The 103,830-nt window shown below is 47.1% G+C and overlaps 1 pseudogene; it reads left to right on the top strand.

The window, feature by feature from the left end:
- Positions 1 to 23,213: 23,213 nt before the first annotated feature.
- Positions 23,214 to 94,578, top strand: LOC129668536 (glyceraldehyde-3-phosphate dehydrogenase-like; annotated as a pseudogene).
- The last annotated feature ends 9,252 nt before the right edge of the window (positions 94,579 to 103,830 follow it).

Raw genomic sequence — 103,830 nt, 5'->3', positions numbered from 1 at the left:
ACACACGTGCAGCTCCTCACCTGTACACACGTGCAGCTCCTCACCTGCTGCGCCGAGGCGCTGCTGCCATTCTTTGCTGCCACAGGAAACAGGTGAACTCTGACAGGGCACCCTTTGGCCCCTTGGCGCCTGCACCGCCCGCTCCAGGATGTCAGGCTGGAGGCCTTTAAGCCATCCTCAAAGGAGGACCCTCCACCCCGGTTTTTTTAAGCTCTCAGGAAACAGGCCTACCTACTCTTCCTCTCCACACACCCACTCTTCTCTGCACAGGCTTCTGATCCGGTTCCACCCACGTCTGTCCTGGGGGAGCCTCAGGAAAGAGGCCAGGGGCCTCCTCAGCCTGGGACAGGAATCTATCCTCCCTCAGCTTCCTGGCAGGAAGCTCTTAGCTTTCTCTCTGTAAGGTGTCCCTCTCTCCCTCCTGGGATCTGCTCTCAGCTGCCCTCCCCTCCATGCTGCTCTCTTCCTGTGCTGGGGCCTGCAGGAATCGGTTCCTCACGGCCACCTTTCCATCATTATCAGTCTTGGCCTTCAGCTCCCCAGGGGCATCTTGCAGCACCCCAATGAGCTGCTCCCTCTCCGCTCCACATTCCACTCTCAAATTCAGCATAGTCCCTGGTACACCTGTTGACCTCATTTTCCAAATCCAACCAATTGCCAAATCCTTTCTTTGCCTCAATGGCACCCTTTCCGTTCTTATCAAATGTGTAATGTCTGCTCTTTCAGAGCACGGCTGTGGCGTCCCACACCGGCCTCATCCTACACTCCGCATTCTGTCATCACTTGAGGGCACTCTCACAGTTTGCTAGGGATGACTCCCACTGCTGATAACCCCGTGCTGCTGAGCCTGGCCTTAAGCTCTTCGAAATCCAAGGTGGTCTTCCGCTTTTCTTTATGGCCATGCTCTGCACGGTCGTGTAGGTTTCCCACTCATCTCCCGTGCCTTCCCGTCTCTAGGCTTTCACCAAACAGGAAGCTTCCGGCAGTGCTTGCCATTGTTTGCATCTCTCAGTATCCTGCCTTGCCCTCAAGGCTCCTCTCAAATGCCTCTCCTTCCTGGAAGCCTTCCTGGGTTCTCCTAGCTAGGTCCGTCCTCTTTCCCCCTCATTGTTCTGGGTTCACTAGGTTCCTCCAGCCATGCCCACTGTATACTGGCTCTCCATATCCGCCCCAAAGCTTCTAGTGCTGGGAAACACTGATTCAAAGAAGACACTGGAAATGTGTTTTCTTCACACCCTGGAGTACAGCGCAGAGTATAGATCAGAACTAACTCCTTGATCACCTTGGACCATTGCTGGAGAAATTTTATTTAATGGTATGGAAAACATTCGAGTAGCTTAAGAGAGGGGGGGGGACAGGGGCAAGCCAGGCTTTCTTCCTGTAACTGTATCCCCAGGGAGTACAGGTAGCTCTGCTTAATCTCCTCTGTGGTCACTCAGGATGTGATTACTGGCAGCAGATGCAAGCACATGTCTCTGTTCCATTAGTCCGAGTGAGGCTGAGAAACTGGAAAGGGGCCACAAGGGCATTGCTTGGGCTGCTGTGTTGGTCCGTTACCATCTCAAAGAGGAGAGGAGCGAGGCGAGGAGAGGAAGACCCCGCAGAGGGGCGGGGGAGGCGGGAGCAGAGGAGATGAGAAAAACACAGAGCACGATCCTGAAGGCAGGAGCCGAGTTCCCTTAAGTGGTTACAAGATGGAGCGTGGAGGAGGTGTGCACCGGGCCCGGACCCACACGAGCAGCCACCCACAAAGCAGCCAGAGGCTTAGCTCCTCCAGCCCCGGGGATGGTTGTCAGCTTGGCAACCCCGGCGAGCACCGCTCGGGTACACAGTAGCCCACGCAGCATAAATCTGCCTCCCACTCAGGCACCGCCTGAACTGGAGGCTGCAGCCGGGTAATGAAGACGTGAACCGCTGAAATTCCGTGTCAGATGGCGGCAGTGACATCTGAAAGCCGTAATTTGCTGCTCGGCATATTTTTGTTCCAGGTACCAGCTCCTGTACAAACGCTGCCGTGTCTCCGAGGCAGCCGCTCCGCTCCCCAGCCTGGCACTGCCCCAGCTGGCCTTGGCCTTGCCAGCGGGTTTCTTTGGGGCAGAGCTTGGGAAGGCTTCGCCCGGATCATCTGACCATGCAGAGACCGGGGAGTGGCATGAGGTTAAAAGCACACCTTATTCCCCAAAGTGCAGGGCTTTGGCCGTCCATTTCCCCACACCGCGATCGGAGGTGCAGACTTCGTCAAAGGTGACTTGAAAAGGGTCAGATAATGTTAGCCACGCCAGGGCTGCAGGGCTCTTAAAAGGGAAAAATCCCGATGAGCAGGGTGCAGACGCCCAGATCTGCTGTTCAGGGCTGCTCACCCCTCTTTCAGTCAGTGACTTCACTGTCCTTCCTGCCTCTCCTCATTGCTACCTTCCCGGAACCGCAGCCAGGCAGACAAGCAATTTCCGTGAACGGTTATCTTTTTAGCCCTCACTGGCTACCTGGCACTTAGATGGACTCAAGCCTCCGGGTGTGAGGGAAGAGGCCCACACAGCACTGCCTGGCTATGCTAAACCCACAGGAACTGGGAGATTCAGGGTCTGGGCAGAGAGGCCTTTCACAGCTTAATCCTCCCCGCTGGGCCTCAGCTCAGCAAGCCTTGTACATCTGTTGACCTGCTGCTCTGGATGGCCTTCCTGCCAGGCTCTGCCGAGTGGGCGGAGAGGATAAAGTGACTGTGAACAACAGGAGCCTCTGGCCCGGATCCCTGAAAGCACAGACTGCAAAGGTCTACCCGCCTCAGGGACACCCCTGTGTGTGTGGGGGGGGGGGGGGGGGGCGAACTCTTCACTGAAGTGGAGGCTTTACCTCGAGGCCTGTATCTCAAGGACTACGGACTTGCTGAGTGCGGCATCACTCTGAGACTGGGAGGGCTCTGTGAACGCCTCCCGCAAAGTCAGGCCTGGACCTGCAGGTCTTTCAGCTCCCCCAGCACTCCGGCACCCCAGCACCGGGCCACAGGCAGCAGAGACTCCTCCACAGCCCCAGAAGCCCACTGCTCTCCTCACAGGCACTCTGGCTAACACTGAGCTCTTTCAACCTCAAACATTTCCTCACCCAGCAAACAGCATAACCCACTTTATTAACTGTGGTCATCTGGTCACTTGGGGAACCTCGTTTGTTAAACGCACAGTGTAGTTGTGTTTGTTTGTTTGTTTTTCACTCATGTTTCGCTGGAATATGACTTAGACACTTAGCTGAAATCTGCCTTTTTAAGATACCATTCTTTCATTCCTTATGAATGCATCACAGCCAAGACAGAAACCATTTCTACCGCCTCCCCCCCCCCCCCCGCTCCCCCATGCCCCCTTATCAGTCTGACCCTTCAGCCCCAGCTCCAGGAAGACACTGATCTGTTTTTTTCCCCTATGGTTTTGCTTCTTTCCAGAATATCTCATAAATAGACTCATACAGAATGTGTACGGCTCTTCGATTCAGGCTTCTTTCACTTAGCATGATTCCTGACTGCGTTTTAAAGCTGTTCCTTTTCCATCACCAAGACGTCCGCCGGTATGCTTCACCCAGGGACGTTTGGGTTGTTTCCGGTTTGGGTGACTGAACAGAGACAGTGAGCATCCAACTGCAGGTGTGTGTGACCGGAAGTCATCGTTTCCGTGAGTAACCTGAGCCTGCCGTCGCGCGTCTGCTCACTGCGTCTGACCTGTGTGAAGCAGCTGCCAGGCTGGTTTATTCCCAGCAGCAGCTATGCTCACCCTTGTCGCCCCAAATAGACCGGATATGTTGGGGTGTCTCTCCCCACTGCCACCTCTATAAGTGGCTAGCTGTGTTTCTTCGTAGTTTTACTTTCAGTTGTATCCTGACAGTGGTGCCAAACCTTTGTGCGCATACTTACATCTCCACGGCTTCTTTGAGAATACATCTGTTAAGATGTTCTGCCCGTATTTTATAGAGCAATTTGGTTTTTACTTACTACTGAACTGTGAGATTTCCGTCTACACATAAGCCATTTCCCAGATATGTGATTTACAGATGTTTTCTCTCAGTTTATTTTTCTAATTTTTTGTTGATGTTGTTTCCCATTCCCTTTATTTTTAACTTTTTTTCTCATCACTTTCTTGCAAAAAAGCAAAAGTTTTCCATTTTGGTGAAGTCTAGTTTATCGGTTAGATAATCTCTTTGGTTTGTATCCAAGAATCCGTTGCTTGAGTCAGAATCACAGGGTTCTTTTCCTGCGTCAATGCTGTCTTTTCCCTTTGTGATGTTTATGTAACTCTGCCCACACCATGCTCAGCAGTCTGTCCTTCCCTCTGTCCGCAGTGCGCTGATGATGTGTGCATGGCTGGTGCGCACGGCTTGCTGGGGACCCTCGCCCTGCTCACCTGAGCCAGCAGTGAGCCGTTTCAGGGGCATGGTCATCGTCACGGCTGCGGGAAATCCTTGGAGTAAGAGCGTGGATCTTCAACATGTGCCTGTCTCTCATTGTTGTCTCCCTGTGTTAATTTCCACATTGGCTTCACGATCCACCTTCGTGGTTCTGCAGCAGAAAGTTCCAGTGTCGGCTCTCAGTTTGGAGGAGAGCTGGCATGGGCATCTTAGGGAAGCCCAGCGCTGGTAGACATGATGGCTCCCTCTGTCTCCTTACCTCAGATTTCTTCCATCAAAGTCATACAGTTGAGAAAATACACATGTTGTACACTTTTTGAAATTGTGAATACATGTTTAAAGCTCTGAGGTGCTGCTGTAAATGGCATTTTAATTGAAATCGCATTACTGGATTTCAGTGGGTAAATGCTGGTTCTTTTGCATAGAAATGCACTGCTTTGCTGTGTCCCCATCAATCCAGTGCTGTTTACCTCTGTCAGTGATTCTAGCAGCTCTGAGAATAGGCTGTGTGAGGTTTTCTGCATGGACTGGTATGATGTCACAAGAAGAGACTTTCGAAACTACATGTAATTTTTTTTCTCATCTCATTGGTCACTGTCTGGAACGTCCACAGTTACTGGGGACACAAACAGAACAAGACGGGGGCTTACCACCCCGTTCTGCGTCTTAGGGGAGCTTGCTCAGCAGCTCACTCTGAGCATCCTGTCGGCTGCAGGCTTTTCCAAGATGCCTTTACAGATGGAGAATCCTAGTCTGCTTACAAGTTCATTTGTTCTTCTGTATTTGTCATGAATGGATTTTAAATGTTCTGTGTCTGCTGCGAGGATCACAGAATCTCCCTTCTTCCGTCTGTTTATGTGGAGACTCACACACTGAGGAGTCCTTAAATGCTTAGTCAACACTGTATTGGCAGAGTACAGACTGGTCCATCTAGTTTGCAGCCTGAGTGAGCTTGGTGAGAACGCTGGCGGCGGTGGAGCAGCTGTGGAGGTGGCTGGCTGACAGGGTCTGTCAAGTCTGCTGTGTACTTCCTTGTCTGACCTAGTTACTGCTGAGGCAGGGGTGTTGAAACCTCAGATTACAACTATCCATCTCTCTTTTCAACTTTGTTAGGTTTTGCTTTTTCTGTTTTGAAGTGTTGTTACTAAGTATAAATTTCCTTAGGGTTGTCTTCTCACCTCCTTCTTCTTGACTCAAGATTTTGCTCTGTAGCTGAGGTGGGTGTAAAATTCACCATCCTCCTGCCTCAGTGTCTTGAAACTAAGATCACAGTCAAAGGTCACCTGGCTCCTGCAACATCATTTTCCCCCCCCTGCTAGTCCTTATTCTAAAGTCTGCTGCAGCTGGAGCCTGGTCTTCTAGTCCACATCTGTGCAGCACATTTATTTTACTTATTTTAGCTTAACTTTATTGCCCTGTATTTTTTTTCTTATGTTAAATGGATTTTATCAAACTGTCAAGTTGGATCTTACTTTTTCAGCCAATGCAGTAATTTCTGTCATCCAGTTGCTATGCTTAATTGTTTACATTTAATGCAGTTATTGATCTTGTTGAACTTAAAGCTGCTGTCTTGTATCTTTTCCTCTTCTTATGTCTATTGTGTTAAAAATTAAAAAGCAATGAGGCTGGAATCAACCGATATTCTCTGCAAGAAGTTTATTAGGAGGGTATGGAGGGAGTGGGAAGCAGGACATGGTGGGGAGAGAGAAAGAAAAGGGAAGGGGAAGGGGTGCAGAGAGAGAGAGAAAGAGAGAGAAAAAGGGAAAGTAAGAGTGAGTAAGAGTGTAAGAGAGAGACCATGTGTCCGGGTTAGCCCTTTAAGGGGCAAAGTAACCACGCCTTCCAGGTGTGGCCACCTGGCCGGTGACGCATGATGACATCATGGGTTGCTGGGTAACACAGGAGCAGGTTGTGTTCCAAAATACTAACAGACTGTGTCTTTGTTCCCTTCATTTTCCTGAAACTGAATTGTTTTAATTCTATTTTTCCCTAGTACTGACTTATTATTTTGCTCTTAAATTTTATAGTATATGTCATAATTAATTACAGTTTACCCTCAAATAGTATGTCTTTACATGTAAGTGTCACAACGGTAAATTTTCAGTCCCTGCAGACCTTTGGCCCATTGTCATATGTATTGTTCTTTCCTTGTTGTTGTTTTTGAGATTCAAGATGGTGTCAACAATTGTTTTTGTTTGTTTTGAATATATTAAACACACAACACATTCATACTATTTTGTTTTAGGTAAATATCTTGTTTTACAGAATGACTAAAAATTACTTTTTAGGTATCTTGACCTCCATTTTAGCCATTTCCAGAGATCCTTAATTTTTGTGTGTAGCTCTAACTTTCTGTAGACATCTCGCCCCTCTGCCAAGGAGCTAGCACTTCTCTGGGTATATGGTTGTGATCGTGAATTCTCTCCACTTTTGCTTATCTCCAACTGCATTTGTTTTAACGCCGTTTGGAAATATGTTCTGGCTGAGCTGACAGTTTTGTTTTCACATTTTCACTTTACTGTCTTCTCGATGGTGCAGATTCAGAATGGAAATCGGTTACACCTTTTGTCATTTTCCATGTCTCCTTCTCTTTTGTTTATAGAAGTGTGAGGTGTGTGCTGCTCTTGCCCTGTCTCCTTGTCTTGTCTCTAGGACATTATCTTCCCATATACCCACACGGTCATCTTCTACCTCATGAATTTCAGTTCCATTTGATAGCAACACACACCCCTGGATTCTTTTTTTATTCTTTTGTTTCTTAGTATTTCGCTTGTAGTACTTTGTCCTATGTTGGTGAAAAACATCAGAGCCTTACACACAGTAGGCAAGCGCTTTACACCCTTTCCGTGGCCTCTCAAGTAGTTGAGGTTTAGGTCCAGCTGCTAATCCCCCCTTTAACAGCCTTAGCCCCAGGGTTTGAATAATCTGTATTGACTTGTTTCCAACTTCACTGATTCTCAGTAGTGTTAATTCAATATTTGTGAGCCCTCACAGCCTTCTCTTCTTCCTTCTCCTCCCTTTTCCTCCCCTCCCCTTCCCTCCTCTCCAATTCTGTCCTCTCCTCCCCTCCCCTCCCTGCCCTCTCCCCCCTCCCCCTCCCCTTTTCCCTCTTCTCTCCTGTCCTCTCCTCCCCTCCTCTTCCTTCCCCTCTCCTCTCCTCCTCTCCCCTCCCCTCTCCTTCTTTTCCCTCCTCCCCTCCCCTCCCCTCCGTTCCTCTCCATTCTCCTCTTCCTACTCCTCTTTTTCTCTCCCCACTTTTTCATTTTTGACACAGAATCTCACTCACCATATAGGTCAGGCTGTCCTCAGGCTTGATTATCTCTCCTCCACTTCCTGAGAACCAGCATTACCACTATGCTTTTGTCCCTGTTGTCTGGTGGTTTTGTTTGTGTTTTCCTTCTGGTTTCCATCTTTCTGATCAGGTTTCCCATCTATTCACACACCTCGTCCTCTGACTCTCAAAAGCTCTGTCGCTCACAACAGTCACTTCCTGTGTTTTTCTACTCATTTCCATGTCCTCTCTGAATTATGTTCTGTTCCTAACAGAATTATTGTTGCTCCCCCGATTCTTTTCTTTTTTTCTCCTAGTGCTAAGGATTGCTAGCCTTGAACTTGCAACCCTCCTTCCTTGGCCTCTCAAGTAGTTGAGGTTAAGGCCCAGCACCACCAGGCTCGGCTGCTAATCCCCTCTTTAACACCAGTTTGCTTCCCTTGCTTCGTTGTGTGTGTGTGTGTGTGTGTGTGTGTGTGTGTGTGTATTCACTTTAAATCCCAATCATAGGATCTTCTTTCCCTCTTCCCTCCTCCTCTACTCCTCAGAAAAGGGGAGCTGTCCCACACACCAACCCACCCCAGCTCATCAAGACACATCAGGACTGAGCGACTGAGCACATCCTCTTCCACAGTGGCATGGTGAGGCAGTCCCGCCAGGGGTAAGTGACCCAAAAGCAAGCAACAGAGTCCATGTAGGAGACAGCCCCCGCTCCCCTTACTAGGGATCCCACATGAGGACTGAGCTGTACATTGGCTATATCTATGTAGGGGGCCTAGGCCCAGTTCATTCATTGTTCTTGGTTGGTGTTTCAGTCTCCGCAAGCCCCCCCTGGGTTAATTGGCTACGTTGGTCTTCTTGTGGAGCTCCTGTCCTCTTTGGGTCCTTCTATCCTACCTCACCCCCCCCCCTTTTCCATAAGACTTTCTACATTTCACCCAGAGTTTGGCTGTGAGTTTCAGCATCTGTTTCAACCCACTGCTGGGTGGAGGCTCTCAGAGAACAGCTAGGCTAGGCTCCCTTCTGCAAGCATAGAAGAGTATCATTAATAGTGTCAGGGTCTGGCTCTTTCTCATGTGGTGGGTCTCAGGTTGGGCCAGGCATTGGTTGGATAGTCCCCCAGTCTCTGCTCCATCTTTATCCCTGCATATATTTTAGGTAGAGTAAATTTTGTGGGTGAGTTGGTGTTCCCCTCCCTCCACTAGGAGTCCTGTCTAGTCAGAGGGTGTCCTTCAATCTCCATGACCCCTGCTACTAGCAGTAGCTGGAGTTACCCCCATATCCTCCCAGGAGCCTACCCTGTAGTAAGTCTCCAGCTTGTCACAGAAATGCCCTGACCATGGTTTCTCTTCTCTCTGAAAGTCCCCTGTCCTCCTGCCCCCAGGTCTGATCTCCACCCTCATCTCTTTCTGCACTCCCTCTCCTACCCTGTTCCCTCTCTTCAATTACTTCTTCCGTCCATTCTATTTCCACTTCTGAGTGAGAGTTAATCGTCCTCCTTTGGGTCCTCCTTGTTACTTGTCTTCTTTGGGACTACAGACTGAAGTATGGTTATCCCGTACTATATGGCTAAAATCCACTTATAAGTGAGTACACACCATGTATGCCTTTCTGGATCTGGTACCTTACTCAGGATGATATTTTCTAGTTCCATCCACTTGTCTGCAGATTTCATTATTTCCTTGTTTTTAATAGCTGTGTAGTATTCCATTGTGTAAAGGCACCACAGTTTCTTTATCCAGTCTTTGTTTGAGGGACATCTGGCTTGTTTCTAGTTTCTGGTTATTATGAATAAAGATGCTATGAACATAGTTGAGCAAGTGTCCTTGTTGTATGGTGGAGCATTTTTTTGGGTATATGGCCAGGAGTGGTATAGCTGGGTCTTGATGTAGAGCTAGTCCCAATTTTCCGAGAAAGCACCAGATCGATTTCCAAAGTGGTTATGCAAGTTTGCACTCTCACCAGCAATGGAGGTCTGTTCCTCTTTCTCCACATCCTCACCAGCATGTGCTGTCACCTGAGTTTTTCATCTTAGCCATTCTGGTGGGTGTAAGATGGAATGTCAGGGTCATTTTGATTTGCATTTCCCTGATGAGTAAGGACATTGAGCTTTTCAAGTGCTTCTCAGACACTAGAGATTTCTTTGTTTAAAATTCTCTTTTTAGCTCTGTACCCCATTTTTTATTAGAATATTTGGTTTGTTGGTGTTTAATTTCTTGAGTTATTTAAATACTTTTTATATTAGCCCTCTGTCAGCTGTAGGGTTGGTGAAGATCTTTTCCCAGTGTGTAGGCTGCTGTTTTGTTCTGTTGACAGTGTCCTTTGCCTTACAGAAGCTTTTCAGTTTTATGAAGTCCCATTTATTAATTGTTGATCTTAGAGCCTGAGCTGTTGGTATTCTGTTCAGAAAGTTGTCGCTTGTGCCACTGAGTTGAAGGCTAATTTTCCACTTTCTCTTCTGATAAATTTGGTGTTTCTGGATTTATCACTTAAGGTCTTTGATTCACTTGAACTTGAGTTTTGTGCAGGATGATAAATATGGATCTATTTGCATTTTTCTACACATGGACATCCAGTTAGACCAGCACCATTTGTTGAAGATGCTGTCTTTTTTCCATCAGGAATGGAGATACTTCCAGAAGTTCTTTTATTGTATGAGATGTTTTAGCTATTCTGGGTTTTTAGGTTTTCCATATGAAGTTTAGAATTGTTCTTTAGTGGTCTGTAAAGAATTGTGTTGGAATTTTAATGGGAATTGCATTGACTCTGTAGATTGCATTTGGTAAAGTGGCCATTTTTTTCTATGTTAAGCCTACCAATCCATGAGCATAGATCTTTCCATCTTCGATATTTTCTCCCAATTTCTTTCTTCAGAGACTTGAAGTTCTTGTCAAACAGATCTTTGACTTGCTTGGTTACTTTATATTATTCATGGCTATTGTGAAGGGTGTTGTTTCCCTAAATTCTTTCTCAGCCTGTTTATCTTTTTTATACAGGAGGGATACTTTTTTGTTTGTTTGTTTGTTTGTTTGTTAGTTATTTTTGTATCCAGCTACTTTGCTGAAGGTGTTTATCAGCTGTAGGAGTTCTTTTGTAGAATTTTTGGGGTCACTTATGTATACTATTATATCATCTTCAAATAAAGATATTTTGACTTCTGCGTTTCCAATTTGTATCCCCTTGATCTCCTTTAGCTGTCCTATTGCTCTGGCTAGGATTTCAAGCACTAAACTGAAGAGATGCAGAGAGAGTGGGCAGCCTAGTCTTGCCCCCTATTTAAGTGCAGTTACTTTAACTTTCTCTCCATTTGTTTGATGTTGGCTCTAGGCTTGCTGTATAACGCCTTTACTGTGTTTAAGTATGTGCCTTGTATCACTGATCTCTCCAAGCCTTTTAACATGAAGGGGTGTTGGATTTTGTCAAATGCTTTTTTGGCATCTAATAAAATGATCACATTGTATTTTTTCTTTTAGTTTGTTTATAAGGTGGATCACATTGATGGATTTTCATATGTTGAACCACCGCTGCATGCACAGGATGAAGCTTACTTGGTCATGGTAGATGATATTTTTGCTGTGTTCTTGGATACAACTGAGTATTTTTGCATCAATGTTCATAAGGGAAATTAGTCTGAAATTCTCTTTCTTTGTTGGGTCTTTGTGTGGCTTACATATCAGAGTGACTGTGGCCTCATAGAATGAGTTTGTGGAATAGTTTGTATATTGGTATTAGCTCTTCTTTGAAAGTGTGGTAGAATTCTGTGCTGAAGCCATCTGGCTCTGGTTTTGTTTTGTTTTGCTTTGGTTTGGTTTGGTTGTTTTGTTTTTGTATGGGAGATTTTAATGACTGCTTCTCTTTCCTTGGGGGTTATAGAACTATTTAATCTTGTTTACCTGATCTTGATTTAACTTTGGTAAGTGGAATCTATCAAGAAAATTGCCCATTTCATTTAGATGTTCTAATTTTGTGGAGTACAGGATTTTAAACTAAGACCTAATGATTCTTTGGATTTCCCCAGTATGTGTTGTTATGCCCCCTTTTCATTTCTGATTTTGTTGATTTGGATATTGTCTCTCTGGCTTTTAGTTAGTTTAATTAGGGGTTTGTCTATCTTGTGGATTTTCTCAAAGAACCAGCTCCTGGTTTCGTTGATTCTTTCTATTGTTTCATTTGTTTCTAGTTTATTGACTTAAGCCCAGAGTTTGTTTATTTCCTGCCATCCTCTTGGGTGTGTCTGCTTTTTTCTAGAGCTTTCAGGGGTGCTGTTAACTTGCTAGTTAACAGCTAGTGATTTCTCAAATTTCTTTATGAAGGCCCTTAGTGAAATAAACTTTTCTCCTAGCACAGCTTTTATTGTGTCCCATAAGTTTGGGTAAGTTGTGCCTTCAATTTCATTGATTTTTAGGAAGTCTTTAATTTCTTTCTTTCTTCCTTGGTCCAGTGGTCATTGAGTAGAGAGTTGTTCAGTTTCAATGAGTGTGTAGGCTCTTTGTTATTTCTGTTGTTGTTGAAATCCAGCTTTAATGGTGATCTGATAAAATACAATGAGTTAATTCTTTTTTTTTTTTTTTTTTTTTTTTTGTATTGGTTGAGGCTTGCTTTGTGACCAACTAGGTGGTCAGTTTTGGAGAAGGTTCCATGTGGTGCTGAGAAGATGAGAAGAAGATACATTTCTTTTGTGTTTAAATGAAAAGTTCTGTAGACATCTATTAGGTCCATTTGATTCATGCCATCTGTTAGTTTCATTATTTCACTATTTAGTTTCTGTCTTGACTGTCTTGATGATCTGTCCATTGATGAGAGTGGAGTATTGAAGTTTCCCACTATTAATGTGTGAGGATTGATGTATGATTTAAGCTTTAATAATCTTTCTTTTACAAATGTGGGTGTCCTTGTATTTGGGGCATACGAGTTTAGAATTCAGAATGTCCTCTTGGTGGAATTTTCCATTGATGAGAATGAAGTGTTCTTTCTACCTCTTTTGATTAATTTTGGTTGAAAGTCTATTTTATTAGATATTAGGATGGCTACTCCAGCTTGCTTCTTGGTTCTGTTTACTTGGAAAACCTTTTTCTAGCCCGTTATTCTGAGGCAAAATCTATCTTTGTTGCTGAGGTGTGTTTCTTGTATGCAGCAGAATGTTGGGTTCTGTTTATTAATCCATTGTTAGCTTGTGTCTTTTTATTGGGGAATTGAGTCCATTGATGTTGAGAGAGATTAATGACCAGTGACTGTTAGTTCCTTTTATTTTTGATGTTGGTCTTGGTAGTGTGTTTGTGTTCTTTTCTTCTTTTGTTTTTTCTGTAGTGAAGTTATTTATCTTCTATGTTTTCTTGGATGTAGTTAATCTCCTTGGGTTGGAGTTTTCCTTCTAGGATCTTCTGTAGGGCTGGGTTTGTGCATAAATATTATTTAAATCTGGGTTTTTTTTGTGGAATATTTTGGTTTTTTTCATCTATTGTGATTGAAAGTTTTGTTGGATATAGTAGTCTAGGCTGACATCTGTGGTCTAGTAGGCTCTGCAAGACATCTGCCTAGCCCTTTCTGGCTTTTAGAGTCTGTTGAGAAGTCACGTGTGATTCTGATAGGTCTGCCTTTATATGTTACTTGGCCTTTTCCCCTTGCAGCTTTTAATATGTTTTCTTTGTTCTGTACATTTAGTGTTTTGATTATCATGTGACAGGAAGAATTTCTTTGCTAGTCTAATCTATTTGGTGTTCTGTAAGCCTGTTCTGTGTTTAAAGGAATCTCTTTCTTTAGTTTGGGGAATTTTCTTCTACCATATTGCTGAAAATGTTTTCTTGTCCTTGGAGCTGGGACTCTTCTCTTTCTTCTATTCCTATTATTCTTGGGTTTGTCTTTTCATTGTGTTCTAGATTTCTTGGATGCTTTGTAACAAGAATTTTTTTTTCAATTTAGTATTTTCCTTGACAGATATATCCATTTCTTCAATTGTATCTTCTTTGCCTAAGTGTCTCTCTTCCATCCCTTGTATTTTGTTGGTGATACTTACCTCTGTAGTTCCTGTTCTCTTTCCTAAGTTTTTTATCTCCAGGATTTCCTCAGTTTGTGTTTTCTTTATTGATTGTATTTCTGTTTTCAGGTCTTGAACCATTTTATTCATTTCCTTCACCTGTTTGGTTGTATTTTCTTGTGTTTCTTTAAGTGATTTACTCATTTTCCATTTAAAGGCCTCTATATGTTTGATTGTATTTTCCTTTATTAATTAAAACAAATAAGGGACTTATTTGTTTCCTCTTTAAAGGCCTCTGTTATCTTCATAAGCATAGATTTAAGGTCATTTTCCTGTTTCAGCTGTGTTGGGATATCCAGAGCTTGCTCTATTAGGATAGTTTGGTTCTGGTGGTGCTATATTGCCATGGTTTTTGTTGACTGAGTTTTTGCACTGGCCTTTAGCCATCTGGTTGTCCCTGGCATTGGCTGGTTGTTCCTGGAACCTCCTGGTCTTCTCGGGCATGCAGGAGAGCCCTGGGTAGCGGGCTGGAGGCTGGATCTGAGCGAGCAGCTGCAGCTCTTCTCTCATGGTTGTGTCCCAATTGGACCTATGGGCAGTGGATTGGGTTTGGAGGTCTAACCTGTGTGATCTTGAGGTCTGGCAGGTCTCCTCAAGATGCTAGCAGAGCCCTGAAGGGTGGGCTGGATCTGCAAGTCTCTGGGATCTGGAGCCGTCCAAGAGGGCTGAGGCTGGGACCACGTGTGTCTGGCAGTGTGGATCCCTCCTCACTCGGGAGAAACGTGAGTGGACGCTGATGATTCAGAGTCAGCAGCGTGGCCACTTGCTTGCTCGGAAGTCACTGAGCTCCTGGGACTCACACTCCATGAGACCCAGTATGCTTCTATTGTCCAGCAGGTCTCTGCAGGGAGACGGGGTAGAACCATGGGCCAGAGGCAGGGGCTTTGTTCTTGGTGTCTGGGAGCTGTCCTCAGGGAGGCAGAAGGAGTCTGGTGTCGGGAGGCTGGAGCTGTTTATTCCTGGAACTCGGAAATTGTGTTCAAGTAGGCAGAAGGTCGAGATGACTGGATCCTGGGACCATGTGGCCTTAAAGCCAGGAGCCACCACAAGAGGCCTGGAACTTAGTGTCTCTGGCTCCTGGGATGCTTCCTCTCATCCGGGAAACTCAGATGTTTTAAAGTTCACACCCTGGCCACTCGCTTGGTCCACATTCTCTGAGTTCCTGCTACTCAGATACCGGGCAAGCTGGGTTCCATCATCTTGGAGCATTTACTTATTTCTGTATTTATTTATCATTTACTGGAGCAGTGAGCATTTGTGGACAGTAGAAGAGTCAACAGCAAATATTGCTTATGACTGGAAGCAAGCATGCCAGGTCTTTCGTGTAGAAATTTAGCTGATCAGATTAGAAGTCTAGCTTGTTTTTCCTTTTTTATTTTTTTTATTTTTTTGAGACAGAGTTTCTCAGTGTAGCTCTGGCTGTCCTGGAACTCTGTAGATCTGGCTGGCTCTGCCTCTGCTTCCCAATCATGGTATTACAGGTGTGTGCCAGCACCAACTGGTTGTTTTTACTGTTCTTACAGCCTCATGCAGTTCACAACTGTCTTCAACTTCCTATAACACAGCAGTGTTCAACCTAACTGGACATTTGACATGACTTGGGGACTAGGGACTTTTTTTTTGTTTGTTTCACAACTGAGAGAAGGAAGTGAATTAGAATCTAGTGAGAAGTGATAGTAGATGCTGTTAAGCTTACTGTCACTCATACTGTAATGTACTGGGTGCCTGATAGCAAACAATCACACGGTCCAAAGCATTGGCATGACAAGGTTGAGAAGTCGTGGTCTGACTTCGGATTACAGGGGTCCAGGGGGTGGGACAGGCTAACAGGACTCTACAGGTTGATTCCCCATGATCACGGCCCTCCATCATTTCTCAGCCTGTGTATCTGGGAACATATTTGAACAGAACTGTCTGTAAACGGGAAGCCATCAATGGTGGTTAGGGACATGACCCTACTCTGCTGTGAAGAATGGGGTATACGTGAGACTTCATGCAGGCAGAGCGGACAGATCTTAGGCTTGTTGGTACATTATCAGGCAAGTCGTGCCCCTGTATAGTACATAAAAGTGGGGGGCAGGTCTTAGGTTGCCAAGTGCATTAGATGAGAAGAGTATGTGTGTCCCAAGACAAGTGGAACCCCAGATTGCCAAACTCTTCTCCCTGCTTGTTTGCCTCAGCAGCACTGAAAGAGGTCTCCTTCAGTGTTCCTCAACCTGGACTCCAGACATCTCGTTACCTGATAGTCTGATGGTAGAAGGTCAGAAGATGTGGTGTCTCTTCTTGGCATTAGTCATTAATCAAGAAGATGCTCCAAAGACTTAGCTGACAGCCAACCTGAAGGAGACCTTTTCTCCCTTGAGATCCCCTCTTCCCACATGACCCTAACTTGTACCAAGCTCACACAAAACAAACAAAACCTAAAGCTACAAGACAGACTAAGAGTCCAGAAAAAGAAGACAATGCTCCCTGCACTAAACAACAATCTCATGAAAAAAATCACACATTTTAATACTAAGGACAAGTCTCTATCCAGACAGATGTCCTGCAAGATTTATTTCAGAAGAGAAATATAAGCCCCATGTCTCTGCCTACTTATGCTAATGTTTTGTTAGTATTGCTTGTGACTTCTTATCAATAGTCTGATTTCAAACTTCCATAGGTCTGACTAATTTGTTCAAATTCCATTTTCTCCATAAGAACTGTGACTTTTGTTACACTTTTCATAACTCACAAATGCCACTATAGACAACAGTTCCAATAACATACATTTTCTTCTGATTATAAAAGCATGGCATGTTCATTATTAAAAAACTAAAAACCACAGGAAGTAATAAGCAGCCAGTAATTATCCAACTCAGAGATAATTTTTAAAATATCACCGAGTCTTTTTTTTTTTTCACTTTACATATCCTTAGTTTAAACATGAGTGTCAAGATGCCACACTCTTCAAAGTTAAAAAGTGAAAACTATTTTTCAGAACAGTTTCCTCTCCGGTGAGGGAAACAAATACTTAAGGAAATTTCCCACTCAAATCCACACCAAAACCAGCTGTTACCTTGTGGGTGTTACTTTGTACAACAGAGAGCGAGCACATCCAGACTGCAATCTAACTGAACTTACAATCCTAAAGACACTAATTCATGCTTGCTTTAAAACACCAAAATCTGTATTAACGAGGAATGTCCAGAGAAACATAGCCTGTAGGATGTCTGCAGATGTTGGCACAGTAGAGATAGAGGGGATTTGGTGTGCGAAGTGGCTCAGGCAGTTATAGAGGCTGAGAGGCGCCATTTGCAAGCTGGTGAAAATGAGAAGTCCAGTAGTTCTGACTAAGCGCAAGACCTCAGAACCAGTCTGCAGAAGGAAAGGGGCCACTGGTACAATGCCAGAAGGCCCAGATTCCTCACTTCTCATGCTGGAAGGCAGGAGACTATGGACATCTAAACTCACAAAGAGAGTTTTCTAAATCTGAGTGTCTTGACATTTCAGACTTCTAAATATTAAAGGAATGCACATTTATGACTCAAACAGTATCAATTAAAAGTTTTTCGGCATAAATGTTTCGGAACATAATCCATACTGAAGACTTCTAGTGAATTCCCACATCCGCTGGGTAATTACATGTGAGCAGGGACTATCTTGCTGAATCTGCTGATCTACAGTACTCTGGATTCTCCATCCTCAACCTTGGGAATCCGCAAACATCTAGGGGAAAATGATCTGGGTTAAACATCCATTCTGTAGGAGTAAGGTGTGAACATTTCATTCTTGTAATGATCCTCCTGTTGCAAATCAGCCTTTAAAACTCCTCATCACATAGGGAAAGAACCTCCCTGTCCCCTGTCAGGGAGAAGGCTCACGAAGCAAAAGCAAATATTCTGGAAACTGACCTCCAAATGAAAGCTAATGGTGCTTTCCTTTCTCGGTCAAAAAGTGATCTTCAGGGGGAGGTGTGGTGGCCCACCTCTGCCCTCCCAGCACGCACTTGGGAGTAAGGCAGGAGGAGGTCGTAGTGAGGGCAAGGCAAGCATGGGCTACATCCAGAGTTGCAGGCCAGAGTCAGTGATCCGGGCCGTCACTCTTCCTGGGCCTCACGGAAGCACATGCGCGCTCTTCAGGCTCGATGCACACAGACACATAGACACACACGTACACAGTTGTCATTGAGCTTAGAAAACAAAGCCGCCAACTCAGAGGCCTAAGGGCAAATGCTGTGGCGGATATGAATGACACTGCACCGCTAGACCTAAAGAGGCTGAGTCTGATTGCATTTCTAATTTACTTTGATTTACTAGAACTAATTTGCAATGGTGACTGGCAATCTGCCCCTGGTAAGGGTGCTTCTAAATTTGAATTCAATTTTAATTCATTTCAACAAATGCTTATTGAGCCCTTCTGAGTGCCAGGCATTATGCTAGGGTCTGGGGACAGAGGTTTGCCCAGGAAGCATGGTGGTGCTCCCACAACATAGCAAAAACTCAGCTTACCTCCCGACGTTCCTCATTAAATGTCACCCGCCAGACACGTTCTGATGTCCCAACCAACGCCTTCCACTTGGCCAGTTATCTCAGGCTGTGCAATGAGACCCGGGGGCCATGATGTGTGCCCTGAGCTATGACAGGGTTTCTAGAGAAATGCTGTTTCTGGGCTGGCAGAATTGTCTTTTATCCCCTGTGGTTGACATGGCCAGTGACAGCATCGGAAGCTCAGAGACAGCCTGGTCTCTTCCCTGTCCCTCCTCAGGGACAGACAGGTTCTCTCCTTAGGCCAGCTCTACAGCTAACCATACAGTGGGCTGCTGTTCCAAAGGTGCGGCCCTGTGAGGCCCCCGAAAGAACGTGACTCAAGCTTTATCTGTTTAATACATCTCTTTCTGCTAAAATCACTTTTTGTTGCTGACAGATCAGAGTCCTGACTGAGACGCATAGTTAGACTTCTGCCCAATGAGCATGTTGTGCCATCCTGAATCATAGATGGAAGATAGTGGGGGGAGGCATGGTGTCCAATTAACACAGCCCAGTTAGAGGCTGGAGAGATGGTGTGTGGTTGAGAGCACCTATTCCTCTTCCAGGGGACCCTGGCTCAATTCCTAGCACCTGCATGGGTAACTCACAGCCAAGTGTGACTCCAGTTCCTGGCAGACCCCACACCCTCTTCTGACCTCAGACACCAGACATGCATGCAATGCACAGATACACCTGCAGGCACTCATGCACACGTAAAACAAAGGGATAAAGTCCTGAGAGCCGTAGGTGCTCGGCTGTGGGGCAGGTCCACGTGGCCTCCACGTGGAAAGAGCAGAAGTGTAGTTTCGCTCTTTCTCTCCGTTCTGAGCAGATGCAGCTCATTGTATCCTTTGCATTCGTATGTGTTCTCTGGACAGGAGAAGGGGGCTAGCACGAGGTTGCTGAGCAGAGCCTCTGGCCTAGGGCTTATTCTCTTGGGCGCTAGCTCGAGGCAGGTCGGTCGTGGCGTGGTGAGCACTCACGTCAGTGCTTTTGGAACCTTTCCACGTTGGGAGGGGACGAGAATTGCTGGTGCACCCTGAGACAACCTTGCATTGGGAGGGCTGTTTGGCAGAGCTCTGTCCCCGGGCCGGCGTGTCCCTGCAGGGGCCTGCCGCCAGCTTCGGTGGCCACGGTTATCAACACATCCATCAGCGGCCATTCATATTGAGTTACAGAACACACACCAGGGGCCCAATTTCACTGGAGGGCAAGGAGATGTTTTAAATTCTCGAGCTGTAACCTTTCTTTACCTTCTGCACCCAGCTGCTGCAAGGTACAGTATTATGCTTCGCCCAGACTCCAGGCACCTGTTGTAGGCAATTTGCAATAAAAACAAGTTGGTGGGGAACCCGAGAAGCTGTCTGAGAGCACATTTCATTCGCTACAAACGCCCCTGTGGACCATTCCATTTCCACAGGCTCGACAACCGTTCTTCTTTGTCATCATTTGGCGGGGGTGGGGGTGGGGAATAACACGTCTCTCTTTAGAGAGAACAAATCAGCTGGCCCAGGGGCTGCACACAGCCTCGCTCACTGTCCCCTGGTCCACTCTGCTTCTCTGCTGCGTGCTAATATTTCCTTTCTGCCTTTCAATTTGTCACAGCTGTCTTTCCCCAAAGAGCTTTCATTTCCTCTTGTTTGTCCATCCTGCACGCCCTCCCTCCTTGCTTTTTGAGAGAGGGCACCAACATCCCCTGAAAGACTGGAGAAGGTTTACAAATCAATGGCAGGGTCCAGCAAGGTCAGGCCCGGCCCGGGCCAGCTGGCACCGTACACAGAAAGGGGGCCATAGCAGTATTGGGGATCCTTGTAACTTGAGGCACCCTGCTCTGAGCTCACCTGTCTGTTCTTCATTAGTGTGTGCCCTTGATCATGAGATTGCTTAGGGAGGGTAGCGGTTTCCACTAGGAACAAAGGGAGATTCAGAGGGGCAAGAACATGCAGCCCCTCACAAGCCTTCCCGAATCACTTACTGAGGCACATACACATTTTTTCCTCTCTGTTTCTGTTCTGAAGATGGTAGTGGTGTATCTAAATACAGCCGTCATGGTTCTGACAACCCATTGTAAGCCTGGGGGTGTACAGCCTCGGCCCGGAGCACACAAAGGCACAAGCAGGACACAACCTTACCCGGGGAGTGGGGGCGGGGGTTAGGAGCTGCTGCAGAGGGAGAAGGTTGAGATTCCTGGGTTTAAATCTTACGAGCTGGACTTCACGGCTACTGGGTTTTGAGGAGGTCACTCTGCTCCTAAGAGCTTCCTAGAATGTCGCTCACACTTTCTTATGGGGTACAGCGGGGATTCAAATGTGTCGGGGATGCCTAGTGCCAGATTAAGACTGTTAGAGCCACCAACACGCGCTCTCCCACCATCCCCCACGAGGCCCTGCAGTATTTTCAGTGCGTACAGCATTACTGGAGCCATGGCCAGAGGGTCGCGGTCAAGCTTCCGTTGAGAAGTCAGCCTTCCTTTCTGTTCTGGCATCCTCCTTCCACAGCTCTACAGAAGCAAGGCTGAGGGATCCTAACTGTGACGTCTCGTCTCCCGGGCACAAATGTCTGCCTACTCTTCAGATATACTAACTGATGTCTTGCTCCTAGCCCTAAGTAACAGTCTCCCCTTTTCTAAGGGTATGCCTTCTGCAGCTCCCACTGAATCCTGAGACTGCAAGCAATACCGAACCAAATATTTGCTGTCTTCCCTCTACGTACTATCCCTATGGTGATGTCTAATGTACAAGTGAGTCCTGGCAGGAGCTTGACAACAGCAGCTCATCGTAAGAGAATAACTGTAAAAAGTCGGGCAGCGTTGACCGACTACAGGTCAGCCGATTTGATAACTGACGGAGCTGCTAAGAGGCTAACAGGTAGCATGCGGTATGGACGGACACCTGGACGTAGGTGACTCATGTCCTAGGATGGGAACTGTGGATCTCAGCGAGCGCAGGGTAGGCGTGGTGGCGCACCCACACAGTCCCAGCGCTCAGCAGCTACGGCAGGAGGATGGTGAGTTCTAGCCAGCCTGGCCTACAGAGTAAGGAAGGTCCTGTCTCAACAACAAAAAGTATTTCCCCACGCCACTCAGAATAGGATGCAGTTTAAAACTTAGGAATTATATCTGGGGTTTTTGCATTTGGTATTTCTGATCTGTTGGTCTCTGGTAACTCAAGTACGGAAAGAAAACCGTGGAAACTGGGGAGCTGCAGTGAGCCCTGCGATCAGCCCTGAGCGGAACCGCTCCCGGTATCCGAAGCGCCAGTACTGATGCCGTAGGAAGGCTGGCAGAGATGAGGAAGGCGGCCCTGGGCACCCCGCCTGCCCTCACTGTCATCTTCTCCCTGATGTGAGCCCCTTCAGCTGGCCTCCGTCTGCCTGCAGCGCTCTCTGCCGAGGAGTCTGTCTCCTCCCCATCGTCTGAGCTCTTGCTGAGTCTGCCCCAGAGCTGCTGTCAGCTCTGCTCAGCAGAGCTTCAAGCACTGAGGTAAGAAGGGGCAGCAGAAAGGGCAGCTAGGCGTGGAGGCGCAGGCGCAGAGGCCCCGCTGCCTTAAATGCTGGCTCACCCGCCGGAGCAGCTCCAACGAGAACCGAGCCACACAGAAAAGATGAATTCCACAGCCTTTTCTGCCAGTGCCTCTGGAGGCCTCGTTATGCCCAAATGCCCGGTAAACAGAGCCTGCTGACATGACTTGGAGGGATAGCATGGAAAGAGGGACCTGCAAGAGAGCTGGAGAACGACAGAAAACCTTGCTCCTGAGGTAACTAGTACTGTGTGTTCAAAGTTCCTATTGAAATGAGTTGATCTCTTTTCCTCTCCTGTTTCTCTGTATTTACACGGACTCAAAGCCCACAGCAAGTCGCCCAAGAAGGTGAAACGTGACATACGTATACACCGGTGAAACTTTCACCGCAGTGAGCTTCTCTGCGGTCACACACCGGCTCTCCGTTCTCCTGGTTCTTCCAGCCCACTCATTCGCCTACCCACTCTGCTTCTGTTTGGTCCAACAGGTTAGTTTGCATCCCATAAACTTCTATAAAAATGGAAGTATTCCCCATAGACCCTCGTTTTGGAGATCTGGCTTCTTTTCCTCAAAATTGCTTCAAAGTCACTCATGCGTTGTGGTAGCTTCATAGAGTAGCTTATTTCTGCTATTGTTGTTGAATCAAAACAAAACAACATTAAACAGGCCACTTAACAAAACAAAACCTGCCCCCCAATTTTTAAACACAGACATCTTCTTCCCAGTGGGTTCCTGGGCTCACCTCACATAGACTAATTACAAGCTGGATTTCAGGAGGTACAGCAATGAAGAGGCATATACAGGTGTTCACAAGGGGAAGAGAGCTGGTGTTGACCTAGCCGTCTTGTAAAGAACGGAAGCAGTCAAAATACTTCTGGGGATGGGGAGGGGAGAGGTAATTTTATCTGAGTGTTTCCTGGGTAGTTTTTAAAAAGACTGTTCCTTAAAACCCCAATATTCAAGGATTTCCATTTGAAACCCCTCCTACTGGTCACTCGGTCCTCAATCCTGTCTAAACAAAACATCAGAATTTATTTTACATATAACAAATGTAATGGAACAAAGTTGAGCAGGCAAGAAAGCATCTGGAGAATTCACCTGTCATCTGGGCCCATCCTAGTCCTTATTTCTCTTTGTTTTCTTCATTTAATCATTCCCATTTTGTTCAAACCCTACCAGGCTGTCCGGAGCCCTCCCCTTGTGGGGGACATTCCTCCCAGATCCACTGACTTGCTTTATTCCTCTTTCCTGCAGACAGATGCTGCCAGACCAAGTTAGAGAGGAGACTTGGTTATTTGTGACAAGGCTTCTCTGATGGAACGTGAACTGCCAGTCTGAACAGTGGCGGCGGGGAAATGATGAGAGCAGGCAATCTGGAAAGTTCAAGCTCAGAGGGCACCAGGACGAGTGGGAGAAGAGGTTAGTTAAGAAGCAGCTTGGCTGGACAGGTAGAGGTGTTTCAAATCTGCAAGCCACCTTTCTCAAGTCAGAACACCATGACGGAAAAGCGGCCTGCCGAGGGGCGGTCAGCCAAGGTAGACACCTAGGAATCCCTTCAGACCCGCCCTTCACTTTAATTAGGAACCTGGTCCTGTTCATTGCTTCTCTCTTCTGCTCAGTCCTGTCTTCTATCCAGCTGCTCAGATTAATGCCCATCGCTTGTCCATCACCACTTCCCAGCATTGAGAGCAATTATAGCAGTGGTGGTTTCTCTTCCGTACAAAGCCCAGGTCCTAACCGTGCACCCCTGGGCAACCTGCCCCCTGCCCCCAATTGCAGCCCTGACAGAAAACTCACAGCCTCCTGAAGCAGCAAGAATACCAAGTTACTTTTTGAAAAGGTAAGTGCCCAGACACTACAGCGGCTGTGCTCTGTTGAACTACGGCAATACTAAAACCTGAAATGAAATGGTTTGTGGAACTAAAATTACTTTCTAACTCTAGATTCTTGCCTCCCTGCGATGCAATGCCCAGTAAGGCCAAGCAGGAGAGAGGCCCATCCATTATCCAGAGCCTTCATCCCCTGGTTGCTCCCAGACAACCCTGGGTCAAATAATACCCTCTTCCTCTGAAGCCTAGAAGGGACCCTCATCCTGCCACACTGGCCTGGTCTCTCCTCAGAACCCACACCACACCACTGTCTGTCCATCTGAGGCGTTAGTAACTCTCCTAATAAATTTCTCACCCAAAAGGACAACCTATCTCATGTCCATCTTGAACCCCAAACTTGAAACTTTTTACCTACTTCAGGAGACTCTAGGTCGGTGAGTCCAGAGCAACACCTAAGACTGACTGTTTTTTCTAAGATTTTTCCTGGAAGACCAACGAGCAAGGAGATATTGCAGCCCGTGATTCTCCCATAGTTTGAGGACTGGATGGGTTTGTGGATACAAAAGCAAGCCTTAATGGGTATCCTTAGTGCAAACTCCCTTTGTCTGTCCTCACCAAAGTCCAGAAATCCTGGGATAGGGGTTGGGAGGGGGCTCTGCTCCCTGCCGGCTTTCCTCTCCATTTTTACCGCTACGTGAGCTACATGGTCCAGAAGCTGCAGTGAAGGTGTGACTGAAATGAAAGGGGCGCATGGACGCTTCAGAGGTGACCCAACTGGACTGAGCGCCCCCAGGACACACCCCGGCCTTTATCATGAGCCTGTGGTCCGGTCTCCTGGGACCTGCTCCTGCCTGCTTTCTTCATCTTGAGCTCCCATCTGGAATCCTGTAATAAACCCCTTTCTAAAAGCTCTTTCTGTTGTCTGAGTAATTCATTCTTCAAATTCTCAAGACAAAGGACTTGAAGCCACTGGCTTGGGGTACTGGTGGCTGCTGATTTGCCCTGTCCCTTAGTCCTTTGAGGTATACATGCTTGAGGCAAAAATAAATAAACAAATAAATAAAGCAAACCCTCTGTCAATTCTCAAAGACCCCACACATGCTCCCCCACAGTTTCACTAGCCCGTGGGGCCAGCAGCAAAACAGCAATTATTCTTTAAAGATTTAGTTTGTTTCTAACTTACATGTGCATGGGACTGTGCGCACGTGTGTCTGGGGTGACTGTGTAAGCTAGGTTATGTCAGAGCTGCCTGACATGGGTGCTAGGAACTGGCCTTCTCCGGAAATGCTCTAAACCTCCGAGCCATCTTTCCAGCCTTCCAACTGTATATATATATATTTTTTTTCTTTCTTTTTTTTTTTTTAAGAAGCAAAATGAAAAATGGTCGCTGGGCATGGTAACACATGCCTCTAGTCCCAGCTCTTGGGAGGCAGAGGCAAGTGGATGGAAGTGAGTTCAAGGCCAGCCTAGTCTACAAAGCAAGTTCCAGGACAGCGAGGCTAAACATAGAAACCCTGTCTCAAAAAAAACAAACAAAAGATGCAAAATGGCTTCAGCTGATTCATACAAGGAACCCAAATTCTAGGAAGCAATGTGAGCGGAGCGTCAGTCTTTCCCCACTATATCCCCAGATTTTATCCATGGTCTGTCTTCCACAGCCAATAATTTAGGGAAGGCGGGGTTAAGGGGAGGTGGTTCTCTGCAGGCATCCGTGGGCCACGGTTCTGGAGACTGAGCTGCCTGGGACCCTTGCTCAAGCACTTCTGGGGGAAACCCCTTCGCTATTAAGAAGAGATAGTTTACGTTTTCTTTCTTTGGTTGTTCCCATGTATTCGCAGGATGCTGGGAACTGTGGTAACCATTGTGCCAGCTTATCAGCAGTTAACCAAAAGATAACAACCAAGAAAGGCAAAACAGGGTTGAGGGGAGTCTGGGCCTTCTCTGATGCTGCCGAACCAGCAAGTTTACCAGCTCTGACCTTTCTTTTCATGAGTCATGGCAAACTCTTCTTCAGCTGTTTGAGACGGGTTTCTTTGAAGCAGTCAGCGTTGTGATATAGTGACACATAAAATGGACTAACACTGATGAATTATTCTTAAACATTTATTTTTATAAGCTTTAATTCATAACTTTCATTTATAAGGCACCAAAGTAGGTAATGATAGAGAATCACGGAGACGCACAATTTAAAAGGGGATTTAGATGTAAATCACAGCTGTATCAAGCCCAAGTATCCAATTTGCTTTATATTTAGCTTTGATTGTGCAGTGCTGATGGACACCCCAGCCCCACTGATGAGCACCTGCAAATGTAATAGTGTAGGTTTCCATTTTTTGCTTTTCAAACTCGGGATAGTTTTCCCTTACTGGTGAGAGCAGAGACAACCTTACTCCAGTACCCTGGCACACACACAAAGCTAGAGTGACAGGCAAAGCAACACACTGATTATTGAATATACATTATTCATTTACATTTAATAGCATATAGCATTTTACATCAAGGATTTGCAAAATACCCAAAAGATCTCCATAGACTCGTAGGTTCCTCAGAACACACTTCTAAGACCTCTGCCTTATGTGTAATTAACTTATGCTAATTGCATCTAATTAATTTAAAATCCAAGTTTAAAACGTGACAAACAAGGTCTTTCTCTCCCACTGTAACTTTGATTTCCAAGAACACAAATCTAGACTCTATGTGATATCATTGAATCTGGCAAAAAGAAAGATATTCTCTCCCCTAAAGTAGTGCTCCCTGGTCCGGGAGGCATGGACCCCAAGAGCCGCGAAGGACATGAGGAGCTGCAGATAGTGCTGAGACTCGCGTATACTGAGCATTTTCTTCTGCAGACACACCTATACCAAAATTCAGTTTGTGAGTTAGGCAGAGTAAGAGATTAACAGTAATAACTGGTGATAAACAGAACAGCACATGGCAGCGTCCATGCGCATGTGTCTCTTGAGAGAACTGAGGTAAGTGGTAGCACATGCCAGCCAGCCCCGCCGCGATTCCCAGCTCTCTAAATGACCGGCCCCCACACAGAAATGCTCGCTTGGCTTACGCTTGAGGGTGTGTCAGTCTGTGACGTGGTTGTTGGTTTCGAGTGACAGGAGCTCGTAGGGAGCCAAACTAACCATCATCTCATGGCCAGGGTCAAAAGATGAGGGGACCCAGAATGTCATAACGTTCTCCAAGGACATATCCTCAGTGACCTGAAGACCTTCCATTAGGCCCAACTTATTAAGGGTCCCATCGCTCCTCAATACTGCTAGCTGGACACCAAGCCTTTTGCTGTCCACTCAGTTTTCTGCCAACTTGATAGAGGCTAGAGTCATTTGAGAAGAGGGGTCTCAGTTGAGACCCTGTCACCATTACACTGGCCTATGAGTGGGTCTGTGGGAGGCCCAGTCCATTGCTGGTGACGCCACCTGGGTTGGAGGTCCTGGTTGGTATAAGAAAGCAAGTTTAACAAAGCAGGAGGAACAAGCCAGTCAGCAGTGGACTATAGCAGAAGAATTAAGAATCAGAATGAAGAAGAGAACGTTGAGATAGACACTGCCCTGGAAGTCACTGTGTACTGGCTTTGCCTCTGGGTTCATGGTACACCTTTGAATATCGCACAAAGGCCACTAAGAAAGCAATGATTCTCTGATACCCTTTGTGATCATTTTAACATAGGTCTGCATTCTTTGCTTGCCTCCCCCTTTGAAAGGTAGGGTCTGCTTCTCCTCCCACTTTGTGAGCTGTGTTCAGTAACTTGTTTCTAAAGCAGTCAATGCGATGCAGGTGATGCTGCAAAGACACTGGGGATTAGAACCGAGAGCGCAATGTGGCATCTGCAGTTCTCTCTCCCACCATCCCCTCCAGAGAAGGCAGCTGCGGTGTCGTGAGGATGCTCAGGCAGCCAATGAAGGGGTGGAACCAAATCTTCCTGCCAGCATCAAGTGCATGATCTACATGGAAATATACCCTCAAAGTCCTGCCTAACCACGCCTCCCCATGTCTTCAGTCTGGGAAAAAACTGGGCAGCAGCTGTTAGGCAGAAAGTCAGCTCCTTGTCTTTACTAGCTGAGTAATATTCCACTGTGTAGAAGCACCACAATGTCTGTATCCCTTCCTCAGCTGAGGGACATCTGGGTTGTTTCCAGATGCTGGCTATTATGAATAAAGCTGCTGTGAACATAGCTGAGCAGATGTCCTTGTTGGATGGTGGAGCATTTTTCGGGTATATGCCCAGGAGTAATATAGCTGAGTCTAAACACTATTCTAAGAAAGCACCAGATTGATTTCCGAAGTAGTTGTACAAGTTTGCATTCCCACCAGCAATGGAGGAGGGTTCCCCTTTCTCCACATCCTCTCCAGTATGTGCTGTCTCCATGTGGGTGCCCTAGTAAAGGGAACAGGGTCTGTATCTGATATGAAGTTGGTTGCCTGCTCTTTGATCACTTCTCCCTAGAGGGATAACCTTGCCAGCCTACAGAGGAAGAGGATCCAGGCAGTCCTGATGAGACTTGATAGGCTATGCTCAGATAGTAGGGGAGGAGGACTCCCTGTTTCAGTGGACTAGGCGAGGGGGGTAAGGGGAAAGAGGGAGAGAGGGTGGGACCAGGAGGAGCTGAGGGAGGGGGTTACAATAAGGATATAAAGTAAGTAAATTGCAAAACTAGAAAGAACGAAAGTAAGGGAGGGAGGGAGGAAGTTAGCTCTAAGAGGGACTGACCAAAGCGCCTCCCTATTGTTAGGGTGTCTAGTTGGGCCAAAGACAGTTGAGTGGTAGTCTCCCCAGATGGACAGAACAGAAGGTGGCTTGTGAGTTGGATCAGGCACGGGGGCTTCTAGGTCAGGGGACCTGCACACAGTGCTTTTACCCATCCCCTAGTAAACTTTTGAACTTTAGGGGTACTTGAAGTCTATACATATTCCTGCATTATATGACTTACCACTGAATTCTGAGTAAAACAGGCTTCTAAGAAAGCATGTCCTTTTGTCAAAGTGCCCACCCTGGGGGAGATAGGGAGGGAGATAACAAGGCGAGGAAACCCCATGCCTGCCAGGATCAGGGATGTAGCTGCCTGGCTCAGCCTACTTATCCTGAAAAAGGCTTTCTTGTTTCCTGACTGCTCTGATTAATCTCTTAACTGCTGGATCTGTTGCTATGTTCTGTTTGAATTCTTCTCTTTCAGGAGCCAAGGCTGCTGCTGGGCTGAGACCAGAAGAAACTCAAGGCCTCCCAGTAATCCAACCAGACAGGGTCTGAAGCAGAACCTACCAGCAATGCAGCACCCACAGACTCTGTGAAATAAGAAAAAGATGCTGACTAAGTCACTAAGTAGGGGCTGTTTGTCATGTCGTGATAGACGACTAATCACCCAGGCTATCAGATGCTCCAAGACCATAAGGGAAGGACTGGAAGGAGCTACCCTCCCTGAGAGCCCCGTGAGAGATCCTGGTACACTGCGTTTTGCTGTGCGGCCACATCTCACCCCATAAGAAGAGTTGGACTGGGGTTGTGCCAGCCGCCAGTCTATTGCACCATCACAAACATGTGGGCACCAGAAGTTCAACATGCGGTGACATGAGGATCTTTAAGAGGCACACTCCCAGGGTCTCTCTCCCATTCTGCTTTAACCGTCCTGGAAGCAGTCTGGGTATAGAGATGTTTAGCCATCTCTCAGGTATGCAGGCCTTGCACTACCTTAGAGTAAGAACCTCTGCTCCAGCTAGGCTCGCCCACCACTGCTTCCCATCTGATGCACAGTTCTCGGCAAAGCAGGCCCTCCCCTCACGTGGGCCACCCCACAGGGCTGAGGAGGAACCTGATGAGCTCCTTTTACAGAGGTTCATAAGGGATGAAAACACCTGTGCATTTCTGAAGTGGCACAAGTGTTTCTCAATAAAGTAAGAACAGAAACAAAGAAATGAAAATAGGAGGAAAAAAAGAAGAAGCAATTGGAAGCCCAGGAGCCCTCTCAGCACTGGGTTCTGTATCTCCTGTAATCTGCAGATGTTTGGTGTGCAAAGGGCACACCCTGGGGTTAGGACTCGAGGAAAAGGAGGGAAAAGCAGGAGCTGCACTTAGCCACAAAGGCGAGAGTGTTCCCATCAACAGCACCATCTCAGACATTTGATCTGAAATGCCCCCTTGCTCTCTAGGTAAGAGCGTGTGAGCGGAGCTCTGAGGGCCAGTGAAGAGAGGCCAGGTCCCCGGGGAGAAATGTCTGATCTCTGGGGTTTGTGGTGTAATCAAGCAGGATTACTCAAGAACCATGGAAGCCAATAATGTGACCAGCAAGAGTCCAGCTTCTTGGGTTCAAATCACTATTCTTCTGCTATAGGACATTTCATCTCTGCCTCAGTTTCCTTACCTTTACCCTAGGATAATAACCAGAGACTGCGAGAAAATCAAAGGTCATTTTTCCACCACAGCAAGGTGTGAGGACCATGTCGAGCACGGGTGGTAGGCGGCGTCTGATACATCCTCTGTGGGGAACTGTGGCGGGCACCTACAGAGAACCTGTGGATAGAACAGTCACCAGCTTCCAGGACCCAACACGCTGCAGATGCTTCATGGCTGTGGCTAGAGCCCTCTTCCTTGGTATGGCCAAAGAGAGTGAGCACATAAAGCACTGGGGTCGAGTGTCCATGTGGCCTCACATACCAGCACCGGGAGGTGACCCAGTCCCAGTGGCATTCTTTCACCTACCCACTGACTCGGCCTGTTGAGGGGTACTGGTGCCTAGACTTCTGATCTAGACAGGAAAGGTCTGGTTTTAGACAGGGCCACTGAAAATATGGTTTACCACACTGAAGCCCATCTCCCTGAGAAGTCTTCCATCACTTTCAAAAGTCCCCTGGACACCAGGAAGACAGTGGTCTTTCACGAACTTCAAATTCCCAGAGCTGCTCAGCAAATGCCACACGAGCATGTCATGGGTCATCAGGGCTGTGACAACCTCTAAGAGTGTTCCGAAAAAATGGCTGCCTTTCCGTCCTCTCTACCTGAGAACATAAGAGGTCTTAAGGGGACGTGTGGCTCTAACGATTGCTAAGAGAGGGCACCCAGCATCTAGGAAGCTGTGTGGGTACAGGTGAGCACATTAGAAGGGATACAGAAATGTGCCTCACCCCAGCCAGCATCACTGCCCGGCTAGAAACTGCTCCTCAGTTACCCGTATGTGTCTGCTCCCTTCCCACTAGCTAGCAGGGCGGGCGCAGAGTAAGCAGATCTTCTGGGTCTTTAGATTATCCCCTGTGCAACCTTCCTCCCCCCCCACTTCCCACCCCACAGGCACAATGCTATACAGCTCTCTAGTCTGTTCAAATGATCCCACCAGAAAAGTATCTTGGACCCAGATTATTTTTTAACTAAAACAGAAAAATGCTCAAAGATATTTATATCCTAGGGGAAGAACCCATATGTGAAGAATGCAGGCAGAAGTGCACAGCCCGCACAGATGTACAGGGAGACCATGAGCTCCCTCCATGCTCTGAGCATTCATTCTCATTTAGCAAATGCTTTTCAGCTGACAACCATGTGCCAGGTACTGTGCAAGGCATAGGACAAATCAAGATGGAAGATCACTTTCTAGACCATGCAGCACTGTGGCGAGCCAGACACCTACAGAAAAATGTCCAGTCCTAATGAAGCGGCATCCAAACCACTGTCAGGGAAGCAGCTCAGGATGCCAGAAAGGACCAGAAACCTCAAAGAGAAGGTGGCATGTGGGGAAAAGTCTTTAAGGAAGGAGTGCAGACATCTCCTAGGTAGGCGGTATGAAGACGTAGAGACCCCAGGTCAAGATGTGGAGACCTCAGGTAGAGTGGTTTTTGCAAAGTAATGTAGCTTCACTTTCCCCTAGATCTCCTCACTGCACTTGAAGCCCTCTTAGTTCTTTCCCCACAACCTCTCAGGAAGCCTCCATCTTCCGAGGCTTTTTTTTTTTTTTTTTTAATCTCAATGGCCTGGAAGGTCAAGGAGACTTTCTCCAGGCACAGACACCCTGGGGGTGAGGGGTCCTCACAAAGAGAGCACTGATTCACTCAGGGGAACGCTTTCCCTGGTGGAGATGAGCAGTGAGCTCAGCACATATCCAGCTTTCTGAGTTCTGCTGTGAGAGAGGTGTCAGCAGATCAGACAGCTGAAGCACACCCTGGTGCTCACGGCCTGTTCCACGGCACACGGGCTTACCTTGTCTTGCTTTGCTAGAATTCCTGAGAGTAGACACTTTTTATGAAGAAACACAGTTTATATAGCTACCAGTCTGAGAATTCAAAAGTCCAGGATCAGGTAGCCCCATTTGTTCAGCCTCTGGTGAGACCTGCCCCAGGGCTCGGAGGCAGGTCCAGGTCCTTAGGGCAATGACCTATCACCCACCTCCAACTCAGTGGTTCTCAAGCTTCCTGATGCTGTGGTGACCCCCAACCATAAGATTATTTCATTGTTACCCCATAACCGTAATTTTGCTACTGTTTTGACTCATAACATAAATATCTGCTCTATGACACCTGAAGGAGCTGCGACCCGCCGGCTGAGAACTGCTGCCAAGGCTCTGCTTTTTCTATATTCTGCCAGGACGCCATTCTCCAGTACCTGGGCCTACGAAGGACCAGCTATGCCAAAACCGCAGCACACGGCACTCTACAAGGGGCCCTCCTTCTGGACCTAGACAGTGAAGTGATTCTTTTTAATGTGAAAAGCAGGAAGACTTCACTCTGTTCACAGTTTTAAACTGTGAGACCACATCTCATAACTCTGAACAGGATTCAGAAGCTCCATGTGTTAGGAGAGTCCAGGCAAGGCTCTAGAGAAAAGGGGAGAAGGGAGAGTCAAGAAGAGCCACACCTGGGGTTACAGCCAACCACCTGGTAAGATGGTGGAAAATGGCTGTTTGCCAGTACATGCTTCCACCTTCACCAACACAGATCAATACCTACTTACCAGCCTGACTTTTCTTTTCGTCTGTTTCTTCATTTCTTCTCATTTTGTTTTTCCTTTGGATTGTGAAAGATGGCTATCTTAGGAAAGGAAAGGTTGTCCCTAATTTAATTCTTTAAAATCCCATTTAATACAGTTATCTAAAGTTAATTTTATTCAAACAAGAGACTAAAGTAATTCTTAGGCTAATTGTAAAAATATGTTTTATTTTCCTGATGTAATTGTCATTTCTGAGGCTTGTTGCCTCCATCTGCTAACCTAGGTCTAATCCTTGAAGCTTCTAGCCTCCATACAATCTAATCTAGGCCTAGAATGTTTTCAGCCTTTGAGACTTACTGCTGAATAAACTCACCCTTTCTAGCTTTCTGAACGCTGGCTGGCTAGTTCAATTCAGCTGTTCTGGCTCAAAACCCTCTGCCAGCTGACTGATTCAAACTGGCTTCTCTCACCTCTGACTGAATAGCTTCATGTCATACTAACTTTGGCAACATGCTCTAATCTTCTGGCTCCTTCTCATTCTCTGGCTCATTCTGTCTTCAGCTGTGTCTGACTTGTTCTCTCTTTAACCTGTTTCTGTAAATCACTCCTGTTAAAATCGCCTCTTCTCTCTCTCTCTGTGCTGCTCTCTTAAGTCACCTCCATTCCTCCCCGTTCTAGTGAGAGTTGGCGTCTTCTACTGTGTCACCTCTTTCTCTGAGTAGTCACTGTTTCTGCCTCTCAACTAGACATCACTTTCAAACATGGGTGCTTCCTCCTACAAACTAACTTTACTTTCACTGTTTGGGATTAGAGGTGTGTGTTAAGGGTGTGTGAGTATTTCAGCCAGAGAGATTAAAGGTGTGTGGCATGCCTGCATTCCAGCAGGATCACATAGACAGGTCTACACAAGTTATCCCTCACCACAGCAGCCATGTTTCTGGATTAAAATTCTTCTACAGTTAATCAACAAGGAAGATGTGGTTTATTAATCACATGTTTGTTTGTTTGTTTGTTTTCTTCAGTACAGAAAGACATCATCTGCAAGGCAGTATATTCAGGAATTCCAAAAGCCTGTGGCAGTTTAGCCAAGTCCCAAGTGAAATGGCTTGTTGGTGTCTAAAGAGAAGAAAGGGGAGGAGGGAGTGGAAGAGAAAGAGGAGAAAGAGGGGGAAGAGAAAAAGAAGAAATAAAGTGAAAATGGCAATGCCAAGAGACAGTTGTTCAATCCAACAAAGCATCGATCTGTGCAAACTCTAATTACTGTATTTGCAAAACAATGTGTGTATAATTCGTAGACTGGCCCCCTTCCTTCTAGCACAATAAAGAATTTGTCTCATAAAAAAACCTTTTGTGTTTTCTTTAGAAAATTTAAGACCAAAAAGACAATGCATCGTGAGCTCTGCAAACTAAAGAATGGGTCTCTGGGGGATTCATCTGAACTCAGAGCAGTTGTCATTCTATATTGATCATCTTTGTCATTCATTATCATATCCGGCCGTCATTTATATGCAGATAACGCCGTCACTTACGGCAGTAGATTATGCCGGGAGAAAGCTTAATATTATCTTCAAGCTGATTTAAATGAGCTTTAAGATCATCTGGCACAATCTAAATTACTCTTAAATATTAATGAAACAAAGATCACATTATCTGGCTCAAAACAAAAGTTGGGGGAACTGCAAAGCTGGCAGGCAGCATGGACCCGGACAGCACACACCGCCTCAGCCTCCCCAGACGTGGGCTCCGTCCTGCTCTCACCTGTGACACACAACACAGTTGGCCGGCACTGAAGGACAGAAAACGCTCAACTCTTTAGTCAGGCACACACAGGTTTTTTCTTTCTCTTAAGGAGAAATTGTTTTCCTATCTCTCTGAAGTCGCGATTACGTGCCTTGGGTTCTGTTGGTTTTGTTTATCTGGGTGCCGCTCCATATTTGCTAGGCGAGTTAAAGGCGCTTATCCTCTCTATCTGGACAGATTTGCCTTGAATTATACATCTCATAAACATTACCGTCTGTCGTCTTTTAAACAATTGGCTAAAAATTAGAAGACTCAACACAGTGTTGGCACAATCACCGCTTCCCACCCGAGCTCTTAACTCTTTCTCAGTCACACGCATTTTCTCAGCAAAACTTAGTGAATGGGGGGAAAAAGCTGCTGTGAGGGGCACTCCTCCCAAACCAAGTCCATGCACCGTGTGTGTGTGTGTGTGTGTGTGTGTGTGTGTGTGTGTACATTTGTCTGTGTGCATATGGGTGCACCTGCGTGGGGAATTGTCTCACATTATGTAAGTGACCTTTCCGAACGCCTTTTACTTCCAAGTATCTCGATAGCCAGTGGAACCTCCCTCCCTGTGGCCCAGGAGAATGGTGAACTTGTGGGGTGCCACAGCTGAGGGGGCACATACCATCCCCTGCTTCCATGAGGGAGAGACACAGGCTCATAGGAGCAGCTTCTGGCTTCCAGGGAGGCTGAGGCCTAAGTGTGCCCAGCAGCAATGGCCCCAGCGAGTCCTGGGGGTGGAATATTCCCCAGGCAGGAGCTGGGGGGAACAACTGTACCTACCGTTCATTTAGTTGTTGATATTAGGGTCCCTTTGCCATAGCCTTCCTGACGTGCCCAGTGTTGGCTTAGTTGGGTCATATCCATGAGCTGTCATAGATTCTCAGAGACCCTTGGAGGGCATTGAGCCTTGTGTCCCAGTTTTCGTGTTTATTCTGTAAACTGCCTCTCCTGCAGACTCCTTTCCATCTGGCCAAGAGAAGATAATGCAGAGAAGGGCTGCGAGCAAGTATGGGTAGATGGCTGGGTTGAAAGGTGGGGGCAAAACAGAGTGAAAAGGAGCGTGTGCCTCAGCAGCCCTCTCTTCCCTTTTATATCTTTAGAGGAGAGATGGGGGACGACAGCCTGAGAGAGCAAGGGAGATGGCGCAGTCCCTCTCTGAGGTCACAGCAGCTGAACAAGTCCATGTGTGCCAGGGAAGTCTGTAAAACGTGCTCATTCACAGGCAAAGCAAAATGTGTGTGTGTGTGAGAGAGAGTCTCTTCCTAATCCTCTTCTCCAAGGCTCTGCTCAAAGCCTGTGTTTTCTCTGACACTTCTTATTCTCCCAAGAAGATTTTTCTCACTCCCTACTCGGCACCCTCAAAGCCCTGCGTTCACACCTCTGCTTTAGCCTTATGTTTTCCATGTGTCAGAACGGCATACATGTTGGAACCCCTGCTGGTCTGGTTCTTCTGCTGTCTACTTACACCCCTCTCCCTTCTTCTGGCAGCACAACCCAGCTCTGTTCAGCATCAGCCCCCGGGCCTCAGGAGAGCTCAGCCTTCCCACCTCGGAGGGTGAGCCAGCTTGCCTTGTGAAGACAATGCATGTACTTACGATATGTGGCATAAATGCGTCCAGGAGATGGGAAGGATGCTAGGGAAGGGGTAGTGGGCATCTATGAAATGTGTGGATGCTTTGACTGTGGCCACCTATGGCTAGGAAAGGGCAAGCTTAAGGAAGGAAGAACCAACACGTATATAGAGCACACCTGAATCCTTGAGGGTCCGCTGGACCAGCCCAGCACCACACATCTCTGGACACGCACACTGGATTGTGTCTTCTGAGGCTCTCGGCCCACAGCACATTAACTAACCCGTCCACAAGCCTGCATTGTCTAATTCAGTGACAGCACGGGGCTGTTCAGACGATAATCAGTTTTTACTTTTGTCATCTCATCTGTAATTTGACGTTTATACATGTTCAGTGCGCTGCCCACTGCCGAAACCCAGGGCTCCCCAGTGCCGTGGCGAGCCTCTACTGCAGCACAAGCTCTGCTGTGCAGCACGCCAGTGCAGAACTGCGGAGCAGCTCTGGCCCTTAACAAGCACGTGGACCAGCCACACTCCAAAATGTGAAGTCCTCTGTGACAAAACCAGACTGCTAGTTTCCATCTCCATGTCTGGTTCCCGGGAGATCACTGAGACAAACAACAAAAAAAGCGAAGACCAAATGTCCTAAGCATTCCCTCTTCTGAAGAGACTGGCCTCCTGGGTCTTGTGTACTTTTGGCCAGGTGGGGTGCCCTCCGTTGCCGTGACTCTGGAGCACAGGCCCACGACAGTGCCTATGCTGACAGCACCCACCATCGCTTTCATCCCCGATGTGCCTCCTGTCACACAGCTCTTTCTCTTTCAACCATGTCCAAGAACCTGACGTTTCCTCACTTGGCGCTCATCTGCCCACCCCTGAAGTAACTGGCACAACTAAAAAGCCATGTGAGCCCACATCTGCTCTGCACTGTGGGTGAGTGTGGACTGTCTTATATAAGCAGGAGCTGCCTACATACAGGCTAAAAGGAGGCCAGCTTCGCCTACCACAGCCAGAGGCTCGCAGGGCAGTGCTCTTCACAGAGAGCCGGCACTTGTCCCTCATGTGAGCACACTTCAGCATGAAAGCCAGGTGATGCCACCCCCCCCCCCAGGGTGACGGTGTGAGCATGGCTCAGCTTCCTACCCCACCCCCCTGTGCCTTGCCTCCAGAGTGAGAGTGTGTGCTTGGCCCAGCCTGCTGTGCTGAGGAAAAGGTCAGGGACCACACAAACTTCTGCAGAAGCCCAAGCTGCCCCTCCAGCACTCACAGCAGGGCCTGGGAACGCAGCTGACAGAAAGCCAGCTGGAGCACCTGTCCTCAGCCTCATGTCTCTGGAGGGGTACCTGTCTCCACCCACGGCAGAAACGCACCTTCCTGGGGTAGCCACAAAAGGACATAGACGGGGGTTCTCCTATTTGTCCCTTCTTCTAGTGAGGAGCCCGCATGCTTTAAACAACTGAATTTGGAGATTTGACTCTTATTGCTGCTGAAAAGCCTCCAACCATCGGACAACCCAGCAGAGTAGGTCCCAAACTCACCCCCCCATGACACACACACACACACACACACACACACACCAGGGAGGTTTTTCTAGCCTCTAAACAGCTTTCTAGACATCTCTTTCCCAACAGAGCTCTCAAATTTCATCCCAACCCTTTGCATTAAATGTTCTCTACTGACCCACACACTTCCTAGAAACACACACATGGCTTGGATGATAAACTAAACCATCCGAGATCAGGCTGAGCTTTAGATTGCCAGCTTTTGGGGATGCCAGTGCTGTATTTGAGCCCCATGGCCACCCAGAGCTGTGTTGTTCTGTTTGGGCTGACTGTGTGCATCAGAGGCCTAACCCCACTTCAGCCAGAGGGTGGAGAGATGCCTCATCAAACAGTGTCCAAGAGTCAGGCTCAACTGCCCTTCCTGGAGCTGGATTTAATGGGCTGGATCTTATGAGTATGGACTTGGAACTCCAGGGTGACATATGTGGAGAAAGATTCTAATTCAGAGAAGACAGGGATAAAGTGTTCATTGTGCAAAGACAGCTAAGTGAGACCAAAGGCTACATTTCCTGACAGCCCAGGCCTCTGCAGAGATGCCTGGCCACTGAGGTTGGAACTGGTCTCCAAGGTCCAACAGGGAGCAAGGCCAGCACAGCCACTCTAAAGCCCAGGAGGGAGCTGTGACCCTGACCTCCACTCTGACAGCTGGGCCCACACCAGCTTCCGGGCTCGTTCACTGTCCAAGGACACGTGGTGCCTGGCTTCTCCGAGCCTCCATTTCCTCACCCCTTACAGTTTACATATGATAATGGACTCTCTCTAAAAGCTACTGCACAGATCTGAAAGGGCAGTTCATGCTCGCTATTTAGCAGAATTCCTGGCATCATCCCAAGTGCTCAACAAATTAAGGTAAAGCTCTTTCAAAATATGCCAGAGCCAGCAAGCGGGCTCTGTGGGTAAAGGCTGTTGTGTGCAAGCCTGTTCCCCAGAACCCATGGAAAGGTGGGGGAAAACTGACTTAACAAAGTTCTCCTCTGACCTTCATACATGTATACTACGGCCTTTGCGTGCGTGTACACACGTACACACACACACCACACACACACACACACACACAATAATAATGAGGATAAATAAATAAATTTTAAGTGTACTCATATGTCAGATCACATCATTTGTCTGTGCAAAACCAACCTTTGGCTTCTGATCTTTCTCGGAGCCTCAGATGCTACAAGGCCCAAAGACCCTCCATGGCTGGGGACCTCCCTTCTCTCTGCTCTACCCCCAGGTGCTCAGTTTCAGGCTAATTGGCTTCTTTGCTGTCTCTTAAACACCTAAAGGCCTTCGAAAAGGATGTCCTGTCTACCCAGAACACTCTTGCCTGTTCTCGACTTCTGATTAGATCTCTACTTTATTTCCCTGGAGTCTTTTGGATGGATTCATCTCCAAGGCTCTTTCCTCCCCTCCTTCTTTAAGTACATGGTCTGCCGGCCAGGTAATGTCACCTCCTGCTGCCCTGTTGGTTTCCTTTGCATTCTCCTTGCTGTGCACCAATCAGCCCGCCCATTAGTCACACTCTGTCTGTTCCTCCCACCACAGTATCAGCACCACGAAACAGAGACCCATAAATCCTCAGCACCCAAGCCATGTCCGTTGCTTAATAAGCACCTGTTGCTATAACTATCTGTAAATACACACCACTCCAATAGCCCATTTTGTTTTTTTGTTTTTTTTCCTGGGTTCTCCACTCTTTGTGCTTCATAAACCTACATTTTGTTATTTTTATTCTTTGACAGGGTTGAACCCGAACCCTCTGATCCCTCAAGGCAAGTTCTCTACCACTGAGCTCTAGTCTCAGCCCTAAACTTGCAACACGTTTTAAGCAGAGAGGTAGTATTAGTGTGACACAGAGCTCTGTGAGTAGCTCCTGGCAGCCTGTTTATGCACACTGTCTTCACTATAATCACAAAGCCAACAGAATCCTGGACCTAGACTAGAGAGCCAAGGTCACAGGCCAGACTTAGGCAGACAGGACCCAGGCTTCCAAAAGAACACAAAGCAAAGTCAAAGACTCAGGGCCTCAGAATGGACAGGAGCGGTGGCTGGCCCTAGATTCCTGGGTTGCAAGAAGGCTAGAACATCTAAAAATCAATAGTGGGGCAGGTGTCCAGGGGTGTTGAGAGACCAGGTCCTCATGCTGAGAAGGGGTCCTGTCAGTGAGAGACAGTTTCTTCCACCCCACTCAGGGTAGCAGAAGGACACACGGCCAGGGAGATGACCTCTTTAGTCCCCACTCTCTTCTCATTACTGTTTTTGGGCACCCACATGATTGGGTGGTTAATGGTGTATTCATTGAAATTTTCCTTAGTTTTAGACCCCTCTGAGTATCATGGAGAATGGGAGTGACGTGAACCTTGCTCACCGGACCCAGTAAGGCTTGCGGTAAGAGCAGCAAGGAGCACTTGTCAAATCCATCTCCCTGATGAGCCCTCTCAGGCACCACTCACATACTCGTGCTGTCTGTAGGAAACTTGGGGGGTCCTCTGTGTTTCTTCAGGTGGCCATCTGGGGACCAGGTCTATAGAAATGGTTCTGAGGGTTGGGAGTGGAGTGCTGGCTGGGGAATTAGGACCACTGACATTAACCTGTCATTCCTTCTTGAGAGTAATGATTCAGCCATCAGAGCCATCCTAACCATCCTAATGAGTCCCACATCACTAATGCCTTTTCACCCTCATCTACTGATGTAACCTAAACTGTCTAAATTGACCTGGGAAGGCAGAGGATGACAAGAGGCAGAACAAGGGGGAAGCCAATAGACTCCTCCTTTGCACCCCGTTTGCTGAGCTGTAGAACACAGTGAGAATTGAGCAGCAAAGGCAGGGACTTGGAGGCCCAGGAAGCAGAATGAAGCAGATTACAGGAGGTTAAAGACTCAGGAGTCAGGCTTCCTCCTACAGTCCTGTTTGCTCCAGCTCTTTTCACACTCATTTAGGCCATGCCTGGGCAGACAGTCAGTACGAGGCAGAGGCTGAAATAAGTCGTGCAAAGGAGCATTCCATAGTGCTGGAAACAACGGGACTATTTCCCCAAAGCCATGGTGAATTGATAGCAATTTCCTTCTAGAAGTGTTTTATTTAAAAAGAAGACACCAAGATCTCTTCTAGTTTCCTCAAACTTTTCCCTGAAAAATCCAGCTGATAATTACATTGACTTGAAAACATGCTGTATCCTCTCTTTCTTATAGGTTCACCAATTAACACCAGCAACTTAACAGCTGGGCCATGAGCCTAAACTAAGAAATCCTAATTTAAACCGTCATTAATTAACCCATTGTTCCTCAGGTGCTTCCTGCAAGAAACTCTGTCTCCTTTCCCAGTGGAACTGTTAACCTCCCAAGCTCTAAAGCTTCTTGGCTCCTGGAATGAATATTATTTTTGTTGGTTGTTGATTGCTGGGTGCCGGGAGTTGCCACTGGGGTGATGTATGGCACTGGAGAGATTTCAGGTGTCAAAAAAACAAGGAACACCATCTCCCTGTGGGCACCTCCCTTCCCACATGGTAATTAATGCACTTGCCACCAAGCCAAACTACCTGGGTTCAACCTCCAGGGCTCATAGGTTAGAGAGACTAACTCCTGCATGTTGTCCTCTGACCTCAGCTTGAACTCCCCGGCCCCAGCCTGGCCCCCTCCACACACACACAAAGTAAATTTAATTAAAGCAAAAATGTTTAAAGGTGGCTCTCTGCTTCTCTCCATCCCAGAGGCAGCTGTATCTTCTCATGAAGGTCAGAGAATGGATTTGGCCTTTTTGCGGGTGCCTGGTTATCAGGGCTGCCCTCAACTTTTCAGTGACCCCTTCACTGACCTCACCTACATGTCCTGCTTGTTCCAGTATGATTCTACCCATGTGAGTTCCACAACATAACCAAGACTGAGAACAGGAAATTTGTCATAATGGGAACACGGTCTCCATCTTCTAGAAGTGAGATCCCGCCAATGTCAAATGGTGCCATGCTGGTGGCAAGTATGTTGTGGAGTCTACTGGTGCCTTCACAACCTAAGAGAAGCTCACTTGAAGGGCAGGTCCAAAAGGGTCATTATCTCTGCTCCTTCTACATGATGGGTGTGAACATGAGAAGTAAGACAGTTCACTCAGGATTGCCGGCAGTGACTTCTGTACCATCAACTGCTTAGCTCCCCGGAAAAGTCATCCACGACAACTTTGGCATCGTGGAAGGACTCATGACCACCATCCATGCCATCACTACCACCGGAAAACTGTGGATGGCCCCTCTGGAAAGCTGTGGCGTGATGGCCGTGGGGCTTCTGAGAATATTGTCCCTGCATCCACTGTGCTGCCAAGGCTGTGGGCAAGGTCATCCTGAGCTGAACAGGAAGCTCACTGGTGTGGCCTTCCATGTTCCAACCTCCAATGTGTCCAACATGAATCTGACATGCTGCCAGGAGAAAGCTGTCAAATATGATGACACCAAGAAGGTGGTGAAGCATCAGAAAGTCCACTAAAGAGCTGTCCTAGGCTATACTGAGGACCTAGTTGTTTCCCGCAACTTTAACAGTGACGCCCACTGTTCTGCCATTTGAGGCTAGGCAGGCATTGCTCTCAATGACAGCTTTGTAAAGTTAATTTCCTGGTGTGACAATAAATGTGGCTATAGCAACAAAGTGGTGGACCTTGAGGCTACACGGCCTCCAAGAGTAAGACACCCTGGACGACCCACCCCAGTAAGAACACAAGAGAAAGAGAGAAGCTGTCAGTTGCTGAGGGTCTCTGCCCCTCAGTTATCCAGGGAAGTCGGTGCAGAAACTCAAGCTCAGAACCTGGAGGCAGGAACTGCAGCAGGAGGCCGCAGACAAATGCCGTTTGCTGGCTTACTCCTATGGCTTGCTCACCCACCCTTCTTATGCCTCCCAGAACTACCTGCCCAGAACAGGGCCCATCTACAATGGACTGGGTCCTCTCACATTAACCTTAGTCAAGAAAATGCCCCACGGGCTTGCCCACAGACCAATCGGGTGGGCACATTTTCTCAAATGAGATGCACTCTCTCCAAACAACTCAAGCTTATGTCATGTTGGCAAAACAACAACCCAGGACATCTCACTACTCCAGATTTGCAATGAAGGATGAAGGAGCCAGCTGAATAGTCAAGATCAAGTTGCAGCCAGTGTGGACGCTGGTGGCAGACATGCCAGGATGAGGAAGTAAGCTGTCAGGTGCCTTTGTAGGAACCGCTGGAGGATGGAGTGGGGTGAGTGAGAGCCACATGTTTTCCGATAGTAGAGCCTAACACTTATTGAACAATCACCCTGCAGCAAACACCTGGCTAAGCCCCTTGCCAGGATTATCTTATTAATCCTCGCAGCAGCTCCATGAAGGCTAAGTAGCTGGCCCCTAGGTCAGGGTAGCCTGAAGGGAAAGAACAGGCATTCATGCCTAGTATTCTGCCTCCAGAGCCCATGCCTGGGGTCTCTGTGTTCCCTCGCCAACCTGAGGCCACTCTTCTTACCTTCTGGAGCTGCTGTGAGGGTCTGAGAGTTCTCACATCTCTCCTTTGCCATCCTTTCCCCATAATACTAGCTCATCTCCCCCTGACTGTCCTAAAGCAACACTTCCTGACAGACCTGCCCGTAACAGGCTGTAGGTGAGCTGGTGTTGTGATGTCTCTCAGCACCCTTGGTGCCCTAGTGGTGATGAGCTTGGGCCCAACACTAGCAGAAGGCACCTTGGGCTGACAATATTGAGTGCCAGCTAGTTGTGTATGGCACCACAATGCAAGTCCACATGCTACCCTCTGAGGCCAGTGTTAGGAAGCCTCTTGGACCTTTCTCTTTCTACAGAGGACCTGCCCGAGAGGGCTCCAGTGAGGTATAAAAGGAGACTGGAGGCAGGCAAAGAAAGAAAGGACCTGTTGCTTCCTGATTACTGGGTCCTAGTTTTCAGGTTCACTTACAAGTGAGTGCGGAGGGCAGTCTCTAGATGAACATTTGCTTCCCTTTATGGCTCTACAGGGTCTCGGCAGCTGCTCGATGGGCACTTTTCATAATCACCATTGCTGTTGAGCTACTTTTATCCTTCCCGTACAACTCCAAATGTGACACACTGTCCTATTGTTAAACCCCTGTTCCTGCACAGCCATGGCTGCTTATTTGGTAGCTATAAATAAATAAATAAATAAATAAATAAATAAATAAATAAATAAATAAATACATACATACATACATACATACATACATACATACATAAATACATAAATACATAAATAAATAAATAAATAAATAAATAAATAAAAGCCTCGTTACCTCAAAACAAAATCAGAAATGGTCTCATCATTAAACAACCTATACCAAAATGACTGGAATCGAGCAGCACACGGGGAATGTACAAACTGTTCCCAAGAAGGCTGTGTCAGAACCGTCCCCACAACCTGACACCCTCAGACACCCTTAACCTGGCCAGCTTTGTGCAGGAAACTAAAGAGAGGCCTTTCCAATGGTTTGACCAGAAATTAATCATGAGGGCAGAAATGCATGCCGAGTGGTCAGAGCTTAATGATAATAATAGTGCTATTAAGTCCACCTCAAAATCCCCCGTCTTTATTAGCACAATTATGAGCTAAATTGTGCCCTCCCACAAATCCACATGGGAAAGTCTCAATACCCAGGACCTCAGAGTGTGACTGTATTTAATTAAGTTAAAATGAGGTCAGCGGGCTGTATCCTAATCTAATTTGATCGTTGTCCTTATAAGAAGAGGTGACTGGGACAAACAGGCAGAGAGAGAGAGACAAGGCAGGTACAGACACATAGGCACTACCTGAAAACACAGAAGAAACAGCAGCCTCTGGTGCAGAGGTCTTCAAAGAGAGAGCCTCCATTACTCCCACATGGTCAGTAGTACTTTCCCATGGCAGCTCACAGGCTCTCAAAACACTTCCTATTGGGGGTTTACTTGGTCAGAGTCCTTTACGTCTCAGGTGAGGATACTGAGTTTGCCCAGCTGTCTCAACTCAGGCCTGAATGGATGAGCACTAGCGCAGTCCTCTCCCTCTGCTACTGGTTCTGACCTCAGTCTGTGTGATAAGAGAGAAGAGCAGTTCTGAGCAGATATTCTCAATGAGCAATGAACTCTTAACTGTCCTTCATTAACACAGAGAGCCCAGGCAGGACATTAAGACTGCATAGATCCCAGACCTCAATAACAGCATCCACGAGCTTTCTCAGACACCTTAGACCTCGTCCACCCCTGCTGCTTTTCTTTAGGGCAAAATCCTAACAGTGTTAGGAATCCATCTATCACCACCAACTATTCCTAAAGCGTCTCAGTCTGGGAAAACCTAACCTTCTGTTTGATAGAAGCGTTCTAAAGTTTATATATGCTTCTTTTGGGACAAAGGGAACTTCTCCATCCTTGACTTATTTTTAAACTGCAAATGTTAAATTAGCATTTTGTAAGATGGCTCTGACATACAAAAGAGTTAACGTAGTCTTATACAAACCTGTTTTTAAAAGGTGGAAAATGTGTTTTCCTTGGTAAGCCACTTTTAAAAAATGATCTTGAAATCACAGTGCCAAGAGCATTCTTACAGATCACCCAGCTGAATGTTTGTCTATGTTTTTTCTCCACTTTTAACATCAGACCTAGGTTTTAAAAAGCAACCTTTAGTGAGGTTTGAGTAAGCAAGAGCTGTAAGCTGGGCCTCTTTGATTGAAGTGGGCAAGCAGGCCTTGAACCACTCTCCTGGCCTCCTCCAGGGAACCTGGGGTTCTGAGGAAACCTAGAATAAAACCCATCAGCTGCCCCAGTAATTTCATTTCACAGATTTGTCTGATGCTCTGACAAACTGCCATGGTCAAGGTTGAGCCTTTGATAATGATATAACCAAATCTCCTGATTTGTGACCCATAAGCTTGGTCGGTGTCACCGAGTGGGTCATATGGACCTTTTGCTAGCTGACAAAATTGAGCTTCAACACAGCCTCATGCTTAACCAGCTCTCAGTGCATGAGGCCAGGAAGAGAACTGATGTCAGAACACACTTGTCAGCATTAGCTATGTGAAGCAAATCCCAGCATTTTAAGTCAGGTCCAGGTATCAGGCCAAAAGCCCTGGGGCTACGGTTATGAGCTTTGACAATTATCCATATAGTCTAACTGAGATGTTTTCCAGCTTCAGTGTGCTTTGGGGGGGATTTCCTACAAAGACAAGTGCCAGATAGTCAAATGCAATAGGCCTAGAGTATGATCTAGGAATGGTTCCTTTGTCTGTTTTTTTAGGGATGTGTGTGTGTGTCTGTTAAGACATAAAGGTGTTCAGACTTGAGGAAAACCATTACATCAAGCCCCTGCATGGAGTCATCCTATCACACCCCAGACAAGATGTCTCACATAAGCACCCTGACGAATGCCGTAGTGCATGGGTGGGTCTCCTACATGGTCACATGGAAAGAAGAAACAGAAACAAAGATGAGCAACCAAACTCTGGTTTCATAAATATGGTTTCTCTAGAAAACTAATCAAGCAGTAAGACACACAAAAATAGCACAGTGTGTAACTGTCTCTTAAGATAGCACATCCAGACTTGAAAGAAATACAATACCAACCTCCGAGGGCACATACTCAACCACTGTGGGGGTCAGTCCGGGGAGCTGGAAGGCCAAGCAAGGGTGAGAAAATCAGAGGAAAGCTCACATTTTGCACTGAGAAAATCCTGTCAGGCTGTGCCAAAACCAGAGGTTTTCACTGGTAATTACTATTAGGACAATTCATTTAACTAGAAACAAAATGGGGCATGACTGTTTACTGCTGCCTGCTTCCCAGACATACAGAGAAATAAGAAGAAAAATCTGAAACGTTTTACTCCTGGCTAAATGGAATAATTTTCTCAATTAACCAGAAATAGACAGAGCAACACAGTTGTTTGCCTTTACATTCTACAACAGTTGTGCAGGCTCCTTACACGTCCTTGCTGGAGACAGGTGGCTGGTGAGCTGTGAACGCCTTGATTTCGGTTTCCATTTGAAGAAAACACTGTTCTCAGAAATGCTTCAGGTTGTCAGCTGTGGCATGAAGACTTCTGGGTGCTGCTCTTGTCTGCTCTCCTCCGTGAGGAACCCTTTCCAAGGACAAGAGACCGTGGTGAGATGAAAGACACTTCTAGAAACTTAGGAGGAGGCTTTACAGGACAGAAGGGAACAGAGAGTGTGTTCGTCTCAGAAGACATAGATCAGATGGCTGAAATTTTAATATTGGCCAAGAACTGACCCTGGTTGGTAAATATTGTGTGTGCAAGTCTCACTAACCAGTGTAAGGGGAAGGTTCAGCCATTGCCGACACGGGCTGACAGAGCCTGATGAAGGGGTAGGGCACAATGACCCATGACACCCTCACATGGGAAAGGAAAGCCGTTTGTACCTGCCAAACCTACACAAGCTCGGTAAACATTATACAGCATAAGCCACGCTGTAACGTGTGCGTCACAGCCACATTTCTTCAGCAGCAAACCAGAAACTACAGTTTCCTTTTAAAGTTAGCTCTTCAGAGAGAAAAACTGAACTTCTGTCAAATAAAGCCTTTCTATTGTTAAAAACAAAAACGTCTTCTCCAGCAGTGTCCCTTGAGATGGGTCTCATTTCTGTTCTTCCTTCCTGTGCATGCTGTCCTGGAAGAGGCTGCTGATAGCAGCCTCCCATCTGACCAGATGCTTGTGTTCAGGACCAAGGACAGTGGCTCCTGAGCTGCCGCAGCTCTCACCCTTTCCCTCCCACTAATATTTTAGACATGTGACCTGTGCTGGCAGGAGAAACACAGACCCTATGGTTCCTTCAAAAACCAAAACAGGGCTGAGCTTGCAAGAGGAATTGCTTTCCTACTGGTGTTCTGTCTTCGTTGCTTTTAGCCTGAAAAGAACACCTCCAAATCAGGGACAGGGCTGTAAAACTCAAGGCATTTATCCACTGCCTCCCTGGTAAGGTTCCCGGGGGACTTAATTTTATGAATGCAACAGCAGATCTGAGAAACAGGTACTTGAGGGCCTTTGCCAGAGCCTGGCAGCCACAGTGATAGCCCACAGAGTGCATCTCTGAAATCAACTCAGCAGGCAGAAGGACCTAATGCTCAGCCCATCTGGCCACATCTGGGCCAAGCAGTGTCTCACAAGCAGGCACTCAACTCTGGGAAGCCTGTGCTAGGAAGCCTGCCTCTGTTTTCACCTTCGGGAGTAGCGTGGGAACACGGGCCTCTCCTGGAATAACACGCTCCTGTGAGATAGAACAGAAGGTAGAGAGGATATAAATACCCCGCAATTCTGTTAAATGCCCTTATTTATAGACACGAAAGTTGGAAACCAGGATTACTTGCTGCAATACGAAGAAAGTAAGAGCTAATTAAAACTTATCATTTAGCATGTTATGGAAGGGCCAGGCTCTCTGGGAAGGTGCCCTTTGCAACCTCAGAGAAAGGGGTTGTGTTCTGGTTTACTCTCCCTTTCCCTCTTCTTTCTCTCTTTCACACACACACACACACACACACACACACACATGCACCCATCATATCCCTCCTGAGGCCAAAGAAAAACCATAAATAGATCTCAGGTCCAGTCTTCTCCATTCTGTGGCATGTGAGGGGAGTTGCACGCATGCACCCGTGTATACAGAAACCATGCACATGTATGCACGGGGCAGGGGGGAACTAACATTTGACCTCAGGTATCATTCTTCAGGTGTTATCCCCTTTATTTTTTGAGACTCTCCTTGGTCTGGGGCTCAGTAAACAGTAGCCTAACTGGCCAGCAGGCCCAGGGCTCTGGCAGCCGTTGCTGCCTTTTGACTGCACTGTAGTCACAAGTGTGTCTCTACTCTGCCTCTTCTAAGGGGGGCGGTCGGAGGTCACCAGGTCCTCACTGTTGAGGACAAGAACTTAATGGGCCGAGCTACTGCCCGGCTTCATTTTCTCTGTCTAAAGATGAAACGAGAGCTAGAGCTCAGGTGAATCTAGGATCTGTATCAAACTTGCCAGGGCTCAGGGGCAAGGTTCATGTTCCAGGTCTCGGCACAGTAACATAAAACCAAACGAGACTCGCTGGTGCATGAGGAGATGCCCTGCAGAAAGGTCATGGTGACGTGGCCTCACAACCCGGGAGGACTCTGTCCCAGCTGCCCTCCTAGGGTTTCCACCTAAACTGCTCAGGGCAGCCACTGCTTCTGGCTCAGTGAACTCTTGTCATCCTTCTCTCTCAACCATGAGCACCCCATATGCTTGGCACCCAGTCTGTGCACCAAGAATGCAGGTAAACAGGAAGGGAGTCAACCCAGGACAGCTGCATGCCATCATCTGTAATAAAGTAAATAAATATCAGGACCTTTAAGATGGCTCAGTGGTAAAGCCACTTGGAGGGGCTGGCGACCTGAGTTCGAGTCCCAGGACTCATATAGCGGTGGAAGGAGAGAAGCAACTCCACCAAGTTGCCCTCCAGCATTCATACACATACTTACAGCATGAGTGCGTGCAGACCTGGACTCGATATCCCATGGACAGAGGAAATGGCTCTCGGTCAGACCGAGCCTCATCTGTTTCTGCCCTCAGAGGGTCTGTTGCTCTTGCCAAACCCACCACACAGAGGGGAGCTGATTCTGGGCAGCATGTTGCCTGAATGTAGACTCTTGCCCAATAAGCAGGGCTGCTGTGGATTGCCCAGGCTTGCGGTACACAATGGCCCTTGGATTTCAATATTGTCAGAGAGAGCTGGGCTCCTGTCCTAACAGATTCTGGAGCACCCCACCCCCACAGAGGAGTACCTGCCATCCCTTTGGCTTTGCCGAGTGCTTTCTCTCAGGCTATATTACCCTAGGAACTGTCTCCTAGGGATGGATTGAATCAAAGCCCGATCACACCTACTTTTCCCTTCCTAAGGAAGATGTCCCCCTTGGGTGGCTTAAAACGTGGTTCCCAGGCTTATTTACAGAGGGAACGCTCTGTTTCAGATAGCCAGTCATTTTCTCTCAGAGTTGCAAAGCTGATTTCAGCCACCCAAGAAGTGTTATGAATATAAACACAATATATAAAGCTTAAAAAGTAGGCGAGGAGGGGCTGCACACCTCGGAGATGGGAGAAGCAATCCTTTTCTTAGATAAAGATAAAGCCCCCTCTGCCTTTCCACAAGATCTACTTCCCTAAGGGGTCTCTGGAATTCACCACTGGCATCCCTCTGTCCTCTGACCATGGAGGGCAGCAATGCCCCTTACCGCAAAGACAGAAATTCCTCTCAGCCATGCCAGCTAAGTCCTCGGAGACTATCGGTGGGGTGAGACCTCCTTCTAATCCCAGAGGGAATTAAATCAAGTCCTGTAGAAAAATTAAAATCCAGGATGGCCTCTATGGGGGCTGAAATGAACCATCCTATTACCCAACACCTCTCTGACGGTGAGGGTTAATTTATCACACGAAATCCAATCACTTCTTATAAAAGCAGTGCAGGTTTCATTTAGTGTGATGGGGTATATTGCAAGATTTCAGAAAATCAATTTTACTGAGAGCCATATTAAGCCCCAGGGAATATAACACTACATGTACCTCACATAAGTTTTTGTTATTACTCAGAGGATCACTGGGGAAATTATATACTTAGCCCGATGAAGGGTAATGGCTACCTTCATTGTCTTGGGTAACTCCCACCTTGCTTACCTATTGTGAAATAACAAATAAAAATGGTAGCGCTCCAAATTGGTGCCTACCTGAGCCTCACGGAGCCTGGGGCATGATGAAAGTGAGCAGAAGTGACTTGATTCTCCAAAGAACTTAACGATTTCCAGTAGGAGACATTACTAACCAATGCTAAAAAATGAATAAGCAGTGTGGAGACTGTCTATTGTATCCCAAGCTCTGAATTTTCTATCTTGCACTTTCAGAAAAAAGCACCTAAAAAGGGGTCCATGGTGGGTTCAAAATTGCTTTCAACCAATCTCCCAGGCTAATATTTCCACAGACATACAATTCTGTAGCCAAGAACTTTTCCACTGTGGCTAAGAACATTCCTGGCTATGCTCATCTGGTCTCTTGGAGACTTTTGTATGCAAAGCAATAAACCAAGGCAGCTCTTTATGGGCACCCCAACTTGAAGCTAGTGGCAGGGACTGCATACTAGAGCCAACTTTTGTGATAGCTGCCTTCTCAAAAGACCACTTCAAGCTAATAGCAAAGGGGTATAGAAAAAGGGGTGCTATGCGGCTCCAGTTCTACAGAATCCACACATACCAGGGCTGTGTCTGCTCATTTGCTCTAGGACTATACTGTTCAAGAGAATAGCATCTATCCATGTGCAGCCATTAATACTGCAATGACTTAAAATTAAAAACTCAGTCCCATGGGTTCACGAGTAGTACAGGGTTAGCAGTCACTGTCCAGGAAAGATACAGAACACTCAGCACCACCCAGTGTTCTATCAGAAGTAGCCATGTGACAATTTGGGTCGCCATCTTGTCCCAAGGACCAGGGAGCCACCACACTAACATGACAGCTAGGTTCAGGCTGGAGTTCTTTACCCACTGTTCAGTGAACCATTTTCTAGGTCCTCCATCACCAGCATGAGCTGAGGCTGGACATGACCACTTTATGGTCTGTTGGTCAGAGTAGCTCTCTTCTTTTCCACCAGAGCCAGCCTCAGGGAAAGCTGAGGTGGGATTGAAAAATATAAGGTTCAGAGCTGGGCATGGTAGTGCCCACCTATAACACCTATAATCCCAGCACTCGAGGAGGCACAGTCAGGCGAATCTCTTTGAGTTCGAGGCCAGCCTACTCTACAAAGTGAGTCCAGGACAGCCAAGGCTACAAAGAGAAACCCTGGCTCAAAATGCCACCCAAAACATGTTTAGAAGAAAAATATAAGGTTCAGGATAAAGGGCATATTTTGGAAACTACACTGGCTTATGCCAAGAGCAAACCCCACTGTTATGGACTGAATTATGTCTCCCAATTTGTATGTTACCATATTGGTATTGTAACAAAATACCTGAGATAAATCAAGTTATAAAGCAAAAGGGAACTAATATAACTTAATATGGGGCATGTGATTGGCATGCTTGGTGTGCTCAAGGCCCAATATGACACATGCACATTCTCTGTCTCTCTCTCTCTCTTTCTCTGTGTGTGTGTGTGTCTCTCTCACACACACACAAGGTTTAGTTAGGAGGTCATGGATTTTAGGCTTAGTGCAAATCAGCATATTATAGTGGAAGACTGTGATAAAGTAAGCTGTTTGCCTCCTAGTGAGACAGAGAGAGAGAGAGAGAGATCATTATTTCAAGTAAAAAAATTTCACCATTTTTAAACAATACCAAGTACAAAAGCCTTCCGTGGACATTTCAGATCCAAACATAAAGTCATATCTTGAGGTCCTAATTCTCAGAACTTCGGACTGTGACTGCATTTGAAGATGTGTTTTTGAAGAAGCCATTGAGTAGAACAAGGTCATCAAGGTAAGCTCCAATCTCGAGTGACTCTGTGGCCGTAAGAGGAGATGGAGATGCACTGCCACACGCCAAGGGACAACCATGAGAGGCACCTGGAGAAGCACCTGGAGAGAGGCCCCTGAAGAGTCCAGCCCTGCTGACACCATGATCTTGGTGTCCTCGCCTTCAGAATGAGGACGCAGTATGTTTCCACTGCAGAAGTCCCCAGACCCTGACGCTTTCCCAGGGAGCCAATATGTTCACAGGGCGGGTTCTTCACAGTGTGGATTCTTCAAGGAACAAAACAGAGACCTGTGAGACTTGAGCTGTCAAGATCTCTTCAAATGCAGCGGGAGAGTTTAGTTTACATTGCCCATCTTCACAATTCCTTCCTCAAGCATAACAAAGCAGCTGTTTCTGTGCAGAATTATTGTTCTGTGCCTTAGCCTGCAGGGAAATTCAGGCTTTGAAGCTGCTCACAGAGCCAGCAGGGCAAAGGAACGTCAGAAAGTGACAGACAAATTACCCATGAGGAAGGACAGAATGTTTCAGAAAAACTGTTTAAAAAATCGTTCTGCCTCCACAGATACGATGGAGTGACATCCATTACCAGTTGGGGGATGTCAACTTTAAATTAGATCTGTTTGTTTGTGTACACTCGCCGAGTAGAGCCACTCATGGACGGAATTCACCAACTTAGCAGCTGTATGTATAGTCGGCTCTCTTCAAGGTGTTTGGCAAAAATTAATTAACACTGCACGCAGCCTTCTATATGTGCGATGTGACATGTAAAAACCTAGAGGATGGATGTGTAAACTGTGTGTGTGTGTGTGTGTGTGTGTTTGTGTGTGTGTGTGTGTGTGTGTGTTTGTGTGTGTGTGTTTGTGTGTGTGTGTTTGTGTGTGTGTGGCTGTGTACATGCGTGTGTGGCTGAGAATCAAGCCTAGGGCCTCATGCATGCTACATAAGCTCTATTCCGCTGAACTACATCTCCAGGCCTCTTTTGTTAATTTCATTTGTTTGTTTGTTTATTGTATAGGCGTGAAGGACAGAGGTCATCTTGGAGAATCACCTCTTACCTTCTTCCATATGGGTTCTGGAGAGTTGCAGGTCATTGGGATTAGCAGCCAGTGCCTTCACCCACTGAGCCATCTCGCCATACATGTTCCCTGTCCTTCTAAAGTTTTTAATTTTGAAACAAGATCTCACCAAGTTGCTCAACTGCTTTTGAATTGGGGATCCTCACGTCTCAGCCTTCCAAGAAGATGAGATTATAGGCATATGACGCTAGGCCCAGATATGATGCAAACTTTAAAACAAAATTGTTATTACTGTAATATTTTCTGTTTGATAGTTTTGTGAGGAATTACTTTTAATTTTGCAAATAAATATTTAACCAAGAGATTAACATTATGTAGTTATCTTTATGCCTCTGCCTGGTTTTCGGTTTTGTTTAGTTTTTTTGTTTTTGTTTTTTTTGTTTTTTTTTTTTTTTGTCTGTAATAGGATCTTATTCTTTGACCTACCGTATTCTTTCCCCTATTTCTGCTGACAGCATGGTGGCCTTATGGTCTTTAGTCCATAAAAGAATGCGGAGGCATCGTCGAGGCCTGCTGGGTCAGGCACACTTACCCCTCGTGTCACTTAGAGTCACAGAGTATGAGGAGTGGAGACGCAGGCTAGACCTCCCTCAGTCAGAAGAACGTGTTCACAGAGCCTGCCCACCCTAACACTGGTGGTCACAAGAGCACACGTACGTTCATGACTCAGCAAGGAGCTACCATGTTCCAGGCTGCTACTGAAGACTGTTAACAAAATAGTCTGTGTCTCCAACCTGTGACTCGATTTAATTGGGTCTTCAGGCTATGGGGTGACAGCATATTGCTGCGCTACCAATAATACAGAGGTGGCCAGCACTTTGGCACCTACGACCCCAACAGAGCCCTTTAACACTGCATAGTGAAAGGCAGATTCCATCCGATGCCCATCCTCGCACATATGTGTGTTAGCGTGTCGGTTCAAGCTGTGTCCCACACAACTCTACCGCTCTCCACTCATCTGCTGTGACTGAGCTGAGTGCTATGAATCTGAGATTCGACATTCCAGTCGCCCCTGTCCCCGGCATGTGGAAAAAGCCGTTCACCAAGGGAATCTGGGCAGGTGCGTTCTTGGGAGCTCTGAATAACTCTGTTGATTATGAGTGGCTCAATCACTCAGAGAGGTGTCCCAGGGGACACGAGTAAGCATCTGCTCAGAAGAGGGACGCTGGCTCTGGACGTCAGCCATCAAGTTAGCCTTTCCACAATTGTGTGTGTGTGTGTGTGTGTGTGTTTTGTCGTTGTTGTTGTTTCCTGCATCACCGGGCAATAAAAAATATAAATAAATAAATGAATGAATAAATAAATACAGATGCTGGATATTCTCCCCCAAAGGCTGCGGCAGAAAGCAGCGAGAAACTGTCAGCACAGATAAGGCAACGATTATTGCTTTCTTTAAGGTCTGCTGCCTGATTTCCCTTAGGGCCCCTGCTGCGGACAGTGGGGATCTGCCTAGAAGTCAGCCATGTGTTAATTTGCATGATTGTGTTAACTAACCGTCAGCCACTCCATCCCAGCCCCAGCATAACCTAAATTAATTCAACAGGAGCAGGTGGCCTAATTTGTACATTATTCACATTTGCTAATAAACAAGCAATTTGGGGTGTAGAGGGAGTTTCCTCTTGGGGACAGAGGCCAAGGATGTTTGCCCAGGCTTCAGCCAAGGGAATACCATGCTGCGCATGACCCTCAGCAAAGGTGCAAATCCTACGTTGCTTTTCACACTGAGCTGGTGTGGTTGGGGTTCATCTCAAGTTCCTTCACACTTGTCCTCCCTGTGGCCAACCCTGACCCTGAGGGTGACTACTGTCCTGGGTTCCAGGACTGTCCATGTGGACCAGACTGTGCCTATCTGTGTCAGAGACAGGCTTCTGAGGGCTAAGACCTAGGGTCCTGCAGCCTAATATTTGAAAAAGGTTTCTGAGAAGTTTCAGTTGATCTTGGATCCTTTCTGCTAAGCTTGCTTTTTCTCCAGTGCTCCAACTCTGCCTTCCTGCTTTCTGAGACTAACATCTCCTCCTGAACCCTGGAGCTCAGCTCTGGGTACCCTAAGAAGACAGGCTGCCTGCCAGGCCTTGGAGCTACCGTTGCTGCATTTTGCTCCCCAATCACATGAAACGACAGAGGGAAAGGCTAGTGTTTATTTCAATGCCTTGGAGACTTTGCAGATGTTACTGTGGAGAAAACAGAAGGGTTAAGTGTCTTCTCCAAAGTCATCAGAGAGTAGGAAGGAACCTCTCACAGCCATGTTTGTGTGGCTTTGCCTCCCTTGACTATTTCTTCACTGCCCAGTCTAGTGTCACCTCTTGACACCACTTAAGGACAGAGAGAACTGACAGAGTTGGCTGGGCGGTGGGCCAGGATGGATGCAAAGGAAATGACATTGGAGGATTCCTGACTATTGTGCAGCTATGAAGAACAAGGAATGGATGCTAAAGCCAGAGAGGAGAGAAAAGAGATCCAACGCCAAAGCTGGAGAAGCATGCTCATCAGAGAAAATGCTTGGGAGCATTTCCCTACCCTTACGTGAATGGCTTAAAAGCCCAGTGACGTCTGTAGCTATACTCTTGGCTGCTGCTTCCAATCTTAAATGGCCCACTGAAAAGAATGTGGTCTCACTCCAGATAGAGAAACAATCTCATTCTTGCTATAGTTTGGCTCTGCAATATCTCCTCAAAATCCAAATGTTAAAGGCCTGGTCACCAGCCTGGTGCTATTGGAGGATGGTAGGGCTTTAAAAGGTAGAGCTCGGCAGAAGGTCTTCTAATCATGGGAGTGTGCTCTTGAAGGGGAGCAGTGGGGCCCCGCTTCTTCACTCTCTCAGTTCCTGAGGTAAACTGCTTTGTTCAGCACACACTCTCCTTCCTTACCACAAGCCTGACAGGAATGAGGAAAGTGGGCTGTAGTGAACCTTCCAGCTTTATAAGCTGATTGCCTCAGGCTGCTGTCTACTTGCCGTAACAGAGAGCTGACTAGCGCAATCCTTCTTCCCTGGAAGGACCACATCCAGCGAGCGTATCACTGAAGGAGGCAGTGCTGAAGGTGTCTCCGAAACAGCCCCAGGCTCTGTTCTCTAGTATAGACTGTAAACGCAAAGTGCTGCTTCTATTGACCCTCCCGGGCCACCCCTGATTATGAGGAGCCAGAGGGTTCTGCACACACAAACAACTGGGGCTTCTCAATTTCCGCCATGGCTGTGAGCGTTCAGTCCTTCAACAGATTCATTCACTGAGGATTTCTTTTTATTTATTTGTGTGCTGGGGTACACATACTTGTGCAAGCATGGAGGCCAGAAGACAGTACAAGATCCCGAGAAGCCAGATTTATGCATGTTTGTGGCTTGTTGTGAGCATACTCCAAACCCTGGTCCTCATGACTGGACACTCAGAACCACTGCGCCATCTCTCTCGACCTCCTCTTCATTTTGGAGACAGACGTGGGACAAAGGGACCAGCTCTACCTAACACGCGTACGTGAACTGTCCTGTTATGCCTCTAAGGGAATATGGAGCCTCCACCGGGGTTCTTCCTAGCAACTCCTGGGACCTGGTAAGAGACTTGGGAGCTTGAGGAAAAGCTACTAACAGGGGAGAAAAAAGAACCTTCTAGGGACCAAATGCCCATCTTTCCTAGAGTGACAGCACCAGGAGACGTTGCTTCAGAGGTGAATTAGATCATGATTATAGAGCCCTTGTGCCGGGAGCCAAGGCCAGCTAGTGGAAAGTTACAGACAGCTGCAACAAGGTCGTAGGTGAGAGATTTACGTTTCCAGAACCTATGAGACATCTGTGCATCAGACTAGACATTTTGAGATATCTTAGCTGACATTCTTGTAGTAGCTCTTTTAGTAAACATTCTTGCGGTGTTCTGTATCATCATTAATCACCCTGTTATGTTTTGTAAACTATATTGCTGACACATTTTCCCTTCCTGCCTTCTCCCTATAAAGTTGTGTGAAATTTTTCAAATAAACGAGAGGGAGATCGGATTATAGACTTGCTCTCATTCTTTGTGTCTCCTTGTCTCTGTTTCATTCTTTTCACCCCTCCTTAGGAACTCGCTGAACTCCCACTGGACGGGACACCCTTGTCTGATGGAATTGGTGTCCTAAGAGAAGAGACAGCAGAGAGTTCATTCCCCCCCACCCCTTGCTTTCTGTGAGAAGGCAGAGAGAAGGCAGCCATCTGCACATCAGGAAAGCCTCACAAATCCTCCCAAACTCCCGGCACCTTGACCTTAGACTCAGCAACGTCTTGAGCTGAAATTACTCGCTCCTTGTGATGGGTGACTCAGTTTCCGGAATTGTCTTATAGGCACCTGAAAAGATGGATATAGACCAGAGAGACATGAGGGAAGGGGCCGTGCCCCGTGATGCAGGCAGTAGTGAAGGTCTGGGATCTCCTTCATGGAACACCTCCTCAGGAATGGCTTGCCATAGCTACAGACAGACGTGGCCACCTTTGCTTGGGCGCATAAAGGGCTCTGAGAATTCTGCCCCTCATACATTGTCTTCCACTGTTGAGTCAGGATCACTCCTCCTTTAGCTGAAGGTGAAGTCTTCCCGTTGAACTGGAGAAGGAATGCCCTCTGAGGTGGGTGAGCGTCTTCCCACGCTTCTGCTAGGCTAGAGGACTTTTGCTGTGAATACCTCGGGAGAGACCAGAGCTGGCTGGCCGGCATCTTGACAGGAGCACCAAGGTCTTCGGATCTCAGGAACTGGGAGCTCAGTTTTGTGAACTCATCCAGGTTCTGGGTGACTGGTTCAGACTAATCAAACTCCTGAGACACTGGCAGCTGCTGAACAAAATTTCTTTGCTAAAGCACAAAGTCTTTTTGAAAAGCCAAATTGCTGACTCCAGGCAAGGTCACAGAGCAGGGCATAGGGACATTTTTAATGGCTGGTGTCATCAAACCTTAACAATTCTCTGCCCTGCTGAGTGGCTCCTACCAAATAGGCCAGAGGACCCCTGGAGTCAGCCAATATACCCACCCATTCAGACAGGACCAGAGATGACTGCTCAACACACACTTCTCATTTTTATGTTAACACCCCAGGTTGAGCACAAACTCATTTCTATGATAAATCTGATGCTGTTTCAGTGATTACTATTTACTTTAGATTAAACTGTGCTCAGGCGAGGTCTTTGTGGTGAGTCTTCGGAGACTCCCTAAGCTTATCCACAGTCAACTTCAAGTTGTCTGCAGCAGATGGCTGATGTCATACCGCAGATGCAGAGGCTTTGAGGCTTCAATTTCAGGTGGTGCCAGCTCCCAACCCTGCTTCCACTGCACCCTCTGAGGTCACGGCATTGAAACAGTGAAAAGTTTAATGAATAAGAGCTTGACAGGGAAAGGAGCCATGGATAAAGATTTTAGCTGGGACTGGAACTGGCTGGGCCTACTTTACTTCACTGCAGCTTGGAACTTGGAGACTAGAGTCTTTCATGGAATTGGAATCTAGATCTCTCATGGACTGGGGCATGTTGCTGAAGGGTTTTGCAGAAATACTCTTAAGGTTCCCATTTCCCATCTCAACAGCTGTGCTCTGCTTCATCAGCCATTTTCTGCTATGGCAGAAAGGAGACTAAAGCAAACACATGTTATGAAACCCTGCCCATTTCCTGCAGCTAAACACAAATGCTCTAGAACAGCCCAGAAGTGGCTGGGTGGGAGAATGAGAGTTAGTGTCTTTGGGGGGAGTGCTCCTACTCTGTTTCAGGGACAGATGAAGCCCAACTGTTCATGTCTCTCTCAAAGACTATACAATCCCCTATTTATTCCATTTATTTTCTCTCTTTTTTCAAACTAGCATTCGTAGCTATCTTTGCCCTCAATCATCAAACGGCTTTAGCGAGGACACCAAGGAAGTTTTGTTAGTAGGCCAGGAAAGCACCAGGTTGGCTAGCTAACACGCAAAACACGGGTAAGATATAGGTAGTACTGTTTCTAAGAAAGGAAAGTAGTCTAAAGATCAGTCTGTGAGAATGGTCTGGGATGTGGAGGTGGTGGGGGAAGATTTGAAGCAATCAGGTTTGACCTGTGCAGTTCTCAAGGCGCCCAGACGCCAGTCAGATCCCCAGCAAAGGAACATCATTAAGGGAGCTGAGAGCTTTGTCGTTTTAGCCCCGTGCCTGCCTCTGCCAAGAAGAGGTGGGCATTTCAAAGCACAAGTACCCCGGGCTGGCACTCAGCACCAATCCCACTACTTGGGTAGTTGCTCAGCAACCCGCTTCACTGAGCCTGCGTAGCTTGCTTACAGAGGTGGTGAACACCCATGTTTTCACCGTTCCGGTGTTGAATGAGAGCCAAAGTGATTTCTTCCCACTCCAGTCAGCCTTGCCTATAAAAGCCTGTCTATTCTCTGCAAGTTTAAACAGATTGAAGGATTTTTCGCTCTGCCATAGCTTGGAGGAAAAACTCAATATTTGTTATTCTCAGATCTTAAGGCCTGCTCATGGTGATTTTAGTGTCGCTCTTTGAAGCGACTGGAGTTTTAATAATACAACATTCATCCTGGTATTCATGAAACAGTACATTAGTCAGTTATCCCTTTGCAGTACACGCCCCTGCCCGGCGACCGTGGACCCCTGCAGAAGTATGTATAATTGGGGGTGCTGAGGTGGAAGTGTGAGGTGATGTCCCTGGCTGCTCACAGAGCCACAGGAGAGGGCTGAGGGCCTTCTTCAGGGGCAAGTGCTGCGTAGCCCAGGGACCCCAGGAGGTATCACCCATCCCACCTTCCCACCCGCAGCCAGCCTCACCCCCTCTCTGCTGTCTGCTCTTTATGTCTGACTGCTGCTTCCTCAGATGTGTCGCCACACACAAGGCCTGGTCTGGTAATCGAGTCAACTCTTAATGAAGTTTCTTTGCCCTTGGATCTGGGATCCTCAGGCAAGGACTTGTTTGCTACTGCATCCAATTGGATTTGTCTTTCCCTAAATCTAAACACACACACACACACACACACACACACACACACACACACACATACACACACACACACACACACACACACACTGGTGGTCAAAGCTCATTTAGTTTCTGACCTATAATTGTAGGGGCTTAATTGTTTAAATAAGACAAAGTCAAAACACTAATTTCTATAGAGAAACTTCAGATTTAGAGCAGATACGAGTTGAAGATAGTTCCCAGCACCCGGCCACAGCATGTACACAGCTTCCTTCGATAGCAGAACCTCGCTCAAGCGCTGTATATGGCTCCAATCTACACTCGACAAACATTCCCACTTAAGGTCCACAGCTTACCTTACATTCACTCATGGCACATGGGGCACTGTATTTACCATCGTGTTACAGTTTCGCAGTCCCAAGCATCCTCCGCATTCATTGTTTTAATTATGGAAATTGAAACTGCTACCCTCATGTGAAAATCAGAACTTCCAGATTGTATTGGCAGTTCTCCAGCTTGACTGAGTCTGTGCCCAGTCAAGGTTGTCCCTATCAGAGACCAAATATCTGCCACAGGTCACCGTAAGTCCCCTGCTCCCTACTGTTCACTGTCTGGACCTTTTCTGGATCTTTATGTCTGTTGATCATTTCGAGCATTGAGAGTGTGACCCCTGCCTTCAAAGGTGAGTTGGCTCCTAAAAGCCCCGACCCCAAGGCCCCTTTTATCTGATATACACACTTGTATATCTTCTACTCTTGAGAGCAGACCAGAGCTGTGAATAGAAGAGTCTCTTTCTGATTTATGGCAGATGTCATCAAGGTTCCAAGTCAATGGACACTGAGTTAATTGACTTTGTTCTGTTGAGTCTGACCTAAGCAGAGGGACGCTGAAGGAGACAGAAGTAGCAGCAGGTGCTCCACCTCTGGGTGGAGGATGTAGGCTGCCTGCTAGGAAAGGGCCATTTGCTAGGACCTGAGGGCACTCTGAAGAGAGGGACCACAGCCTGAGGGCCAGACAGAAAGCTGGAGCCACAGCCCAGCTCTCAGAGATGGTGGAGCCTGTTCCTGCTGCCAAAACAAACCACCTTGTCAAAGAACAAAACTCCAGCAGATTGGGTTGCGAGGACTGGTGTTTCTGGCGATTCACAATTGGGCAGCATTGGGTCCTGGAGCTGAGCTGAGGAAACAATGTCGGGAAGTTTTCTTGTGTTTTAAAGTTTTGTTTGATTTCCACCTACACTTCACACGAATGGCTCATTATGGTCTGGTCTGATCTGTTGGGGGCTGGTTGATTTCCACCTACACTTCACACGAATGGCTCATTATGGTCTGGTCTGATCTGTTGGGGCAAGGCCCCACCTGCATACAATGGGCACCCATACATTTTACTGAACAGCTTACAGCGGGGATTTATAAATAGAAACTTCTTGCTCAGAGCCTGGGAAGTCTATGATCTACTGACTGGCATCTGGTGGGGCCTGAGGAAGCTTGTTTACACTTTCCATCATCAGAGGACTCAACTATAGCTACCCTCTGTGAACCAGAAAGGAAGCCTTCACCAGACCAGGCTGCTGGTTGCTTGATCTTGGACACGACACCTGGTATGCAGAAATTATAAACCCCATATTTTGTTATGGTAGCCAGAACTATGACCTGCTGCTGCCTCAAAAGGAAGGGAGAGAGAAATTGCACGGTCAAATGTCTCAGAGAGAAGATAGACAGATAGATGATAGATGGGTAATAGACAGATGATAGATAGGTAATAGATGATAGAAAGACAGACAGATGCTTTAGGGAATGAGCTCCTTGACCTGCGTGAACCTCATGAGCCATCATGTGATAAGATGTTGAATATCTTGTAGTTCAACTCCATCCATGGTCAGATGATGAAACTAAGTCTCAAAGAAGTTAAAAAGGCTCAAAGGAGGCCCTGCACCTTGAGGAATCATCCCTCTGCACGTGACCATCAGCCTACCATCTTGACTTACAGAAAGAACCTTGATGGATGGGGGGCAGGGTGTGGAGATGCTTGAGGGGCTTAATTAAGGCCCCTTTGCACTCGAGGGATGAATATGCAACTCACACTCATTGCACTAGGCCTAGATGTCTAAGAATTTAACACGTATCAGGCTTGGGGGGTGGCTTAGTGGAAAACCGCTTGCCTAGTGTGGGCAAGGCCTTGGGTGCCATCTCTAGAGCCAAGGGGGAGGGGAGGAGAATCAAAACAAGTGTCTGTCACGTGGGCAGCTGGGGCAACCTGACCTGGGTGTCACTGACACTGTGCTCAGAGCTCCCGGCCCTCTTCATGGCTAGGGCACTGCTCTCAGCAGGAACCCGTTGGCAGGTCAGGATTCACAAGCCACAGCCACCATAGCTTCCTCTCTTACCCCGCTGCTAGGGGCTCGGCTTCAGCTAGTCCATTCCTCCCTCATTCTTCTCGTGCCTAGAAGCCAGCCACACCTTCCTGATCTTTCTGTCTGCTGTTTTGCAGATGTTTTATAATGCAAGATAGAAGTCAATAGAGGTCACAAAGTGGGTGTGCCCAGCAGTTGAGATTTAGGAAAGGGAAAGGGAGGAGGTTCTACTGAAAAGGGGGGTAGGAAGAAGCCTGCAGCAGACACTACATGTGTCAGGGTCCGGTGGAGGGAGTTGTAGGCACAATTTGTTGGGACCAAGAGAAGCTGGATTGCTTCTCATCACTCTCAGCCTCCAACTCTTGTTCAGTTTTACCTTCATCCACCTTCCACTCAGGAAGAACTGTTCCCTAAGGCCCCGGCTGCAGACAGCCACACCCTAATCAACAGCAACAGCTGCCTCCTCTATTAAACGTCTCCCCGGTTGGAGGCTTGGAGGTTTCCTGGGCCACTTTTGCCTCCACCCTACCCGCATGCCAGCTGTCTCTCCCAGGTTCCCCAACATTGCTGTGATCTCACTGCCTCTGACCCCCCCACCCCTCTCAAAACTGCGTCCCTCTCCATCTGCCTCCCTCGGAGCAAACATCAATGCTGTCAGGCCCGTCCTTCCCCTGATGACTCTGCAGGCCTCCCCTGCAGTTCCGAGGCTCTGGGGAATCAGGAGCCATCATGGCGACCTCAGGCAGCAAGACTCCCCAGCTCACTCCAGATTCCTCCTCCTCATCGGTTTACTTCCACAGTAGACCCACAGAGCTCCAGCTGGTCACATGGCTTCCAGATCTGGTTTGTATTTCTCAGTGTTCCTATAGCTTTGTGACTCATCCAGCCTGCATCAACAGAATGGAAGAGAGGTGTCAAATCCAACTTAGCCTTAACCTGCAAGCAGGCCTCTTTCCTGGGGTTCCAGGATCCTCTTCCTCTTCTTCTCTTTCCCAGGCATCAGAGATGGAGTTGATGAACAGACAGGTCACGAAGCCATCACCTACGGACCCATCTTTGGAGTATTTTGTGAGAAGGAAAGTGATGACTGTCTGTTTTAAGGTGTAATTAACACCCCCAAATGCACAGAGCTTATACGTTTCCTTCACTGTTTTGACAGTTGCGTTCTTGACAGTCGTAAGGCAAGCGCTCACACCAAACAAGGAGTGGAAAGAAGGCTCGCCGATTTCACACAAGCCGATGTGTTTAGGGGCTGTTTGTTACCATATTTTAACCTGTAAACCTAACATGCCTCATGCCGGCCCCTCTGTCTCCAGCCCTGTGAATCCTTTGAGCCCTTCCTCATCAGCCAGGGTGGGTGATCTGCAGTCCTGCTGAAGGCCGAAGCCTTCCCCTCACTGCCCTCACCGGACTCTTCATTCGTGCGTTCCTTTTCTGTCCTAGTGAGAACTGCCTTTCTTTATGCAGGAGTAGTGGCTTCTGACCGTCCCCTCACAGTCAGGGTCTGGTAGGGACCCAGATCCAGTTTTGTGCAGGCCAAAGCAAGTGTCTTTAACACCAGGCATTTTCAGTCTCTCTCAGTAAAATGTAAAAGGCGACCGAAATAACTGGCTGATGCTTTCATCAGTTGCCCAGAAGTCATACCAAAATTTGTATATATCTATTTTTATATGTAATATTTCAATGTATGATTGACAATTCCACACATGTAGATCACATGTCTTGATCATAGGTACCCTCAACTGCCTCTAGGCTCCAGGCACGTGTGTCTATCCCGCCTCTCATCCATCTCATTGTCATCTCCTCCTCCTTTTCCTCCACTGAAGCTGTCAGCACTACCTGCAGGAGCATGGGCAACCTAGGAGCAGCCATATCCGTGAAGAAGGCTGACCTTTCCTCCCTAGGCTACCAGTGGAGCCTCACGAGCCCCTCCCATCCCATCTGTCTATCCATGGAGTTATTGTCTGGCTTGATCCCATGCAAGCCTCAGGGATGCTCTAACTCTGTGTTCCTGCAATGAACAGTGCAGATAAGGCCTTAGAAAGAGGATGTGAAGAGTCACAGTGTGAAAATCGCCCTGTGTTTACTGTTGCTACAAAAGATCTAAAAGCTGTCTTCCCAGGAGACCCTTAACTGAGGTAATGGCTTTTGATTGAATGCCACACCTGCCAATTATTTTGCCCTTAAAGATGAGAGGTTAGGCGGGGTGTCACATGCTTTGGGCCCGAGTTCCCACTGTGGCCATAATTTGTGGGTCCACATCCCAAAAGAAAAAGAAGGGTTAAACTTTGCTGAGAGTTGGTTGAAATATTTTGACTTACAAATAGAAGGCTGAGACAAATATGCTAATATCTAAATAATGTTATCATTTTGTTTTGCTAGAAGATAAAGGGACAGAGTCTGCCTCTACGGGTCTCCTGGAGTCTTAAAATTTCATAATTATGACTTAGTCGAAAAGGCACCAATTACTAGGCCTGATGCAGAGACAAAATCACTCCTGAGTTTAGCAACTATCTAATCCCGCAGGACTGCAGCAGACCAGGAGGCGGCACACGCCGTCTCCCCGGCAGCCCGAGTCTCAGAGTCTCAGCTCAGGCCCTATCCCACAGCAGCCTGTTTCCACCACTCCACCTCACCCCAACCCTACTGCTGCAGGAACTTGCTAAGAGAGGCTTAGTCCCTTAGGTGATAGACTGCTGCAGGGACCGTCTCAGTCTTGTGTCTCAGGCCTCCCTCCCTCTACCATGCTGACATAAAGCTGCCTGGGGACTGAGGAGGGAAGGTGGGGAAGAGAGAAGGGGCCCTGCATGAAGACAGCTCTGTGCTAGCATGGGCTGCAGCACCCAGCCCTGCCTCTGCCATGGAGCACCTTGGCAACACAGCTAGGAAACACCCCTCCGCCTGCACGCTGAGCTGCCAAGTGCTGATGCGGTGGGTGAGCGCTCATCCTTGGCCATGTCCAGTGGCAGCTGCCCGCTCGTCTGCCAAGAGATTTGCATGTTCTTGCTTGGGATGAGAAAACAGATATGGTAGTTGTTTTGAAACAGGATCCCATGTAGCCCAGGCTGCCCGAGCACTTACTATGTAGTCAAGGATGACCCCCTTCCCCCACCTCCTGGATGCTGGGCTCACAGGCTTGTGCCACCATACTCAGTTTAGGAGGTACTGGGGATTGAACATGGGGCTTTGTGCGGTGGAGACAAGCAGCCACCCAGCTACACCCCAGACTTAGAAACCTTTCCTTCCTAAGGTTGACGGGCTTCTGTCCCCAAGCCCTCCACCCTGTCCTCTCAGTTCTGCAGTCTGACTCAGGCTGTGGCTTCCACTCCAGGCTTGGTCCTCACCCAGGCTCTAGATGGATGACGACTTCAGCCAAGGGAGATCAAGGGAGCCTGGGGCAGACTTTACAACCCAGCTGTGTCACCTGGGATGGCCCCGTGTTCCTAAAATCATCTCACCTTATAAACTCCTGTCCCAGGCCTAGGATCCTGGTCTCATTCCTATCAGATCTTCTGCAGTAGAGCTATGGAGGCGAGGGCCCACCCATCCCCAGTAATCAGCCAAGACTTAAGAGCTAAAACTGAGCCCACATGTGCACACACACACACACTCTTGCGTGTGCGCTTATACCTCCATATCTAGGCTCTGGATTTCCAAAATCTAGAAGAGGGCCTGCAAGTCCCAGAAAAACCATTGAGCCCAGTGACCAAAAGGCTAGGACTCAGAAACACCAACCAGCCATCAGAGTCCCAGGATGACTCGGCTGCAGGAGCAATGTTATCTGGGACCATAGAAGAGGCCAGCCAGGAGCTGCCAAGAAATAGTTGTGAGGCTGGTGGTAGCCGATAGGCTCTGGCTTAGAGTCAGGTCTCAGATAGCCCTGGTAGGGACATGCCCGTTGCCAGGCACTAAAGGCACTGAACAAAATACAACTCCTATCTCTGGCCTCTCGTGTAATAATCTGCCTGGGACTCTGGCCTGGTGGAGCTTGGACTGGGCGCCCAGACAAGGGAGGGATAGCAAGGTTCAGGTTCAGCTTCCATGGTGTGCACATGCACAGTCGGGAAAACAGGACAGGCAGAGACACGTCAGTGTAGTTATTCTGGTGCTTTTCATGTTTTGTCTGCTTTTCTGCATATCTCAATGAATATGCATTGCCGTTGTAATCTGTAAAAGGTTGGTTTTAAAATTCATACAAAATTACAGTTTTAGGGTAGTCATTTTGCAATCAAATCTATTTTGCTTACATGTAGGATTCTTATGTTTATGAACAAGATTCCTTCCTGTTCGTCCCCATCGCTATTTTTACAGCTCAGGCGTAATGGCGCGCTAGGCCAGCTGTCCCCTCCAGCCAGGGGCTGTTGGACATACGGGTGACCAGTGTGTACAGGAAGCCATTCTTACCAGTTAGAGGTGCACAGACCTCAAGCCAGTGCTTGTCCCCGACCCCAGATGTCCTCCCTCCGTCTCTTGTCACTGACTCACCCAGCCCTTCCTCCCATGCTCTCTGCAGCCTTCCATTCCTGTCAGGAAGCTTACACAGTATCTGCTTAACATCATCTTCACACTGAGTTCTGATCACAGCGGGAACAGGCTGCTGCTCTGCTTCTCCTCACATGCCAGCCTGGGACCAGCAATAGTACACTCCACATGCATGCAACCAGATCTCCACCCTTTGGGGGTCTGTGACCTAGGCTTGATCAGGGGAATGGGGTGTTTCAGGATGATGTTAGCCAGCAGCTGTGACAGCAGTAGCTAACACTGGCATGCTGCTAGGATTACCTAGTGTGTGTGTGTGTGTGTATGATAAATTGTTCTGTTATATCACAGGCAAGCATTATCCTAACAGTAGCTAACATTCACTGAGAATGTGCTCCACCTCAGTCTAAATGCTTTTCTGCATTTAATCGCATTCATTCCTCACAGAGGTCCAAGGTCATTCATTGGTTCTGTCATTATCCTCCTGTTACAGATGAGAAAAATAGTGACACAGCGACAGTTATGAATTTTCCTTGAGGCCAGAGAACCAACAAATGATGGGACTGTGTTTCAAAGCTCACCTGGTTTAGAGCAGTACTAACTGTTGACTCCTGACTACTCATTCACACTAAGAAGGTTCTGCCTTAAATGAGGGTGAGAGAAGAAAGTTCCACAGCAACAGGGGTGCGTGGGGCACTGGCCTGGCCCCCGGGGAGTCAGAAGACTAGAGTGGGTGAAGCTGAAAGGCAAGGCAGGCTGAAGATGAGGATGTGTTGCTTGGAGTGAAATCCAGCTGTAGGGATCTGAGAAACAGAACCTTGGGGAAAGAGCAAGAGCCTTGCTCTTTCTGTGAGAGCAAAGGGCTTGTCTTCTGGGACACTAATGGGCCTTTTGTTGAGGTCAATGGGAAGCTGCTGAAGGCTTTGCTTTTCCTTCTCAGGCTGGAGCACTGAGCACACAACCAACCTCGCTGCTTTCAGTGCTCTTAAGAACCCCAGAGATGACCCAGAGGTATGATGACTTTCTGACCACCCTGTACTGTGTCTGTGTGGACAATGGGTCAGAAGAGGAAGAGTCGCACCTACAGATACTCAGAAGAACTGTGGGCATCCTGTGTCACAGTGATGCAGTGTCACGAGGCAGCTGCACCAGGCTGGGCCCAGTTTCTCCTACTTGTAATTTGGCTGCAGCTTGACAAGAGCTCCACCATGCCAGCTTGTCCTACCTTCACGACACCTCAGGGTGTTTTGTCTGCTAGCTGATCTTCCTCTCACCTAGACTGGATCTCCTTTGGGGGCAAGAATCCTTTTGACAAATGTAGCTGTTAGTCCTTGGTACTGAACACAGATGAGCTATGCCTGTGCTCTGAATGAAAAAGTGACCACATTCGCTACCTTCCAAACCCCTTATATCAAGGAGTTCTATAATCTAAACACACCTTGCTGAAATCAAGACTGTCTCGAGTTCATTCCTTCGGGCTTCTGTGACCTCACATGCCAAGCAAAACTAGGTATCTAGTCTATATAAAATGCCCAGCACATGGGGCAGTGGGAAATGGAAATGATGCTGTTACAATAAATTAATTACAGTATTAATTAAGTTACAATTGCAAATTAATTGTATGCAAAGAGACGTGTGTGTGTGTCCTCCAGGATGTGTTTCTGGGCAGTGACTACCCAGATGTCCTTCTTTCAACCTGGATCTGCATCTAAGCTGGAGTTAGCTTTGTGAAGTCTGTTTTTCTCTTCTTCAGACCTTCTGAAGGATTCATGCACCAAATAACTAAATTATAACTTGGTAGCTAAACAAATTATGCAAAATTATACCTCATGAATATTTTACCACCCTAAACCCTGAAGCCAGGCTGCAGACAGTTTTATGTCTGCAGCAATCTGTATGATACGCCAGTGAATTCGGCTACAGACAAACGACTTCCTTCTGAGGCCTACCCTTCTCTTCCTTGTTGAACGTCTCTTAAGGGACGCCTCGAAGGTTCTCTGGTAAGTAGCAGCAGCAACTGCACTCCACCTTCCTCTTGGGCCGCTCTTGCTGGGGCTGGTGCCTGGCTCAACCTAACCCCTTAATTCTGCATGAGATTGCTTAAGGTAAGCAGGGCCCCAGGTCTGGTGTGCGTTGAGCAGATGGACAGAGAATAAACAGCTCCTGATTAACCATGGTGCAACAGGTTTCATGCATTTTTTCTTAGAAATTGTCTTCTATGTTGAAATTGACTACAAAGTATGTTTTTTCCCGTAACTACTGAGGCTTTAGTTACCCAGAGTTAAGAGCCAGAAGGGTTAAGTAGCGGTGTTTGTGTGTGGTCTCCATCAGACTCAGAATTGCTGACATGCTTTACAGTTGGTTTATTTCTTTCCTCTCACTGTTACCTTTGCCAGTTTGCAGCCCCCTGATTTCTCAGTCTGTGGCTGAGTTCTCTAAGAAGCCAGCAGAAGAAAATGGCACCCCTCTTGTAGGCTCCGAGTTGTGAAGTCCTGCTGGATAAACATTCAAATGGAACAACTTCAAAATGGCCTGGAATTCAGGGAGCAGAGTCCTTCCCTGCTTTACCAGCTTAGAGGAGAAACGGATAGAACTGAGATGGTTAATGTATCCAACCAGAAGGGCAAAGAACAATGAGAAATGGAAACACGTGACTCTGCTGTGGAAAACTCTGGAAGGCTTCAGCCAAATAACACAGAAAGGGAGAAAGGGATGAGTCAATGACCAAAGAGTTGAGAGTTGAGATGCCAGGATTCTTGGGGAAGATGACACCCCACCTCCTTCAGTTTACAGCTGTGAAACAAATACATAGTTTGTTTATATATATATATATATACACACACTGCTGATTGTGGGGAGTTCAATAGAGGTTATCGAAGCATTTTCATTTAATCAGCAGGCAGAGTTCCCAAAGATAACGTTCCCATCTTTCCCAGAAAAGGGCAAAGAGAAAAATAAAACTGAGCAGAAAGCTTGCTACCCCGTGGGCACAGAGAGATTCCAGCTGGCCCTGAGAAGCCAGATTTGGGGCACTAGAATGTGCCCAGGATGCAGCTACATTGACAATTGGAAATCACCCGCAGAGGGTGTCACTCCTCATCACCCCTGTCAAGCAAAGGTCACAGAGGAGTGTGGGAAGTGGCAGCTATTGGTGGAGTGATCGAGAGACTAGACTGAGAAATGGCACAGCTGCTTATTGGTACCGGTAACGATGACCTCAGCCTGGCCGAGCCTCTATGTCCTACCTTTTAAAAACCTTTAAGTATGATTTTTTCTAGGGTTATTAGATGTCTGGGTCCACAACCATGCTACCTCAAATGAATGCACCTGTCTCATCTTAGACAACTAAATGGGTTAACGGCCTGGAGTCAGCATGCACTAAACGGCCCATCACTAAGGCTCTCCAGTAAGCCAGCCCAATGAATCTGCTCTTCCCATGATGCTCTATTGATGCCTTCTGGTGTCACGGCCGCCCATCAATCACCTCTGCACTTTCCCCATCATTTCTTTGCATTTCTCCACTTCTGCAACACTGGATAGTTTTATGTCAACTTGACACAGGCTAGGGTCATCTGAGGAGGGAGTTGCAGCTGAGAACATGCCTCCAGGAGACTGGGCTGCAAGCAAGCCTGTGGAGCATCTTCTTAATTAGTGACTGGTGGGAGAGGGCCCAGGTCACGGCAGCATGGACATCCCTGGGCTGGTAGTCCTGGGTTCCTCTTGGGTTCTGTAAGAAAGCAGGCTGAGCAAATCATAGGGAGCAGGCCAGTCAGAAGCACCCCTCCATGGCCTCTGCATCAGCTCCTGCCTCCAGGTTCCCGCCCTGCTTTGAGTTCCTGTCCTGACTGTCTTTAATGGTGGACTACAATGTGGAAGTGTGAGCCAAATAAACCCCTTTCTCTCCAGCTTGCTTTTGGCCATGGTGTTTCATCACAGCAATAGAAGCCCTCTCTAGGACAGAAGTGGCAAGGTAAAGGTCATGAGGCCTAAAATGTGGCACCTTGAAGGTCGCTTTCTGATCATTTGCCACCTCTTGACTATGGCCCCTGAATCTAGGTCTCCCAACACATGTGTGACAGAGGAGTGATGTCTAAGAGGGAGGCATTCTTTTGTCCCACTTCCCTTGGCTCTTTGATCTTCACCTTGAAGGCCCACTGTCTCCTAAAACTGCACTAAACAAACGTGTCAGTCTGTGCTATCAGAGTGCCAGCCCCGCCTTTGTGATGTGTGAGGAAAAGATGTGGCTTTCTCCCCTTCTGAAACTTTCATACTGAGGAATGGGTGCCTAAGTCTTTCCTTTCCTAGAGGTATTTGCATTTTAATTGGGAATTCAAACAAAATGACTCCAGCAGTGCAATTTTAGGTTTTGCTCAGCTAATAAGGGAGGCGTGTGGATTTTGTTTGTTTATTTGCAAACAAGGAATCCTTCAGTGGGCCTTAAAATCATACAAATACGAGTTTTTTTTTTCTTTTTAAAATGACTAGCTGGGTATATTAGTTGATTGTTTACTGTAACGTGTGTATGTGTGTGTGAGAGGGGGGGTGTGGCGTGTAACTACAGGAGGAAAGATTTATTTGGCTTACAGTTGAGGGCACAGTCCATCATGGTGGGGGACACGTGAGTGGCTAGTCATACTAAGGAGCAGCGAGGCAGCAGACATCACTGAGTACTGCTCAGCTTCCTTTGTTCTTTCTTCCAGACCAGAATCCAGGCCCTCTTCCAGCTGCAGTCAACCCTCTCAAGAAAGTCCTCCAGTGACAGGTCGGGAGGGCAGCCTATCTAGATAGATAATCCCTTACGGGCACCACAGGCCTCTACACCCTAGGTGATCTCACATGTGTAAACTATCAGCTGGGCCTCTACACCAAACAGTGAATTTACGGGAAACAGGACAGAGCAACACAATGGATGGCACCAAAGGAATGTAGCCAGTATAACCCAGTGTCAGGCTGTCCAAAGGACCTATGATGGTCCTAAAATCAACTGTAGAAGAAAGACAGAGAGAAATATTAGGCGAAATCTGTGCATTAAAATATAGAAAACATTTATTTAACTAATTACAAGGTATGGACCACAGTTAGAGCCCAACTAAAATTAACAGATTGTAAAATTGTAACATATGAGAGAATCAAAATATTAAGTGTTAATTTCACTTGATAAATGGTTATATCAAGGATAAACATTAATTTGCTAAGTGTGACAACGTTAAAGTTGTTTGAAAAATAATCCTTTTATTTTAAATCAGTTAATTAATTTTGTTTTTCAAGCTTTTGTACATTTCTATGTTGTTTGTTGCCCATATTTTAGATGTGTTATCTGAGCTACTAATAATATAGTTTGTGCTCGGCCGTTAGGCTGCAGTGCCTGGCCAGTTGGTCAAACAGCAGACAGGACGCTGCTGTGAAGGAGCTTTTCAGATGGGGTTCTTACTCAGATTGAGAGAGCATGTGAAGGAAATAGACATCTTTCCTCACCCAGGCAACTGAAAGTGCTGAGATCAGAGCCTGGTGATGGAGGATGCGCTGAGCTTTAAGGCAGCGGCAGAGGTTCCTGCTGCATTCTCCCCCACCCCCCGTACCAGTTGGACTTCGGACTGTGGGGTCCATCTAGCATTTCCTCAGGGACCCAAAGCTGCACTCACTGAGTCAGGACAAAAGGCACAGGCTCCTGTATCAGTCTACTCTTGACTACTGTAGAGGTATGCTTGAGGTGTCGGCTTAAAAAGAGGAAAGGCTTTGGAGGGAGTGTGATTCACAAGTTTCAGAGATAGCAGCCCACAACGGTCAGGTGCAGCTGGTTTGGGGGTTCGTGACAATAAGGAACATTCGTGGAAGGCAGCACACCTAGCACAAGCTGCAACCCTGTGACTAGAAATAAAAGAGACCCGACTTTCTTCCATGAGGCCCCATCTCTTAACATTCACCACCGCCCCAACATGCCACCATCAACAGCAAAGCCTCTAGAAGACACCTTCAACCCCAACGCCTGCACAATCCTGTCCTAAGACTTTCCTACCATCTTCAACTCATCCTCAAGAAACTGTTCTTCCACACCAAGCCCAAGTTCTCCCCACCAAGCCCCTTCATTTTTAAATAAGATGTTCTAGACACACTAAAGATGATAGTTAATAATAGTATATTGACCAATAATAACATTGATAATACCATATGAATTGATCATACAGGTTCAAAAATAAATACTACAGACTTCACAATAAATGAGGCAAAACAGAAAGACAGAAACTCATGGGGCCAAAGGAGAGGAATGGACCCCCTTACTGTCAGTGAGTCTGATTGAAGGCTCGTGCCAGCTGAAAATCGAATTCCAGCACAGCCAACACTTGATTGGGCCTCTCTCCTGTCCCAGTAGTGGCCCTATTAACTTTCCAGGACTGTCACTAACCTGTGTTGTGAGTAACAGGGCAGTCCCCTCTTGTGCAAGCCGGGTGGCCCCCAGTTTTATCTGGCCCAACTGTAATCCCATACAATGCTCTCTCTTGTCAAAAAAGAGAGGGGAAAATGTCTTAGTTACTCTGGGCTGTAACTTGAGATCCATCAAAATGGCATGTTTGACACATTGAAGAGCACTTCTTTGAGAAGGCCACACTCAGAATCCCAGGTGTGCCTTATTCTTTCCCTGTGCTTTTTGTGGCTGTGATAAAAGGCCATACCAGAAGCAACCCAGGGAGCTCACATGCCCAGATCACAGTTCATCATCTAGGGAACCCAAGGTAGGATCTCAAGCAGGGGAAGAAACTGGAGGAAACTGAAGCAAAGATCATGGAGGGGTGCTGCTCACTGCTTACTCTTTGAGGCTTGCTCTGCTTTCTTACACACCTCGAAACCTCGTCCCCACAGGCGGTACTGCCTACAGTGGGCTGGGCCCGCCCACGTCAGTCTTTAACCCAGAAAATACCCCCACAGGCTTGCCTACAGACCAGGTGTTTTCTCAGTTGACATCCCTCTTCCCAGGTGACTACAGGTGGGGTCACGTTGGCAGAAAGCCAGCACAGCCCACAGTCCTCTATTTCCACGTGCTCCGCCGCTGCTCTGCACAAGCGCACCATGAAGTCCCCTGCCATGCTGTGGCCAAGGTCCAGCTTCGCCTGAGTGCGGGTCTCTGAGAAAGAGCTCAGGCTTCCATGAGGGACGGGTAGAGCTAGCTCTGCCTCCACCCCCACCAACGCTATTAGCAAGCAGGTCTCCCTCCTGGACTGGCTGTTCCCTCCTGTGCGGACAATATGTAACGTCATGTGTTTAATTTTCTTAAGACGTGTTTGTTTTTATCTTTTATCACTGATCTGTCTCTCTCTCTCTCATTTTTTTTTTCTTAAAAGATTAAAAATGGGGCGGACATCTTTGGAAGCATTTTAATTATTGTGACTTGAAAACCTGCTCACACCACAGGCACGCTGCCCATAAATAAGAAGCATACAGTGTCAAGCCACTTTATAATTTGGCAATTGTTTTCCCACCCTCGCTACCCCCGTGCAGCTTGCTTTGGAGGCTTTGCACTGTTTTCAGAGTTCTCTGTGCTGATGAACATGACTCTTGCTCATTTGTGTCCTTACACCTAAACTGCAGCCCGCTGTGTGAATGCACCAGGACCCACTGGCCCATTTCTCCTGCCACAGAGAGTTGGAGTATTTTCAGTTTTACACCCAAGGATGGGTTGAATACCCTTGTAGTTTCCTTGCACTTGTCGAGAGCCTTTCTCAGAGGCTCTTTTTTTGTCAATCCACGCTCTGTCGCTCTGAGCTCAGGGGTGAAATTTTGCAGCTAGCTCACACTGTCCGATTGGTTGGGCTGCTCTCTGCCTCCGCAGGCGCTGCGAAGGGAAGCACACAGTGGCTATTTAATGAGCTTAGGAAGGCCGGCCAGTCTTCTCCTAGGGTATCTCTGTAAGAAGGCGTTGGGGGAGTTTAGTTATCTGAATAATTGCCATGTCTAGACTCAACTGCACCTCCCCATTGCTCTTGGCGCTGTCCAAAAGAGGTCAGCGCTAACGGAGCGCAGTTAAATATAGACATCTAGGAATAAAAGGCCCTAATTAAGAACCAGGAAGTTGCTCTTGGGAAATTAACAAAGTTTGCCAAGGCGTTCTTAGGTATGCCAAAGCCCAATTTGGCAGAGAAATGCTGATGAGAGGCCCAATCTGGGAGGTACGAAGAACAGACCCGTCCCCCAGATCACTGGGGCCGCCTCGCTGGCAGCGTGCAGTGTCCCCCAGGCCACACTTTCTCTGACAGGCCAGAGGGAAAGTGCAGCCCAGAAGCTGGAGGTACTGTCCCCCGGAATCAGACCGATCTGCTTCCTCCCAATTACAAAGTTAGCAGAAGAAAAACAGATCTGGGCCTGGGAAAAAAAAAAAAAAAAGCCTTTCTCATTTGAGATACATTTTCCTCCTTCAGACTTGAGAAGAACTTCCTGTGAATTCTCGCGGTGTTTCATTAGTGCCGTGTAATGAATTCTTCATGTTAACCTGGGTATGAGGCCCTGTTACTAAGAGATTCACAGGGATTAAAAACAAGCTTGAGTTAGGGATATTTATTCTTAATAAGCAAGATTTATCATGTGACATCACCGTTTGTAGCAGGCCATGGCGACTGCGGGGCAGAGTCCACAGCTTTGCTGAGCCGTTGCCTCAGGTGAAGGTGTCTCCGTTACCCCTCAGGCAGAATGGGGTTGTCTGCCTCCTCCGGTGCCTGAGCAGATCAATGGGGATAATGTACTGGGAAGCACTTTGAAAAATAAGAAGTGCGATTCAAATGGATTATTGACAGCCGTTGTTAAGTGTCCGTTTGATTGCCGAACGTCCTTGAATGCAGTGAAGCCTCGTCTCTTATAAACCGCCTTATAACTCAGACATTTTTCACTAATTCTGAATGACCTTCCCTCCAATCAGTTCAGCTGAAAATCAGTGGTTTTCCTCTAAAGCCCAAGGCCAGGGAGCCGCTCCAGGACTCAGGTGAAAGGCCTTCAAAGTCCCCGGTGTGCCTACCCCCGCCTGCGTCATCACAGACCATGCCGAGCCCCTGGCTGCAGCGTTCTTATCAGAGAAGCCTCTGGGCTGTGGAACAGCTGGGACCAATGGCTGCCTCTCCTCCCCTGCCTGAACTTCAGAAAGCTCCAGTCTTTCCGCCTGCCCAGCCCCGCGCTGCTGTCCATTTCAGGCTCTGGCCAACCACAGCCTTTGGCTGAGTCTGAACGGAGCAGTGTTTTAAGTCAGTAAGCTAAGAATGGCTTCTCTTCTTAAAATATTTTTACATTTTTAAGATATAAAAACCTCTCTACATTTTAAGAAGATTTCATGACACAAAGCTACATGAGATTCAGATTTCGGTATCCATAAATGAAGTTTTATTGAGACTCGGCCCCACCCATGTAGTCTCGGGCAGCTTTGGCACTACAGTGGCAGAGGACAGGAGTAACAGAACCTCCTCCTCGCATGCAAAACCTAGTATTTACTACCTGTGACCTTACAGAAAAACATTGCCAACCCCTACCTTGGAGCTGCAAAGTACCCCAAACCCTCTCTAATGTCTGAGCAATATCACTCTGTGATCAGTTCCCCTAAAAAACCCTTGGGAGGGAGGGCTGTCCTGAACACCAGAACATCTTAAAACAGCATTAGTAATTATTAAGTGGTCCCAAACTGCAAGGATCCACCACCTGGTAAAAAGCAGTTAGGATGTGAGCAGTGGTCCAGATCCCAGATCCCAGAGTCAGACCACTGAGGCTTGAACAGAAGCTCTGTCCGGACAGCAGCTCTGTGTCTGTCGCCTGGCCTGCCTTGGCCTGGTTTGCGCTGTCTGAGAGGCGAGAATGGGAACAGGACTCTCACGAAAGGGCTGTTGCTGGATTGAAGGAGGCCTCTCTGCAAGGGTCTCGCACAGTATCTGCTGGGACAAAGTTTTCAATGAATGTCACCACTACCACCACCACGGTTTACACGAAGAGGTTTCAAAAGCTGCAGTGGGCTGTGGTGTAGAGCAGACATCCAGTGGGGAGCAGGACTTAGGGCCCCTCAGGAGAAGTCTAGGAAGGGCGTTGGGGGTATTTTCCCGGACAGGTGGGAAGGTGGCATTTTTTAAAAAGCTGCATTTTAAGGATGCCACATGAGCAAAGATGTCCCAAACTTGCTTTATCTTCTCCCTCTCCTGCTCTTTCTCTAGAGAATACCTTATCTAGCTAGTAAGACTTTCTTTCCCATCCACTGCCACCGCCTGCGGCTCCTCAGGATAGACACATGAGCTCATCTTTGTTCCCTTCCTCCAGCCACGCTGAGTCACGCTCATTCTGCTTCCTGCCCCAACTCTTCTCTAACTACACCCTCATCTCCATCGCTTTGCTTCTCTACCCCACTTCAATAGCCTCTTCCTGCTCTCAGGATTAATTCCCACTTCCTGAGTGTGTGGTTTGACTAAAAATGTCTCCCATAGGTCCATAAGGAGTGGTACTATTAGGAGGTGTGGCCTTGTTGGAGTGGATGTGGCTTTCTTGGAGGAAGTGCATCACTGGGGGTGGGTTCTGAGGTCTCAGAAGCCCAAGCCAGGCCTCGGGTCACTGTCTCTTCCTGTGGATCCCTATCTCCAGCGCCATGTTTGCCTGCATTACAACCATGCTGCCACCGAGAGGATGATGGACTAAACCTCTGAACTGCAAGCCGGCCCCAATTCACTGTCTTCCTTTGTAAGAGTTATCATGGTCATGGTGTCTCTTCCCAGCAGTAGAAACCCTTGATAAGACACTGAGCATGGAGGCCTCTCTCCTGTCTCGCCTCCCCACACCCTGAGGTTTACTGCTTCTTCTCCCAGACTGTTCTTCCTTGCCCCCATCCACATTCTTCTTGCAGCCCTCAGTGGTATTGTCACTTTTCTCAGGGAGCACCGCCTTTTTCAGGCAACATGGGCTGTGTTGGCTTGAAGTCCTAAGCGTTGCCCAGGGCCAGGATTGCTCTAAATATGCCTATTAAGATTTGTAGAATGCACAAATGGAAAACTTATGAAAAGGCACCTCCAACTGTGCTCCTGGGATGGTCCTTGTACAGAGGTGTAATCTGGATGGAAGGGGAACTCCAAGTCTCCTCCCAAGAGGCTGTTGGTAATTTGGCCTAAAAGGGCAAAGAACTTTTCATCAGTCAGTTGCACTAATAAATCCAGAGCATCCTGGGAGTCGGAAAATGTACAGATGGCTTCATTGTCTCCACTTGATGCTGCGCTCCTTTCTACAGCATGCTCAACGTACCCTCATTCAGTAAAGCTCACAGCTCTCAGAGAGCACTGCGCCATCTCAGATCTGTTTCCAGGTTCTCTGCAGTGGCTGTCAGCCACTCGGTGCAGCCCCTTGGGGGGTGAATATCAGATACTGTGAATACCAGATGAGTACATTATGATTCATAACAATAGGGGGTGGGGATTTAGCTCAGTGGTAGAGCACTTGCCTAGCAAGCACAAGGCCCTGGGTTGGGTCCTCAGCTCTGGGAAAAAAAAAAAAAAGACAAAATAACAAAAAGACCAAAAAACAAACAAACAAGCAGATGTAAATGATTCATAACAATAACAGAGTTACATTTGTGAAGTAAAACAAAGTAATTTTATGTTGGCGGGGGTCACCACAACATGAGGAACTATGTTAAAAGGTTGCAGCTTTAGGAAGGTTGAGAACCACTGGCCTGGGCAATGGCCAGCATGGCACAGCCCCCACCTCTGTGCCCCAGCTCCAGTGAGTTTTAAACTATGTGTCACAACCCATTAATAATCCACTTCATGGATGATCAGGACCCGTGTTTGTTAGCAGCTTTGACAAAGACTAGAACAGGACAGAATAGACTAGAATAAGACAGAATGGAGCAAACCAAAGTCACTTAAACCTAGGAGGGGCAAATGATTTTGCTAGAGTGCTTGTTTCAGTAGCCAGTGTGTGTGTGTGTGCAGTCAAGTCTGAAAGGCACTATCCTGGGACTGGATTCTGGCCTTTCTAGTGTGGGAAGAGATCTTGGGCTGCCTCTCACCTTTCCCAGCTGAATGCAGGGCTGCTTTGTTTCCTGATGTGCCTTCGCTGAGAACACGGGGTCCGCTCCTGTGGAAGAGCGGTCACCAGGAAACCACAGTTCCAGCACACTCTGCTCATGATTTTCTCCCACCATTGAGTCTTAATGTGTTCCTGAAAATAAGACAGACAAAAAATTGGGGTGAGGAATTCTGCCTCCTCCTGCTAATCAAATTATGCTAATGACTCCAAATCTCTAGCTGGTCCCTTACGGCTAAGGAACAGGGTTGTCTCCTTTACTGTGGCTTTTGCTTGTCACATGATGCTATTGTTTGAGCTTCCAGCCACCCAACTCTTGTTTACTTAAATTCTCAAGAGCCTCCATTTCTTCCTGTACTGCACAGGGCCTACAGTCCTGTGGCTAACCTTCCTCCTGGATCTTCAGTTTGCGCAGTTAAATTGCTTCCTGCTTCAGCTGTGTCCCCTGGAATAGCATGTTGGCTCCTGCTGACCTTAGCACACATCTTCCCCAGTCCGTCCTACGCCTGCGGGCGCACAACAGCAGCCCGGGACACAGGTGTTCTGAAGCTGAAAGGCCAGCCTCAGACTTCATCTCAGTAAACACATGAGAAAGTTGTTTAAACATACATCCTGACACACAGTCGGCTTGAGTAAGTATTATAATGAAACTCAACAATAATATTTTTAAAAATCGGTCTGGACAAGGAAGAAAGAGCTAGAGTACTTAGAAATGCCCTTGCTGTGGAGAGCTCCCACCCTCCTTTCTCATTAAGTACAGCCATTCTCACAGACCCATTTTTTTTTTTTTTTATTCTCGCCCTCAGCAACAGCATCATGAGAGGCTTCATGGTATCCAGACATGCAGTTCAGCTGACCTCTGGGGATGCTAGGCCCAGGAACATCAAAGGAAAAAGAAAGAGAATGGGACGCACCATGGCAGCTTGCCCTGCAGCCTGCCATGCTGTCCAGGGAGCTCAGCAGTTATTCCTTCCAGGACCAACTCCTATCCCGGGTGGACAACCAGCTTCCCTGCCTGTGATTCTGAGAGCAAAATCTCTGAGTTTCAACTGCCTCTCCACTTCTAAAAATAAGCAAATGTGCTCACCAGCATTTCTTTTTCAGCTCATCTTCCATTCTCTGAGATTCTTCCAATTTCAACCAGTAATGACTGCAGAATCTCATTTGCAAGTTGCCTGGGTACATAATTCATTTGCTGCTGCACTCTACACGCAACTGTGAGCTCACCCATGATGCCCCTTAAAGGCTCCTGGGCCTCTTGTCACTTGCCAGCGCCCTTTATTCCTCTAAATGCTGTTCCGCTGTGCTGCTGCTGGAGAAAACAGACAGAAGCAGTTATCGAGGCTCTGACTTCTCCACGGGAGAACCCTCCACACACCCACCTTGGCCTCTCCCTCCTCGACTCTCACCTGAGACCTCCTGTTCTACTCTCTTTTTCTTTTTGCTCGCCTCAGCTTATTTTAGACTTTCATCTTTCTTGACACTTCTCTTACTGTAATCATCCTTGGTCTCAGCTCTTTCTCAATTTTCTGCAGAAGTCTTTGTAAACTCTGAGCTCATTAAGCCTATCACAGCTTCTTTAAAATGCTAGCAAATTCCCTCCTAGCCTCTCATTTCAGTTCCTTTAAAGAGCTTTGTACTGACAGGAGGCTCTTCCTCTTGATGCCCCTCCCAGGAACACACAATGGCGCTGCATTCTCTCCCTTCTGGATAGTTCGTCCTTATGGCTAGACATAGATGAAGCCTGAAGCTGCGGCCTGCTGTTGCTTCTTGTGCTGGGGACAGCAGTCTACACTCAAGGGGTTGAATAGCGAACTGACCAGAAAAACCAGGCCAGTTTTTCATCTTGCTTGACTGGAAAAACCTTTTGTGAATAGTAAGCTACTACTATTAAATCTCCATCAGCTCTTATTGAGTGCCGGGTTCTTTGCCAAGCAATTTCCTAGGCATATAATGTGTATCATGTATTATAGTCCTCCAGCACCTCTTCCCAGTAGGGTCTGTGATTAACTGTACTGCTAATTTCCATCTTGTAGACGAGGACATTCAACTGTTTAGGACTGATACAGTGTTTCCATTCTGAGAGAGGAGGAGTGGCTGGAACATGGGACGATGGGACCCCGTGATCTAGGAACTCTTGAGCGGCTGTATCCTGTGGAGGTTCCCCTGATCCTGTCACCCCTGGATGGCCTTGAGTACCTGTTCATTACCATGTATTTATTGACAGTAAAAATTGTTCTCTGCCAGTTTCTATGACTTAAGACTTATAAATGTCATCTTGGATTTTGATTGTAAATTTTAAAAATGCTTCCATATTTCGTCCCAAACCTCTGCTTTTCGTATCTCCCTCTCTGCTGAGTAGTGCTCACATCCTGTGCTTTGGTCATTTGTGGATATGTGAGCTCTTTAATATCAGGGACTGTCGTATGACCTCTGTGGGCTGCTATGTGGAGGAAGGAAGGAGCAAGTGAGTTCTATGTATTTATTCTTGTCGGCTTTAAAATGATGAGGAAAGACGCTTAGGCAAGGGCAATGCCACCTCCTGTTGTGCTTAAGACTGAACCAGGGCCTTGAACACACAGGGAAGCCCTCTGTCACCCACACTCAATCCCCAGCCCAAAGCACTGGTTTTATTCCAAAAAATCATTTCAAGGTGCCGTTGCCTTTCCAGGCGGTCTGCCTGGTGGACCGCCATAGGAACTGTGCCTACAGTTCCATATTTAGAGATTATTTTTTCCTGCCTCTTGTTTTACCAGCTACCTGGACCTCAGCGCCACTCCTCCAAAGAAAAACTATTTCCCAGAGCCTGGAACGCTGGGCACAAAGGCTATGGAAGTTGAGCAGAAAACACACGGACTTCCCAAAGGGGTCCAGAGCCATTTCTGTGCCAGTGATGGGGACCTGACTCCCCTTAGGACTCCCCTCCATAATAAAAGGAAGGGTCCAGAACTGCTGAGTGTGGGGCCCCTCAAAATACTTTCGAATAGGATGAAGGTTGATAATTTTGAATCAGACCCTCTTCTTTAAAATTGAAAGTCATTACTGAAGCAGTTCTTTGGGAAGTAACCTGAAAGGCCTTGGTAAAGATGTAAGGAATTAAGGCAGATGAGCTCAGTTCACTGTGCTTGGGTATAGGAGGAGAGACAAACTGAATGGTCCTCATCCACAGAGCGCTGAGTCAGAAGGGCCAGCTACCCCTGAGCGGCCACATCTGAGAGCCACAGCCCATCTCCAGCACTGGCTTGGCCCCTGCGCACTGCTCTCTTAAGCGTATTTATCACTGCCCAGCTCCCGACGCCCAGGGCTGCTAAGTGTACAGTTTTCGCCCTTATTTACGCATTTCCTTAAAGGACTGCATCACAGGCTGAGCCAGCCTCCCTTAGACTGTCTAAGGATCTTAGGGCTGCCATTTCCACTCCCTCTGCCCCAGCTTCTGCATCTGGCCGTAGGGACTGGACGCAGGGGAGGTGGAGGGGTGCCTACCTCGGTGGCATGCTCTGCGCCCGCCACAGCTCCCTCCACCCAGCGCACCATCCTCCCTTCTTTCTCATGGGGTATTTTGAGGACAAAAGTGGTATGATGCTTCAAGTGGCCAGAAGAAGCCGGAGACAGAGAGCCGGTGCCCAGTGCATCAGCCTCACTCCCTCCCCAGCCGTGCTCACCTGCACGTAGCCCCCAGAAGTGACTTCACAGAAATGACTTCACAGTGCTAGAGTGCAGCAGGCCACACACACTGCCTTCAGCTATCAACATACTCTCAGCTGGTTCCGCTGAGTCCTCAAAGCAAAGGGAGACAGCAAATATACAGCAGTTCTGGGAAAGCCCAACAATCGCCTATTTAAAAATAACAAACAGTAAATAACCAGCAACGGAAAACCACCCTATCCTGGCCTGGAAGCAAGAGGCTGCAAAGGTGCATTCGCTGCTTCACAAGTAAAATCCCAGTTCACACTGAAAACAAATGCACTTGTGTGGCTTCGATCTCAGCAAGAAGAACTCCTCTCCTTGAGCTGCTGCCTCTGAAGAGTTCCCTTGGGTTTATCTGAGACTGTGGAACATAAAAGGAGAAAAGAGCTGGTTCCTCAACAACCTCCTAGAGATCGGCTTAATTAACTGATCAATTTGGAGTTGGGTCAGGTTAGAAAAATCCATTCAAGTTTCCTGAGGAAATTGACAAGTGAGTTTGGTGTGAATGAGGTGGGGTGGAGGTGGGGGAGGGAGAGAGGAAAGGATGGAGGGAGGGAGGAGGGAAGGAGGGAGGAGCCCATGAAGCTTCCTTTTCCAGGTTGGTTGGTTTTAAGGACTGCCTCCTCTCCAGCTTCCCAGATTAGCACATCTTAACCATCTCTCCGAACTAAAATCCTTCCTTTCAGAGTCTGCAAATGATTTTTGTCTTCTGCTCACTTTTGTTGTGAGCTCAGAGACTGGCACCAAGCAGCGCAGGCTGCGGGAACCGGGTAGCGTTAGAACCATTCAGATTTCTGCTTTTCTTTCTACAGACACTGGGGGAGAGTTTAAATATTAGATGAAGCCAATGAAATATGAATAGATATTCAGACTGTCTTTACGGAATAGTAATTGCAGACCTTCCCCAAGTCATCCTCCTAACTGTGCCTTGAATATTGAGGTTGCCGCCAACACCCCATCTGTATGGCTATATTCCCTTCTGCAGGCTTGAGGTAGGCAGAGAAGTGAGCCTCATGGGTTCTGGCCATGGCTCCACCCTAGGGTCCTGGCAGCTAGGAATGGTGTTGCAGGAACTGCATTACAAATAATGAAGAACTGAAACCCATCAACGATTTGTTATGCAGCCCTTAAACAGAACACCTCCGAGTTCTTACCATATAAGGATACCTTCTGCTCACCTGAATTCCGATTTGACTTTTCCTTCTCTTCCTTTCTTTCGGACCAGAGATTCACAGAGATGAATTAATCCCGCTTCTCGTGCCACAGGCCTGGTATCTGACCAAGCCCTTCTTGGATTTAACTGTGTTCTCGTCTATATCCCGACCGCCCCCATTTCTCCGTCTGCAGCCTCCCCTTCTGTTTATTCAGATGTAGGACTGCCCTTGAGTGATAGATGACACAGTCTTGTGTGTGCGTGTCTAATTGACAATCGTTCTCACCGTCTTCCTTACTTTTCCTTGCTTCCTGTCATGTTCAATATAATCATGGCCAAAATGACTCTACCTTCTCTGTGCCTGGGATCCAGCCAGAAACACTTGGCCTGCAGGGACACAGGTCACTCATGAGAACACCTTCTACAGATGTCCGCCCTCCCCTCAGGATTTGATTAAGCTTGTTCCTGGAGCCCACCCGGGGTGGGCTGCTGAAGTGTAATGCAGGGCTGAGCTCCCGTTTTTCCATTCCTGTCAGTACTTGATACATAATAGAATCCTCCATTTGTACCAGTCTGATGATTTTGAAGTGGCTCAAATCATAACTTAAATGTGCATTTCTCTGATTACCAGTGAAGCGAGTATCTCTTCATATGCTTATCTGCAGTTTGGGTTTCTTGGTAAACTGCCTCACCCTTTGCTGGGGAGCTCCCTGCCTTCCTTTCTCCCCAGAGTCAGCAGGAGTTTCTCCAAACCTTCCATCCGTATTGATTTCAGGCCACACAAACATCTTTTCCAACGCCATCTGTCAGGTAGGTTAATTCTTCAGAACTGAAATATCTAATTTTGAGTGTGTATAGCCGGTGATTTTCCTCTAAAGCTTTCTGTTGTTTGGGTCTCAGATAGGAAATTGCTCCAAACTCCACAACCACAAAGCCTACACCCCTTCTCTGCAGCCCGTTCTGTCACACACAGGGTCTTTAATCCATTTGGAATTCAGTTTTGTCCATATTAAGAGGTAGGAATAGGCCTTTTTTTCCAGAGTGAGTTGTTTTGCTCAATATTCGTCTATTCAGGCACGTCCAAGCTTTTTGCACTGCAAACTGGCAATGTCATCTACGAATTGTGAGAAATACACAATTGAGTTATACACGCACACATACACACACACACATACACACACACACACATACCCATTCCACGTTCTTAGCTACCCAGCTACATATGGATTTCTCATGGGACACTCAGGGTTCCAATTCCTTTCTGCAGGTTTGGGGAGTGGCCAAGTACCAGTTTTCCATGGATACACGATTTGATGGCTGAGCTGCTATCCTTGCCCCTGCACCACTCTGCCACACTTTTGTTGTGGTTATTTTGAAAAGTCTCAGCCAGCATGCTTTCTTGACTGAAGAGAAAAGGTAGGAATATGTGAGTAGGCATAATCTCCGTCTCACCCTGTTCTCTACCTAAATCAGTCCCATTCTGGGTCAGCCAGGGGAATGAAAATAACCTCTAGATAAGTCAGACTGGGGTAAAGAGCTAAGCTACCCTGGAGAGTGTCTGCCTGTCCAACAGGATCTTCTGATATTAAAATTGCACACCTTTCAAAATAAGACAGTATTTTGCTTCTGCCTAAAAGTTAATGCTCGGGAAAGCTGCATGGTGAGCCTCCAGGGGAAAGTGAAGCCCATGGGAGGATTTCACTGCGTCACCAAGAACTATGAAGGGAGCAGGATGTCTGCAGCTCTGGGAAGTAACGAGGTCAGCTGACTGTAACTATAGCTAGTCAGAAGTACAGCTTCAGCAACACGCACCAGGTTCTTCTTCCACTCCACAAGTGCGAATGTGATGGCCGCTGTGCTCCAAGCGTCCACATGTGCAGTCTGAAGAACAAACCTGGACTCCAGACGTGCCGTGCCTGGAGGCTGAATTCCCATTCTAAGTCACAGACAAACGGACCTCCCCAGAGGTTGTGAAATTATTCAGTCCATCCTATCACTCAGTAGTGTACTCATATGAACTTTGCTTAGAGCAGCTGACATAGGTTCAAAAATTGAAATAGTTTCTGTCATGGTGGGCTATGACAGCCAAATACAGACCCAGATAGTGAGTCAGACGAAACCAATGCCAAAGCGCTGACATGGCCTTGCAGGGCCTGGCTGCGACTGAAGCTGCCCGAGAGTGTCTGGACTGTTTCCAGAGGAAGGAAAGTGTGGTGTTTGCATAGGAACGGCCCCCATGAACGCGTGTTGGATGCTTGGCCATACAGAGCAGCACTCTTAGGAGGTGTGTCCTTGTAGGAGGAGGTGTGCCACTTGCTGGAGGAGGGTGGGCTGTGAGGTCTAAGAATCTCAAGTCACTCAATATTCCTCTATAGAGAATTCTGTTTAGCTCTGTACCCCGTTTTTAATTGGATTATACAATTTGTTGATTTTAACTTCTTGAGTTCTTTATATATTCTAGATATTAGCCCTCTGTCAGATATAGGGTTGGTGAAGATCCTTTCCCAGTCTGTATTCTGTCGTTTTGTTCTGATGACACTGTCCTTTGCTTTACAGAAGCTTTTCAGTTTCATGAGGTCCCATTTATTGATTGTTGCTCTTAGAGCCTGTGAGGTCTTGGATTCACTTGGACTTTAGTTTTGTGCAAGATGATAAATATGGATCTATTTGCATTTTTCTACAGGTAGACATCCAGTTAGACCAGCACCATTTGTTGAAGATGCTGTCTTTTTTTCCATTGTATGGTTTTGACTTCTTTGTAAAAAATCAAGTATCCATAGGTGTGTGGGTTTGTTTCTGGGTCTTCTATTTGATTCCATTGATCCTCCTTTCTGTTTCTACGCCATTACCATGCAGTTTTTATTACTATTGCTCTGTAGTACAGCTTCAGATCAGGGATGGAGATACCTCCAGGTGATCTGTTATTGTACAGGACTGTTTTAGCAATTCTGGGTTTTTTGTTTTTCCATACGAAATTAAGAATTATTCTTTCAAGGTCTGTAAAGAATTGTTAGTATTTTGATGGGAATTGCATTGAATCTGTAGATTGCTTTTGGCAGGATGGCCATTTTCACTATGTTAATCCTACTGATCTATGAGCACGGGAGATCTTTCCATCTTCTGATATCTTCTTCAATTTCTTTCTTCAGAGACTTGAAGTTTTTTTCAAACAGATCTTTCACTTGCTTGGCTAGAGTTACACCAAGCACCTTGTTATTAGTGGCTATTGTGAAGGGTGTTGTTTCCCTAAGTTCTTTTTCAGCCCTTTAATCTTTCATATACAGGAGAGCTACTAATTTTTTTTTTTTTGAGGTAATTTTGTATCCAGCCACTGTACTGAAGGTGTTTATCAGCTGAAGGAGTTCTCTGGTTGAATTTTTGGGGTTGCTCATGTATACTATCATATCATCTGCAAATAGTGATACTTTGACTTCTTTTCTGATTTGTATCCCCTTGATATCCATTAGCTGTCTTATTGCTCTAGCTAGGACTGAAGAGAGTGGGCAGCCTTGCCTTGTCCCTGAGTTCAGTAGAATTGATTTAAGTTTCTCTCCATTTAGTTTGATGTTGGCTATAGGCTTTACTATGTTTAGGTATGTGCCTTGTATCCCTGATCGCAACAAGACTTTAATTGTGGGTGTTGGATTTTGTAAAACTTTTTTCTGTCATCTAAGGATATGATCATGTGGTTTTTCTCCTTCAGTTTGTTTATATGGTGGATCACATTGATGGATTTTCATATATTGAGCCATCCCTGCATGTCTGGGATGAAGCCTTCTTGGTCATGGTGGGTGGTATCTTTGATGTGTTCTTAGATTTAGTCTGCAAGTATTTTATTGAGTATTTTTATACCAATGTTCATAAGAGAGATAGGTCTGAAGTTCTCTTTTTTTGTTGTGTCTTTGTGTGGTTTAGGTATCAAGTGACTGTGGCTTCGTAGAGTGAGTTTGGTAATGTTCTTTCTATTTCTATTTTGTGGAATAGTTTGAAGAGAATTGGAGTTAGCTCTCCTTTGAAGGTCTGGTAGAATTCTGCTCTGAAACCATACGGCCCTGGGCTTTTTTTTTTTTTTTTTTTTTTTGGAAGGGAGACTTTTAATGACTGTCAAATGGCAGAGAAATGTTTAAAGAAATACTCAACATTCTTAGTTATCAGGGAAATGCAAATCAAAATGACTCTGAGATTTCCCTTGACACCCATCAGAATGGCTAAGATCAAAAACTCAAGTAACAACAAATGCTGGAGAGGATGTGGAGAAAGGGGAACCCTCCTCCCTCGTTGGTGGGAATGTAAACTTATACAACCACTTGGAAATCAATCTGGCGCTTTCTCAGACAATTAGAAATAGCACTTCCTCAAGATCCAGCTATACCACTCCTAGGCATACATCCAAAACATGCTCAAGTATACAACAAGGACATCTGCTCAACCATATTGGTAGCTGCTTTATTTGTAATAGCCAGAATCTAGAAACAACTCAGATGTCCCTCAACTAAAGAATGGATACAGAAATTGTGGTACATTCACAATGGAATACTACTCAGCATTTAAAAACAAGGAAATCATGAAATTTGCAGACAAATGGTGGGAACTAGAAAAGATCATCCTGAGTGAGGTACCCCAGAAGCAGAAAGACACACATGGTATATACTCACTTATAAGTAGGTACTGGACCTATAAGATAGGATAAACATACTAAAATCTATTCACCTAAAGAAGCTGAGCAAGAAGGAGGATCCTGGGTAAGATGATCAATCTTCACTCAGAAACGGATAGACATCAAAAGAGGGAGAAAACAGGCAACAGGACAGGAGCCTACCACAGAGAGCCTCTGAAAGACTCTACCCAGCAAGGTATTGAAGGAGATGCTGAGACTCATCGCCAAACTTTGGACAGAGTGCAGAGAATTTTATGAAAGAAGGGAGAGATAGGAAGATCTGGAGGGGAGAGGAGCTCCACAAGGAGACCAACAGATATAAAAACTCTGAGTGCAGGGGTCTTCTCTTAGACTGATTCTCCAAACAAGGCTCATGCATGGAGATAACCTAGAACCCCTGCACAGATGTAGCCCATGGCAGTTCAGTATCCAAGTGGGTTCCCTAGTAAGGGGAACAGGGCCTGTCTCTGACATGAACTCAGTGGCTGGCTCTTTGATCACCTCCCCCTGATGGGGCAGTGGCCTTACTTCCTTACTTGGCCACAGAGGAAGACAAAGCAGCCAGTCCTGATGAGGCCTGATAGGCTAGGGTCAAAGGGAAGGGGAGGAGGACCTCCCCTATCAGTGGATTTAGGGAGGGGCATGGGAAGAGATGAGGAAGGGAGGGTGGGATTGGGAAGAGATAAGGGAGGGACTACAGGGGATATACAAAGTGGATAAACTGTAATTTATAAAAAAATAAATTAAAAAAAAAGAATCTCAAGCCATACCCAGTGTGACATTCTGTTCCTGCTCCCTGTGGATCAAGATATAGTTAACTCTCAGCTCCCTCTCCAGCCTGCATGCTGCATGTTTCCTGCAATGAGGACAATGAACTGTAAGCCAGCCCCAATTAAATGCTTTCCTTGATAAGAGTTGCTGAGGTCATGGTGCCTCTTCACAGCAATAGAAACCCTAACTTGATAGTATAGTCAGATAAAGGAAGAAAGATAAAAAGGGAGACAGGGAGGAAGGGAAGGGGGACACAGAAGGAAACAGGGAAGGAGCTAGAGGGAGGGCGGAGGAGGGAAGGAGAAGTGAGAAAGGGGCAAAATGAGGGAGAGGGAGGAGGGAAGGAAGGAGGGAAGCAGGGAAGAAAAAGGGAAGGAGGCAGAGGAGGAAGAGCTGCAGCTTGGCTGGGAGTAACTGAGCAAGTCATCACCTAGGAGCAGCATCTCCCCAAAAGTAGTTTTCTCCCTCCACCCTCGAGGCACTTCCCCAGAATGGCGGCATTTTGAGCCCGAATTTATTGTGAGTGAATATCGGCAATCCAGCAGTGCAGACAAGATGTGCCCGACACACGGAAACTGCTCGATAACTATTAACCATTTTTTAAACAGTGAATGAAATGAAACACTGCATCTTCCTTCCATGGGAAACTGCTGTTCGATCAGCCTTTGAGCCACACCCCTGAAGAAATCATCTCATGAGAGTGAAATCCAGACATATGTTATAGCAAAAAGCAAAATAAACCATAAATTAAGGTGGGGAACTAGAAATCCAAAGCTAACATCTGTTTAGAGAGTTTCATCATATCCACACTTTGCCAGCCTCTTCGTGGCCACTCACAGTCGAAGGCTGTGAAGGGTGTGGCCGGTCACCAGGGGCAGGGCAGGCTGTGAAGGGTGTGGCTGGTCACCAGGGGCGGAGTTAACAGTGTGACCCAGGGTTTAAGATCTCAGAGCCTTGAGCCAGACTCACGGGTTCACTCCTACATCTTCCACCAGGACAGAGAGAGGCTTTGAGCAATTTTTGAAAATTATTTTTCTGTGACTGTTTACTGTGCTACTGAAGCTGCCTTTGAACTCCTGGACTCAAGCACGCCTCCTGCTTCAGCCTCCTGAGCATCAAGGACTACAGTGGAGCCACCGGGTGAAACATGAAAGACTCGGGCTTCAGTTTTCTTGGCTGCAAAGTGGAAAGAGAAATGAAACCTACCCCACCAGCTTCTTCAGCTGAGTCTTCAAATTTACACATGGAGACGGAAAAGCCAAGTCAGCTGTGCCTGATACTGAGGAAACAATGGAGGGCTCAGTGGTTAAAGGTGCTTGTAAGGGTACCAACCTGAAGGAAGGGGATTAGGAACCAGCCACAGCAGAAGAAAACCTCAACAGGGAGCTTAGTACTGAAAGATGAGGGGACATGAGGAGCTTGTGTGAAATAAGAGAAGTTACATTCAAGGTAGGAACTAGCTTTCCAAAATTCAAATTAGAGCAAACACAAAGTCAGTGGAAGGTACTTATTATTATCTGTCAAAGTTGAAGGCCTCTTTCAAGATATAAAATTAAAAAAACAATAGGAAATTACAGAAAGAAAATGAGATATGACTAAAAAGAAGATAAACAACAAAAATATAAACAACAGAAAATATAAACAACAAAAATTTCAGAAGGAGCCACACAGTCAAAGAGGGAGAGATCACTGAAGAAATAACATGAACTCCCCAAATTTGTTTATTCTGGCATAAGTTGTTCCTATTGGAAGGAAAAGGGAAGGGAGGGAGAGGAGAGGAGACAGGGAGGGAGGGAAAGAGACAAGGAACAACTAAAAGTAGAAAAATTCCTCAAACACTCACAAGTGTTTGCCTTGGGATAATAATGATGAGTGCTGAGTATGAATGGAAAAAATAAAACTGGTTTAACATCTGATATATATTACTATTTAGTATTTAAATCTATATGTACATCTTATTTCATATTTTAAGTTAAAAATATGCATGTCAAGATAAATCCAAAACACCCTGAAGTCAAAGGATGACATCTGACATAGTTTACTTTCCTATATTCAGAGTTTCAATTTAATCCATGAAGCACATTAGCAGAAGTTAAAAACAACAAAGATTAGACAAAAAAGGAACCAAGTTACCCAGAATCCAACAGCTGCATTCCTCCATCCCGACTGTTCTACTCATTTCCTTCCAGTGTCTCACGTGTGGTTTTACAGCTGCTGTCGTGGCTTGCTTCTACTCACTTTGACCAGTGACCAGCTAGCTGGCCAAATCACTTTTCAGTAGTTTTTCTCAGTAGTTTGGTAAAACTTTTTTATATGTTCCATTCAACAAGTTAGATCAGCTCTGCATTCATCAGAGAAACAGAACCAATCTGAGGGTAGGAGATAATAATAACCGTATCAGTGTTTATAGCTATCATTGCTATTGCTGTCTTGTATGTGTGTATGCACCCCTACCCCCCCACCCACACCCACAGGAAGATTTCTTTTGAGAATTGGCTCCTGCATTTTGGGGGTGCCCTGAAGCCCGGTGAGCCACCGTTTGTAAGCTAGGACCACAGTTGAGCCTGAGGTCCTCAGAGCCAGGGACTGGGTGCATGGCCTGACCCAAGCAGGCAGCTAAGGAGCTCTGTACCACCATCTGTGCCTTCTTGTTATAGCCAGGCTCTCTCTCAGGAGGCTGTGGGATACCCAGACACACCACGAGGTCTGTCCACCTGGCCTGTGCGCTGATCCAGGTATGGATTTCTTGCTTGCACACCCTCACAGATACACCCAGAATCCGGGTGACAAGCAACACGGCACAGAATGAACTGTCCCGTCACTTCTTCCGCACGCTGTCCTTCTGAAATGTTTCTGAGCTGCTCCAGGGGCCTCCTGCACACATGCTCTCCCCAGCCGCCAACTCCCATCACCACTCAGCTCCCAGAGCCGTCTGGGCCCCAGGCTGCACTAAACGTTTTTCCTTCCTGTCTACCTCCCGGCAGCTTTTGTTCTAATTGTTTATTTCTTGGTTTGCTTATTATGGTCTGTCTGAATTCAGGAAGCACATCTGCCCTCTGGGGTATTCTATACCCAAAAGAGAACAAAGCCTGGCACAGAGAAAGCATCAGTAAATGTTTTGGGGTGAATGAATGAACGAATGAATGAGTGACTTACCGCTACATGAAAGAAAGGCCACTGAGGGCAACCCAGAGCTGAGCTGCAAGAGTGGAGAGCTCTTTCCAAAGTGGCTTGGGATATCTGTCCTAGTCCCGGCTCTCTGCTGACCAGGCATACCATTACCTTAGCTCCTTCTCTACCTGAGAACTGAGAGTGCCGGGTGCCTCCATCTCCTCTTTCCCCAAGTGTTGCTGTGTTTTTGCCACAGCTTTTTGTTGAGACTTTTAGAGAATAACATTGGTTTCATTTCCCAGGATGATGGATGAATAGAAATTCCTATCAGATGCATTCTTTCCCTCCATGCATGCCAAGGAGCAATTAGTGTCAGCATCCTTTGCCTCTGCTTTTTCTCTGGGGAGAAAGGGAGATGGACTTGTTGATCAGGTAAACTGCCTGAAACTGGAGGATGCCTGTCTCTCAGAAATGTCCTTGAGAGTTGCTGTGGTTGCGATGGTTTGGCTCTCAAATGTTCTCAAAGGCCTGCATTAAAGGCTTGCCCCCGGTTGATGCTCTTTTCAAAGGTGGAAACTAAGCTGGGTGTGGTGGCACACACCTGTAATCCCAGCACACGGAGGCAGAGGCAGGAGGATCTCTGTGAGTTCAAAGCCAGCCTGGTCTACAAAGCAAGTCCAGGACAGCCAGAGAAACCCTGCTTCGAAACCACCCCCCACAAAAAGAAGTGGGAGGGAGGGATGCCTGCGGCTGTTAGGGGTATGCACGTCAGGTCCCATGATGTGGGACTGAAGTTTCTGCCTCCTTCTCTTCCTCACTGTTTTCCTCCAGGCTGCTGGGAGGTGAGTGGCTAACCAGAGCTACATGCAAGCCCAAGGGCCATGAGACTAGTTGATTATGGACTGAAGCCTCTCAAGCTGAACCGCAGTAAACCTTTCTCCTTCTTTTAAAATTACATTTTATTTACTTATTTTGTATGTATAGAGTGAGGAGAGCATTTGCCACAGAGTGAGTGCTGAGGTACGGGTAGCAGGGATCACGCAGTCCATCAGGCTTTGTGGCAGGACCCTGTCCACTGAGCTGTCTCAGCCAGCTCCCCGGACCACCTATCTCCTTTATCAGCTGACTGCCTCAGGTGTTAACAGATAGCCTGCGGACACATCCAGTGGGAACCGGCGTACCGCAGTGCTTGAAGGCACACAGTCTAAATGCCGTGTTTGTTTCAATGTCTTTGTATATGAGGTCACCGGGGTGCTCACACAGAAATGGTAGTGTATGCAGCAATGTTAAATCTAAAGCTTCTGTCTTGGGTCTGCCATGTTCAAACTTTGAAACCTTAGGCCACCATCTGAAGCAGAGATAAGGAAGCATTCACTCAGAAGGTTATAATAAGGATGGATAAATTCCAAAACCACTACTCTGGGCAGTAGCCCCAAGAACCCACACAGTCGCCACTGACTGGGTCCTACTGCTGTGGCTGGACAGTGCTTTTGAAATATTTCTCCATCCATTTCCTCTTTCATTCAATAATGGGGATATTTACCAAGTGAGCTGACGATTGGAGGGGTCCTGGATTTCAACAGGAGCCTGGATGGTGGCTGCTGGATGGAGAACACAGCAACCCCAGCATCAGGGTTTTGCTTCTCTGCAGAATGGCTAGAGCGCTTTAGGGCGGTGCCCGTGTGCCAGGCTGGGGTGTGAAAAGAATTTCCACACAGCGCTACCGTAAGCTCTTTTATAGTGCCGGGGGCAGTGGCAACTCGGGCATTCCACAGCTGACGGTGCCACCAAAGTGTCACAGCTCTGGCTTAGGCTGCTGTGCCGAGCTCGGCAGAAGATGCAGGTGAAAGCCCGTGGTCAGCTCGCAGTCGACACAGGTCTGTCGAGGCCCAGGTCCAGTGGCCGAAAGTCAGGTCTGGTGAGGTACAGCCCAGCAGGATCTTTGCTGGAGGTACTGCTGGGAGTCCGGTGGTGAATTTCTGGAGAGAAGGGGAGCCCTCCCTTCCCCAAAATATATGAGGAGGCCCAGGCAGCCTGGTGGAAGGCTAATGGTATCATGCCGCAGGCACACGCAGCCTCGGACAACAGAAGGGGTTCTGGGGGTGAATGTGTTTGATTTGCCGGTTCGGGGTGCTGGGGATGCTTGACGTATGTGTAGTGGTGCCATGCCTCATTTTACATGCACAGCATGGTCCCAGCGTGAGGAGGAGGACACAGGACCTAATTGTCCTATGGGTGGGGAAAAGTCTCCAAGTCAAAGGGCATTTGGAAAGCTAAGACACAAAGACATCTTAGGGTGGACAGGTGCATAGGGTGGGCGCCAACAGAAACCCCCAGGTGCTTGCTCATCAAGAAAGGGTTGGCCGTGGTTGTCCCTGAGGGCTGTGTGCCACTTCTTACAAGATCCGGGGTCAGCAGATCAGGGGGAAAGAGAAACCCGCTGAGAAAAGGGAGTCCACCATCTCAGACAGAGCTGGAGGCTACCTGGAAATGTCAGACTTCACCCTCATCCGGCAGAATTCCACAAAGAGACAACACGCCACTTCATGAGCTTATGGTGGAGCTTCTGAGGCATGGTTGTGATGTTATTCTCTGACGGGGAGGGTGTAGGCATATTGTTACTGTGTAATTCAAAGGCTGACTTCTGTACCCCCATAACTGGTTATAATCCTTGTTCTAAGTCTCTCCTCTAAGCGTTGTGTAAACATTGCTCCCTAATTGTCCCCTGATATGCCAGTAAAGCGGCTTATAGCTGGTCACTGAGCAGGGGAGAGAACAGGGCTGGACTTCCTGCCAGCCAGGGGAGGAGGAGTTAGAGGAGGAAGTAGGGGATTCAGCCATGGACAGATATCCAGGAGGGACCAGGAGAGAGGGCCAGGAGATATCAGGAAAGAGGACCTAGAGCAAAAAAGCTACAAAGTGCAAGTATCTGTGGGATATATGCTGAAAGGAAGACAAATTAGCTTAGAAAGTTAAGATTATAATAATAACTCTTCAGTAATTGTTACTAAACAGATATAAAAGAGTATTTGTGTGCTAGCAGGGCTAAGATTGGAAACTAAGAAACAAACACAGTCCCATGAACTTTAACAGGAGGGGTGTCTGAGTATCTCTTGCTCTGATTCTCAGATATACTTGGCATAGCATTGGGGGGTGTTGCCTTCTGCATGTATGCTCATTGACAACACCCCCCGTCATGCTATGAAAAGTGCAGGGTGCACCTCACTTCTCAGTATCCGCCTCTGCTGAGTCCCTGTAACAGCAGGGATTGGCAGGAAGAAGATTAACTCAAAGGTGGAAACTGTAGGGGCCTGAGAAAAATTATTAGAAGTTGCCTCATCCCAATAGAAAAGGCAATGGGCAGAGATGAATTTGGGATCTGATGGTTCTCTGACTCTGTCATTTCCCTTACTTGCTCTCCTGAGACTATTTCTAGAGTAAGAATTTGGACCAAGGAGAGTAGGCAGAATATGAAGATGTTTTGAAATAAATAATGGCAGCTTGAAGATATTGTCAAAGCTGAGAAGAGCTTATCGATGCACCTATGCTTCTCATTGAAGATTTTAATCTGTGATTAAATGAAGGCAAATCTTGAGGCTATCACTATTCATTCTTAGACTGATACACTGATACATGAAGCCTGATGATGCCTTTGTTCAACCTGGATCCTGGAATCCTGAGGAGGGGCACCGAGGGAAGGAAGAAATAGACACACACACACAGATAAACAGAAAATCTGGGATGGGGTAGTCTGGGCTGTTTATATGGAGAACCTACAATCTCTCAGCAGCCCAGGGAGGCACGATTATTGCATATAGCTAAACAAGCAAATGGTGTTATTATATAAACAAGCAGGCAGGCTAACTCATAGCGGAACAAAGAGGCAGGTGTAGTTAATAACGTTGGCAGGAGCGGTCTCTGCAGGAAAGTGGCACTATCTAGGAGAAGAAAGCTATGGTGGACATTTTCTCCAGGCTGTTGACATTTGCACTCAGATCTGAGGAAGGCTCTGAGCCTCACCTAGAACAGGCTTTCCCACTCCCATGAGCTGAGGCATCAGGGTTCTTAACATGGCCATGCCCACCAACATATGCATTCACTCAAGAATCCCTCCCTATAGCCTGTCCTTATAATAGAAAACAGCTCTCTGTTGATCTATACTAAGAATTGTTACGAATGGCCACGCTGTGTCCAGTTGCCTCAACTAGAATTCAGCAGAACTCACAACTTCTCCTTCAAGCACAATCAGCCTCCATATCCCCCTTCCCCATACAAATAAACCATAAAATCTTAAGAGCTGCTCTCATCCCTGTTTCCTCAGTGGCTCTACTTAACCACTTTTAACACACAGATATCTCTCAAGTTGATGACTTGTCTTAGCCGAAATAGTTGTTTAGGATGTTCAAAGAGGTACTAAGAAAAAAAGAGAAATAATTAAACAAAAGCAGATAATGCTCTACAAAGAATTAAGAAAATAGGAAAAAGAACCAATTACAAAGATCATAAACAAAAGAATCATTAAAACAAAAGAGCCAGTATACGCAATAAAATCTAGATTGGATGTAGTCACAAGGATAATTGATGAACTGAAGGATAGTATTGACTATGAAAGCCGAGCTAAGGAACACAGCTTTCTCAAATGATGAACCTCTATTTATTGTATCCTTTGACACGTGTTGCTCCTTGGTCAACAGGTGGCTCTTCCATCTCCCTCGGAATCTGTCCTGGCTTCAGTATTGTGCTTGGTCATGGGGATGTGGTAAAGGTGATGTCTTCCACAGCTGTATCTGAAAAGTTCTCAGCAGATTCTGACTGGGTCCCTGCAAGCATTCAGTAGCAGAGCCCAGTAAAGTACTGTGAGAAGCTTGGCCACAGGGAAAGACCATGAAGGCAATGTAACATGCAGAGCCCATATGCAGCTGTGTCCACTGACTGGCTCTGCTGAGCTCCTGCTCTGTCGAGCAGCAACTGTCTGATACCTGGGGAGAGTCTGAATCAGCTTGGATGTACAAACCAAGCAATCCTCAGATAATTGTGGCTGACCTCCAGCCTCAGCCACACAAGACCAAGCAAGTCCCATCCACCTGTCGAACCATGAGCAAAGACAGTAACACGTCACTGTCACAACGTGTTGGCACTCTAGGACACAGCACTAGATAATTGGAGCTTGTAGAGAATGCACTGAGGAGTCCAAGAGGAAATCTAGAAGAAGTAATTGTAACAGAAAAATAGCATCTAACAAAGTAATATATAAGAATTTCCCATAACTCAGAAAAGATGTGAGATGCTGAAAGGGTTAGATTAACTTTGTAACCTATATGTCTTCTAAAGCCTATAGTTTTGAGTTTTAGGTTCAGGTTAAGCTAAAGCCTCTTAGTATCTTTCCAGAGAATGGAAAAATGTGACCCTATCTATGAGGACAGATAGAAAAAAAAGCAAGCAAGCAATGACCTTCACTCAGCAAAAAGAAGGACCAGACCCTTATCTTTGAGATAGTGTTTCTTAGCAACGAACCCAGACATCTTCTAAGTAGCTTTTGACCTCCAGCCAAAAGTCTGAAGCCCCTAAGCTTCAAGGATGAGTTAACCACCCCCACCTTTAATTGCAGTTGCATCCACACTTGGCAGGACTGGCCAAGCTTGAGCACCTAAGACTAACCAATTATCTTACTTTATAGCTTCCTCATCCAATCCTAAGTTGCCAAAACTGCAACTTTAAATTTCCCACAGTTTTTCTTTTAAAAACCTAAGGTCTTTGTCTCTGTGTGCCACTCTTTGCTGACCGGCAGGGGTGACCCCATTACGCAATGGTTAATAAACCTCTTGCTTTTGCAATGAGTTTCGTGGTCTGTGAGAGTTTCTGGGAAGGGCGCGATCTTGAACTCCTGAGCTGTGAGACCCCAGATCTTACAATGTCAGTATGAAAATGTACTCACGGATTCATACAAGAAAGGGGAAGAGCCAGAAATACCCAACAGCATCTTCACACGAAGAGATGACGTTCAACAACATACCAGCAGCTTTTTTCTATTTTGTGTGTGTGTGTGTGCGCGTGCGTGCGTGTGTGCACGCGCACATGTGTGCTTACATGAATGAATGTGTACATGTTAATGCGTGCACGTGTTCCTCCAAGGAGGTGAGCAACTGAAGTTCACAGAAGCCACCCAGGAATTTCCCCCTCGTATGCATTTTCAAGTTCCCATATTAGTTATTCAGTCAGACAAGTGTCACTGCAGCACAAATAGGAAGTAGGGAATGAGAGAGTTCAGTTATAACTGATTTGTTTTATTATCTTTCTGTTCTTAATCCTTCACTTGCCTAAAGTAATCAAACTGTAACATAGATAGGCATGAGTAGACAAAAACAGTGTATGTAAGAATCAGGCTTCCAGACAGCTGGTGGGCTTGGCACACATTCCCCAAGGCTAAGGAGACCATTACCTTATGTTTTCCTTGTTCTTGCTCAAGCTGTATCCTAAAATCCAGCCATTGTGCCCTGCAGAGCCCCAGTCTATTTTGTAGACTGAAGCTGCCTGCTTCATGAATCATCAATAAAAGCCCATTAGATCTTTAAAGCTCAATTTGCTGAAATTCTGTTCTTTGACACCCACACACAATATACTTATTTTCTGTAATGCAATGTCTTGGAAATGAGGAAACCTTATGGTGGATGATAAAGATGTGACCAGAAACCACTGTGTCAACTGAACACTTGTATAAACTCTAAGTAAAAGTGAGAACACACAGAGCGGGCCCAGAACCACCTCCCCCCAAGCCTCGGGACCTCTGAGCTCAGAAGTCTCTAGGAAGCAAGATGGTCAGATGGAATGTGGGAGGTTTGGTTTCAACAAGCTGAAAGAATCTCTGAGCTGAGTTTGGAGTAAGCAGGGTTGACTGGGGCCAAGGGTTCCAAAATGGGCTGTTGGAGAAGTACAGGGAAGAACACACACACACACACACACACACACACACATACACACACACACATGCCCCCCACACCGAGCCAGGAGATTTCACCAACACAATCCTTACTTAAAATCTCTTCCTTGTCTGTGGGATTTGGCACTTACCTCTCTGAAGACCGTTTGCCTTTTGTCCAGGCCCAAGGAGAGGCTGCATTCACCTCCACCCTCATCCTCTTTCTCCCTTTCCATTATTCTCGGCCTTCCATCTTCCCAAAGTGATTTCATGTGCTTCAGCACACCAGTGCAGATTCAGGTGCGGTGGCTCAAGCTTGCAATCCCAGCATTAGGAAACAGAGCAGGAGGCTCTGCAATTCAAGGTCTCTCTTAGTTTCATAGCAATTTTGAGGTCAGTCTTAGCTGTGTGAGATTGTGCCTTAAAAAGGAGAGGGGGTAGACACACACTCGGGGCAGGGGAGAGGCAGGGAGAGAGGGAAGGGGGAAAGGGAGAGAGGAAGGAAAATAAATGATCAATACATCCACTCTCACTTAGAGTGGAAACCTGGTGTATTGGTTAGTTTTAAGCGTTAATTTGACACAATCTAAAATTAGGAAGAGAATCTTAATGAGGAATTATCTAGATCGTGTTGAGGTGTCCATAGAAGATGGCTGTAGTTGACCTAGGTCACTGTGGGCAACACCATTCCCTAGGCCAGACTCTGAACTGTATGAGTGACGAAAGCCAGCAAAGAAAGCAAGTAGACTGTTTTTTGTTTCTCTCTGCCCTTAACCATGAGTGTGCTGAGGCTGTGACTCCCTGCAAAAATGGATTGTAACCTAAATAAACCCTTTTTCCCCAATTGCTTTTTTGTTAGAATATTTATCACAACAACAAAAATAAAACCAGGATACCTAGGTTGGGTTCCAGGTGCTCTTTCCATTCTCATGCTCAGACAACTCACAATGTTTATTTATGAGCCTCTTCCAGGCAGAGCAGGTAGCAGGAGACCATAAGTGAAATACGGAATGATTTTGAAATATTGGTTGCTTCAGTCTTCCTGTCTACATGCATACCGATTCCCCTCACAGACAGCTTGGTCCCTAGTTGGAGATCAGAAAGGCCAACAGCTATCACAAGGAGGCAGGCTTGCCCGACCTCCGGAGTACACTATGCCCATCTTGTAGAGAGCTTTAAGGCCTTCCCCCAAGAAGCCATCCCATTACCCTGGAGGAAGAGCATAGAAAGCAGAAATGGCCACTGCCTTGATTTTCATTCCCAAAAGTGAAATGAGCTTGGTTCCAAACTTTAAGAGACAATGAAGATCCTCTTATGCACAGGTGGACTTGGAGAACCATTTCCTGCTCTCTCTCTCTCTCTCTCTCTCTCTTTCTCTCTGTCTGTCTCTGTCTCTCTCTCTGCATGCCTTAATTCAGCTGATCTTCGCTGTTCCAAGGGCTGAACTGCAGGGCTCAAGCATGCTAAGTGTGTACCTAGCCAGTGAGCTATGCCCCATCCCGGAGTGATCTTCTGACCTGGGAGGGGTGACCCTGATGAAGACAGAGAAATAGATTCAGGTTTGGGATCGGTAGACAAGCAACCAAACTAAGTGATTCCTTGTCTTAGACTGGAACCACAGAGAATTTCATGAGCAAACACACCACTGTCTCCAGCAGCCTGCCTGTCCTGAGCATTTTGTCTCTGTTGCTGCATCTCTGAGCTCTGGCTAGGAAAATGGCAATAGACTGGCCAGCCCTCACCAAGCCCTCCCCTGCTCTGCGGACACAAGCAAGCTGCTGCCCCAGGGCCCAGCACTGTTTGCCTCTGGAAATGGCAAATCAGTCTACCTCACTTTCAGATCTCAGTCAAGTTTATAATCCCATGGAACTGAGATGCAAATTGGCTTCTGTTCTTAATCCAAGTCTGTTAGCGATCATTAGATCCTGAGCATCAGTCTCCACGAGGACAGCAGCCGTTGGTGGCTCCAGGCACACTTTTATTTAAGGAAAACGGTTGATTCAGCAAGGTGGGTAAGCAGGAAAAAACTGTGCTGAGCAAGCCAGGCAACCCGAGGTCCAGCTCTCGAACACACGTGGAAAACCTGGATGTGGCTGAAGAGCAGCCCAGTCCTGTAACCCAGACATGCGGAGGCTGGGATAGGAGGGGCCAACCTCAGTTCCAGGCCAACCTGAGCTGCAAAGCGAGAGGACTGGAGGCCCCGGTATGCACCTGTTACTGTAGCAAACTAAGGGGAAGAGAGGAAGAACCGGCTAAAAGCTCACACCTGGTGTGCAGCACACGGCCTGGTAGGAACACAAGAGACCCTGCCTTCTGGCCACGGCCACACATCGATCCTGTCTCAAAGGCAATGCGAGGAGAAGCTTAAGACACGATAAATGAGTAAAGACGCTGCCTTAATGAGGTGGAAGAAGAACATGGCTCCTGGAGAGAAATGGGTTCCAAAAGTGTGCCTGTGGTCTCCGCGAACAAGCACTGTGGCATGCACCAGCATGAGCACACACTCACACAGTCACTCACACACATGCATGCACACTCACACACACTCGTACTCACACTCACATGCACTTACACTCCCGCAGACACACACACACACACACACACACACACACACCATGAATAATTTACATTTAAAGAAAGAAAATCCCTGAGACGGACACACAAGCAGTCAGGTGACTGTGTGGCTGCAGCGTGGCTGATTCCGCACACAGAGCATCCCTGGCCGGTCAGTGTCTCGTTCCTGCCAGCCCTGGACGGGGCATCGATTAACCATAACAATAACGAGCTGAGACTACAAATAACCTGCTTCAGTTGCGTCACTTGGTAATTCATAAACAGCACACGCCTGCGGTGTGGTGAACAAAGGGAACAGTGAGCGAGCGGTTTCAGGGTGCCCACGCGGTCCTTTACCACACAGAGGGAGAGGCTGTCAAACACAAGAGGGGCGTGCAGGAGCACAAACGGAAGGGGAAGAGACTGAGCACGTGGCGGCTGTGGTGTGATCTTCCTCCCGCTCACTGGGCATTCCTGCCTCCCCTCAGAAACTCATCTGTCACTCAGTGGGGAAGGAGGGCAATTAGACCTCATCAACACACCTACCCGGACACACATAGCACACACATGCACACAACGAAGTCACAGGAGTCACCAAATTCGAGGCTTCCCTCGGGGAAAAGCAGGTGTGCAGGGCTTCCCACACCAAGCAAACTCACACAAACACCAGAAGCTCCTGGAAACACATGAACCAACCGAACGTTGAGAGCTGGACAGGAGCCTTGCAGGGAGGAGGAAAGCCGTACAGTCTGGCCGTGAACTGTCCACAGGCTCCGGTGCTGAGGGCTTGGTCTCCAGGATTAGAGCCCATCACTGGCAGTGTTTGGCCCCTGACGATTCTGACCTAATTAATGGACTGATCGCTTGGTGGATTCACAACGTGATGGCATTTTTGGGAAGCGAGGAGAAAGTAGGTTAGGAGTGGCTTTCCATGGAGAGATATGCCTTGTCCTCTGCCCCTCTTTGTCTTCCTGTTTCCTGGCCACAGGGAAATGAGATGAGCAGCCCTGAGCCACACGGCTTTACCGAGGGCCCCGGCAACGAAGCCAAGTTACCGTGAGCTACAACATTGGAGCCAGGAAGCTGGCATAAGCCCTCCCTCCTTGAAAGCTGTTTCTCTCTGATGTCTGCCACAGTAATGTAAAGTGGCCAGCACGTCAGTCCTCTAACTCAGACTACCTCCTTCTCACCCGTCTATGCCGAGTCACTCTTGTTTGGAGAGATGTCCCTGTCCCCAGCAATGAGTTAGTTCCACCTCAGTGAACGCTGGGACTTGGTTCATCACTGGGAAGAGATGAGATCTTTGCTGCCTTGATCTGAAGCCTGGGCCTGCCACAGCCTTTTCACTGCTACGAGCGAAGCCCAGCTGCCTTACAAGCTAGTGCAAGGGAGATGGCCAAGTCTGGAAGGCCATGGACACACAAGGACCAAACCCTGATAAAACTGTCTCTAAATCCAAGGCCAGGTCAGGTTAGCCAGGAAATCTCCTTTCTTTGAAATGGCTAGGGCTCTGTGTGCAATTAATTTGCAACCAAACATACTCTACACCACTAGGACCAACACAGTCATTAATTTCTCCAACTTCAATTTTCTCTTTTGTAAAGTAGGATTTTTAGAAATTATCTCACCTGGCAGGATTATATGTCATGGCTCACATAAAGCACCTCCCTCTGCTTAATACCTGATAAACAAGCCCTTAGTAGATGGCCTTCTTTCCCATTTATCTTCTTGCCTGAAAGGTTTAGCCTTATGTAAGGAGACGGGAGACACTTATGGACCCACACACAGAGAAGGAAGAGGAAGAGAAGGAAATGTGTGTTTCGTGTGCACCTCGCTGGCAGTGGCGCTTTTTATACGCAGACAACATGCTCATGCATATAAAAGGCCGGTGAATGAGTATCTTAAAGAAAAGACTGTGGAGATGATACAGGCTAGAAAGACAGCAGATAAAGGAACTTCCCTGCCAAAGCCGACGCCTGAGTTTGACCCCCAGGTCCCACATGACAGACTGTGGGGAACTGACTCCCACAGTTCTGAAGTCCAGACACATGCTGTGGCATGAACCCACCCCTGCCACCACCACCTGCAGCCACAAGTACGTAAACAGTAAAGAAAAGAAAAAGAAGAGCCTCTGAGTATGTGTGTATGTGTGTGTGTATGAGAGAGACAGAGATCCTGTGTGTGTGTGTGAGCCTGTGTGTGTAAGCCTGTGTGTGTGTGTGAGCCTGTGTGTGTGAGCCTGTGTGTGTAAGCCTGTGTGTGTGTGAGCCTGTGTGTGAGCATGTGTGTGTGTGAGCCTGTGTGCGTGTGTGTAAGCATGTGTGCGTGTGAGC

Source organism: Psammomys obesus, unplaced genomic scaffold (genome assembly GCF_907164565.1).
Source record: "Psammomys obesus unplaced genomic scaffold, mPsaObe1.curated_primary_1811, whole genome shotgun sequence".
In the NCBI taxonomy this organism is placed as follows: Eukaryota; Metazoa; Chordata; class Mammalia; order Rodentia; family Muridae; genus Psammomys; species Psammomys obesus.
Note: the sequence above shows the minus strand (reverse complement) of the source record. Positions and strands in the feature narration are given on the sequence as shown.